The sequence below is a fragment of the Cryptomeria japonica genome, chromosome 8 (genome assembly GCF_030272615.1).
Source record: "Cryptomeria japonica chromosome 8, Sugi_1.0, whole genome shotgun sequence".
Taxonomy (NCBI): Eukaryota; Viridiplantae; Streptophyta; class Pinopsida; order Cupressales; family Cupressaceae; genus Cryptomeria; species Cryptomeria japonica.
In genome coordinates this window covers 733,138,112-733,268,859 of record NC_081412.1, presented here as the reverse complement: position 1 = coordinate 733,268,859, position 130,748 = coordinate 733,138,112, and the positions used below count along the sequence as shown (strand labels likewise).

The 130,748-nt window shown below is 37.5% G+C and overlaps 1 protein-coding gene across 2 annotated transcripts; it reads left to right on the top strand.

The window, feature by feature from the left end:
* The first annotated feature begins 12,205 nt into the window (after window positions 1–12,205).
* LOC131040825 (uncharacterized) lies at window positions 12,206–89,976 on the top strand. Of its 2 annotated transcripts, none has more exons than XM_057973791.2 (7): window positions 12,206–12,562; window positions 58,428–58,571; window positions 84,797–84,864; window positions 84,997–85,047; window positions 88,246–88,305; window positions 88,488–89,021; window positions 89,324–89,976. In XM_057973791.2, exons 1-7 carry the CDS (start codon window positions 12,451–12,453, stop codon window positions 89,330–89,332), a joined length of 978 nt encoding a protein of 325 aa, XP_057829774.1. In that variant the 5' UTR covers window positions 12,206–12,450; the 3' UTR covers window positions 89,333–89,976. The 2 variants fall into 2 exon arrangements, with proteins under 2 accessions (XP_057829774.1, XP_057829767.1); XM_057973784.2 differs by having other exon boundaries at window positions 89,314–89,976.
* The last annotated feature ends 40,772 nt before the right edge of the window (window positions 89,977–130,748 follow it).

Sequence of the window (130,748 nt, the reverse complement as noted above, 5' to 3'; positions counted from 1 at the left end):
AATACAGTCCTCCTTCTTGCCATAATCTTCTGGAAAGGGGATCATAAGCCTTTCATCTATACTACCAATAGCTTTCTCAAAGAGGCCTAAAAATTCCTTCTTAAAAAGCATTTCACCTAGGAGAATTACCTCATTTTTGCAAATGCCTGCTCGCAGCAAGATAGCCGAGAATTCAGCAGGGATGTCACAATTCACCCTGTAGCAAAATTCTTGACTGAAGTTTTCTTACCCCATGAATACTTGATTTGCCTTGAGGGTGAAGTCGTCAACATCCTTGAGGACCCTATACCATCTTTTTGCCTTTATTTTACCATGGAAAGCCATGAGCCTGTTATCACTAGCCGATACCAGTTTGATATTCAACTCCATTGATAGAGTACTCAACACAAAATCTCAAAACCTTCCTCGGAAAAATACATCCTACATACCAATGTATATAAAGAGAAAATCCAAGTACTGATCACAGAGAACCATTAATTCGCATGATTGCTAGTGAGGTGGCTCTTACATAATTATGCAAGAGTCACTTGATGTACTCATTAATTATACTTCCTTTGTCATTTCAAGTAATTATTACCCCATCGTGTTGCGGAAATCGATTTCCAAGACTAGCCAAAGGCCTAGTTTGGATAAATAAATGTACATAATAGTATAACTATATATAAATATAAATATATAAATAGATACATGTATATATACATATACATATATATGTATATGTATATGTATATGTACATGCATATGTATATTTACATGTATATATTTATATATGTATATCTATATATACATGTATCTATTTATATATTTATATTTATATATAGTTATACTATTATGTACATTTATTTATCCAAACTAGGCCTTTGGCTAGTCTTGGAAATCGACCATGCTCTAATATCCAACTTATCCCTAATAATACAAAAAATATTGAATCTAAGCAGAGATCTCAGAGATGGATTTGGGATGGTCATCTAGAAACAAAGAATTTTTCTCTACTATCTGAAGCCTAGCCCTTACCATATGACATTAACATACCAACCTTCATTCTAAAGGGGGCACCATGGTTCACAGGAAGAATCCCCGGAGAGGTACCAAAATCCTGACTCTTGGAGAACAAAAATCCTAAGAAATCTAAACCTTACATCACGCTCTTAGGACAATATGAAGGGTCCTATCTTAACTTAGAAATCTCCCATCAACCCCTACATTGGCTAATTCATCCGCCCTAGAGTTAGCTTCTTTGTAGATTATGATTGAAGGTTGTTTTCTTGAATACCTTAAGAAGGCTTAGAGCCCTTGATAAAATCACATTTAGTTTCCAATTAGGAAGAAAACCTTTTCTAAGGCCATTGATAATAATAGTTGAGTCCCCTTCTATGGCAAGCTTACTAATACCCATGTTTTGACATAAGAGGGGGCCTTCAACTAAAGCTAAAATTTCTGCTTTATTATTGGATTCAATACTTATAGGCTTGGCCAACTTAGCTAATTCCCTACCAACATCATCATGCAAACGACATCCTATCCCTGTAGGACCTAGATTCCCACGAGATGCTCCATCGAAGTTAATCTTAGCCTACCCTTTTTTTGGGACCTTCGATTTGCAAGCTTCTATTAACTCCTTTTTATTGGAGTTGCTCACTCCTACAAAGGGAGGAATATTCAGATCTGACCATATGCCTCTCATTTTCTCATCCTAGTATGTCATCTCAGAAATTTTATTAGGAAATTAAGATGTCCTGCTATTAAGAGTTTCTACTACTAAGGTCTCAATTTTATTCACTAGTTGGAGCTAATCCATTTTCTTTTCCTTAAAGAGTCTCCTATTGCGTTCCTTCTAGAGTTCCCAAATTACCAAAGAAGGGGCCAATTTCCATAGACCTCCAAAGAGGGAACGTTGATGAAGAATGGGTCATGCTTGAAACATACCTAAAATGGAATTAGAGAAAGTTGAGCTCCATCCTAATTTGTTACATAACCATAGCCAACATTGGGAGGCATAATTGTAATTTAGGAGGATATGATCCTTATCTTCTTCTGCCTTTTCACATAAAGGGCATCTACTGGGACCCTCAAAGCCTATTTTCCTGAATCTATCTGCAGTAAGAATCTTATTTTGGAGGAAAAACCATGAGAACAACCCTACCTTTGGCAAACACATCTTGTCCCAACACAAGACTGAGGGGACATAAGTGCATAAGGAGAGCTACTAACTAAGAAGGAGATTATAACCATCTTTAGAGGTGTATTCTCCCAATTTCGATCCATCCCAAACAAGAGTATCTAACCCCAAATTGAAGGAGACCATTCTATTCTTAAGGATGTCTTGAAGCTCTTGTTTCTCCATTTTTGGGATATCCACATGATCTAGAGATTTCCACTCCCAACCCTTAGCTAGGTCCTTGTCAATTAACATTATGTAGTCCCTGACATGCCTGCCCCATGTGGATTCTAACACTGCTCTAGTAGTCTCTATATTAGCACTCTTATGTAGTGCCTTGAATCCTCCCCAAGAATCCGTCCAAAAAAGGGATTCCTCACCATTACCCAAATTTTAAGATAATTTATCTAAGATTATTTTCTTGCAATCTAGCATAAAGTTCCAAATGCGAGATCCTTTCGGAGGAGAAATTTCCCTAAAGAGGCTAGTATGGTCCCTACCACCAAGATATTTGTGGAATAAGATCTGAGCCCACTTGAGGTGGGGGGATCTAAACATTCTCTAGACTAATTTTTCCCCTAGCGCTCTACTCTGGTCCTTAATATTCTTAATCCCTATGCCACATTCTGACCTTGGCCTACAAATCTTATCCCAAGCCATGAGGGAGATCTTCCTCTTATCCCTAATACCCTGCAAGAAAAAAGACCTTAGATGTTTACTCAATTCTTCCTTTTTGGACTGTGGACGGTTAATACATGATAACTGATAGATTGGCATTAATGCCATAACCGATTTAACCATAGTCACTCTTCCTGTAGAGGATAGCCACTTACCTTTCCAGGTTGCTACCTTCTTCTTAATCCTATCTATCACTGAATCCCACAACTTTAAAGATCCATTACCCTTATCTAAAGGCAAACCTAGATATTTGCAAGGGAGCCTACCCATATTAAAATCAAAACTTTGTAGATGTCTTTTTGTAAGAATTCCTTAGTGTTAAAAAACAAGACTTCAGATTTAGTTGGGTGGTTAATTTCTTGTCCTGAAGCCTTAGAGTAAGAATCTAGGATCTTCTTATAAGCTCTGGCTTCTCCTATATCACTGAACCCATATAGAATAGTATCATCCACAAATTGTTGGTGTGTAGTAGGATCTAAGTTGCTAGTAATTCTTATTCCCGAGATCTGACTTCTTTCCCTAGCTCTAGAAATAACTCTACCCGGTGATTTCGTCATGATGATGAAAAGGAAAGGAGATAAAGGATCTCCTTGTCTTAGGCCCTGAAAGAGCTAAAAAATCCCTCTGGAGTACCATTAACTAACACCAAGAATTTAGGTGTTGAAATGCATTCAAATATCAAGTTAATCCATGAAGAGGGGAACCCAAAGGCTTCTAGGCATTTGCACAAGAATCTCCAGTCCACCTTGTCGTAGGCTTTTCTAATGTCTAGTTTTAAAAGCATGGTAGGGGTTCTTTTCTTCTAAACATAATGAATGGCTTCCTGTGCTATAATAAACCCATCATAAATAGACCTTCCAGGAACAAAACTCGTTTATTCCTCACTAATCAAAAGAGGAAGGAGTTTTTGAAGCCTATTAGCTAAGGTCTTAGTAAAAAGCTTATAGATGGTGTTACACAGTGCAATTGGTCTAAACTCATCAAAGTAGTCAGGATTTTTCTTCTTTGGGATGAGGGCCAAGAAAGTATTATTGATTTCTTTGAGGATATTACCTGAATTCCTCATACCTTCAAGAACACCCATCACCTCCTCCCCTATGAAGGACCAACACTTCTAAAAAAAGCCAGTCAAAAAGCCATTCAGACCAGGGGATTTATCTAGATTCATCTGCATTAGAGTTGCTTCTACTTCTGATAATGAGAATTTTGCAGTAATGCCATAATTTTGTTCCTTACTTAGTAATTTGGGTATAAATTTTAGAAACTTGTCTTGGTCTGAACGATGAGGACTCAAATCTATGTTGAGAATTTTGGAAAAAAAATCTACTGCCTCCATGGAGATGAGCTTAGGATCTACCACCTTAGAGCCATTAATGATCTTAATCTTAGAGATTCTATTAATGACTCTCCTAAGTTTGACACAATTGTGAAAGAATTTAGTGTTCTTATCCCCCTCATCCAATCACATTTCCTTGGATTTTTGTTTCCAAAAGACCTCCTCTTTTGCAAGAAAATTTTTTGTTCAAGAAGAAGTTGTTGGCATTTTGCATATAGATTGCATTAATGATATGTTGTCATTGATGTCAATTGAACCGGCAATGGTATTCATGTTATTGTTGATATTGTTGTTTTTGATATTGGCTAGTAATTGGTAAGAAGAGATTTGTGGAAGATGTTGTAAACTGGTACGTAAAGTTTGTGAGTTGAATCGATGAACCTGTGTAAAGGGTTAAACCTTTCTAAGCAATGTAACCAGTAAACCCTATCAACTGTTAAACCCTAACCGATCAAGTTTGTTGGTTTATTATCTGATAAGCAGTAATGATGGAGACACATGTGATCATTGTATGAGGATAAGTTCAAATTATTTTGACGTGTTTGTTTTTGTCTAGGGAAGGAGCAAAGTGGATTGTATCTAATGCACAATGCGTGATGAGTTACAAAGTCCGATGAAGTGGTGATCATGGAGCGGTTGGATTTTTCTTGAAGAATGTGAAGAGATTGTCATGATTTCTAACGGTCAATATTGTACCAACTTGTTTGTAATCTCGATGATGAGAATTAGGTTTTTGTTGTGTTACCGACCTAATTGATTTGTATTTAAGGTCGATGAAGTTGTTTGTAAAGGTTGTTGGCAAGATTTATAGAAACCTGTTGAGTGTGTAGTTGCCTAACCAGTGAATGGATTTGCAATTTGAGTGAAGGCAGATTGAAGCTTAGAAGGATCTGATCAAGCAAATGTAGTGCTACTCAGACAGATCAAGAAAACCTGTTGTTTTCTAACAATTATAGCAGAAGTGAAATCCGTTGACCGAGTAATTTCTAACAAGCTTGGTTACTCTTTAAATCCTCTAACAAGGTGGTCCATTAGCTTGGATTCTTAAATCCTCTAGCGAGGTTACTCCTAACAGGGTATTGTGCTTTTCATCAAGGCATATTTGTAAATCCCTTAACCGGGTGATTCCTAACCGGAATTAGTTCTTAGCAGGACTTATTGTAAAGCTTTAACAGGCTTGTCTCCTAACAGGGCGAACTTCATAAGAGTTCAGATAGCTATCCTTGTGAGTCTCATCTCACCGTGGTTTTTACCTATTTGGGTTTTCCACGTATAAACATTTGTGTCAAGTGGTGAATGTTTTTGTGGTCATGATCTTATTTGTTGATTTTGTTAACTTCTGATAAGGCATGATAAGTAGAAGAATTGAAAGATGAATATGTTGAGTTATGATTAAGCATTGTTGATTTGTACAAGATTGAAGTTCTTTATTGTTAAGTTTTCATAATGGTTAAACTGGTTGATGTCAAGTATTCTTATGAATATTGATCTTAACTGAGATATGTTTACTTTGTGTGATTGAATTTGAGTTTGGGAACTTTGTATCGGTTTTTCAATATACTGATTCACCCCCCCTCTCAGTATTCTACCGGATACTTATTCTTTCATCATACCATCAAAAGTTTCTTTTCTCTAAGAAATAGAGCTTCATACATGCCTTTCAACATGGCAACTTCATTTACTTGCACTAACTTTTCTTCCACCTATGCCTTCTTGTCAAATATATTCCCAAAGTGTTCCCTATTCCATAATATTAGCTTTTGCTTAATTATCTTAAGCTTATTGACTACCTTAAAGATCCTAGACCAAGAGACCTCTACCTCCTTCCACCATTCCTCTAAAATCCTAATAATATTATCATCTTTTAACCACTTCTTTGAATTTGAAAGGACATCTTCTTGGTTCTGAATCCAAAAGAGTGTTAAGTTGAATTGGAAAATGATCCGAGCCCGAGAAGGGTAAGATTGAGGCTTCTAAGGTATTAGGAAAGTTGATGAGAGTGCCTGATAAAAATAATCTATCTAATTTTTCTGTGATATTACTAAAACCTAACCTTCTATTATTCCAGGTAAAGCATCCTTAACCATGTTAACCTCTACCAAGCCACTGTGATGGATCCAATCTACAAAGTCTAAAGTAGCTCTAGAGGTTTTGCCTTTGCCTCCTCGTTTTTGAGATTGATTAATAATAGCATTGAAGTCACTTCCTGTGATACAAATCTGTTCCTGGGTACTACTTATGAATTCCTCAGTTTCCTTCCAAACCCTTCTTTTTTCCTCATTTTGTGTTGGTCCATAAACATTAATAATGAGAAAATCTAGTTTATGTTTAAAACTGGTGACTTTGCCACTGATCCAATTGTCATGAGTATCTAATAATGAGAAACCAAAATTGCGAGGATCCCAAATCATGGCTAGACCCCCAGAGGCTCCAATGGCTAGTACACCTGTAATATGTCCGAAGCCTAATCATTTACCAAAAAGGGCTAAGTCATCTTTTTCTAGTTTGGTTTCCTGTAACATAACTAAATCAGAACTATAGGTAGATAGACAACGTTTTACAATCCGCTTCTTATTAGGGGCATTTAAACCCCTAACATTCCATGATAACACTTTCATGGTGTTGTGGGAAGGACCTTCCCCTTCCCTACATGGAATATATCTGTAAGTTTAACCAGACCTTCAACTATTCCATCATTAGCTCTCAACTCCGATAGGGATTTCCTACCTCTCTTCTTACAATGTTTTGCACAATCAGGTGTAACCTTCTCCCCAACCCATTGTTCAATTCCTAATGTTCCAAAATTTTCACCATTTTCTTTGTCCTTTAACTCCATTATAAGGGCCTTCATATCCGTGACCTTTGGAGGATTGATAAAATTCGTAATCCCTTTTATTTAAAGTCTTCTTTGTAATTCTACCTCTTCTCTATCAACTATTTCATCCAATAAATTCTCCAAGATGTCCTTAGTAACTGAGTTGCATAAATAGTTGATAATGCAATTCACCTCCTTTTCTTTACGAACCAAATACTCCACTTGTTCAACCTTTTCCAATCTACCAAGAGCCTCCATCGATTGGGGGGGGGACCGATTTCTTCCAGACTTCCCCAATCTTTCACACCATCATCCTATTTAGGGATATGATTCAAATCCCCCACCTCACCAGCAACCCGACAATCACTGTCAAGATTGATTTCATCCTTATTATCAATAGATAAATTTTTAAATCTTTCCATTTCTACCTCTTCATGGGCACAATTTCTCTCCTCCTCCTTTGTGTCAGTATCCCTACCCTCACCATCTATCAAAATAGCCTCATGGAATAGCAAGGGAGAAGAATTCACTCCCTCAGCCATGCTCTGATCACCCACAATTTCCCCATCCTCTACCTCATCAGACTACCCTGCCGGGGGAAAGCTATCCTTGATTACAAACCCTCCCTTTTCCTTATTGAAACAAATATCCAGCTTAGGGTCTTCCCTAGGGTTCTTTTGAAAGGGTAAAACCATTGAGATCGGTTTATCTGCTAAATCTAGATCTAAAACCCCTCTATAAATTTCGGGGTAAATTAAGAAAGTAGACTCCCTAGTTATAATTTCAATAGGGCTGAGTGAATTAACATTTACATCCATATTAACTATCAGTACATAGTTTGAATACATCCGTACTTTGTTACTAATCTCTATGCATTTTCCTAAATGATTACCTATTTTCCTAATAATTTCTTTATCCATTAATTCTACTAGTAAGTTAGGGATCAAAACTAGTCTATCTACTTTAAATGATTCCAATTTACATGGATTGAAAGCAAGTTGCCAATCTAAAAATTTAAAATCAAATCCTTTAAAAATCAAAGATTTACCTCTTAAGAATTCATTCTTATGCTTGGCATTTCTGTAATCAATATAAAGAAAGCCCTCAGACAAGATAGCAACACTCGCTATTCGGTTGAAGGAAGATTTGAACCAATCCACAATTACCTCTGTTGGGACTCCAAGTCCACACCATCTAGCAAAAACCCCAAAAGTCTTGCATGTTTGTTGAATCCTTTTCGTGCCAAACTATCGTCGATTTCTAGTACATCTTTATTTTCTGATTTAGGGTTTGTTTCCAAATTTGGCTTCACCTCCGTGGGTTTGGAAGGAAGCAGAGATTTGGGTTTCTTGCATCCCTCCTCAGATATCTGAGGTTTAACATTATTAACACTAGATCTCCAGCTATCCAAAAGCTTGATATTTTTTTTTGGCTTGTTTCGGGGAACCAGTTTTGAAAAACCTCCCTCAAGATTCTGCAAATGGGCGAATCTATTGGAGATGGTAGGCCTGAAAGAGCCTTCCAGGCAGAGGGTATTCTGTTTACCACTGAAACCTCTTCCAACCCTAGAATAAATCGGTAAGCCCTTCCTTTCTGCCTTATGAAATCTCCTAGATTTCATCGTCTGCAATTCTGATTTCGGCTGACGAAGGGGAGCTCACTTCCCCAAATTGCAAGCAAAAACCGTGTATTTTGTTTTCCCAAAGAACCATTTCTATCGCTTGATGTTTGGATATTTTCGCAGGTATATGCACAGAGCCATATTTTTTCAAAGATTAATATATAAATGACATAGTACCAATTTATTTATTAATTGATGACAAGCTGGTTAATATTATACTACAAATTAGTAATTATATTTGAGATTAATTTAATTATTATAATTATAATTATATAATTTTTTAAAATTAAATTAAGATTATGCTCTTAAGAAAAATATATATTTTCACTATAAAATTTGTATTATATTATAATTATTATGTCAAAGCATTCCCTATATGAAGTGAATCACCTACTTATTGAAATCAATGGTATAAAATTGGGGAGAAGAATGAAGACTATAAAATTACTTGCTTTAAATTTTATTAATTTTAAAAAAGAGATCTTTTATATATATATATTGATATCATTTATTAGGAGTTAATTTTTCATTAAGTTTAAAATTTATTTTAATTATTTATGTCTTTTTATAACAATTAAAAATTATTATAATTTAATCTATAATTATTTGTCTTATTAAAATTTTAATAATGATAAAATAATTATATTTTGAATTAAAATCTTTCTTTTCTTACTATTTTCTTTTAATATTATCTTCTTTTATTAGACATTCTATTATTTATTCTAATTTTTTCACTTCTTCTTTTAAGGGTTGATTTTTTATTAATTTAAAATTATATTCTAATTATTTGTGTTTTTTAATGGAATTACAAATACTAATTAAAGATATTATAATTTATACATTTTCTCTTATTTAAATTTTATTTATTATAGAATAATTATATTTGAATTTTATTCAAATTTATATAATAAAATAAATTTCAACTTAACACCTAAATTAAATGTTTAGAGTGAGAGAGAAAGGAAGAGTAACTAACTTTTGATTACTCATTTCATGCCAATAATTTAAGGATATCATATGTCCTTGGGGGGGAGTTATGCTAATGGTAGCATGTAATTTGATTATTCTCTCTCTCTCTCTCTCTCTCTCTCTCTCTCTCTCTCTCTCTCTCTCTCTACTTCTATATCATCTCTCTCCCTCTCCCCCCCTCTCTATTTTTTTGTATATCTTTCTTCCTCTTTATATCTATCTCTATATATCTTTTACTCACACACATTTTGTCTTATTCCCTCCTTATCTTTATATCTATATCTCTCTCACTCACACAAACACACACTCTAACCTATTTCTCCCTCCCTATCTCTATTCTATCTCACTATCTCTAGATATACACTACTCTTTCTTCATCTCTCTCACTCTCTCCATATCCCTTTGCACCTCTCCATATATCACTTCCTATATCTTTATCTTTCTATCTCTCTATCTCCCCCTTTAATTCCCACCATCTTTCTATCTCTATTTCTTCCTCTCCCCCTTTTTCTCTCCTTCCATCTCTTCCTCTTACTCATCCCCTCTATATTTTACAAGTTATATTTTCTCTCTAGATCCTTTATATCCCTATATCTATCTCTTTATATCCTTATATATCGCTTCTCTCCCTCTTTCTATCTTATCTCTCCCTATCTTCCCATCACTCCCTCTTTTTATATTTCTCTACTTCTGCTCTCTAATGTATATACACACACTCCATGTTTCTCCCTCTCTCTTTCTCTATCTCTCTCTTCCCCCTTTTTATCTCTCTCCCTCTCTCTAAAGTCTAAACCTTTCTCTCTCCATTACTTGTCTTTATCAACTCTTTTCTCTCATTCTTGGCCCCCCTCTCTCTCATTTGATTCATATCTCTTGCATAAATATATCTTTTTCTATATTTCTCTCCATCTCTTTTCGGCTCATCCATCTATCTCTTTCTATACATATATCTCTATCTCTCTCTATCCCTTTCTATCTATCTATATTTTCCTCTATCTATATCAATTTCCCTCACTCTCTCTCTGGGCCATCCCTCTATTTATCTTACCCTCCTCTCCATTTCTCCTCATCTCTCCCTCCTTCATTCCCTCATTATCCCCCTATTTATCTCTTTAGATCTCCACCTCTCCCTTTTTCTTCCTATATATCTCTATATCTCTATCTTTCTCTTCCAATATATATCTATGTCATTTATTTCTCTCACCCTCTCTCCGGTTCTATTTGTCCATTTATTTATCCCTCTCTCCCTCTTCCTTTATCTCTCTCTATCTCTTCCTCTTTGTCTCCCCCTCTCTATCTCCTCTCTTTATCTCCCCCTCTCTCTTGCTTTATCTTTTTTTCCCTCCTCTTTTTCTCTATCTTCATCTCTACCTCTATATTCATCTCTCCCCCTAATCTCTAGACATGCCTCCTTCTATCCATCCATCTCTCTCATTCTCCCTCTTTTTGGACCTCTATATCCATATCTCTTTTCCTCTCTTTATATCTATCTCTCCCTATCGCTTCTTTCATCTCTCTCTCTCTCTCTCTCTCTCTCTCTCTCTCTCTCTCTCTCTCTCTCTACCACTATATCTCTCCCTCTCTCTATTTATCACTTCTTTTCTTTATCTTTATTTTTCTATATCTTCATCTCTCTCCAACTATTTATTTTTCTCTTCCATATCTATATATTCCTCTCCCCTCTCTCTCTGTCTCTCTCATATCTCTCTCCTTCTCTCCATCTTCCTCTCCCCATTCTCCATCTCTATCTTCGACTCCATCTATATTTTCATCTTCTTCTCTATCTCTATATCTATCTCTTTACCAATCTCTCTCTCACTCTTACCCCTCTATATATCCCTCTTTCTAGCTCTATCTCAACCTCACTCTTGCGCTCACCCTATTGCAAAGATAATATGAGCCTGTTGCTAATATAACTTGATTATCTTCTCAATTCAAAGGTTTCATTTCAGTTATGATTGAATCCTTGTAAGTGGATGCATAGTTGATTTTAAGCTATCACCTCTCAATTAAGTCCTTTGTTGTACAAACAACATCATGGCCACAAATTGACATCATGCACTACACAAATTTATCCAAAAAATAGATCAAATTTTCCCCAATTGACCTTCCACACCTCTTTGGCATACCAATTGCATACCAAAGTGCAATTGTTAGTTTATATTATTTTATTAAAATAAGAGTTGTAGTTAATATTACATATATATTTTTATTCTAATATAATTTTAAAATAACAATGATTCAAAAATACAATAACTACAAATTAGAACAAATATTTTTATTACAATACTATGATGACAAGTACTCGCCACTACGTGACACTTGTTAATGATGAGCGATTGAAAGTGTTACATAAAATTCATAAAATAAAAATACAATGATATGATAAAATAATAATATAGTCTTAATGATTTTTTAAATGAAATAATGAACAAATATTTTCATGTTCTTTACTTATATTCTGCTAAATATAGATATACTAATTAATAATAATTACTAATTAATAAAGATTTGAATGAATGCCTATCACAAAAATAAAAATAAAAATAAAAATAAAATATCATATTTTTATAATTTTATAAAAAAATTCCACGGTATGTTTAAAATCTCCCCCTTTCACGGTATGCTTATCGGCGTGTAAGATATCATCTTTGATCGAAGGGTTTATTTGCGTGTTGTACCATTGCAAAAATTGTTTAGATATAGTATTACAGCTCCTTTTGTGAAGGAATACCAGATCTTTCGACTCGACATACAAAATCGTAGTCTTTACCGACTGTGCCTCTGAGTTTTATCGATTACTGGTCAATTCGTTCTGGGGCGTATAGTGAAATTAGTCTGCAAAAGCAGGAACTTTCGTGGACCTGACGGAAATGACAGACAATTTGAGGAATCCGTGTCTTACAATGCATCAACCCTGGGCTTCGCTGTTGGTGCATGGGATCAAGCGGGTTGAAGGCCGCTCTTGGCCTGCGCCCCTCCGAGGTGAGCTTGTTTTAACCTTCTCCTCCCGCCTCTCTCTCCCTCTGTCTAAATTGGACTCAGTACGAACCCTATAGAATTTGAACCGTGGATAGCTGGTTGAAAGTGACTACTTCGTAAACATACTATTTGCCTCTTTTGAATTACAGATAAATTGCTACTTGGTTCTCTTTTTGTCGCTTTGTTTTCATTTCCAGAGAGTATCCTTCAAAATCTGATTTTTATTTAGTAATTTGACCCGCAAATTTGAATATTATCTAAAAACTGAACTCTAGAATTCCTTTTACTTATTTTTGGTAAAAGACCGACCCCTATAATTATATTTTATTAAATAATTGGCCCGCAATTTGTTTTCAAGCTAAAAACTTGATAATTCTCCTCTCATTGAATTGGATTTCAATAAATAAAAACAAGCTGCCCACAAATTGTAGCCAGGGAATATTTGATAGCCATTGTTGATTGCGTCCCCAGCTGTTCGTACTCAGCTCATATGAAAGAAAGTGGGCACCTACGTGAAGGGCAATAATTAGTTATTTGGAAAAAGCTAGATAGTAAATACAATTAGATATTTGGGTAAAGCTGATTGCAATCAAATATTCGAGTTAACTCTTCCTTTGGTTATAATTTTTTAAATTGTTGGAGGCTTTTATATCAAATCCACATTATTATTTAGCTATATGAGGGTTATCCATTCTGCCAAAGTTGCTCAGGGCATGGTCCTAGCCTCATCCCTTATAGTACTAGGGCCTTGCACTTGGCAAGATGTGATCCTTGGTGGGCTCATATAGAACTATTCAACTTCATTATTCAGTTGATTTATTGGGATTCAATTGTATAGGTTGAAGTCAATATCCATTGACCAATATTACATGAACAATGATTCACTTGAATCCATCTCTCATGACAATGAATGGTCCACTAGCTGATGGTCATTAGAGTGAATCGCTAGAACTTCGCATGGGGCCAACCATTCAAGTACTATTCTAGTTCAAGTGTGCTTAACCATGGAGCTTCTTTCACCATCGATCCCACTTAAATTGCTATAACATTATTGTGTTGATGAATATTGACTTCTAACTATTCAGTTGAATTGTGATAAATAATTACATAATTTGATAAACTGCAAAAGCTACACATATATGAAATTAGATGTACTCAAATTGTATGTTGCATCTTTTTCATTGTCATCTTCTTTTGGGATACTACTAGAGCTCATGATAAGATGCATATTTACTTGGCCACACGTTCACTCGTTCAGAGCCCAGACCTTGATTTCTACTTCATCATCTTTTCTAATTCAACTTAATTAAAGGTTCACATATAAGGTGAAAGCCTTGAAGTTTTTTTTTAAGATAAAATTTGGGATACTTAGATGGAAAATTTTGGGGGTTTGATTTTCTTTTGTAAAGGTGATGATCTGGTGAAAACTTGTGACTAATGATTGTTTGCAATTTTGAAAATACATGATGTGATACTTTGCTTTACAATTTTATAGACCCATTGTTGAAATACAACTTAATTTTGCAGTTTCAAACTTAATTTGATCGCAAGTAAGAAATCACTCTGCATATCATAGATGGTACTCTGAGCATTCAACATTGTGCTGGACTTGTTTTGTTCATTCAGTGCACGTGGAAAAGAAAAATCCTTTGTGAATGTATTTGGGCAAGTCCATTTTGCTAAGCTTATTAACACAACTTTATAGCCAAAAATTTGAAACTTGAGAGAAATATGAAACATGAAACATGAAGCTTAATGATGAACACAGCTGAGATGCTGAAGCAATGGAAAAGAAGAGATATTTCATGCTAATATAAGTAAAAACAAACATTCACGATACATAGAACTTTCATAATAATGTTGACATGATAGACATAAATCTAAAGAAAAATTTCAAATCATATAAACATGAATTTCATCTATTGATTTGAGAAACATAAGCACCTTAGGGTTGGTTTACACCTTGCCAAGGCATCCTTACACTTATTGCAGCTGAATTCATACCTTACACATCCTTCAACTGTCACATTGCATGACACTGCAACTTTGCAGCCTGGGAAACATTGCGTAAAGTACACCATTGTGTTGGGCTCATCAAACACTACCATATGATTTCTTGGTAATATCAAACTCTTTTTCTTAATGGGTGAAATTTGCAGCATGCATACCACTGTATAAAACTGTGTAACACAGTGGGATGTTAGCACCATGTGTACCACTGGACAAGCCCTTGGCAAGAGAGAGGTCAATGTGATCAAGGCCAAATAATACTTCACCTTGCAGGTCAGGACATTGATTCCAGCATTTCTACATGTTCTCAGTGCAATACAATCCTTCTGAAGATTCAATTCCACGGGAGTACCACAGTCTTGTACTTTTGAGCCCTTCAGTCTATTTATTGTATAACACCAATTCATGTAGAATAGAAGGACTTTGTTTGCCATCCCTTCTCTATAGAATGCTTGATGGCATTTTTACATTTATTCTTTCATTTCATCATATACTCAACATACTTCACAGTTTAACAAATCAGATTCATGTCTCCTAGTTTGTGGGTTGTCTATTATGCAACACATGGGCTTGGTATAAATCACCTATGGAGTATAAAGATACATCTTGAAATTTGTATAGTTGGAAATGCGAACTTTTGGCAAATTATTCATAGTGGGGTTGAATTCCCATTTTTGGTAACATGAACATATGCAAAGGATCAGTTACTGAGCTATTTAAGGCCTATTTGAGGAAGTCTTTTGGTGGGTGTGGAGATAAGTGAAGTAAGTAAAGTATGCAATTGATTAGGACATTATGTAGTTAAAAATTTAATTATGGTCCATTTGCAGGTGGGCGTATGGAAAGAAAGTATTAGTAAGTGAAACAACTCTAAAGGTCGCGATAAATAATGTAGTTGACAGCTGGAACAGCCTGTGAAGGACTAGTGATTTGAGATGTGGACCCCAAATCCTTAAGGCCTGATAACCTCCCAAGTGCTAGGAGTGTCAAACTTGGGAAGATTACCACAAACCTAGATTCAGGTTGGGCAGCTTAGGATCAATTGTTGAGGTGAGCAATACCTCCTTCACTTTTGGCTTTGCAAGACCAAGGGGGGTTTTCCTAAGGTGCTAACTTGTGATTCTATGATTGAACACTTGCCTTGCCACAAATTATACCCCTTGCACAAAGTATCTTGATATTGGTGTCATAATATACTCATGCGCTGGTTTGGATATACAAGGCTCTGCACCTTTGTGTAACAGATAATGCTTATCTTGTAGAGTGTGTAAGATATTGGTAACAACCCCCTATTATTGTTATGCACTCATACATGGAAGCACGACTAACTAAAACCACAACTAATAGAGAATGATTACTAATTTTTTTGTTTAATTGTGTTGGGTGATGAGGAGACAAATCTAGTATTAGACTGGTGTCTTTATCTAAATGGACAACAGAGTTGTTATGTTCATACATAAGGCGTAATAATTGAAATTGAGGTGATATCTTAACCAAGACACCACAAAAGTCCATGCTTTTCAAAATGTATATGCATTTTAATCTCTGCACATATATTCAGAAATACAATAAATGGTTGCAAAATGTTAAGTGTGTCTATTAGAATAATATCTTTCTCTTTGTGTTATTAATGGTCATTTAAGTTGTTTCTAATTTCGCCTCTAGTTAATGATTGTTTCTTTTAGAAACATTGTCTTTGTAACTCTATTTAAAGGAGCTTTGTCTCCTTGATTAATTGAAATAATTTTTCAATTAAAAATTCGTCATGAATTTTTAACAGTTTTTTTGAAAAATTTATTTGTTTATTCGAAATTGCTACTTTGGCAGTTCGTTTTGGTTGCAACTACTAGGGTTTTCTCGCTATTTTCTGCTCTCTCTCGCGACCCGTCTCTCTTGCATTTCGCGCAACCACGCGACGCGTTTTTTTCCGCCTGCAGATTTTTTTCTGCCATTTTTGGACGGAAATCTGCATTTTCGGCTAGGGTTTTGACCCTCTAGATTCAGTTGAATTTTTTTTTCTGAGCACAGATTCGTGGTGGGTTTTTCGAGATCTCAACTGGGTCATCGTCAAAATTTTCTAGGTGCCTCGATTTTTGAGCTAGCGGATCCAAATTCCGATAGCAGATTCCTTCTGGTTTTTTCGCAAGGATTTTTGGGTTGTCTTTGGATTTTTCTGGGTCAGCCGGAATTTTTTTTCTTGAAATTCATGCCAGCCATACTTCATTTTTTGAAGTCTGTACCTGCATCTGCCTTTGTTTTTGCAGTGGGATTCAAATTTTTTGAATTCTGTGCCAGTGCCTCTTCTCGGTTTTTTTGTTTTCCGTGCATTGGGAAACGTGCAAGATGGCGTCATTGACCAACTTGATGTTGGAAAGCAGTCAGGTTTTGTGCACTTAGCATCTTCTCAGTACCTCGTTTTTTGTGCCTCGAAAAGTGTGAAGATGGCTTATGGGCATCGATGTTTGTTTTGATTTTTAATATTTTTTTACCTAAAAAAATTCTGATGGGTTTTAATATTTTTTCCCTTGAAAAAATCTGTGGGTTTTAATAATTTTGTCCTAAAAAATTATCTGTGGGTTTTTAAATATTTTTTGTCCCTGTAAAAAAAAATCATGAGGGTTTATGATTTTTACCTCAAAAATTGTACTTTGCTGCAGTCTGTTTTTCGTCGCACCTGGAGTTGTTGTGCGAACATCTGCACTAGTCTCTTATTTGCAGTCTATTTTCGGGCATCTTGCTCATCTGCAATAGTTTGGAGGGTTTGCCGATTTTTTCCTCAAAATCGTGACAACTGTTCTTGGTGTGTCTCTGGTTACAGGGAGGGACAGTTCTCCAATATCAGGTTGGATGGTTGGTGTTGTTTTGGGTATCTCCAGAAGTTCTGCAGTTTCTGGGAGGGTTGGTGGCAAACTCATCTCAAGTGGCAGAGTTAGTTGCAGGCTCGTCTTCTGTTGCAGCGTGTTCTGAGAAGAAGGGGGCAACCTTCTCTGTTGTTTCTCTTGGTAGTTAGAACGATGACCATTAAGGGAGGGTATTAGAATAATATCTTTCTCTTTGTGTTATTAATGGTCATTTAAGTTGTTTCTAATTTCGCCTCTAGTTAACGATTGTTTCTTTTAGAAACATCGTCTTTGTAACTCTATTTAAAGGAGCTTTGTCTCCTTGATTAATTGAACAACATCGATTCTTTGAAATCCATATGCTTTTGCATTTGTATTAGTGTCTACCTAGTAATCCATGGGAACATGCATGCATTTTCTTTATTATGTTAAAAGGATACCTTACAAAAGCTTTACAAGGATTTTATAGTCATTAGTTGACCAACTAAATAACACACATCTAGAAATATATGCCATATATAGGAAAACACTCAGCTAAGGTTGTTTCTTCCTTAAATCATTTGACCTACAAGAATTATAAATGTTTACTACAAATTTGGGATGAATCCATGTCATCACAATATCAAAATACCTTGACCTAGAACTGGAAACTGAAACCCTAGGACTTCGTGTGAATGTCTCTATTTTGTTGGTTCGACAATGCTCCTCTTTTTTTCTTCTCCAAATGATTTTCCCATCATCTTCAAAATGAAATGGGAAGTCTATATCTTTTGCCATGCACCCAAATAGGGAAATGTGCAAACATATATGAGGCCTTGTAAATTGGTGTTTTTTTGCAACTATAAGTGACAATTGTGCTTCTCTATTAGGGTTTTCATCTTTTTGACATTTGAATTCGTCCTAAATTGGATGTTTCATGTGTAAGGACAAGGAAAACACCCATGAAATCCATTAAAAATATGACCTAAATATGACATTTTGACCTCAGGCTCTGCAAATAATAAATGTAGTAGCTAAGCGTCATCTTTCTCCTTTGGTTCCATGTCAAAATGTATTTAAAATGACTTTTGGTGTCCAATGGATTGAAATTTGGTAGTTGTAGGCGTTGACATGCATTAACGACATTGTACAGTGGAAGGTGAAATAAAACATGCCATTTGGAGTGCCCTTGATGCTGTGGGCAAAGAATTAGGCTATCGCTTACCTTCATGGCCATTAGACTTGGGAGAGAAGCATTAAAAATTTCAGCATCCTAACAAAACCTTTATTTCTCTTGCCTTAGTTGGGCAATTAGTTATCCTTTGAATTTCATGCCTAGGGCTAGGCAGGAGAGCACGTCGATCCTTGATATCTCAATGAAGCACTGATCTATTGGGCGTTGGGCCATCGAGCCATTGCTGAATTATCTGCCATGGAAAGGGTAATGAGAAACTCGAAAACTTCGATGTGGCAATGGTGTTAGCAAAGGATGACATTATTATGGAGGATTGCTTGGGATGGATGATACCACCGAAGGGAGATAACATTAGTGGATGATAGGCAAAGCTTCAAACTTTTAGGAATAGATGGAAAGGTATGTGTTGATGTGTATTTTGTACACGACCAAACATAGAATAAAATACCCAGAGGTATCTTATCCTATCTTGAGTAAAGTCTCCGAATGCTGAAGATATCGCAAAAAAAGGATCAATCGGAAGGACTTCAAGGTTCTGCTTTGTAGGATCTCTACTCGCGGATAAGCACCAGTGGTTGTTGTGTTTGTTGTTTCTTCAAGGGGCCTTACGTACTTTCAAAGAAAGCTTGCCCGTGCTACTATCTTTCCAAATGAGGAAACAGGATTTTCCTAATACTAACAGATTTTCAAAAAAAAGATCAAAAGATAAAGGTTTCGAGGAAGAGATACTTAAACTAATCCTAAGAATGACTAAATAAAGACTGGTCTTGATAAGATTCTACCAATTTTAGTATCGCCAAAGGATTACAACTTCACTGGAATTGGTGCGATCTTCTAAGGGGATTCAACGATTTTCAAATCACCAAGGAGATAGATACTATCAGGGAGATACATATCAATACTTCTAATGATGATTGAACTCTTAACCAATCTTAATGTTTCCAGTTGACCACACAAAGCATTCTTACAATCAGTAAGAAGCTAGTGGTTTGGAATGTGAGTCTTATCGAAGATCAAGCACAACATTCGTCCTTCAAACTTAAAATTTAAATGCAATTTCTACTAAGAGTGATTCAAGAAGATAAACAACCATGAAAGTAGCCACAAGGATTGCAACAAAACACCATAACTTCAATATTCCATTGATCTCATAGCCAAATAAACAACAATTGTTCAACTTTCTCTCTTCACTAGTCAATTTTGCTACTAACAAAATTAAACTTATTTCTCTCCAACTTTCTAACTTTTCTAACCTTTCTCTCTAACCCTTCTAACCCCTTAAAATGAAATGAGTGAGGGCTTATATAGCATCCTCAAATACAATGAACGGCCCGGATCAAAAGAAGATTGATGGCTGAGATTTTGACACCTAAACCCTAATTAGGGTTTGTTACAAAAAAGTCCCCATTTAGATAAACATTATTAATCCATAGCCAATAAAAATTGGCACAAATAGCAAGGAGACATAGACCAATAGGAATTAAGCTGCCACATCATCTTATAACAACTTTTCATCTAGAACTTTGTTCCCTTTCCTATGCTCTTTTCTAGCATATTCAATGAATTTGGACACAATTCCCTCAATCTCAGCAATGGGAATCTCAGGAAGATTCTTCATTCGTTCTTCCAAGTGAAGGACTTGATCAAAAGCAATGAGAAGAGTCGTTTCCCACCCCGGCTCAAGTTCTTTGGTCTTCTCAATCAGGAACATAGTAGCATACATTTGATCTTGTTGCCTTTCTGTGACAACGTTCTCTTCCTTGCAAAAGATGACCTTGATTTTGTCTTCCAACTCCTGGATGTCCACATCCGTCTCGATCTCAATCCGCCTATCAAGGATGGTACACAACACCTCAAACACCTTGTCTTGAACTGGATGGATGGTGCCTTCAACTCGGCTGCATCTGGTGTTGACGTCTTCAAAAAGAACTTCCTTCATCTGGAGCAGAGCTGACCACTGCAGGAGGCTATGGGTTCCTCCATCCATTATATTTTCTTGTGCTAGAATCCGTCTTGGTGTTTCTCGTATCACTTGTAAGACTGGGATGATAACATCTCTAGTGTGAGTGAATGCAACTATAGTTATCATTAGATTATGGATAATCTCAAGGACCTGGATAGCTCGATGAACTATCTTCATCATTCTTGTTGCAAATTCAATGGCTACCTTGTAAGATTCATCAATCCAAGAACTCATGAGTTGAACTAGGCTCTTTACCCTTTCTGCCTCACTTATTGATTCAAGAGGAAGTGCATGCAAAGGAGATATTGCTGGATCTTGTCGTCTCAAAGGTTGGTTAAGATGGCTAAAATAATTCCTCCAAGCACTAACCTCTTTTTCGAGCTTCTTATTCCTTTCCACTTCCTCTTTGAGTTTGTCTTTGAGTGCTTTCAGTGAATTAGTTGCTTCTTCCATAGCCTGTTCGGTGGTAAGTGGACCAAGATCAAATGTTTCTAGATCATATTCTTCCGCTAGAATCTCATCCTCATACTTGTCCACCACTGGTGTAGCTATCTGCAGTTTTCTGGATCCTGTCTCATCTCCAATTACCTTTGACATCTTTGTGGCCTTCTTCTTTTCTATTACTTCATGAGAATTTCCTATAAGGCTTTCCAAGTCAAATACACGTTCTTCCTCTTCAACCACAACTACCCTTGTCAACCTCTCTTTTAGCCAATCCGGAATGGCAGATCTCGTTTCCCTCACTTGTATTTCTTTAGGTAGAGGTCTATCTTCCCGGAAAGGAGATGTTGCTTCATCATCATTCTTTTCTTCTTGTTGCTCATTAGCACCAACTTGGGGAGATTGACTTGATGAATGCTGAGGCGTCTGTCCTTTTCCTTGTTTATCATTTTGTACCATGGATTCCATAGACTCATCAATTTCATACACTATTTGCCTCTGATCTTCTCCTTGACTTGCTTCCTTTTCATGCCTAGAAGATGTGCTTGGTGGGCGATCGGGATTCATTTTCTGCTTCTTTTTGGAAGGCTCTCTCTTCTCAGGTCTTTCTTTCCTCTTTGAACCTTTGGAATGAGAAGTATTCTCACTCACACTTGCCTCTCCTTCTTTTGGTCTTGCTTCCAAGGTGAATGTCATAGATACATTCTGCTCCTTCAACTTTTGATGCTGTATGTCCACCCATCTGCGAGTGCAAGATAAAATGGGAGCCATCAAAGCTCTTAGGTCTTGTTGATGTGTTTTTTATGCACATGCGAACACAGAATAAAATACCTAAAGGTACCTTATCCTTTCTTGAATAAAGTCTCCGAATGCTGAAGATGTTGCGAAAAGGATCAATCGGGATGACTTCAAGGTTCTTTGTATGTAGGATCTCTACGTGTGGATAAGCTCTCTGTGGTATGATGTGATTTTGCTGGAATCACAAGGGGACTTACACTTGACGACCTAAATGTTTGATTTGCTTTGAATATTGCTGGAACACAGGATTTCACTGGCTTAGATTTGAAAAAAAAAGAAAAAGAGGACGAGGGCGAGGAAAGGATCTAATTCTGATACTAAGGAATGTAGGAGCAATAAAAGATCTTTGATGAAATTCTAACTAAGTCTTGTTTTGACATCGCAGGACCATCTCCACAAGGTTAGTGCGATCTTCGAAGGAAAGCTTTATGATGTTCAGATCATCGCTACAGGCATAGACACCATCAAGCTGATGCATATCAGTGAAGAAGCGACAATTGAAGTTGAGATTAAGCTGAATGATTCCAGTTGACTACACAGGGCGAGTCTGCAATCAACAAACTGCTAGTAGTATGGAAATACAAATTTCACCATCAATCAAACACATTTCTTCCACTCATCTAATAACATGAAATCAAATTTGAGAAGTATAAAGACCATGCAAATTGTTGAATCGACCCATAGATTTCACCATTTCTTCAATGAGGTTTTACAAGTCTTTTACAACATCTTGGCAACAATCTTTGCCTTCTCTCTCTATTCTACTCTAAGTGCTATTCTATCAACTGACTATCCACTATTTCTAACTATTGACTAACTACTTTCTATTCTTCCACTATTCACTAACTACTTACTAGTAGCCTTTACAAATGAAGAGCCGGGGTTTATATAGTGCCCTTGGTACAATTCAATGGCTAAGATCAATTTGAGATCAATGGCCAAGATTCTACAATGAAAACCCTAATTAGGGTTTGTTACAACAAACTCAATTCTGACCAATGAAATAATTGTATTAATTGGACACATGTCTTCTCTGGAATATTCGACCAATGGATAGCTGGGGTAGGTACATCGAAGTTTGTGCCACCTTTAATGAGTCAGGTACATTGAATCTGGACATGCTGAGGTGGACCAATCCGACTGGAGGAGTGATGACTAGGATGCCACCTTGTCTGATACTTGCAACTTGGTAGATATCCAATTCGATGATGCTGAGAAGCTAGCTTTAATTAATTCATTTGAAACTATCTGCTTCTTCAACGAACCCTTGCTTTGACTTCTTTGTCTTTGATGTGCAGGATGATGATGTACCTCGCCTTGGAATGCTGGATTGAAAGAGGTTATTCCTGATGATGCTTGACCGAAGAAGGCCGTCCTTGTCGACGCTAGACGGGAGGAGGTCGTCCTTGTCCTGACTTGATCTTCTTTGATGAGGGTCCGCCAAGTAGTTGATCTTCCGACTCTGGGGTCGCCATTTGATGCCTACACAAAAGATTAAAGTTAGTCTTTGAGCATCAAACCTTAAAGCATAGAATTTAGGACCTTCCAGGAGAATAATTTAAGATATTAATTTGGAAATGACGCGATAAATCCAGAATTCTAATTTTTCAAATTAATGGCAATGAAATCAAAATAAATCTTGAATAAGAACTTCAAAAAAATAAAAATGATTCTTCATACCTCCTCCTTGAATGCCTAACTATGAACCTTGAAAAAATGGAAGAAGGAAGCTCAAAATTTGCTGGAAAAAGATTGAATTTCTGGCCTTCTTTTGGATGAAATATGCCTCAATTAGCCTTTTCGCCTTCCACTAGCCTCCAACCACTCAACAATTTCTGGAAATTAGCCTCCAATCTTAGCAAGAAATTCGCTCCAATCTCAGCTAGGATTCACTCTTCAAATTGCTCCTCAATTTCGCATAAGGAGGAGTGAAAGAATGATTTGCATTTGCTACAACACCCCTCTCTTATATAGGGCGCTCACCCTAATTAACCATGAGGCCGACCTAGGTTTTTAGTAATAAAATAAGATAAAATCTCATCTAAAAGGAGGCCGACTTGCTTGTAAAAGCAAATAAATGTTCTTGAGTGCTCACCTTTTTTTTTTAAATTTTAAAAATTAATTTTAGTGCCTCCAAGGTAAAATTTTTTATTATTTCAAGGCCTAAAAATTAATTTATTAAATTGCCAATGCCTCAATTAATGCGCATTTAATTCAACCTCCCAAATGTCTTGAATTTGGCAAATTTGGCGAAATTTGGGAATATCAAGGTTTGTTTGAGGCTTAATGAAGTTTCTTCAAGATTTCGCCCTGACCCTCTGGAAGGGTCAAGAGCAATTTTCAATTTTAGGCCAAAATTTCACCTTAGTTTGATCATTAAACTCCTTCAAGGCGATCTCCACGGTTCATTCACCTCCATCACTCGGCTAGCTCATCAAAAATTTGAAGGAAACATTGCATTTTTGGGAATTTCGCTCTGGACCCTTTGGAAGGGTCAAGAGCGAAATTCTCTCCTGAGCTCAAAATTCTCATCTTCAAAGTTCACACCCCCTTCAAGGCATCCCAAATAGGCTTTTTCACTGTAGTCCAGGCTTAGTCTCATTCAAAACTTGGAGAAAAAATGTGGATTTAGGATTTTTCGCCCTGGACCCTTTGGAAGGGTCAGGAGCGATTTTCCTTGGTTGGGCTTACTCCTTCATCAACTTTTCTTGAATCCACCCCTCAAGGCTAGGCAAAGGTCTTCTTCTTTCACTCCATCCAAGCTTGGTTCGTTCCTGCAAGGCAAAATAGGGGATTTTGAGATTTTCGCCCTGGACCCTCTGGAAGGGTCAGGAGCGATTTTTAGGTTTTAGGCCAATTTTCCAATCCTTTCATCTTCAAATCACTTCCATGGCATAAAACATCTTGCCTTACTCCCCTTCAAGTCATAAAAATCAAAATCTCATCTTGAAATGCAAGGAAAATAGGAGGATTTGGAAATTTCGCCCTGGACCCTCTGGAAGGGTCAGGAGCGAATTTTCCTCTAGGCATCAAAACTTGCATCTTTAGCAATCCAACCCAACTTCAAGGCAATCCAAATGTCATTTTAAACTCATGCCTAGGCTTAGCTTTGCTCAAACTTTGGAGGAAAAGATAAGTTTTAGAATTTTCGCCCTGGACCCTCTGGAAGGGTCAGGAGTGATTTTCCTTTTCTAGGCTAGGTTGCTTCTTCTTGACCATCCAAATTATCTTCAAAAGGCAAAACATACTTCCTCACACCCATTCAAGCCATAAAAACTAAAAGTTGTCTTGACCTTGCGAGGAAAATAGGAGGATTTGGAAATTTCGCCCTGGACCCTTTGAAAGGGTCAGGAGCGAATTTCTCTCTTTGGCACAATTCCTTCACTTTTTGATGATTTCTTGCAACCTCAATTCACTCCCAGGGGCAATTCCTTCTATTTTTCACCTTATCCCATACTTGCCTTAGCAAAACTTGATAGCAAAGAGTGATTTTGAGAAAATTCGCTCTGGACCCTTTGGGAGGGTTAGGAGCGAATTTCATGATATGGGCTTGATTCTTCCTTTCATGATGCCTTAAACACTTCAATTCAACCAAACCAAGCAAGAAATACCTCCTATAAAGTTTTTCGCCCTGGACCCTCTGGAAGGGTCAGGAGCGAAAATTAGGTTTTAAGCAAAATCCTTCATTCTTCAAAGTTGAAACTTCCCCAGGAGGCAAAAGGGAGTTGTTCTTGTTTCACTCATGCCTAAAACTTGACCTTTTTCATTGCAACATGGGAGCTATTGAGAATTTCGCTCTGGACCTTCTGGAAGGGTCAGGAGCGAAATTGCCTTCCTTGTCTAGAATTCATCATTTCGCATGCTTCCAAATCTTTGAATGATGTTCAATCTTCATTCCAAGAGACCCTGCACATAAAAATTTAGCCAAAATTAGTGACAAATAAGCTCAAATAAGATTTTCGCTCTGTACCCTCTGGAAGGGTCAGGAGCGAAATCTTCATTCCAGGCTAAATTGCTCAGTTTTTTAAGTCTCAAACCATTTCACAAGGCAAGGTTAGATGATTTTCCAAGTTAGGAACAAGGTTTCAAGCTCAAACAAGGTGGCAAATGAAGTTTATGATGAATTTTGCTCTGGACCCTCTGGAAGGGTTAGGAGCGAAATCCCTAATCTTGGCCAAAATCCTGACTTCATTTTCACATTTTTCCATCCAAACAAGTGTTTTGCCCTCAAAGATGCCTGGGAACGAGTTGGTTCTAAGTTTGGGTCAAACTAGAATGCCTTATGGAGATTTTCGCTTTGGACCCTTTGGAAGAGTCAGGAGCGAAATTCGCTTTGGACCCTCTGGAAGGGTCAAGAGCGAAATTTGACTTTTTGAACTCTCGGTCAAGATCATTTTATGGAATATAACATTTAAGTATAAGAAAGAAGAAAGATCTTCTTTCTTATACTTTAAGTTATATTCCATATATACTTTTAGGATGTTTGAGAGTGGTTTCAGACCTCCAGGAGCTATATTGCAAAATCTAGCTTTTGGAGGATCCTTCAGTTTTCCAGACTTAGTCAAATTTCAGGATTAGGACATTTCAGACTTCATCACTCATCAACTTGACCTCACCCAAGCAGAACCTGCTATCCAGGTGATCCCCTTGGCGACACTCGAAAGTTAAAGGCTAACAGACAAAACCATAAAAGACTTGAAAAACAAACCCTAGAAAACAAAAAGCAGGGGTCCCCATTTGCAATGGGGCGATGTGTGAAATGGTCACAACAGGTCTAAAACCTCGGGCTCATTCCAATCTACTTTCACTTCTTTATCTTCCTTCTCATAGGATGATTGGAGGTATCTACCACTGTCCTGGGCTTGATCGGCTACTCTATAAATTTTGCATTTCCTGATGAGATCCAAGGGTAATCTGGAATGCATCTTTCTTTTGACCTCTACATCATCCTGGACATTCATCCAAAAGTCTTCCACTTGAAACTCATGTTTGTACTTCTTCTCGACTGTCTCTTCTATATAACCATGAGGATCAAAATTCTCCCTCGAGGCAAAGGATGTGAATGAATATAGAGATAATTCTTTCTCTGCATCTTCCGCGGCCTGAGTATTAGGACACACTTCAACTGAGTTCCCTAGTATGATGGGTATGGGAATCCCATTTCCATGCTTGTGTCTTGATGCCTTCGCATAAGCTGCCAACTGCCTAGTCACCTCAAGTAGTATTATCACGTCTGTAGGATATCTCAGCAACATGTAGGGAGGTGAAGGACACCCATGAACTCTGATGTATGTGAATTTTGGAAACTGAATGAACCATGCACCATGCTTCTTCACGAGCTCCTGTGCGTCCAGAGACAGTCGATTGTGAATCCCACCTTGCAATATCCTGGTAATATACATCGTGAAGGTGTCATTGACTAGCTTGTAGTCACTTCCTAGCGGATGATGCAGTTGAACATAAGAATCACAAACTCTTATTTCTCTGGGTCCTCTTCCAACAACTCCTCTGTGAGGTAGTCCTGCATAGTCAAAACCTTTGATCAAGGCATATATAACATATGAACTCATGTGAAATGACTTGGTAGGCCTTAGTCTTCTCAACTGCACGTCCAGGTTGTTGCTAATGTTTCTAGCCCAATTGAGCATTCCCTTTCCTTGGATGATTAGTTGTATGAAGAAGAACATCCATTTGTCGAAGAAGAAAGCTTGAGAGGCACCTGTGATCCGATTGAGCATGGTTATCAAGTCCTTGAATTCTTCTTGGAAGTTGATTCTATGTGGTGTATTGGGAATCTTGTTCAAGCGAGGTCTGCTCTTGAGTAGCCAATTCTTGTTAATGAAGTTCAGGCAGGAGTCAGGATCATCCTCATAGATAGACCTAGCTCCTTCTAGACTTTTGTAGATCATGTCTCTATGTTCCGGGAGATGAAAAGCTTCACTGATAGCTTCCTCTGAAAGGTAGGCTAAGATAGTTCCATCCTCGGCTACGATCGTCTGTGAATGTGAATCATAATGCCGAGCACACTCGATCATCAACTCATGGCACTTGACTGCGGGAGGGAAACCTGCAGCCTTGATGATGCCACTCTCAATTATCTTCTTTGCAATAGGTGACGACTTGCCAATGTAGGGCGCTTCTCAAAACTTCTTCACATTGAAGTTTCCTAGATTGGTGTCTCCGATATTGCTCCACTTGGACACGATCCTGGTCTCCAATTCGTCATTCCTCTGATCCTCCTTGATGAGAGCCTGTCGAGTAGTGGATCCTCCGGCCTTGGGGGTCGTCATTTGATACCTCTTCCTTGAATTTTAGCTATCAACCTTGAAAAATGAATGAAGGGAGATGAGAATTTGCTGGACAAGGACGTTTGATCTGAATTTCAGGTCCTCCTTCGGATGAATTAAGCTTCAATCAGCCTTCAAAAGAATTTCGCCTTCAACTAGCTTCTCAAAATCTGGAAATTCGCCTTCAAACACCTTCCAAAATCTGGAAATTATCCTCCAACTTGCTCAATTTTGCACCTCCAAATCTGCTCTTCAAGTTCGCACAAGAGATAATGAAAGAATGATTTGAATTTGTCAAAAATATACCTCCCTTATATAGGGCGCTCACCTTGATTTCTCTTAAGGCCAACTTGGCAAATAGGAAACAAAATAAAATAAAACTCCTCTTAAAGGATGTCCGACTTGCTTGTAAAAGCACAATAATGATTTTTGAGTGCTCAAGCATAATTTTTTATTTTTTAATTTAATTCCAAAGCTTAAAGGTGGATTTTTCATGTATTTCAAGGCTTAGAAATTAATTAATTAAATTATAAATGCCCCTAATTTATGTGAACTTGTTTTAGTCTTCCAAATGTCTTGTAATAGGCAATTTTAGTGAAAGGCTATAGGCTAGCTTAGGAAATGTTAAGGCTTGATCAAGACTTGATGAATTTTTTATTCTCCTTAGGCATTAAAAATGTTCAAAGTGATGGAGGCTTAAATTATTTCAAGGCTTAATTGAATTTTTCATCTAGGCTTTTTTACTTCATGAATCAAAATCTTCACAACCTAGATTTACAATCTCCCATGCTCTTGCCCTCACAATTTTGCAACTTGCCTTCAACTTAGCTTAAACAAGGTGAATAATAGGTGTTTTCAAGGATTTCGCCCTAGACCCTTTGGAAGGGTTAGGAGCGATTTCCTTGACGAGGCCTTGAATACCATATTTTCTTCACTTCAAAATCCTCCGGAAGGCGAGCTTACGCTTGTTTTGGCCTAACAAAGTCTTGGATTTCAATTTTTTAGCTCTTCACATGAGTAAATTGGGTGAAAATAGGCATTTCGCTCTAGAGACCCTTTGGAAGGGTAAGGAGAGATTTTCTCTTTTTAGGTCAAAATTCACCTTTGCTTGATCATTGACCTTCTCCAAGGCAATCTCCAGGGTCTATTCATCTCAACCATTGACTTGGCTCAACAATATTTTGAAGGGAACACTGCATTTTTGGGAATTTCGCTTTGGACCCTTTGGAAGGGTCAAGAGCGAAATTCACCCTTTAGGCCAATTTTCCAATCTCTTTCATTTCAATTCATCAAAATTCCTTCAGTTTGAATCCACTTCTCAACTTGCTAGCATTGGTTTGATCCTCACAAGGCGAAAAAAGGTCAATTTTGCTCAACAACCTAGCCAGGGACAAGACCTATCCAGAATTTCGCTCTGGACCCTTTGGAAGGGTCAGGAGCGAAATTCTCACTTGAGCTCAAAATTCACATTTTTTGAAGGTCATAATTTCTTCAAGGCATTCTAAATAGTCTCTTTCACCTTTGTTTAGGCCTGGTTTAACTCAAATCTTGAAGGAAAAGGTGACTTTAGGGTTTTTCGCTCTGGACCCTTTGGAAGGGTCAGGAGCGAATTTCTTTGTTTGTAGCTCATTTTTCATCATTCCAACTTCAATCCACCTCACAAGGCTAGGAAATAGTTCTCTTCTTTCACCCAATCCAAGTTTGATTTGATTTTGTAAAGCAAAATAGGAGTTTTTAGGATTTTCGCCCTGGACCCTTTGGAAGGGTTAGGAGCGATTTTCCTCCTCTGGCCTAAAATCATCACTTTTGGAGACAACCATCAACTCAAGGGCAATCTCAAGGGCATCTTTTACCTTGGTCTAGGCATAGCTTAGCATAAATTTGAAAGGAATAAGTAGATTTTAGGATCAAAGGGTCCAGAGCGAAAATCTTGTTTTAGGGCTATTTTGCCATCCTTTCAACTTCAAATCACCTCCAAGACTTAGAACACCTTGCCTTACTCCTCCTTAGGTCATAAAAACCAAAATCTTGACTTGATTTGCAAGGAAAAAGGGTGATCATAAGAATTTCGCTCTAGACCCTTTGGAAGGGTCAGGAGGGAAATTTTCATTAGGCTTCAAAATTTGCATTCTTGGCAACCAAAATCCACTCTAAGGCAATCCAAATGCCTTCTCGCACCCTTGTCCAAGCTTGGCTTTGCTCAAATTTTGGGAAAAAAGATGGTTTTAAGGATTTTCGCTTTGGACCCTTTGGAAGGGTCAGGAGCGAAAATCACTTCTAGGCTCAATTCCTTCATCTTTCATGGTTTCTAGCAACTCAAAGTCACTCTTAAGGGCAACTTCCTCTTGATTTTACCTTATCCCACACTTGACCTAGCAAAAACTTGATAGCAAAAAGAGGTTTTGAGAAAATTCGCTCTGGACCCTTTGGAAGGGTCAGGAGCGAAATTTTCATTCTTGACCAAAAATCATCATTTTTTCAACTTGAAACTTCTTTGCAAGGTAGGATTTCATCCTTCATTGTTGTAGGAACAAGGTTTCATGTCCAAGAAAGGTCAAAAGGTAGGTTAATAAGGAATTTCACTTTGGACCCTTTGGAAGGGTCAGGAGCGAAATTTCCTTTCCTGGCTAAAATCCTTCATTTTCACAACTTCCAAATACTCTCAAAGGCTAGATCATGTTCATTCTTCATCTCATCATGCCTTGGACATCAAGTTTTGGCCAAATAAGGCAAGAAATGTCTCTTAGAGAGATTTTCACTCTGGACCCTTTGGAAGGGTCAGGAGTGAAAATCTTTACTTGGGCTAGATTCTTCATTTCTCCCTTTCAAAACGACCTCAAGAGGCAAAGACAAGTTATTTCACTTCCATCCACGTCATAACAAATCAAAAACTTGACCTTCTTCATTGCAAAAATAAGAGCTTTTGGAATTTTGCTCTGGACCCTTTGGAAGGGTTAGGAGCGAAATTTCCTTTTTGGTCCAAAACCCCTCATTTCTCAACGCTTTCAAACATATCAAAGGCAACAAGAATGTCCAACCTTCCTTCCAAGATACCCTGCAAATAAAAAATTAGCCAAACTTAGGAGGAAATGAGCTTTAAGAAGATTTTCGCTCTGGACACTTTGGTAGGGTCAGGAGCGAAAATTATGGTTTGAGCTTGATTCTTGACCTCTTGAACTCCAAATCTCTTTGAGAGGCAAACATAGACCCTTCTTCACGCATCCCCATCAAGATCCTGCCTTTAGCCAAGGAAAAATAAGAGCTTTCAAAAATTTCGCTCTGGACCCTTTGGAAGGGTCAGGAGCGAAAATCTCATTCCAGGCTAGATTGCTCACTTTTCAAACTTCAAACCACTTAAAGAGGCAAGATTGAATCATTTTCCAACTTAGGAACAAGGTTTCTAGTCTATTCAAGGCAACAAATAAGGTTTATGATGAATTTCGCTCTGGACCCTTTGGAAGGGTCAGGAGCGAAATTCTCCTTTAGGCCAAAATCTTGTTCTTCAAAAATCCACCAACTCCATCTCAAGACAAGATCAAACCAATTCATCCTCAAACATGCCTTAGAAAGCAAAACTTAGCCAAAACTGAGAAGAAAATGAGAGCAACAAGGATTTTCGCTCTGGACCCTTTGGAAGGGTCAGGAGCGAAAATCATATTCCTGGCTAGTTTCTTACCTTGGTTCACTTCATTTTCCCCCAAATTTGATCAAATCAACTCCCTCGCTTCACAATCAAGACAAATCTCCATCCAATTTGGTCTAGGTAAGGTCCAACTGGTTTTTTAGGGCCAAATCTCCATCGCTTCACAAAACGCACGTCAACAAGTAGAGTCATTGTTAAACTAGCTAGCTAATCACGTTTTTAGTGAGTGACTTATTCACACTTAAACTTAAGTTTATTTAGGCTATTTTATACTTTTGTCTCACTTCATATGGTTGAGACATGTATAATCATCACTTGAGACACCTATTGCATGTTAGAATTCGTGAAATGTGAATCCCACAAGCCCAGTTGTCTTCTGCAAGAATACCTGTCACACATAAAGAGAGAATTGAACAACAAAGAATAATTGAAGACAATTAACAATAATTGAATGTATTGCTTTGAAATTGCTTATTGCTTATATTATTTTTTGCTATTCAATTCTCTCTTTATGTGTGACAGGTATTCTTGTAGAAGACAACTGGGCTTGTGGGATTCGCATTTCACGAATTCTAACATGGTATCAAAGCTCCAGATCTGAAGATTCCTATTCGCTTTTTTGGAGATTATTTGCATTTACACAACAAATTGTTCACCTTGGGTTAATTTGGAGCTCACCATCAGTTCCAAAAGGCTGTAGAGTTTTGCCGTCACACCAAAAGCACGTACTAGTGGTGGAGAGGGATCTCATCGTTGATATAGTCGCTACGCCAACACCCCCCACCCATTTGCTAGTTTGGTCAGAAATTTGGCTTTGCAAGAAAATCTTGGCCTATTTGACCGCTTTGGAGGATTTCCTCATTGTGTTTGGCAGGCTATTGTAGCTGTGTTCAATATATTGGCTGAGTAAAGAAAGCAAGAGAGACTTGGGGATAAACATTGGTGGCCTTTGGGTTCTATCAATAGAGAAGACATGTCATTATCAACGCCCTACAAACGTTTTCTTGATAAGTCAATCCTATCCAAATGTTTGTTGAACGTTTATTTCAACAATAATGACTTGCCTCCTATTATGTTGTGGTCTCCACATAGAGAGGCGATCCAATATCAAAGAAGAATAATCACCCTCAACAAGTGCATCAAACAAATTTTCTTATCTTTCAAAGTTTTGTTTTAGGCTTTTAGGTGTTTGCACTTTACATTTGTGACCTACTGGCATCGACTTGCCATTTTTTGTTCACAATTTCAGATTCCTCTCAGCCATTGTGATATTGTTCATCACTAGGTGAGAAATTTACAACAGATAGGTTGCTGTTAGTTTGAATCTTTCTTGAGTTGTTAGTGACCTTGACAACATCTCAGGTTCATCAAATTTGACGTTTAAGATCTGCTTGTGGATTGCATGCCCATATTAAGTTGCACCTTAAAATAAGGGAGGATCCATTATTAGCTTGGTCAATAGTAATCTCACATCCACACGTGACTCGCCTGATACTCTCCTAATGGCTCCCATGCCCTCCATTTAGAATCTCCACCTTTGGCGCCCTTTCAAGCAGCTCCATCCTCCAACGGCCTCCTACTCCCACATTGGGTGCCATATCACCAACATCAAGTAAGAGTTTTTTATTTAATTTTCCATTTAGCATGAACATAGGTGTTAGAATTTCTTGTAAAATTTGTTTTTAGTATAGCATTTAGAGTGAAAGTTATTACAAACTAGTCTTTTCATATTAACTGTTAACATTTTTTACTTGCTAAACAATTATTGCCCAATCAAAGGGCTTATAAAGGGGGGTAGTTTTCATTTTGTATTATGGTTGTTGAGAAGCTCATTTTGTTCCATTTCCAACAAGTGGTTGGAAGGATAGGTTCGCCTTCGTCTTAGTGCAAATGAATCAATATAGGTCATTTTTACGTGAAATTTATTGTGTAATAACTTTTGATTGGTAAGTCGAAATTGAGCACCGTTTTTTGTAAAAGTTAATGTTTTCACATTTCCCAAGCATTGGACCTTGTTGCATTGTAAAACACACTAAGTTATAAAGTGCCAAAATGGGGGAGGGCGGGGGCTCTCTAATCATGGGGGACAATTTGAGTGTTTTTTGCTTTTGAGTTGCTGATTTTGCAGTCATGTTGAAAATGAGATGCAGTCATCGTTGTAATGTCCCTTTTGGGGATATTACTATATTTTTCCCTAAAAACACAATTTCAATTAGAATAAGAAATAAAGAACATTTAAGAATACAAATTTACTGATTGAAATGAGATCTATAAGAGAAAATCTAGTCTAGGTCTTGCACACAATAGTAGTCACTGGAAATTGACATTATATCATAAACCATAATATCATATATCATACTAATCATTAGTAAACACCATGGTACCCATAAACATCATTCATATTGAAACCCATACAGGTCATTACCTTTTTTAAAGTAAATTCCTGTAATAGTCTCATTAGGAATTTGAAACGTTTACAAATTGCAATGTCAAGGTTGGCCACCCTTGTACTGCAAGACCATGGAATGTGGGCCACCCTTCCATCCTCCTTGATCAAGCCTAGGAGCACTAATCAATCTTCTAGCCCATGAGGCTTAATTCCCTATGGGTAGCATGCTTGATAAGATTATGAAGAATACCTCCCTCCACCAAGCCTAGGAGCACACGTACACCTCCCAGCCCATGAGGCTTAACTCCCTTTGGGTGCGTACTTGATGGCAGGTATGTTGGATCTTCACCTCTCGTGAATTTGAAAGGTTGATCGACCTTCATGTTTTGCAATCCGTTTCTCTAAATTCAGAAGGGACTATCATATGAATCCTACATTCGACGATGTTTCGGGGATGAGGACAACAAGGGATGCGAATCTGGGACGTCTCCTAGAGGGCCAATTTTAGGGGACGACAAGGGGTGACGATATATATATATGTGTGTGTGTGGACATATTTTAGGGGACGATTGGGGACGGCGATGTACAAATTTTAAAATACACACACACACACACACACACACACACACACATATATATATATATATATAGATAGATAGATAGATAGATAGATGAATTTTTCAAAATATATTACTATATTATAGAGAGAGGAAAAGAGAGATATGTCAATAACTGATAACAACAATATCAATATCTCTTTTCCAACAAGCAATCTCTCACAACAAGGAGCAAAAAATAAGAAAATGAAAGAGGAAATCTGAAAAATAGTTGCTGGGTTAGTGTTTTGTTTTGGTTTTAACTCTTTATGTCATTTTAGGGTCCATTTGTGGTTTAGAAGTCCTTGTGGGCCCTCCACGGACCAATAGGAGTAAAGAAAATTAAAAAAAACTCTATTTTTTTTTAAAGCCTGGAATTGTTTCCAGCCACGGGGGACAAGTAGCCGTTCCCAGACGTTTCTTGGCATTTCTTGGTGTTTTTGGCGTAGCAGGGATGTCAAGGGACGTCCCGCTGTCCTTGAAACGGGTGGGGGACGAGGACGCCGAGTTTCGGAGTAGGGGATAGGAACATTGGGTTTTAGGGCAGGGGACACTTCCCTATGTGTTGTGACGTTTTCACACATCGCCCCATTGCAAATGGGGACCCATGTTTTTTGCTTTTTAGGGTTTGTTTTTTAGGTCTTTTAGGGTTTTGTAAGTTGGCTTTTGCATTTTTGAGTGCTGTCGGGGAGATCAATAGGATAGCAGGTCTTGCTGGAGTGAAGTCCTGATCCTGAAAATTTGGCTAAGTCTGAAAGTCCTGATCCTGAAATTTGGCTAAGTCTGGAATGTCCTGATCTTGAAATTTGACTAAGTCTGGAAACTGAAAAACCTCAAAAAACTAGATTTTGCAATATAACTCCTGGAGGTCTGAAACCACTCTCAAACATCCTGAAAGTATATATGGAATATAACTTAAAGTATAAGAAAGGAAATGCCACTTATACTTAAATGTTATATTCCATAAAAATTATCCTGATAGAGAGTTCAAAAAGTCAAATTTCGCTCCTGTCCTTCACTGAGGATCCAGGGCAAAATTCGCTCCTGTCCCTCTCCAAGGGACCAAGGCAAAGTGCTCCTGTCCCTCACCAAGGGTCCAGGGCGAAAAGGCTTATTTGAGTCATTCCTGGCCTTGTTTGGTCAGATTGAAACATCAAAGGCATGGTGAAGGACGAAATGAACATTATAGAGCATCCAGACTTGATCAAAGACAATGAAATGATGAAGCTTTTGATAAATTTGCCCTTGTCCCTCCCTGAAGGACCAGAGTGATTTTCTTTATACACACCTTTTAAGACCTTTCTCGGACATTAACTTTTATTCATAGCATGAAGTAAGGTGAAATCTTCCCTAGCAAGGAATTTCGAGATAAAAAGTGAAAAGATTTGGCCTAGAGGACAAAATTCGCTCCTGTCCCTCACTGAAGGACCGGAGCTTGAATTTCAAATTTGCACTGTTCTTGCAGGATCAAGACAATTTTATGATTTGAAGAGACCAAGGAAAACATGATTTATCCATTGAATATAATTTGGAAGGCTAACAAAGGACAGATAAGCTTGGATTTGCAAAATCGCTCCTGTCCCTCTCCAAGGGACCAAGGCAAAACGCTCCTGTCCCTCTCCAAGGGACCAGAGCGAAGTTATCAAAATTCATTATTTTTTTGCCTTATTTTAGCAAATCGCACTAGATGCCAAGTTCGCCCAAAACTTCGAAATATTTTTAAATTTTTTTTTTTAAATTGGCATTTAATGAAAAGCGCATAGCATTTAATAATTAATTTTGAGCCTTGGAAAATCGTTTTTTTTAATTAATTGAGGCATTTCGAAATTAATTATTATTAAATTAAAATTTAAAAAGGGAGCGCTTGAGGTATCATTTTTATTATTTTATTAAGCCGGCCTTTTCCTTGTTAATTTTATTTATTATTTTGGCCTATTTTCATCAAGTCGGCCTATGGGGAGGTGAAATGGTGAGCGCTCTATATATTGGAGGTGTTGTTTCACAATTCAAATCATTCAATCATCCTTTCAAGTGCGAAATTGGAGAGCAATTTGAGGAGCGAAATCCAGAGGAGTGGAGCGAATTTCTACTAAGTGTGGAGAAGCTAGTGGAGGGCGAAATTCATCCTGAAGGCTATTGGAGAGGCGTATTTCTTGCTAGTTTGGAGGATAATTTCCAGATTTTTGAAGACATTTGAAGGCGAATTTCCAGATTTTTGCAGAGGAAGGTGGAGTTCTTTTCCAAGCTAAAGGAGGTGCATTTTATCCAAGGGAGAGCTTTGATCTACATTTTGCCTAGCGAATTCTCCTATTTTTGCATCATTTCTTAGAGTTAATTCTCAAGAGGAGGTATGGCAAAATCATCTTGACACCCTTATTCAAGGTTTGATTTTTTAGACATTTTTTGGAAAAATCTAAGTATTACATGGTTAATTAGGAAATGATAACTCAAGATTTATCATGAAGTTTCCTAATTAAAATCTTGAATCTTCCTTTTAAAGTTTAATTTTTAGATTTCAAGATATATTACTAATTTTGAAATGTTGTGTAGGTATCAAGGACGGTCTCCTCCAAGGACGATCAAGCAAGGACAAGGACGGTCTCCTCCAAGGACGATCAAGCAAGGACAAGGGCGACCTCCTCCAGTCTAGCATCGACAAGGACGGCCTTCTTTGGACTAACATCATCAAGGGCGACTTCTCCAATCCAGTATTCCAAGGCGAGGTACATCAATCATCCTGCACATCAAGGACACAAGAAGTCAGAGCAAAGGGTTCGTTGAAGAAGCAGATAGTTCCAGATGAATTAATTAAAGCTAGCTTCTCAACAACATCAAGTTGAATATTTACCAAGTTACAAGTGTCAGACGAGGTGGCATCCTAGTCATCACTTCTCCAGTCAGTGTGGTCCACCTCAGCATTTCCAGATTCAATGTACCTAACTCATGGAAGGTGGCACAAACTCCGATGTACCTACCCCAGCTATCCATTGGTGGAATTTTCTAGAGAGGACATGTGTCCAAGCAATACAATTTTATCATTGGTCAGGCATTAAATGTTATGTAATGGTTGTAACAAACCCTAATTAGGGTTTTCATTGTTGAATCTTGGCCATTGATCTCGAATTGATCTAAGCCATCGAATTGTATTGAGGGCACTATATAAGCCCTGGCATTTCATTTTGTAAAGAGTTAGAGAGTTGAAAGCAGTTAGAAAGGAGTTAGTGAATAGAGATTAGTTAGAAGGTGATTAGAATAGCAATTAGAATAGAGTAGAGAGAGAAGGCAAAGATTGTTGCCAAGATGTTGTTGTAAAAGACTTGTAACTTCATTGAAGAAATGGTGAAATTTATGGGTCGATTCGACAATTTGCATGGTCTCTATACTTCTCATATTTGATTTCATGTTATTAGATGAGTGGAAGAAATGTGCTTGATTGATGGTGGAATTCGTATATCCATACTACTAGCAGTTTGTTGATTGCAGACTTGCCTTGTGTAGTCAACTGGAATCATTTAGCTTAAGCTTAACTTCAATTGTCGCTTCTTCATTGATATGCATCAACCTGATGGTATCTATGCCTGCAGTGATGATTCGAACATCATAAAGCTTTCCTTCGAAGATCGCACTAACCTTGTGGAGATGGTCCTGTGATGTCAAAACAAGACTTAGTTAGAATTCCATCAAAGATCATTCATTGCTCTTACATTCTTAGTGTTAGGATTAGATCCCTTCCTCGCCCGCATCTCTTTTTTCCTTTTTTTTCAAATCAAAGCTAGTGAAATCCTGTGTTCCAGCAATATTCAAAGCAAATCAGAAGTTCAATCATCAAGTGTAAGTCCCCTTGTGATTCCAGCAAATCACATCATACCACAAAGAGCTTATCCACACGTAGAGACCCTACATACAAGAACCTTGAAGTCATCCTGATTGATCCTTTTTCGCGATATCTTCAGCAATCAGAGGCTTTATTCAAGAGAGGATAAGGTACCCTTGGGTATTTTATTCTGTGTTTGATAGTGTACAAAATACACGTAAACACTATGTAAGCTTGTACGAATCCTCCATTGCATGTTTATATTAGAAAGAGCATTAAGATTACTCAATTCTACAAGTATCTCTATTGCATGAACACATATGCTAAGGTCTATATTTCTACTTATCTATCAACTTTATCTCTTTATTAGCATTGCTGTCAATATTAGTTCAAATCTGAGTTCAATTTTGTTTTTGCTTATTTTCATTGTTCAATTTTTGATCTTTCATGGATTGTTGTTGAACGATTGATATTTGTATGAATGTTTGATTGATTGAATGAATTCCTTTGATTGTATGATTTCGGGTATTGGTGAGTGATGATTAAGTAATTGTTGATTAGATGATTGATGAGTGATGATCGAATGAATGCTGATTTGACAGAATGATTTGCTTGATATAGTAATTGATGATTGCTTTTATGGATTCATGTGTGATGATTGATAAGTGAATCTTGAATTCTTGGAATGATTTCTCCTTTATACTTTATTGGTAAAAGGGTCACCACCTTTCATAAGAATTGAGTCACCACACTCTATTGTTGTCTTTTGAGAATAATAAATTATTTTCCAAATTGATCTCCCATGGATGTCCTCAAACAAAACCTTCTCCCCTTTGTATTTTACAATGTGAGGGAGAGTCACACCTTTATTATGGCTACCCTTTTCAAGGGTCACAACCTTTCACAATTACCACCCTTTGAAAGAGTACAACCCTTCATACTTTCTACCCTGTGAAAGAGTCACAACCTTTGGTCATTACCACCTTTTGAAAGAGTACAACCCCTCATAATTTCTACCCTTTGAAAGAGTCACAACTTTTCATAATTACCACCTTTTGAAAGAGCACAACCCTTCATAATTGTAACATATCAATTCTACTTGCATAGAAAAGTAACTATATTTTACCACAAGATACAATAAAATGATGCAAGTAAATCTGCATATGAAAAATTTCTAACATTTGAAAAAACTTTTCAACATATAATGATATAGCTCAATACATTGCATAAGAAAACCTAGTAAGCTATTGTTATCTAATCATGAATCTAACATGTTCATTTCCTTTGATAAAATAACATACATTCAAATTTAAGCAAATGAAATAGCATAGGCAAAATAGAGAGTTTAGAGTCTACTAGAATCTGGAGTAATTAATTTGTATCTCAAGCCTTGGCTTAAATCTAAAGGGGAGAGCATCACTCGAGTGTTTTTCCTCGAACCACAGACTTGGCGGTTCCCTGTACACCTTCCGACTGGAAGTGGCCTTACCCTTCATGAGGGTATAGACAAGGGAATTGGTCAAGGTATGCCATTTGAGTCTGGTGTGGTATCCTACATAGTTCTAGTCTACCATAGAACTATAGACAACCTTCTAACTATGCATGACCAATTGATTGGACTATGCAATTGGACACAGTGAACTGATTGGACGCAAGTATACCTTTGCTGCACTTTGGCCAAAGTTTTATTCAAATATCACTTAACAATAAGTGCAATCAACGTTCACACACCCTTACTCGACTTGGGTACTACAATCGTCCTACAGGGTTAAACTCTTATGACTCATAAACAATCAAGATTTGTCATGGAATCTCTAGTCGAGCATACCCGCATCCTCTGACTCTAGCAACTGCCTCTAGTTCTCATGACAATAGTTAAACAAACATTAAAAGGGAGATGTAATCTCATCACAATGACATACAAGAATTTAGGTTAAGAAACATGCAAAATTATCACCCTTCACACTATTGTGACATTTTCACACATCACAACATTGCAAATGGGGACCCCCACTTATGGCTTTCTAGCATAGTTGTTTTAGCTGGTCGTCTAGCTTGGCAGTAGTTTCTTTAGTCTTTAACCTCTTGCTTGTGAGGGGATGCAATGCCTTGTCGTCAGTAAGTGATAGGTAAGAGTCAAGGTGGTTTTTGAGTGATGCTTCACAGTGCAACTTCTAGGTCAAGACAAGATGAGTCTTTGGTGTGATAGGCAGTCAAGTGAACACGTGTATTTCCTCAAGATAGAGCATGGAGGCGAGGAACGATCAAAGAGGAGGTGATCAATTTAGATGCAATGTTTGATGAAGATCACTCAAGGTCTAGGTGATGATGGAAGAGCCCAAATACACCAAGTCAACCCCATGAACAAGGTACCCAACACTTGGTGAAACTTAGGCAAGGAAGTGATCAACTCAAGGTAGAAGTAAGGATCTTTTCCTTGGCACCTCCAAATCCACGGACTTCCTCACCCCTCCAAATCCACAGACTTCCTTGAGAAATTCCCTTGCACCCTCAAAACCCCAGCCATGATCATAATTTTTCCTTTATCCCCTAAAATCCACGGCAATGGCTAATTTTCCCTTGACTTGGCAAATGAAAGAGCAACATTGATGTTTGATCCGGCAAATGAATAAGTTTGAGGAAGGGTAAAGTGATTAAGTAACTATGGCTTGTGAGAGGCAGTCCTTGTAAATCTTCCCTTGCAGGCCCAAATCCATGTCCATCATGAAGAAATTCCCTCACTTCCACCTCAAATCCCTGGCTTTCACTTCACCCTCAAATCCCCGGCCAGTCCTAGGCAGCACTTTTTCCTGACCTGCCCAAATCCACGGCAGTCTTGGTGATTTGCAACAAATTTGTCCACCACTTGGTAGAATTCACGATCAGACCTCTAAAAGGTGAAATCTCAGACTGAAAACCCCAATCAAACCTGAAATCAGTAAAATCAGACATGAGATCAGAAGTTAGAGCACCATTTCACCCCCATTAGGAAGACATATCAGATTAGAAAGCTTGGAAAATATGTGAAAGCTTTTTATTACATGTGTGTTTGATGCTTTCTTGTTTGTTTTTGCAGGTGATCAAGGGAAGGAGCCGGCTGCAAGCAACATCAAGGTCTAATGTAGGGAGTGAGCATGTAGAATGATGGAGAGAAGACATTACAACTTGGAGGAGTCAGGATATTCAAGGGTCGAGGAATCAAATACAAGGACTTCACAATGCAAAGGAGGAGATCAGCATATCCTCTTTACAACTTCAGCATTGTATTGATAGCATGAAGGAATCATGACAGGAAGGAGGCATCAAAGGAAAGGCACTACAAAGCAAGTGTAGAGATCAATGTCCAGGAAGGAATATAAGATAGGATAAGGAAGCAAGAATACTTGTCAGGATAAGGAAGCAATCTAAGATAGGATATTCAAGATGGAGTGCAATGCAAGAACAAGTTCTAGACATCCTAAGGAAGGAGTTTCCACACAAGAGAGTTCCCAAAGGATGAAAAAGGAATCTCGGTGAAGAGCATCAAGATGAGAAAATCCAGGATCATTACAAGTATGAAGAGTGGATGCATTACACAAAGAGGGAATTCCCAATCTAGGAGGCGAAATTGTGTAAACGGATCAAGGAGATAGTTCCAGAAGAGTTAATCAAAGCTAGAAGATGATGCAATTTGGGAATATCTCCCACCTATCATTACCTCAAGCGCTTGGAAATGTTGAGTATCAAGAGATATTGCTTGAATCACAAGCACTTGTGATGAGTTACAAGGAGTAAACTAAGGTGGCACCTAGTCATCTTCACCCAATCACGTCCTTCCAAGTCAGGGCGTCCAGATTCAATGCACTTGACTCATCCAACAAAGAGGATAACTACCACATGTGGAGGCACAAAATTCGATATACTTAACCTCTTCTCTCATTGGTTGAAATTCAAAGGACATGTGTCCTAAAAATGTAATTTTATCATTGGTCAAGCATTAAATGCCATGTAATAGGTGTAACAAACCCTAATTGGGGTTTCTATCTTTCAATCTTTGCCATTGATTTGGATTTGATCTAGGCCATTCAATTGTATTGAGAGCACTATGTAAGGCTTGCTCTCCTCATTTATAAGGGTTAATAGTTAATAGATGTTAGATAGCAAGCAATTAGCAAATAGTTAGAGTAGAGTAGGAGAAGGCAGAAATTGTTGCCAATCTTGTAAATAAATAGCCTTTTCATTGAATTAATGGTGGAATGTGTTGTTTCTTCTACATATTGCATGGTTTCTCATTGTATCCTCATGTTAGATGAAGTTCATTGATTGTGATGGAGTAATGTGTGGATGTTGATAATTCCTTGGCTCCTACTATTTGTGGTTGGGTGATTTTCAGTTATAGTGCATAGTTAGCCTGAACCTTAAAATGTGCTAAGTTCAATCATGGATATGTTTATTCAAGTTGTGCTAGTGTATTGGGTATTTGGGTCATAGTTGAAAAACTCGGACTCGCCACGGACTCGGCAAACCAAAAATTTGGACTCGGACTTGGACTCGTGAAAGACTCGTGAAAGACTCGGCAAGGACTCGGCAAAAAAAAAAACCGTAGTTTTACAAAAAAACATAAAGAAATTAATGCATTTAGAGAACATAAGAGCCATAATTGAAACATTACACGTCACATACTCATAGTTTCAAACTTTCAACTCTAAAATGTATAATACCAAGATTTCTTCAATGCTAATTATGCTTTTATATGGAGCCTAATCAGACTCGGAGGTTAAATTTTCCCTACTTCCATCGGCGCAATTTCCCCTTATATTTTTCGACGGGGGTTTGGGGGCAACGCCCCCAAGTTGGGGTCAAGGGGCATCGCCGAAGGATCCTGAAATTTGACTAAGTCTGGAAAATTGAAGAATCCTCCAAAAACTAGGTTTTGCATTATAACTCCTGGAGGTCCGAAACCACTCTCAAACATCCTGACAGTATATATGGAATATAACTTAAAGTCTGGAATGTCATCCTGATCTTCAAATGCCCTGAAATTTGGCTAAGTCTGGAATGTCTTCCTGATCCTGAAATCTGACTAAGTCTGGAAAATTGAAGAATCCTCCAAAAACTAGATTTTGCATTATAACTCCTGGAGGTCCGAAACCACTCTCAAACATCCTGACAGTATATATGGAATATAACTTAAAGTATAAGTTCTTATACTTAAATGTTATATTCCATATATGAATCCTGACGGAGAGACCAAATTTTTTCACATGTTAAACTCAATTTTAAAGCTTGCATGACATTTTTTCTGGGTCGCACGAGTCCATCTAAAAGACTCGCGAGTCCATGCAAAAGACTCGCGAGTCTTTCAGATGGACTCGCCAGGACTCGCCTCGCGAGTCCTTGGCGAGTCGACTCGTGGCTCCCATGGACTCGCGAGTCCGTGGCGAGTCCACGAGTTTTAAAACTATGATTTGGGTGAATGATTCATGACATGAAAACCTTTAATTTCCTTGGATGATCGCATCGGTTTTGTGTAGTTGTTGGCAACATGGCAAAGCAAAGCTTGGTTAAGGAATGTGTCCATCCTAGCATGATTTGGTACTATCATTGATCTTAGGAGTAGATTATATTTCTCTGACCCTTATTTTATATCTTTTTTTCAAGTCAATTAGATCTCAAATTTCGACAGCATTCAAGCAAGAGTTTATGCGAAACGTAAATTCCCCTTGTGATTCCAGCAATATCACATCAAACCATTGAGCTTATCCACATGTCAAGATTTGACATTTGGAACCTTGGAGTCACCTCGTATGATCACATAGCTTAGCATTCGAGAGGATTTTGTTCAAGAGAGGATAAGATACCTTGGCATTCTATTTTGTGTATGAAGTGCATAAAGAACACATCAACACACACTTGTGACTTGGTGCGATTATAATGCACCTGGAGAACAAAATGACTTTTTGTTTAACACATCAACTTTTCCTATGACGTTTATTGGCCAGCTTTATATACTAGTTTATAACTTGGTTTCAGCTTTATTGGTCATAAAGATTCTCACAGAGAGTTCTTATTCATCTAGTAATTCATGGGTTACAACATGTATGGCCTTTAATATGAAAGAAACTTGAATATGGTTCAGCTTTCTTGCTGTCCTTTATGGTTTCAATCTGATATCTAGTGTCTTAACAAGTGTGGCGCACACAAAGAAACTCAATAGTATCCCTACTTGCGTATTTATTCACAAATTTAGAATACCCTTGCACCTCTATGCATATATGCGAGCTTGGGAGACTATCACTTTCCTTCATTGTTGCATGATAAAATAATTTAATACCCTTCTACAAAGTTAGAGTAATAAAATAATACAACAGATTCACTGTTCTTAATAAACTCGATACAAGGTATAACCTTCCTTTTTCACATAATCGCATTATGGAAGTTTTTATCTTTTAGTATATATATGAGAATAATGGAAATTGCGTTTCCCTTCAATAAAGATTATGCTCATTCTCGCAAGAGATGAAATCCCTTGTTTAGTCTTTCTACGTATGCACAGGAAATTAAACTAAGTTTCTCAAATTGAAATTAAGTAAAATGCAGTCCATTTCATTCCTAAGTTCATTCTACTGAGTGCAGTAAGGTTCCTTTCAAACTATAAATTACTTCAAGGAAAGAGTCAAATTAAATAGTAAGAAAGCATGCCTGCAGATTAGTAGGCTGAGCTGACAAAGGATTGAAAAACTGTAAGTTCTCCGTAGAATTCTCCTTTTATCCGTGCAGGTAGCGAGACTTCACTGTCTCTTATCCATCCATATTGAGCTCCCAAACAACTATATGTACGAGTTCCAATAACTCTCTACAGAAAGGCAGATAATAAGAAAGCTCTATACTACTATCAAGCTTCTCTCATGAATACCTGGTGAGATGATTATATCACTGCAAACTACAGTCTAACTTTGAGCTCTCATTCAAAGATTAAGAACTTGATTCAACATTGAGCATTGCTCATGCGTAGGTAGCCATGATATTCATATCTCTATTACAGCCGTTAGGCTATCCACTATAAAATCAATGATTTCATATGCTCTTTTGAGCTCCTAAAACTCAGAAAAATGTCCCAAAACAGTTTGCAAGAACAGATTACAAAACTTCCCTTCAAGCTCTCATATTCTATTCTTCACTGAAGTAGACAATGAAAAATCTCCAAGAAATTGAAACTATTTTTTTCAGATATATCCCTTTTGCTTTTCCTTACCTCCACTACCCTTTACAAAATACGAATCCCCTAAGAATAAGGTGCTAACCAATTTTTTTATTGATGTCTTTCGCATTCATTAAAAATGCCTAGAAAATACGGTTCTTTCTTGTATTGATAGTTATCTTTTGTGCTTTCAAATACATATCAAAAAGCAATTTCAAGAACCGGTTTCTAGGAGTCTAATGACTTCTTTTCATCATGCCTTGTAAGGCGGCAACAACAGAGGACATATCCGCAAGAAGAACTCTTTTAAAATCAAATTGAGAAATGTGATGGTATATGCTATCTGGCTTTAAGCCATCATAGCATATAATCAAAACATTCGCATCAATAAATCATAGATATAGAACCTGCCGATTTCGGCCTTAGGGAAAAAATCAAACCAAATATGTATATAAGCAATTCGATGAAAGGCTTTATTAAGCCATTTGCAATTTGCCATCATTGATATACAATCATAACTTCATAAATTACGTAGTTTGGCAATAAAGCCACATGGTGATTAATCCCATATTTCACAATTCATTAAGTTGTATAAATAAATAAATTCTTGTCTTCATTTTTCTTTGATACATATATATTTATATGTATAAATACATATACATGTACTTATATGTATATTTTCATACATATACGTGCATGTGTATACATTGTACTTAACTATATATCTACATATATATGTGTTGATGAAATAATAATGATAGTATCGACAAGAATATTGCATATATAAAGATTTGACCTAGAGGTCAACGATCTTGACATAGGTTAAATCCAACCAACACATAGATCTAGGTTTTGACAACCTAGGGTCAACATAGATTCAAACTGACACTTACCTGACGTGATGCAAGGTATTTCAATCAAAGAGTCGACCGTAACTCAAACTTGAACCTATGTGTGCGTGTGTGGAGACTCGGATGACATCACTCGCCTGATTCACTGGGTCTATGTCTCTCTCTCCAGTGATGCTCTCCCTCTCTATCCTGGAGGGCAGGGTGGATCATCTTGCATCCATCTTAGAAATTACAACTGTAGGTAGCCCATTACTATCAATCATCATCAAATACATCGAAACAAAACAATAATCATATATCATTGAACATTAATGATAAGCATGAAATACACATGTTCAATTAAAATCATCCATCTGATGTAAACTAAATCCACATGTAAATTTACCTCATAATAAAATGTAAGTAAAAAGTATTGTCAACGTCAAAAAGAGGGGTGCAACAATAATTTTTGCCTTTTGAAGGAGTCACTTCCTTATTTTCTTCCCATTCCTTTTGTCCTTCTATAAACTCTTTCTTGATTCACATGCTCCATTCTTTCTTTCTTCCTCAATATCCCCTTTCAAATGAACTCTTTTCCCTTTTATATCTCATGTTTGAGAGAGTCACAACTCTTCATTTCATGCCTTTTGGCCCTTCATTAAACTTAATTATATTTTAATTGTATTATGTTTTTTTTTTTTAAATATTAAAATTTAATTTAATATAATTTATTATTAAATCCTATTTCAAAAAGGGGACATTACAACTGTGGAAAGAAACTACAAACTTTATATCCTTGTAGATTTTGTGAAATACGAAAACAATGTAATAAACAAGGCCTCAAGTTGCCAAGTTTTGCACTTGCAAAAACACCATCCAGACTCACTCAAACATCTTGTGAGATCTCAAGTTGCCAAGTTTTGTATTTGCATGGCTTGCATTGAGATCTCATCTCCCACATCACCTGATGCTACATTTGAATTCAGTGTTGTCTCGTCCATGAGTTCTAGTGATTCTTTGCATCAAGACATTGCTATTGTTTCTCTAGATCTGCCACATTGGGATGCATATCTTTCAGACATTTCATTTATATTTATAGAATCCAACCTTGTAGATTTGGATGACACATTTGACGACATTCGTCTTCTATTTGATGATACTCTCATCAATATTGTTGCCACTTTATTACCATCTTTGGATATTGCTCTTGCCTCACCTACATCAGCTTCTATCATGACAAATTTATAGATCTTCACGAGTTTAATACGACTCATTCATCATCACTGCAGCAGTATCAGATTCACATCAGTCAAGATATCACCATACATCCATGGTCCTTGTTCCTGAATCTTCTGTGGTACCTAATCCATCATATTAGTATTTGTCGCAGTCTACCATTGGCTTGGCGATCATTAAGCATCCATCATGGGCATTACTGAGTCTTTGAATCATGTGCAAAATTTAGAGACATTCATAGTACTTCCTACATCTTCCTATCAAGAATGGGAAGACATCTTGCACATATTTTCGGTGTTGTTTCTTCCTAATGGGAGAAATGTTGTTCAGCATCTAGTGTCGAGAATCTACTAGCACTATAGGCATCATTCTAAGGGGAGTTTGCATGGCTTCTCTCCTCATCTTATTCTTGGGAGGAAACATATCTTCGTATAGAGTTATTTCCTTCTCACTTTCTCTTCTATCTCTCTCTTATTGGGGAACATATTGTACATTGTGTTAGAAGTAGTCCTTGGGGGTTCGTCACGAGTCCGTCCTTCTATCACTTATCTTCTTCACTTTTACTCTTGACTTAATGCATCATTTGTCTTTTGGAGAGGAGCTTTGTTCCCATTGCACTTAGGTGGGGTGTTAGTGTAAATAGAATCATTGTCAAACTATTTAGCTAATCATATTTCCAGTGAGTGACTAATTCACACTTAGCTTAAGTTTTATTTAGGCTATTTTATGCTTTTGTTTCACTTCATATGGTTGAGACATGTGTCCTCATCACTTGAGAGACCTATTGTATTCATATTTGACACTTGCTTGCACACTTGTCAAGTGAGCTCACAAGTGTTGCTCCTTTGGAGGGTTAGTCAATCGTTTAGTCCTACCCTACCTCATTCTACCTTTTGCCTATAAATGCAAGGCTTCTATGTACATTTTATACACCCTTCATTTATATGATAGATTAGCCTATTGTGTTTATCGTTTTACTAGTGGAAAGTTGTTTTTTGTGCTTTCAGATTCTTGGCTTACTCCAACATTATATGCTAGGTAGAATTATGAAAAACTAGATTCCCTTTATTAGGATTTTATGTAGAGTGGTTCGCAAGAATAAAGAAAGTAGTCCCTTGTTCTCTTTGTCAGTCTAAGAAAAATGGAGGCTTACGTTTTAAATCCTCCACCAAGCACAATAAGGCTTTGGTAGCTAAACTTTACTAGAGAATGCTTATGACTCCATTTTAGTTGTGGGTAGCTAATATTTGAGCCAAGCATGCAAAGAATAACACCTTTGAGAGTATCATTAGGTTGTCTCCTCCCTCCAAGCGATCAGTCATTCTCTTTGTTGTAAAAGTCAGGGAAGCTCTTAGAAAAAGGAATTTGTTTTGGGTCGTCCATGATGGTCAGAGTGCTAACTTTTGGATTGATTCTTGGGATAGGCATCTACCTTTTATAACTCAATCCCCAGAGTCAAAGGCTACCATGTTAGCTATGCATGAAAAAGGATGGATCAAAGTTGCTTACTATTGTTAGCCCATTACTCATCCCTGGGAGATAGGGAAATGTTGGATTCCCTCTCAGGAATGGCTCATGTGTGGGAAGTGCAACAATCTCAAATAAATAGAATTCGCTTGGGTCATCCTCTATCAACTACCTTAATGTTGATTTCCTAGCTTGGGGACATGGCACCATAGGTGAATATATGGTCTCTCCAGGCTATGCTGCTCTAAGCAGGACTATTTGTCATCTGTTGAAGGATATCTTCAAGCCTATATGGCAGCCTGTTATATGGCCCAAGGTGAGCTTCTTTTTGTAGTTGGTGTTAAACGGAAGAGTCTTAAAGGGGGATAGGCTCATGAAACATGGCTTTTATGGCCCGGTTTACTGTGTTTTGTGTTTGGACAATGAAGAAACCATCATACATTTGTTTTTCTAATGTCCATTGCTGGTCTCCTTATGGCAGTCTTCATCCAAAGTGTATAATCTTCCATGGGTCAACTTTTAGTCTTTTGAACAATTGACTAGAGCATGACAAATCCATGTACCTGTTGATGTGTATTTTGTACACGACCAAACACAGAATAAAATACCTAAAGGTATCTTATCCTCTCTTGAATAAAGTTCCCGACTGCTGAAGATCTCGTTGAAGGATCAGTCGGAGTAACTCCAAGGTTCTGTTATGTAGGATCTCTACGTGTGGATAAGCTCTTTGCGGTATGATGTGACTTGCTGGAATCACAAGGGGACTTACACTCAATGATCTAAACGTCCAATTTTCTGGAATCACAAGTCCTATTCACTAACTGGAAGACAAACAAATGGCAAAAGATGCAGGGTTCAGGAAATCTACTCTACTATCTAGGATGCGAGAAGATGGATGGATGACTAGGTGGAGTCCTACTGGGGTGGGTCTCACCATCAAGCTTGAACAATTAGACACCAGCTCAATGCGATCTTCTAAGGGGTGCTTCCAATATGTTCAAATCGTACACCATCAGACACTGATCACCATTCAAGATAATGCATGAACAATAGACGTGTAACGACTTAAGATTAAGCTCACTTTATTCCAGTTGACCACGCAAGGCGCACTTACCATCAGCAAGAGGCTAGTGGTTTGGATTAGATGGATTCCACATAGGTGCATTCAACAATTTTCTTCACGCAATCTAATTATCTATCATCAAAAATGAAGATTCAACAAGAGACCATGCACATTGCAAAGAAACAACATATTCCACCATATCTTCAATGAAAAGAAGTCTTTACAATTAAGGCAACAATGTCTTGCCTTCTCTTCTTAATCTACTCTAATTGCTATTCTACTGTTCTGGCCTCTATTACTAACTATTAACTATTAGCTATTATTGACTAACTATTAGCCTTTACAAATGAGGAGCCAGGGCTTATATAGCGCCCTCAATACAATTCAATGGCTCGGATCAATTTGAGATCAATGGCCGAGATTTTACAATGAAAACCCTAATTAGGGTTTGTTACAACAAACTCAATTCTGGCCAATGAAATAATTGCATTATTTGGACACATGTCTTCTCTGGAATATTCGACCAATGGATAGTCGGGGTAGGTACATCAAAGTTAGTGTCATCTTTGATGAGTCAGGTACATTGAATCTGGACATGCTGAAGTGGACCAACCCGACTGGAGGAGTGATGACTGGGATGCCACCTTGTCTTTCCTTCATATGTTGGACTGGAAGAGGTCGTCCTTGTTGATGCTGGGCTAGAGAAGGTCGTCCTTGTTGATTCTGGGCTGGAGAAAGTTGTCCTTGTCCTGGTCTTCTTTCATCTGCCAGAACACAACAAAAGATGATTAAGGACACATGATAAATTCATTTCAACATAGCATTTCCTACCCTAAATCATCAACAAGAAGATATCAAAATGAAGTTTGCTTAAAATCCTTTCCAAGGACAGGCTCCATAAGAATTTCGCCCTGGACCCTTTGGAAGGGTTAGGGGCGAATTTTGCATTCCTGGCTCAAATTCTTCTCACCTTGTGATCATACTTGCTTAGATACATGCCCAAGGACGTCCTCATTCTCAACCAACACCAAGCTTGATGTAAATTTGGGGCAAAAATGGAAGTTTTAAGAATTTCGCTCTGGACCCTGTGGAAGTGTTCCAACTTCAATCGACCTCACAAAGCTAGGAAATATCTTTCTTCTTTCACCCAATCTAAGTTTCATTTCGTTTTGCAAGGCAGAATAGGAGATTTTAGGATTTTCGCCCTGGACCCTTTGGAAGGGTCAGGAGCGAAAATCTTTCTCTGACCTAGAATCATCATTTTTTGAAACAAACATCCACTCAATGGTGGTCTCAAGGACAATTTCTACCTTGGTCTAGTCTTGTCTTAGCATAAACTTGAAAGGAACTTATTGGTTTTAGGATTTTCGCTCTGGACCCTTTGGAAGGGTCAGGAGCGAAAATTAGGTTTTAGGGCAATTTTCCAATCCTTTCATCTTCAAATCACTTCCAAGGCATAAAACATCTTGTCTTTCTCCTTCCCATGGTATAAAAACCAAAATCTTGTCTTGAATTTGCAAGGAAAAAAGGGGAATTTTAGAAATTTCGCTCTGGACCCTTTGGAAGGGTCAGGAGCGAAATTTTCATTAGGCTTTCAATTTTGCATTCTTGGCAACCAAAATTCATTCTAAGGCAATCCAAATGCCTTCTCACACCCTTGTCCTAGCTTGGTCTTGCCCAAAATTTTGAAAAAACAATGTTTTCAAGGATTTTCGCTCTGGACCCTTTGGAAGGGTCAGGAGCGAAAATCACTTTCTAGGCTTATTTCTTTATCATTTCAAGTTGCATTCACCTCAAAAGGCTAGAAAACACTTCTCCTCTCACGTCCAACCCAAGTTTGACTTAATTTTGCAAGGGAAAATAGGTGTTTGAAGAATTTTCGCCCTGGACCCTTTGGAAGGGTCAGGAGCGATTTTCATCATTTCTAGCATGTTCCCCCATCATTTCATCTTGAATTCACCTCACAAGGCAAAGAAACTCCTCTCTTCTCTCATCCAACCCAAGTTTGACTTGATTTTGCAAGGAGAAAAGGTGATTTTAGGAAATTTCGCTCTGGACCCTTTGGAAGGTCCAGAAGCGAATTTCCTATTTTGAGCTTGTTTTGGCTACTCCATTACCTCAATCCAATATTCAAAGGCAAGAACACATCAAAGTCCACCTAACCATGCCATAAACTCAAGAATTTGACCATCTCCAAGAAGAAAATATGAGTTTCCAAGAATTTCGCTCTGGACCCTTTGGAAGGGTCAGGAGCGAAAATCTGGTTTTGAGCTAAAATCATCATTCTTTCAACTTGAAACTTCATTGCAAGGTAAAATCTCATCTCCCTTTGCCCTAGGAACAAGGTTTTAAGCCTGAGAAAGGTCAAAAGGTATACTTATAAGGAATTTCGCCCTGGACCCTTTGGAAGGGTCAGGAGCAAAAATCCCTTCTTGGGCTAAATCCTTCATTTCTACTTTCCAAAACAACCCCAAGAGGCAAAAGCAAGTCATTTTCCTTGCATCCATGCCATAACAAATCAAAACTTGATTTCCTTTACGGCAAAATTAAGAGCTTTTAGAAATTTCGCTCTGGACCCTTTGGAAGGGTCAGGAGCGAAATTTTCATTTTTGTCCAAAATCCTTCATTTTCAATGCTTTCAAGCCTTTCAAAGGCAATAAGAATGTCCAAGCTTCCTTCCAAGGTACCCTGCAAGTCAAAGATTAGCCAAACTTAAGATGAAATGTGCTTTGGGAAGATTTTCGCTCTGAGCCCTTTGGAAGGGTCAAGAGCGAAAATCTCATTCCTGGCTAAATTACTCATTTTTCAAGCTTCAAACCACTTCACAAGGCAAAATTAGATCATCATCCACATTAGGAGCAAGGTTCTTAATCCATTCAAGTCAAGAAGCAAGGTTTATGATGAATTTCGCTCTGGACCCTTTGGAAGGGTCAGGAGCGAAATTCCCCTTTAGGTCAAAATCTTGTCCTTCAAAATCAATCAAACTCCCTCTCAAGGCAAAAACATACCCATTCATCTCCCATCAAGCCAACGCCTAGCCAAAATAAGGAGGAAAACAAGAGTTATAAAGATTTTTGCTTTGGACCCTTTGGAAGGGTCAGGAGCGAAATTTGACATTTTGGACTCTTCGTCAAGATTATTTTATGGAATATAACATTTAACTATAAGTGTTATACTTTAAGTTATATTCCATATATACTTTCAGGGTGTTTGAGAGTGGTTTCGGACCTCCAGGAGTTATATTGCAAAATCTAGTTTTTGGAGGATTCTTCAGTTTTCCAGACTTAGTCAAATTTCAGGATCAGGACATTCCAGACTTAGCCAAATTTCAGGGCATTTGAAGATCAGGATGACATTTCAGACTTCATCACTCACCAACTCGACCTAGCTCGGACCTTCAAGAATGATACCCACTCACAAAGAAAGACACAATTAGCAACGAGAGCAAAACCAGGCCCTAAGGAAGACTCTCAAAGAAACCCTAATTCTGGGGCACCTGCTGACTCCCCTGGCTCAAGCAAAGCCTGTAATCCAACAATCCCCTCGACAACACTCATCCTGCAAAGGCTAATAGACAAAACCCTAAAAGACCTAGAAAACAAACCCTAGAAAGCAAAAAGCAGGGGTCCCCATTTGCAATGGGACGATGTGTGAATACGTCACAACAATACCTAAGGGTTAGAACCTGATGCAGTAGGTGGAGTTGGATCTTCAATCTTTCTTTAGTCTTCAATTTGCCATGTTATCTCTAGTTTGTCTTAGGGAGATCTTTCGCCCAACTCACCTTTATAGTCCCTTGGATGGTTTGTATATGGTGTATACTCAATGTCTCAAGCCTTTCCTGCCCTGGAGACCATGATCATATGCCTTTATTACTTAGGGACTGATCCTACTCCAAAAGTGCAGTCATGGTAAAGAGACATATAAACCTCCCTATAGCATCAAGTATCCAAATGACATGGAACTTCACTACAACCTTTTTTGTAAGGCTTCCACTATGCAAATACAAAGTGTTCAACCAGGTTCAATCACCCAAATGACTGAATATATTCCCCATAGGTCTGCACACAAAGTTGACTGGATTCCTAGTAGCCCTTTTTCCTAGGACAGTCATAAATAACTTTTGCTCTAGTCTCTGCCCCAACAAACTGAGCACAGATTTAGTCACCTTTTATCAAGTTTACAAACGTACTACAAGATGAGTATGAGGTCTTTTGAAACAAGTCTCTCAAACCAAGGCTTCTACTGCTGCAATTAGGCCTAATTAGGCCACTTTTCCAAAGCAACCCACCTCAAATGGCTTCACAAATACTTCTCAGTGGCATGTAGGGTCTCCAAACATCACAAATGTCTCATATCCACCATTACTTCTCACAAAATCCTCTTCCTAATATGCTGTCTACGCCTTATACCTACTTCTCTAGTCTAACACATGAGGATGTTAGACCAGGATTTGGGCGAAACCCCTCCACACTCCATCCTTCTCTGCAAAAACCAACAAAATCTCAAAGACAACATTAAAACCTACCATTCCACCAAATTTGAGCATTTTTGTACGGTGGAATGGTGTATTATTACATTTGTTTTTTCAAAACCCTTCAATCCTAGGGCTTGCTGGCAGTTATCAGAAAACTCCTATATCTTACTTATTTCTGGATGAAATAAGACCAAATTGGATTCAAAAGAAACTAGACTCAATGGGCTTTCATTTTCATATGGTTTTCTACGATACTACGTTCGTACAGAACCATACAAGGCACGGTAATTGCAGAATTACAGTAAAAAATGCAAGAAAAACAGAGGTTTATTGATTTTTTTGCATTCCAAGTGATTCAACAACCCTCGCCTCAACTCAAATGAGGCTATTTAACATGCTGGGGCCCGAAAACCAATGGCCATAACTGAAATTTTAGACAAAGGACTCTTCACCTTCCAAAAGTTTGTCAAGTTGCTTAAGCAACTTTTACAACATTTTAACAATTTTAACATATTTGATAAAAAATGACCCTACATGACACAAGCACACAAAAATAGTCATAATATGACCTTATTACATGAAATAAACCAAAAACACAATCCTAGACCCTATATGCATTTTTATCCAATTTTGCCTTAGGTGCTCTTGCACCAGAACCTCCTCCTGGCATTGTGCTTTGGCATCACCCTTGCGGTATGGGACATATGGAAGGAGAGAAACAATAGATGTTGCCACTAGGATAGCAGGGATATCGTTATGTTTTGGAGAAGATCAAAATTAATATCGTTGAATCTATCAAGCATAAGACTTGTCTTCCTCAAATTTTTACTCCAAGATGGGAGCATCTATGTAAACAACTCTCTTTGCAACCCAAGACTTCAACAACGCTTGCCATCCGATCTAAAAGGAAAAATCAGTTGGATAGACCTTGGACAACTCCTCCTTTTGGGTATGGAAAGTTGAACATGGATGGCGCCTCAAGGGGCAATCCGGGTCAAGCTAGTATGGGAGGCATTGGTAGATATTCAAATAAATCATAAATTTATAGCCTTCTTCCTTGCTGAAAAATTGGGACATGTAACCAATAATCTAGCGGAGATCAAAGCTGTTTATAAAGGAATGAAAAAGGCTTTTAAAACTGGGTGGCATAAATTACAAATTGAATTTGACCCAAAGGTAATCATCAATTTTTTATTTGATCCTAATGGTTTCCATAGCAAACATTGGCAAATAGAAAGAGAATTGCTTGTAGGACAAGTTCCAAGAGGTTCGATTCAGCCATTTTCCCTGAGAATGCAATAAAGTAGTGGAATAGCTAGCCAATTAGGCTCTTGACAACTCCAACCTTATTTGTTATGGTTTGCCCCTTGGTGGTGGTCAATCAAGCTTCAAGAGGATCTGAGAAAGATTTTAGATTCTGACTTGTCCCAATGCATTCTACTATATATACTTCTCTCGATATTGCCCAGGTTTGGACTGATAGCTTTCAGACTTGGCACAGAGGAATATGTATGCTTTGATTTCCATCTAGTGTGATGAGGTTCTTTTTAAAAATAAAAAATTCTGTTGTAGGTTGTTGCTCATTTTAAAAAGGTTGCCTGTTGGGCCAGTTCTCAGTGATGCAGGGCTTGTTCCTTATGTATGTCCATTATGTAATGTTGTTGAATCTTTCAAACATCTATTTTTTGACTACTAACTTGCGAAAAATTTATGGTCTATTTTTTTGGTAATATATTGGGTTAGGAAAATAAATGTGGTATTACTTGGCAAGAAATCTTGTTTGGATTTGTGAGAAAATTTGATAAAGAACTAAACAAGTTTTGGCTTATTTTATCTTTTGAAATCCTTTGGCACACTTGGAGAGCTAGAAACGATGAAGTATTTCAGGGCAAAAGGAGTTGCCTTAGAGAATTTCACTGTGATTTCACTTTCCTGCACCATTTTGCAGGTTACTATGTTCTTGAAGATTCCAAAAGAAACATTTTACAAGCTGCTGGACGATTGGGTGACTGTGACCTGTAAATTTGAAGTTGAAAAGGCTGAATGGTGGCCAAATCTAGAGAGATATGGTGCCAAAGGTGCAGAAGACAATGATCAAGAAGAGATATTAAACCATATGTGCAGGCATAGTATTGATCCTTCTGACTTTCTTGTGGACAGTTTTGGCACCATTTGTTAGAGGAAGAGTCATGATATGGACAAGAGCATGAACTGAGATTCAAAAAGAACAATCTTGAATAGGGTGTTGAATTTAAAATGCATGAAAATAAGGATGATAAAACTGAGTTTGATAACTTTGGCAGGAATAACTTAATAAGGATATAAAATGCTGCTGGGAGGACTATATATTAATATTATTTTGCTTTGTATTGCTATCTATAAGGTGGTCATTTCCCTTTTTTGATATGTGATTTAAGAGGTCTAACTAGATTACTTGTGTTCGACTCCTAGGCTGTCCTAATTTTCCTTCAAGATTTTGTTGCATTTTGTTTTCATTATATTGTTCTAGTTCTGCAGTTTGTGCTTGGCCTGTTTGGTCCTCCTATATTGTAACCTGTTTTGTAGACTATTATCAATATAAAAATAAAAATGCTGAAAACAGTTGGTCTCTGGGTTCACTACCTTGGACAAACCTGGATTGGTCTAGGTTGGGTTAGATCTTGGTCAAGGTGTGTTTTTTATCCTTCCCTGACCTAGCCATTCAGCTAGGCACAAGCCACACTTAGGGCAGTACAAATAAAAATAAGGAAACTTAACTAACCATAAAAATGCATTTTTTGAAGGGTCTGGAGCTTGGTCAAAAGAGGTAAAATTATGAAAAGTCACTGTCGTGTCAAATGCCTTAATTTGGACTTCTGAATGCTGGGAAGGTCTCCATCCCCAGACCTCTTGCCCTGGTTTTAAAAAGCAAAAAAAAAAAATTGTTTTAGGCTGCTTGGATGGAAGAGCAGCATTTTTTCCCAATTAGTTTCTAATTAAATCTGAAGTTGTTAAATTTTATTTGTACTTTTGGTTTGACAAGTCAATCACAATTTTGAGTAATGGAATTATGGTATAATTTTATAAACCATTTTGATTTACTTTAACAAATATCATTTGACAATTGACATTGTTTTATCAATTATCGGCTATAAAATCAATTTTGTATCAGCTATTTTCTGTATTTCATTTTGTATATGTTCTGACATGGGAAAACAATGGTAAACTGTCGAATCTGAACCAAACCCAAACCCAAACCAGAACCAGTAACATAGTGAAAAAGGTAATCCTACATCAATTTTTGCGCTTGATTGTTCAAAACATTATATAATACTGAAGCTTTTTTAGTGTTTTGTTCATCTTTGCATTGCATTCGCAGGTCAATCAAGATAGATTAGAGATTGAAAGAAACCAAAGATTAACAAAATAGTAAAGAAACTTCGGTGTTATATTATTCTTTAACTAAACAAGTGCAAAAATAGATATAGGATTTCCTTTTTCGTGGGTCCATCCAGATAGATTAGAGATTGAAAGAAACAAAATGAATTCTTCTTTGTTAAATATTACTGTCTTTTTTGTGTTATTTGAAATAATGTTCTGTTAGGATGGCAGCTGCATTTGTTTAAGTTTGTAACGTTATGGATATGGTTTGCCTTAATCTTTATTATTTATTGTTTGTAGGTCGTCTGTGGATTCATGCAGCTGCAAAAGTTCCAGAGCCTGCCACAATCCAAGCTATGGAGGAGTTTTATAAAGAAATATATAGAATTGATGGAGTGACAGACATAAAGTTTCCTGAATATTATCCAGTTTCTCAACTTCTAGGTGATCACATTTCCTGTCTCTCAATATTGGATATTGTGTTATAATCCCAAGTTAAATTTGCTACAAATGATGTAAAACACTATAAATAAGCCCTAGTTTAAAAAAAGAAGATTGTGAACTCAAGAATAGAAATCTGAATTCTAAATGCTAACTATAAAAAGATCTTTTCCTGTTTTGAGGACAAGAAAATAAATCAGAAAGTTTATGAAATATCTAATTGTAAGCAATGGTACAATTTATGCTACCGGATTCTACAAAATCCTTGGTCTGGACTGTGTTTTGATCCTGATCCAAGTCCTACCTGGGTTCGCCTAGGGTCCAGACTCTTGTTCAAGTGATCTGCTGGAGGTATGGAATAGTTAAATGTGAGGTTGCTTTAACTTTCTTGTCTATAGGGGTGTTTGCAGCTCCCATGGTTATGTGATTTTATTTTAAAACATAATGTTGTTAGGGTCATACCCTTATAACATTAATATATGGTTTTAATAGAAGGTTATAAAACCTCATGTCATAAAGCATACACCATTTAATAATTAATAATCTAATAATTGATTATTAATTATTTACAAATGGTTACTTTGAATAGGTGTGACTAATACCCCTTAAGGTATTTGGCCACCCTTTCTCTATATTTAAGGAGGTTCTCTCTTATTTGAGATTGTGAATTTGAAAATTTAGAGTTTTAGAGTGAATTATATAACTATGTACAGGTAGTATTATTGGCCATGAGGAAGTATGTAGAGGGGTGTCCCTAGATTCTGTCTATTTTTTGTAAAAGTTTTAATAAAATGATGCTTTATGGGGTTTTTTTATCCGTAAGGGTTTTCCCCATGTGTATCTGTAATAACCCTTATTAATGATTTAAATCAGATTTACCAATCCCAGCAAACATATGTTGTTATTATTCACCCAATAAACTGAAATTAACTCATACAATGTTCACTTGCAAATCTTGCAAAAAACGCTTGCAAACTTAATACAAAAATCTGCTACTACAAAGCATGAAGTGCACATGCAACCCGAGTGAGATTGCTCCTAGAAACCCTTAGAGACAATGCCCTTGAGTCTCTAACTACCCTGGAGATTCTTCTTCATTGGTTTATCAACCTTTGAAGAAAACGGCATAAGCTCGTTAGCAAAAGTGAGATAGATGAATGAACCAATTTTGCAACTCAAAATAGGTAAATAGAAAACATGTTCAAACACCAACTTGAGTACCCAAATCCAAAGAAGCAAAAAACTGCAAAAAGTCGCAATTGTACGCGATTAATCGCGGATTGGCCAGGTTGCCGATTTTTTCCCTTAAAAAATCGCGATTTTATGGTCAATGTTTTTCAACAATTAATGTGTGATTAAATCGCGTTTTAGTTGGCTAAAAAATCGCATTTAATCAGCTTTTAGAAAGAAGCAAACCCTATAAAGACACCTGTAGACAAAAATCACACGACAGTTTTTCCAATATCGCCAGCGTGAAGGAAGAGCTGCGCCTGCGACAACAAAGTCGGGTTGCATCGTGAAAATTTCAGCTTTTGCATTTGTCATTTGAAATCACAATTTTACATCTTATACCTAATATTATTTTAATATGTTTTGTCAATATTATAAATAGGAATAGAGTAGGCATTATTTTTTGTCAGGGATATTCAATAGTAACTTTATTTTATATGAATATTTTTCTCATATACAATTTTTATTAAAACATTTTATTTTATTTTTTTTTGGAAAAAGGGGTAAAAAATTTATTAAGAATCAGAAAAGAGCGTTACAATCACAACCAAGGGACCTGTTGTGACCTAATCACACATCACCCCATCCCAGATAGGGACCCCCTACTTTTTAGGCCCTTTTGGTTGTTTGGTTTTGTTTTTTGTGGGTTTTTGGTGGCAGTCTCGTCGGTCTCTCAACTTTGAGAGTCTTTGGGGGTCAAATTGGTTAGGTTTGCTTTTCGTTTGAGTGAATTTGATGAAGTCTAGGGCCTATTTTGTCAATTTTAGGGTTTCTGCCTTTAGTCCTAGATTTTAGGGGTTTTTGTTAGGGTTTTGAAAAAACTGAACATATAACTGGAATCAGGACCTTTCAAGGAGCCTCCCAGTAAAATTTGAGCCAAAACGGAGTAACTTTCTATTTTTGGAAAGTTCCTATTTTTTAGGGATTTTATCGAGTCCCAGAATGTCACCATTTTGTCAAAAATCAAACTTACTATTTTTAGTAATTTCTATTTTAGTAAGTTTCTATTTATAGAAAGTCATTCTGTGCCCTGTTCTAGGATTCTAACATCGACGTTCTAAAAGTTTCTATCTTTGGAAAGTTTATTTCTGACAGGACCATTCAAGCAGGCAATGAAGATCAAGCATTCACGACTATTTCTAAATCCGGAAGGTTTGAAAAGCAAGATAGAATCAGTCAAAACACGACTAAGTGTTGAAAGCCCATTCCTGAAGTGGAAAGTTCGAGAAATTTATCTTAGTCCGGGAAATCACATCAAGTCCGCATTTGGTAGTTTGATCTAGAAGAAGCTCGGAAATTCATCTAAGTTCAGGAAGAATCCAAGATTAGTGAAATTCCTTCACCCATGCCAAATTGCAATTTAGGGCGCCAAATTCCAAAGGTTAAGGAAGGATAGACCAAATCATGAATTCCTTCTTCATGGTCAAAATCCGCCAAAGCCAGAGGAGGGCGCCAAAATGACATGTTCATGGAGAATGGATAAAAATCAAAGATTCCTCCTTCATGGCCAAAATCCGCCCAAAGCCAGGTGAGGGTGCTAAAATGGAGCCTCCTTGGAATGCATGGAAATTTTTTGAATTCCTTCCTCAAGCAAAAATGCCACCCAAGCACTCAAGAGGGCGCCAAATTTGAAGTGTCATGGAAGGAAGGAAAAATAGTGAATTCCTCCTCACCATCAAAAATCCGCCCAACACTCAAGGAGGGCGCTAAAGAGGGGTAATGAAGGAAAATCCTCTAAATCATGAACTCCTCCCCCATGAAGAAATTCTGCCCTAGGAAGATGGTAGGCGCCAAAATGGAGTCCTCAAGGAGAATCAAGGAAGTGATGAATTCCGCCATGAATTCCATGCTTAAGCTTGAAAACTCAAAAATTTGTCTAAGGCATGAAAATCCAAGGGTCAAGGAGGAATGAAAAGCAAAAAATCCCCTCAGGGGAAATTTTTGAATTTTCCATTTTTAGGGACTGAATCTTATCAGAATTTCGAAATTTTTTATGGATTCGGAATCGTGAGAAATTTCTTTATCTAATGGACCCAACTCCTAAATTTTAGGAGGATCCCTAAAAAAAGGGGATGTTGAAGAAGCATGGAAAATTCCCTATGAAGCATTAAAAGTCAAGCTAGGATGGAGAATCAAGCGAATCTTGAAGAATCTTTCAATTTCCCTCCAAAATTTGAAAGAATGGAAAGTTAATGAGTTGGCAAAGGGAATATTCTAAGTATGACACATAACTTAGTGCATTAAGTGAAACTGCCAAATTCGAACTCAATTACAAGGGAAGTTCCATTCACATGGCGCAGTGATTGGGAAAGTATGACACATAATAAATTCAGTTGCCAAATTAATGCCTCCTAACTTAGTAGTACAATTTGAAGAATTCTATATAAGCATGGAGAAGCATTTCATTTCTCACGTGCAAGTTTTGAGAAAGAAGAATTGGCAAAGTGAAGAAAGGTCATACTTAGTTGATTTTTCATCATTTCCAAGGTGCTATTCAGGATGGTGGAATCAAGCAAGATGGCTACCCTCACCAGGCAAGCATTGATCAAGGCGGAGATGAAAGGATTCCTTCCTAGTTCCCAGATGAATTCTAGATGGAAGGAAATCAGCGATACAAATTTGGGCACATTCAATCTGGCTGCCTTCAAGATTAGAATGTTCGGGATGGCAGGAATAGTCCATCACCAACAACTGTCAAATTTGTCAAGAGCGGAATTGTTGCGGCAGCTGGTTTTCCTCCTGCTATTCAGCGTCTAGATCTGATTTTGGAGTGTGCAAAGCATTATAATCTGGAGCGGAAGACAATTTCAACGTTAGATGGCAGGTTGTTGGCAACATTGATTCTGGAGTCAATTGGTGAAGCTTTCGAAATTCCTTCACACCATTCCATGACGTACAAGCGAAGATTCAGTGCCTAAAAATGGAAAATTCAAAAATTTTCCTGAGGGGATTTTTTGCTTTTCATTCGTCCTTGACCCTTGGACTTTAATGCCTTGGACAAATTTCTTCAGTTTTCCGGCTTGGGCATGGAATTCATGGCGGAATTCATCACTTCCTTGATTCTCCTTGAGGACTCCATTTTGGTGCCTACCATCTCCCTTGAGCGGCATTTTCTACTTGCCATGGAATTCAACATTTCCTCCATTTTCAAGGCACCTTGAGTTTGGCAACTTCCTCCAATCTAGGGCGCTATTTCAATTTTAGCATGTAATTCAGTCTTTTTTCCATCTCTCCATGCACATCTCTTTTTGGCGCCCAACCTAAGTGTTGGGCGGTGTTTTGCATTTGTGGAGGATTCAGGCACTTCTTCATCTTTCCTTGCATACCTCATTATAGCACCTTTACCATGCCCTGGGCGGATTTTTGAACTTGTCTTGGAATTCATGATTTGGAGGATTTTCCTTTATTGCCCCACTTTAGCGCCCTTCTTGAGTGTTGGGCGGAATTTCCCTTAGGTGGAGGAATTGACTATTCTTCCTTCCTTCCAAGCATACTTCATTTTGGCGCCCTCTTGAGTGGTGGGGCGGATTTTCACCATGGAGGAGGAATTCAACATTTTTCCTTCCTTCCAAGCATAATTCATTTTGGCGCCCTCTTGAGTGGTGGGGCAGATTTTCACCATGGAGGAGGAATTCAACATTTTTATTCATTCTCCATGAGCATGCCATTTTGGCGCCCTCCTTTAGCTTTAGGCGGATTTTGATCATGAAGAAGGAATTCATGATTTCCTTGCTTCTTCCGGACTTGGGCGAATTTCTAAGCTTCTTCTGCATCAAGCTACCATATATGTTGGATTTGAGGTGATTTCCTAGGCTTAGACAAATTTCTTGAGCCTTCCACTTCAGGAATGGGCTTTCAACAATTAGCCATTTTTGACTCTCTCTGTCTGCTTTTTGACTTTCCGGAATTAGAAGTAGTTGTGAATGCTTGGCCTTCATCACTTCGCCTGAATGGTCTTGCCAAAAATGAACTTCCAAAAATAGAAACCTTTAGAACGTCAATGTTAGATCCCTAGAACATGACACAGAATGACTTACTATAAATAGAAACTTACTAAAAATAGAAATTACTAAAAATAGTAAGTTTGATTTTTGGCAAAATGATGACATTCCGGGACTCCATAAAATCCCTAAAAAATAGGAACTTTCTAAAAATAGAAAGTTGCTCCGTTTTGGCTCAAATTTTACAGGGAGGTTTCTTGAAGGGTCCTAATTCCAGTTGTATGTTTAGTTTTTTCAAAACCCAACCACAAACCCCTAAAATCTAGGACTAAAGGCAAAAACCCTAAAATTGATGAAACAGGCCCTAGATTTCACCAAAATCAGTCAAACGAAAAGCAGACAATCAATTTGACCCCTGAACACTCGCAAAGCCGAGAGACTGACGAGACTGCCACCAAAACCCACAAAAAACCAAAACCAAAGGACCAAAAGGGCCTAAAAGGTAGGGGGTCCCTATCTGGGATGGGATGATGTGTGATTAGGTCACAACAGGCTATCCCCGAATGGTTCCTATTGACGTGGATGAAATCGCATTGCTGCAAACTCCATACGGCCAACGCAGAATAGAATAGCCGACTGATTATCCTACTCTCTCTTGAGATAAGGAAGTCTCTAATGCTGTTTTCTAAGTTTGATCAAAGGAGACTACCTCAAGGTTTCTTTTGTCAGGTCTTGACTGCAGGATCTCTCAGTGGCTTGATGTGTTTATGCTGGAAACACAAGGGGACTTACGTTTGATTGGCAATTCCATGTACAAATTCCCGGGGACCTTTTTACGGTTTTCTTTCAGGTGACGTTGGTTAATTTGAAGCTGATTTAGCAGGACTGCAGATTTCTAAAAAAAAGGGATAAAATTGGGAGGAAAGAAAGGAAGGATAGGGAGAGAGAGAACTGTAAATTCTAACTAGGACAGCAGATTCAATCAAGCAGACAGACACCTCCGAGAAACTAAATTAAGCATCATCAGTCATTCAGACACAATGTTTGCATAAACTTAGTGCAATCTTCAAAGGAGAAACCAGATTTTCATATTACCAAATACGATATTAGAACTTCTACATTCATGATATGTATATATTTGATAATCGAACTGAATCATAAAATAGCCCAGATTAACCATGCGGAAAGGGAAAAAGCAATCAGCTATCCTCTAATGGTATGGACTGTGGAGGTTCTATCAGATGCTTAGTAAAAACTGCTGTGCAAAATGAATAGACATAATCAAAAGCTTTCTAAATTAAATGAAGAAGGAGACCATGCACTCACAGGGAAATTTGAAAGTAATTTTAATCCATTGTATTAATTCCTGCAAAATTCCTTCAGAGCTTTCGCAACAATCCAAGAACTTCCTCTTTTATGAGGGAAAACCAGTCCCTTTAAATAGGTTTCCAAAAATGGATGAATGGCCAAGATCTAATCTAGACAAGTGGCCCAGATTCATCCTTACAAAAAGAGGGACCCACACCCATAAATGGGGGGTAAATATCAACAACCACCCCAAAGGGAGCAATAACTACCAAAAAAGGATAATTACAACAATTGGAATAATCCAAAAAAAGGTGTACAAAAAACTTTACAATATGTTGACCAGAAGTCAACTGTCACCTTTTTAGGACAAAAGTGTACTTTTTAAGACTTGGAGGGAAAAAGGCATTTTTGAGAAACTACTTTCTCTATTTTGGTTTCACATTCTTTCTGTAGAAACTGGTCTTCGCCATGCAGGTATTCTCACCATAAATCACGACCTGCCGCTCGTTCCTTGCGAACATATTCCTGAAACTTGATACATAATTGGAAGAGGAGACTAAAAGGTGGCATGGGAGGGTGGCGAATTTTGTACTGCATGCCCTCGAGATACTGGTCCACGTGCCTTAAACCGTCCTTCCAGCTGGAGCGATTACGCTCGAAGCACAATATGTCTGAATGGAACTGACCAGCAAAACTCAAGTCTTCAATGGAATAAGAAACCTTATCTGCTCCCAACCTTTCCTCCCAATCCGGCCGGATTACACTGTCGGATAGGTCATTTATCCACCCCGAAACCATTGATCGGAGGATGGTCTTGCCTAGTTCTTGCATGTTCCCCAGAATTGCCTCACATGCGTCATTTTCTTTATCAATAATTTCTTGGGCGTCGTTCTTCATGGTGACGGTCCAGTACCATTCCTTGAGAACACTGATGCCATGGGGATCTAGGATGTCAGGCAGTGTGGGAATCTGTGTATGTGTCCAGAAAAGAGCTCTTAGGAGGGGAAGGGTAGAGGCCGCTACTTCATGCATGTGAAGGGATTCCCTCTTTACCTCCAACAGCCTGACTAGAGTAAGCTCTCGATGGAGAGCCATTTCCTTTACTTCTCTGAGGATCTGTTCTCCCTTTTTCTTGATGTCCTGCACCCATTCCTTGACGGCCTTTGCGGTATCCCGAATTCCTTCAAATTCAGTTGTGGTCCTTTGCGCCAATGCTATTGGGGGAATATGGGATTCAGAGGGGTTGTGTAATGGCCGTAGGAGCTTATCGATGTATCCCTTGGCCTGTTCAGCACGGGCCCGATACATATCCTTTTCGGCAGTGATTTCCTCGAGCTGTCTGAGTATGTTCTGCACCGAGTCCTTAAATTCCTCCTTTTCTTGCTCTTTTGTAGCTCATCCGATGGGGACAGTCGTAATGCTATAATCTGCCAGTGTTATTTGATCTGCTGGCTTGTCCACGGGCGGGGTGGCAATATGAAGAGTGCGGTTCCTTTGCTCATCCCTGGTTATCTTAGAGTATGTTCTTGGTTTCTTCTTCCCTTTAGCTTTTGCTTGATCCATTCGTGAGAAGATGTCCTCTAGATCGATGGGTGCCTTGGTGGCAGCCTTGCGCTGAGCTCTGGCGATCAGCCACTCTTGAGGCACCGTCTGAGTTGAGGATAGGGTTAAGTTAGCACCTTGTTCTCCCATGCTCTCAACCGGCTGATCACAAATTAGCAGCCGTCCCGCCATCGGAGGGGTGAAAGAAGGAGGAAGCTCCTTGTTTGCATCTGAGTTCTCCCCTATTTCACTGAACAATTGTCTGACATCCTCCTGCGACGGTTGCTCCTTGGTTCTCTCGAGCTCATGAATCTCGTCTGTTCTTTGTTCCCCTTCGACAGTCAAGTCATCCTTGGCTGCATGGAGGAGTAGCAATTCGTGACGGCTCTGCTGAGTAGGTTCATGCACTTCGATCCCCTGGGTGGATGGGATTTCTCCTTCCTTTATTTGGTCACCTGGCTTGGTCGAATTGGGGCCCTTTTGCTCGGTGTCCGGCATATCTGGAGCAGGAGGATCATTGGCTTGGAATGCCTCTATGTCGCTCTGGGAAGGCGGAGCAGGTATGCAATCTAAATCTATGGCGTCGTCGGACGAACTGGGGTCCTTTGAAGATGAAGTGGTCTCTGGCCTCCTTATGGGAATCTTCTCCCTTCTTGTTCTTTTGGACGTTCGAGTCCCTCTGCAAGCCTTAGCTTTCTTTCTTTTCTCTGGTTTCTCAGCTGATGTCCTTTCGTCTTCGGAAGACTGAGAGTCGAAACTGCCCATCAGATGGTAAGTAAACTGGACCCCCTCATGGACTAGCCTCTCGATCTGGTGATGTAACCATTGATCTGTGTATCTTGCCGGGGCTGCCATAACTGCTTCGAAATCCGTGATTGGGTCTTGAGACCAATCAACGCCTGGCAAGAGGTGCCTTACTGCCTCGAATTCTCGGACTTGGAGGCAGTTCCCTGAGTCTGTGAGCTGATCCGGGACCTGACGGTACTCAAAGAGTCGCATTTGCTGCACACTCAACCTAGAATATTCCCGTCGCCTGACTTCGTAGTCATCGGAGCAATTTCTCCAATAATCTTCAATTGACTCCTTTGCTCTGTAGCGCCTACCGTAAGCTCTCTTTGCCAAATTGTCATGATCAAAACATTTCCTTGGGAAATGTTCCTGTAGGCCATAAGAGGCTAGCTCTGCAAGGGACTCCTCTGCTAGGGTGGGGGTTCTCAATTGGACATCATGGCTGCCTATGATCATTGGAAATGCGAATCCAGCCTGCTTGCTCTCTCGTAGTAATATGCCGGCAGGGCGTGATTGTCTTGCCACCTCCATGAGGACTACTTTATCGGTTGGGTACCGCGGAAGTCGAAGGGGGGCACCATCGAAGCCAGCTATTCGGATGTAGGAGAACCTTGGGAACTGAATGAACCAGGCCCCATACCTCTGCACTAAAGTGGTAGCTTGCTCCGAGAGCCTTGTGTAACCCTCCTTGCATTAGCCTGACTAGGCGCATTGTGAAGGCGTCGTTGACGCGTTCGTACTGACCAACCGCGTAAGCTGGGCTGTTCTTTTCCCTTTGAGCTATATCCTGGTAGTGTAGCTGCGGGTAGCAATCATAAACCTTTACCTGACCAGGCCCATTCCCGATCTCACCTTTCATTATTAACCCTGGCAGTGGCTGGTTCTTTGCGAACATATAGACCAAATAGGAGGTCATGGTGAAGTACTTCTTTGTCTCGAGCTCAATCAGCTGAGCGTGGATGTTATCACTTATGATCTGGGCCCAGTCAAACTTAGACTTTCCGGCAAAGACCTGCTCTGTAAAATAGAACATCCACTCTTCAAAGTAGCTGGACTTAGGAAGTCCCATGACTCGGCTGAGTAAGGTGACCATGCCCCCATGTTCATTATGAAAGTCACTCCTGGGGGTCTTTTTCACAATCCTGGTGTTCGGAGGCCTTTTCTCTTTGAACCATTCTTCATTAATCAATGCCCTGCATCGGGCCGGGTTCATATCATATGCTCCTTGCGCCTCGTCCATTGTTGTAGCTATGGGATTATTTGGAAAGGGGATATCAAATGCATCACCGATAGCCTCAGGGGAGAAGTCGGCGATAGTCATATCTTCCAGAAGCACTAATCTGGACTTTGGTTCGTAATGCCGAGCAGCCTCCACTACTAATTCATAGTTCTGGATTGCTGGAGGAAAACCTGCTGCTTGGGCGATGCCACTTTCCACCATTTGCCTAGGCCTGCCATATGCGTTGGGTGAGAAGACCCGATCCCTGAAGTCCTGAATATCAATGTGGCCAAGGTCGGTGTCACCAATGTTGTCCCAGACGCTCTGGACGTTCGACTCTCTTAATCCTCCCCTCTGATATTGATACTTCATTCTTTCAACTTTCCGCGGGATGTCTGATTTGGATGCTCGTGAGGGTTTGGCTGCAGCGGGTGTTTTTGATGATTCTGCCGCCGATTTAGGCATTTATCCTGCACAGCCAGACACGGATTACAAGGTGATACAAGAACGATAATGCGGGTTAGATAATAACAGAAGTGTTTCAACAGACCGGGATTAGTTTAAATATCATTTTGGCTAACAACTTGATTAACTTTAGCAGCATCATATTCCTGAAGATTTATGACTATGCATTATCACTTTCGAATTTTTGGATTAATTTTCAACAGAGGCAAAACATGAGAAGTTTGAATTTGAAAAGAGATGCAGTTTCTGGCCAAACCTCGGGAATGAATCCTAAATTTCGGATGTTCGAATAACGCTTTATAAAAAGGAGAAGCAGACTCCAAGCATTTCAAATTTTGCGCATTTGCCTATTTGATTTACACATTTTAAATGACCATACGCGTTAAAGCGTACTTACCTGATGGGAGCGAATGACGAGAGATTGCCGGACCTCGTTGCGCGGAGCGAACGGACGATCCTGCAAAATTTGAATCCCAACGGTTATCCTTTCTATTTAAATTTTCGCGGCTTGGCGGATGAAAGAGGATTTATCAATTTCACACGGTTCTATCCCTAGCAATCTGAATTTTAAATGGTTGACGGGAGGGTAATGCGGCGTCTTACCTCCTTGTTTTTCGGATTTGAGAGCTCTTTCAAATTTTGAATTGCATTCTTTCTAACTTTGGATTTTGACAAAATTGGAGGCTTCGGATTTAACCTGGCGTGGACTTCGGACCTGGGGTAAAGGGTGTGGTTTGCGCTTAACGAACTTCGGACCTCCGCGTTTTCCTTCGTGTTTCTCTTCTTTGCTCTCTGCGTTAAAACTTTGCTCTCTGCGTTTTTCCTTGCTCTGGCCTCCGCGTTTTTCTTTGCTCTGGCCTCCGCGTTTTTCTCTTTGCTCTGGCCTCCGCGTTTTTTCTCTTTGCTCTGGCCTCCGCGTTTTAAAACTTCGGAGCTAAGCGCCGAAAGTGATTGCCTTCGTTTATGTTTTAACTTGCCTTCGTTTTTGTTTTAACTTGCCAAAGTTTATGTTTTAACTTGCCAAAGTTCGGACCTGGGGTCCGTAAAGGAATTGCATTAGGTTTTTTAAACTCGACTTTCGCCAAAGTTCGGACCTAAAGTCCGAAAAGGATCGTATAATGTTTTAAACTTTGAACTCGCAAAAGTTCGGACCTGGGGTCCGAAAATGTGATCGCATTATGTTATGTTTTAACTTGAATTTCGAAAGTTCGGACCTGGGGTCCGAAAGTGATTGCCTTCGGTTTAAACTTTTACTTTCGTAAAAGTTCGGACCTGGGGTCCGAAAAGTGTCAGCCTTATGTTTAAACTTTTACTTTCGTAAAAGTTCGGACCTGGGGTCCGAAAAGTGTTTGCATTATGTTTAAACTTTCACTTTCGTGAAAGTTCAGACCTGGGGTCCGAAAAGTGTTTACATTATGTTTAAACTTTCACTTTCGTGAAAGTTCGGACCTGGGGTCCGAAAAGTGTTTACATTATGTTTAAACTTTCACTTTCGTGTTTTAAACTTTTGGTACATCTTTTATCTCCGCGTTTTTAAAAGTTCGGAGCTTAATGCGTTAAAAAGACACCGCAACCTCGGACTTGGGCGCCTTTTCGGGCTTTCGGACCCTATGCATCCTTTTCAGAACATTCCGCCTTTATAAAAAATTTCGGACCTGAGGTCCGAAATCGTTCTCCTATACTTGGTGATCTCGGGGGAGGGGAAATCTGCTCCTTAGAGAATTTTGGAAACTTACACAGAATGTCGGACCTCCCACCAACTTCGCCAGACTCCATAAATTTGGACTTGGGAGGCATCAAAATACCCAGGCGCTGGGCCGAGCAATTTGATCCTTTAGGAGGCGAAAATCATCTTTTGCTCGTTCCTCGCAAGGGTCGGGTAGCAAACTTTATGCAATTGGCCTTATAGCTCTGGGTTGGCGGGGTCCGTTGGTTCTTACCATCTTACGCCTATCCAAGGCAATCTTTTAAAATTTTGGAACAAAGCTTTCGGCATTCACGCGCGAAAGCCGGATCAGCTAGGGGGACTCACTGGTTCATTACTCCAACGTCAATCAGCTTACGGACTGGTCACGAACTCGCTCGAAGAGACACGAGAAACTCTACTTGGATCCTCGGGATAACGATCAAAAAACTCAAAACAGGAAAGGGGGACCCTGTCGACGACAGGGAGCGTGTGCAACGCACAACAGTTCCCCACGTGACATGAGCAGAAAATGAAACCCTAGATGGGCATGCAAGCCCCTAGGCCGAAAGAAAATAAGAGGCCAACACACGAGGGTTATAATAGTACCTCTCAGAATCCCCCCGCCAACCCACCTAAATCAAATGTGACCAATTAGAATAACCCAACCCCACACCCAAATCGGTCAAACCACCAACCAAGGGAAATGATCGAATCACACTTCCAAACATCAACAAACCCAACCCCACCCGGGCGATGCAATCAAGTAGAGCCTCCAAAGAGGCTACACCCAGACCCCCTCTCGAACGCCTCCTCCCGCACCACAAATCCGGGCTCAGACCTTGCTGGAGACAGTCACAGTACTGTTGGTGTCTGTTTTATCATCTACCAAACATTAGGATAGGATACCCGAAGGCATTCTATCCTCTCCTGAAAAATCACTATTGATTCCAAGGTCTATATGTGCGAACAAGCGACTTTTGTGGAATAGCTTCTTAGGTAGTGTATGCTGAAATTTCAAGGGGGACTTACGTTTAACAAGTATCTTGAACTGTTGGACTTAGATGGATTTAGCAATTTTAAGCTCTTCTTTTTTTTTGATTTTCTGGGATTTAGACTTTCAAAAGAAAGGGAAAAAGGGATAGGGTTTGAGAAGGCTAATCTAATCCTACGAATTCTGGAGATGGTATCACCTGGGTGCTCTCGAGAAACCAAACCTTGCTTCGCCACACTAGGGACAACTACACAAAGTCGGTGCGATCTTCGATGGGTTGTGCTTATGATCGAGATGTTGGGATGCACAAAGGACGGCCTCAGACTAACTTTGCACGGTAAGATGGAAATCATCCATTTACCAAAAGTATGAGCGGAGATACACCATCAATTGACACTTATTAAATCCTTCATTCAAATTAACAACAATGAAAGCAAGTCTAAATTAATTCTAACTAAGTGTTGAGGAAATTGAAACCATGCAAATCATTCAAACAATAGGGATTACAAAGCAGGGCACATGCAATATATTATCTGGAAATGACCTTAAGCAACAATATATCAAAAACCTCACACTCTCCAAATGAGAGGAGGTAGCCTTATATAGTTTTTCAAAAATCAATGAATGGCCGAGATCGAACAGTGATCAAGGGTCAAGATTGATATTACAAACCCTAATTAGGGTTTTCCAAAACTAACTACCCTCGACCAATGAGAAGATTACATTTGGGACACTTGTCCTTCTTGCTAAATATGAACCATCAATGAAAATAGAAGGTTGTTGCATTGTGAAGTGTGCCCTTCTAGAAGCTTCTGGATAAGTCAGGTTCATCGAACCCGGACATGCTGACTTGGAGCGATTTGATTGGCTGGAAGATGATGAGGCACCACCTCAACGTGTTGGATGTTTTCCTTGAATTCTCCAATTTGTGTTAAGAAATCGTCTAAGTATGGAAATTTGATTCCTTCTTGTTGCCATTTGATTCTGCTTGGGAGCTTGTCTTTTTTAATTTCTTCAGGAGATGAAATCCTTCAAGAAGTTTGAAATTTATTTAACTTTTCCCTATTTTTACCAAGTCTGAGAACTTTTTCTTTCTTGATGCCTTGAGATTCTTTCAAGTGCCTCGAATTTGGAGAAGAAATCCCTTCGTGAAGTATTTCTCATACTTAGCCAAATTTTGGCCCTCTCTATGCTTGGACGAACATTGCTCGTGGTCTTGTCTTCAATTCTGAATTTGGCTTGAAACTTCATTTGTGTTTTCTGTGACGATCCTGCCTTCAGCTGCCAATTTATGTTGCGTGGGAGGAGGGTAAAAGATCTAGATAACCTCTTGCAAATATGAAATGATGGGATCAAGCTGTTCAGACATTCCCAATGATCATGCCCTCCCTCTCAATACCCTGAAATTTGGAGAAGGATTTCTCCATGCCTTCATCATAATTGAGGAAATTGGAATTTTCTCATACTTAGACAAATTTTGGCTATCGTCACGCCCGGATGAACCTTGCCTGTGAACTTGTCCTCAATCTTTCGTTTGGCTTGAAACTCCAGCTGCGATCTCTATGATGATCCCGCTTCTATTTTCTCCTGTGACCTATGAAACCAAAGGAAAATTAGTTAGAAATCTATCTTGGATTAAAGAAAATCGAGTCGAGGCTGCGAACAGCTAAGTGTTTGGAGAATTTTCATTTTTATTCCCATACTTAGACATAAAAACTGAATTTTCACCTCAAAAACCCTTCATCTTAAGGCTGGTTGTGGTTACCACCAAGTGTTAAAACTTTCAAAAATTTTCTTTCTTAACCAAAAAAAATAAAATTTTTCTTTCCAAAAATTTCGAAAAAATACTTCTCAAGTTCTGGAAAATATTCAAAAAAAATCCATAAATCTGCATCATGAATTTGGTTTCACCTTTGAATGGGCAGAAGTAAGGCTAGAAATTCTCTCAAGAACACTCAGAAAATTCAGTAAAGGTTAAATAATCTTTCCTCGTATTGGTTGCCTTCCAAAAAATCTGCTTAACTTTGGTCAAAAGTGATTATCCAACTTCCAGAAATGTCAAAACTTTCTCCATATGATCTTCGAACTGAAATAATTTACTAAGTTTTCCTTAGTAACTTCGAACTTGTTGGTGTAGAAATGGAGTTTGTAATGAAGTATTTGTAAATAAAATTAACTCGTCAAGTAGAAACTCTTAAAATCTTCCAACTCATACTTCTAATTCCATCTTCACTCCTTTTGGAAAGTATTGTCATGTTTCCAGGTTTGAAGAAAATATCTTCAAAAGTTTCCAATTTGGTTTATAAGTTCGAAATATCTATTAATCTTCCAATATTCTTCTTTCGAAAACTTTCTATTTTGGATTCAGGTTCGAAAATATCCACTAATCCTCAAATATTCCATTTAAAAAACTTTCCATTTTGGTTTTAGGCTTGAAATCCTTACCAACCTTCCAATATTCTTTCTTTCGAAAACTTTCTATTTTGGTCTTTGAATTCGAAATCTCTGTGGATTTTTTGTGACATCATGCTGATTTTGTTTGACTTTTCATGTGTAGGTGGACTTTTGGAAGTTTATCTTCATCTTCTCCAAGTTTTGGTGGGCTTTCCTTACCTCTCCAAGGTATGGCGGAGTTTAGAGGGCCTTCTCATATGGCATGGCGGACTTTGGAGTGTTGGCTCTATGCAAGGCGGAGTTTAGGCTTCCCATCTCATGTTGCTAGGGTAGGGCGGACTTCTAAGGACTCTCAATGTATGGCGGAGTTTAGGCTTCCCTCCCCTTAGCCTTCCTAACCTATGGCGGACTTTGGAGGCCTCTCCTCATGACTCTCCTAACCTTGGGCGGACTTTGGAGGTTGCTCCTCATGGCTCTCCTAACCTTGGGCGGACTTTGGAGGTTGCTCCTCATGATTTTTCGAGTTGATTATCCTTTGAATGTGCCATGACCTCCTAAAATATAGGAACTTAGCTTTTTGGGTCAAAACTTGAAAATTTTGGATCGTGGTTGAAGCAGGTTAGTGGTATCAGTGCAAACCCTAGGTTCCCATTCCGGAAAAGCAAAAAGCAGACATCCCTAAAAAATAGGAAAAACTTTCTAAAAATAGCCATACCGAGGATTGGGCTAAAAATGCCAAAAATGAAACTTCCTAAAAAATAGGAAAAAGCAAAAAAGCAAACTTTCTAAAAATAGAAAGTTGTTCAAATTGATCCAAATCGATTGTGATCTTCGTCCTTTGGCGTCCCTATGCGCTTTGAAGGTGTTTGTACTCCGGAATCACATGATTTGCAAAAACTAACTTTCAACCGTCAGGGCTTGAAATGTTCAAAACTAGGCAAGGCTTGGCAAAACTGAAGCGAAAGGTCACGGGACACTAACAAAAATTCTAGAAAGCAGGAAAAGAGAGGGTCCCCATTTGCAATGGGGCGATGTGTGAAAAAGGTCACAACAAGTACCAACACCACCCGCCAAGAAAGACCACCACCGTAGGAAATAGAAGAAAAAAGGTAAAAAAGTTAAAAACGACACGTTGAATGCAAGAAGATCCCCCCTCGTCGCATCAACAAGCAGCTACAGAGAATGAGCTGGGGGCACGGACGCCCTAGCTCGACCAACATTGCATGCATTCGCCATTCGTTCGATCATCCAAAACATTTAATTTTTTTTTATCATATCTTTATTTTTATAATATTTTTAATATTTTTATTGATTTATATAAATAAAATTAATATTTATACACTGTAAATTAAAGGAATTGAGAGATTATTGTTTCCTTTATATTTTTAAATAAAATTTTAAAAAATATTTATTTTTTTGTATAATCTAGAGTATCAATACAAAAGTTGTTTATTGTGGAATCAATTTTCATATAAAACAATCAATATATTGATTGGAACACATCTTTCTATTTAAACTTTCTTTTAGATCTATATACAATATCTATATAAATAACATAATCAATTTTTGTTAATTTTCTAAAATTTATATAACTCAACTTTCTTCTCTCTTTTCTCATTTCTCCTTAAAAAATAAAATTCTAACCCCACTATCATTGGATTTTACTCACATTTAACACCTTGTGTAGGTCATTGCTACCCATACCAAAAACTTAGACTAGTAACAAGATTATAATTATTCTTAAATCTAAATGTTTAAATGATATATCTATTTATAATATTAATTTATAAATTATAAAATTGATTCAATTTTAATAGGATGTGCATTTGTAAATGGGTGAATACATATAATGAAGGTTTGCAAGTCATGGGTATAAATTGCAGCCACAAATATGGTACATCAATTAAGGCTTTTCACATGAACTTTTTGTACGAAGCATATTGTAGTTTGCCTTTAAAAGCTATATACTACAAACCTTTATATTTTTAGAAGAAAAACAAACTCTTTTGTTTTATTACACACTATTTTAACTTGGAATGTGTTGATGTGTCTTTTGTACACGACCAAACACAGAATAAAATACCAGAGGTATCTTATCCTCTCTTGAATAAAGCTTCCCCGAATGCTGAAGATCTCGCAGAAGGATCAATCAGAGTAGCTCCAAGGTTTTGATTGTAGGTTCTCTACCTGTGGATAAGCTCTTGCGGTATGATGTGATTTTGCTGGAATCACAAGGGGACTTACTTTCGATGACTTGAACGTCTGATTTGCTTTGGATATTACTGGAACGTGGAATTTCACTGGCCCTTGATTTTGGAAAAAAGAAAAAAAGGATAAGGGTTGGAATGGGATCTATTTCTAACGCTAAGAACGTAAGAGCAATGAATGACCTTTGATGAAATTCTAAATCTTGCTTTGACATCCTAGGATCATCTCCACAAGATTAGTGCGATCTTCTAAGGAAAGCTTTATGATGTTTAGATCACAGCTACAAGCATGGACACCGTCAAGTTGATGTATATCAATGAAGAAGCGATATTTGAAGTTAAGCTTAAGCGGAATGATTCCAGTTGACTACGCAAGGCAAGTCTGCAATCAACAAACTGCTAGTAGTATGGATATACGAATTTCACCGTTGGTCATTCAAATTTCTTCCATTCACCTAATTACATGAAATCAAATTTGAGAAGTATAGAGACCATGCAAAGTGTTGAATCAACCCATAGAATTCACCATTTCTTCAATGGAGTTTACAAGTCTTTTGCAACAATATCTTGGCAACAATCTTTGCCTTCTCTTTCTAGTCTACTCTAACTATTTCCTACTCTCTGATTATTCACTATTAGCTATTTATTCACCTTTACAAATGAAGAGCCAAAGCTTTATATAGAGAGCTCCTTACAAATTGACGGCTCTGATTGACTTAGAACCAATGGCTAGGATTACAAGATAGAAACCCTAATTAGGGTTTGCTACAACAAACTTTCTTAGCCAATTAGAAAATTACATTCCTGGAGTGAGGACCAATAGGAAGCAGGGGTAGGTACATTGAAGTTTGTGCCGCCTCCGATAAATTAGGTACATTGAATCTGGTCATGCTGAGGTAGACCAATCCGACCGGAGGAATGATGATTGGGATGCCACCTTGTCTAACGCTTGTGACTTGGTTGATCCTTTTTTGTCTCTGACGTGATGAATGATGTACTTCCTTTGCTTGGTGAGGCTTCCTTATTGTCAAGTCTTCCTTCTCCAGTAGCATATCTCGCCCTGAAGTGCTGACAAAGCCTTTCTTTGTCATCATGTGGTTCCTTAGTGTGGTGAAGGGAAGGTTTTGGCAACTTCTTGAACACCTGTAGTTTTCCAATGTTTCAAAACACCTTGAGTCCATCTTTGTGCTTTTGGAATGTCCTTGATGTGAATAGGTCGTCCTTGTTCAGGCTTGATCTTCTTTTATCTGCAAAATAAACCAAAGGATGATTAAGCACATATGACATATTCATTTCAAAATAGCATTTTCCACCTTAAATCATCAACAAAAAGGCATTAGAATGAAATTCGCTCAAGATCCTCCCCAGGGACAGGCCTTATAAAAATTTCGCTCTAGACCCTTTGGAAGGGTTAGGAGCGAAATTTGTATTTTAGCTCAAATTTCATCTTCTCCTTGCCTCGAATTTCTCTTGACATTTGAATTGCTTTCTCCTGAAGATATCATTGATTTGACCCCCAAAAAGACCAAATAAAGGATTTCGCTTTGGACCTAGGCCAAGGACAGGACCTATATGGAATTTCGCTCTGGACCCTTTGGAAGGGTCAGGAGTGAAATTTGCATTCTAGGACAAATCCTCCACATTTTGTGATCACAACCTGCTCAAATGCATGCCTGAAGATGACTCTAATCTCAATCAACACTAGGTTTGATGCAAAATTGGGGAAAAAATAGAGGTTTTAAGGATTTCGCTTTGGACCCTTTGGAAGGGTCAGGAGCGAAATTCTTGATTAAGCTCAAATTCCATCATTTCTCCACTCCAAAATGTCTTCCAAGGCAAGCATACACTAGTCTTCTCTCCACCAAGGCCTGGGAATCCACAACTTGACCTTCATCATGAGCAAATTAGGTGAAATTGAGAATTTCGCTCTAGACCCTTTGGAAGGGTCAGGAGTGAAATTCTTGACTTGTTTGTTTTCCTTCACCTAAGTCTACTCTTTTCACTTTTCATACCTGGACTTTCATTTTTGGATCCCTCTCTCAACATGACAAAACTTGCTTGACCCTTAAAATGGCTAGAAAGGATAATTTCGCTAAAAATCATGGCTAGGGACAGGACCTATTTAGGATTTCGCCCCTAGACCAAGGTGAGAGAAGTTGGGAGATGCCCCTAGGATTGCCCTTGGATGGATTTTGGCCACCAAAAACGAAGATTTTGATCTAGGACAAGGATTTCACTCCTGAGAAATCCTTGTCCTAGCTCAAAATCATCGTTTAAATCCATTTTTTTCCCGATTTTTTCAAAAAATCTTGTACTTCTGGTTTGCCAATTTTTTCCCCCAAACGATTTTTGCTTCTTTGCCCAAATCTATAAGAGAAACATTCATGTCTAGGAGGGAAATAAGCTTGTAGTTTAATATTGGAAACATCCACTTGCCCTTGTCGAACAAATCTTCAACATTCTAAACTGAACTGTTGAGTTGCTTATCTCAAATGGTAACTTCTAAATCCACTTCACAACCAAAAGTTGCTATTCTCATGACTCATGCCCTCTTCTAAATTTTAGCAGTATTTTAAATAGTATCCATTAATTGCCAATATTTCTGATTTAACTAATTTCTTTTGGCAATTAGACTTTCTTGGTTTATCTGCAAGTCCTGATAACTATTTTTAGATAATCAGGCTTACTATAAATAGTAAGTGCTAAAATAAGAAAAGGGTACATAACAAATCCTCCCATCTCAAAATTGCTTGTCCTCAAACAATTGTAATCGTAAAGCTCCAAGATTCTGATGCCAAGATAATTTGTCTTGCCAAACTGCATATCCAAGCTTGACTCTACATCATGTGAAATGTTGCATCTTCTTTCTAAGAATCTTGAAGAAATTTTGAGAAGTGTACCTTTGGCAAGTTTCCTTTTGTGATTATCTTCAATGCATAACCAAAGTATCCTTGTAATTAGTTTCAATTTTCCTCCCTTCCAAAACTTATCTTCCCAAACTTGTCTTCTAAACTGAATTGATGCATGAACATTAAGCAACTTGTACCAGAATCTCTTGATTATTTTAATGATGTTTTGGATCTGATTTTTTTTTTTTGGCTAATGATGATAACCTTTCCAATAAAACCATATCCAAGTGCAACAAATTGTAGCTACTCAAAACAAGAGTTACCAAAATCAGCTATATATCAATGATGTAATAATTGCATGAGTGACCAATCTGAGTAGAAAGCCAAAATATCTCCCTTATAAGTTGGGTGATCAACCATGTAGGGGATGAAGTATCTTCATGAGTAGCCACAAACTGAAAATTATTCCTTCCCAAGCCTGAAATTTCCAAAGGAAAATAAGCTACAACTCTCATGAAAGTGTTTATGTCAGCTCGTATGCAAGTGCGCAAGATTGTAATCAGTCATACACGACTGGAAAACATTATGATCAGTAATATAATGTCATGTCCCTCCCATGATCATTATATATATATATATATATATATATATATATATAACCTAAATGAAATAATAATTATTAATTAATATAATATTTATTAATGAAAGATTAATTACAATTATTAAATACTTATTTATTTAATATTTAATATTAAATTTATTTAATTAATATTCATTAATGATAATATTCTGAAATTATTCAAATAAAAATAAATTAATATTATATTTATATATTATAAACAGAATATACATATTCTTAATCATAAACACAATTTATATATTTAAAATAATAAATATATAATTGTGAGGATCAGGAGAAATTTGCCTTGGGTGTTGTATCTAATTTGATCTGCTTATTAAAGCACTACGACTTTGGGTAACAGACAAGACAATCCTACATTCAGCAATACATCGTGAAGAGCGTCTATGATATAATGAAATCATCAATGAAAATCACTAAGAATCGATCACTATAGATTACTATAATAATTCGGATAAACACAGGCTATGCCAAGCAACGCTATGATCCTTACTTGATCTACGTTGATAGTATGAAGGGAATTGTTACTAACATCAAGCACTATAGGCAGCGATTATACAAGTTATATAATAAACTAATCATTGAAGAGCAATTAAGCCATTAATATAAGACGTGTCTCCTCAAGGGAAGGCTACTTCCAAAGGACATGACCCTTGGGAGTTGAGAATATAAAAGGAGGCTGAACACGTATGCTTAGGAAGGGACAGCTAAGAAGGTTTGAATGCAGAATATTAGCAGTAATATTAATATAGACTGCAACACGTATGACCGTCATTTTTAATTTCTTCTATAGTGGGAGACCAAATCTGACGCATGGCCAGATCTGTCTGCCCTTACCCCCCACTAAATATAATTATTGCTTTTTAGGTAGTGATGGTATTATTGATTAATATATTCGGTAATTAGAAGATACATGAATATTTGATAATATAATTCGATTCCTTTATTTATTTCTATTCAAGTCTGAAAAGGATAATAGGTTTATCTATATAATAATTGTCAGCAAGATTGTCCAGATCAGGTCATTACTGTCATTAAGTTATTGGCAGTATTCCCTTCTTGGGGGCATGCACGGTGTTGTGCTCAATATGATGAGTAAGATTGGAAGCCCAATAATGATCATATGCAGAATTTAATAATAATATAAATATAGATATTAATATAATGGTTATAAATATGGATATTAATATAATAATAATAATTATTATAATATCTTTTAGAATCTGTTCTGCAGTAATGCAAAAGAATAATTCATATAACTAGTTATTAATAAATATGTAGATGTTTTATAATGAATCAAAATAAGATCAATTATCTAGTATGGTAAATTAGCAAATACTTGATAGACAAAGGAAAGAGAGAATATAATAGATTTGATTCACATTAAGATAGACTTGTCTCTTAATCAAGTTAGTTCAAGTCATAAGTACATAGAAATAGATTAATTATGGTTATAACAGGTCTAAACCAAGTAGGGGACATTGCATATAAATAGAATATAACAGTAATGCATCAGCAACATAGACCATATAAAATCTTGGATTAACCATACAACAATTTCACATCCTTCCAAGAACATCTGCATACTACTAAGACCAATCAAGATTAGCAATCCTTTGAAAATCATAACACAGGGATTATGTAATATTATTATGTCATACTGGACATCACCTTGAAGTTTCCTTGTGGTAGAAGTTACTGTCTTATAAAGAAAAGCATTCGCATCATGTCTCGTTCTTGTAGCATCAAATTTTTGGCTACTAATGTCTTGACCCATGTGTGTGCTATCAATGTCACATGAAGATTCCTTAGAAAAAATAAAAAATCTCTTGTTGCTGAATTATACCCATAGCTATATCCAAATACTCCCAAGAATCTTCCCAAAACTTGTTGGAGATCAAAATATCACCAACATAAATAAAATCAAAATCTTTCACTTGATTCACCATGAATTGGAAAGTCAGCCTATAAGGGAAGACTCATACTTCATGTGCTTCTTGCAAATATGTGACTGAGAGTAGCATAAAGCCAAAGCAACATTTGAGATAAGATTAATGTGTGCACAACCCTTGACATGCTGAAATCTCTTCTCTAAGGATGATCCTAAAAAATTATATCTGAACATTCTTCTTTGCTGATTTGGAAACAGTGGAATGATAGGAAGAGATCTATGATGCTCATCCAAGGTTAACATAATTTGCATTGATCAAGGATTGAGCTATTAATTGTAAGCATTGATCCTTCATAATATCACCTCAGTACCATTTGCAATAATAACCTTGAATTTGAAATAGAGAATCCATATTGCCTATATTATCAATGGTATCCATAAATATACCACATCTTTTAATATCATTTTTTCCCCGATGATAGGAATCCTCCAGTAACATAGTAGGAAATAGCCAAACTAAACCATGATCATCTTTTCTATACCTTAGGCTGTCCACTAAGAATTCATTATCCTTTGGAATTGGTAGTTGTGGAGACACCATCATGACTCCATCGTGCTACTCTAGGGCTGCAATCAACATGCTTATCTACCTAATCCATGAGAGATATTGTTGAGATGTTCTCAACACTTTCTTTTATCTGAAAGTCAGTCACTGGGACAATTTTTGAATGTACAGATGAAAGTGCATGTCTCTTCATTTGGAACTCCTCAGATTCAATTAGCAAGGCCTTTCCTTTCTTACATTTATCATGATTTTGATGATGCAAACAATCATTAGACCTCAATGAAACATATTTTATTATCAAAAAGTTCTCACCTTCAACTTGCATGTTCGTTATGTCTCAGACACCGGATCCCACAATGTCATCCATGAGATATTTTGTGATTGTGAAGAAGGATTTCCCTTCCACCCTGTATCTCTTACTGCTGATTTTTCTTTCCTTGAAAGATACACCACATTGCTATCATGTTCAAGATAAAATTCATCAATTGAAAATGATTCATTTACAACATCCTTATGCATATCAATAGGGTTTCCTAGTAGATTTTCCACAAACAACTTTGGATCCCATTTCAAACATGCATCTTCAAAATGCAAAGTTGATTTCTTGTTAATTTCCTTTTTACAAATTTCCTCTCGCGTGTTAGCTTAGTAGAGGAAACTAACATACTCATCGAAGAATATTTACTTGACATATCCATTGTAGTTTCCTTTTCCTCTTTTGGATCTGATTTAGATTGTGGTTCAATATTTTCTTCCTTGATCTTGTCTGATTCAATTGCAACTATTAACTCTTCGGGATCAATGATCTTGTTTTTTGGGTCTTTCTTTTTGATTTTCCCATTCACATTTTGTGGCTTTAGCTTCAACTGTTCTTCCCGCTCTCTTTTTTTTGTAATCTTTTCCAATTGATTTCCTTCCTTGTTTGTCTCAAAGGAGTCTTGAATCTCCACTTTCATCTGTATTTCTTGATCCTTTATATCTAAAATCTCTTTTAACCTATACTTTAGCTCTTTCTCCTCAATCTCTTCTTTCTTGATGATGCCTTGAGGCTCCGCCTTTAACACATCTTCTTGTTTCCTTATTTCTTTATTCTTTCTCAACTGCTCTTTTCTACTCTGATCTTGTTCTCTCCTTATTCGATCCTTTTTCATGAATCTCTATAAACTTCTCAAATGGAATGGCTAGTTTAAAAGCATCTGATTGTTTAACATAGTCTTCAAACCACCTGGTAGTTACCTCAATGAAAGATCTTTCCTTTGAATATATAGGAGCAGCTTCTTCTTCTTCGTTATAAGGTAGAAAAATGCCCTTTCTTGTTCTTGAATTGAAGATTAATTTGTTTCCTCTGGAAAAGCTTCCCACTGGTCTTTTTTCTTCCATACTCTAATTATTTTTTTAGGACCACATTTTCTCCACCACAAGGGCTAGCTTATCTATTGCTGCAAAATACTCATCTTTTTTGCCTTACTCTTCTTTCTTCAGCCATACTTATTTTTTCAGGAATGGATCTTTACACTAAATATTTCTTGTACTCGTGCCTTAGATATCTGATTTCTCTGTCATTAGGAAGCATCAATCACATTAAAGTTTTAAACCCTCAGGCTGGCAAGAGCACAGCTCTGATACCACTGTAATAACGCTTACTAACTATTTAAATCAGATTTTCCAGCCCTTTACAATTCTCTACTTCAAATTTATAAAATGAAAGAAACTAGTAAATCAGGTAATTTGAGCTTTACTTGAAATCACATCAAACTGAAATAACATTGAAATATCAGCTCAAAATGTCTTACAACAGAAAAATAACCAGCAACATATGTTGTTATTATTCACCCAATAAACTGAAATTAACTCCTACAATGTTCACTTGCAAATCTTGCAAAAAATACTTGCAAACTTGATACAAAAATCTGCCACAACAAAGCATGAAGTGCATATGCAACCCCTGATTGAGATTGCATCTAGAAACCCTTAGACACACTGCCCTTGAGTCTCAACCTCCTTGGTTTAGCAGCCCTGGAGATTCTTCTTTATTGGTTTATCAGCCTTTGAAGAAAACAGCATAGGCTTGTTAGCAAAAGTGAGATAGATGAACGAATCAATTTTGCAACTCAAAATAGGTAAATAGAAAACATGTTCAAACGCCAACTTGGGTGCCCAAATCTATAATAGAAACATCCATGTCTAGGAGGGAAATAAGGTTGTAGTGCAATATTGGAAACATCCACTTGCCCTTGTGAAAAATACAAAGAGTTGGTGCATATGCATTCCAACATGCCCCTTATCTCACACAAAAAAGGTTGTGTACAAGGAGGGGGCATCGAGGCATTGCAATGTAGCACCAATATATTCTGACTTAGATGCTTCTATTGTACAATTTTTCTTTGTTTTTATTGAAATCCAGAAAATAAAATTTGGTGAACTGCCATACCCAAACCTTAACCAGAAACATAGATTTAAAATGAAAAATGTCAGTTTTCCTTTATCTAACCATAATGCTATGGTTGCAGGTTGTGTTAATGTAGTGGGTTGTGTAAAACGTGAAGAACTTGTCTGCTGGGATGAACTTTCAAATGGTGTAAGTATCTGATCCTTTTTAATACTTAAATTTAAATATAAAATCAAACTTTGATTTACAGATATATATTCATTAGAATTAGAATTTATTCTGATGAGATTTAAAAATTGCACCATCATATGATGTATACAGGTACGTATGGAAGGACAGACAGACTTCTGCTGGCTCTGTGAGGATCCACAGGTAATTTTCCTCAGTACTTGTGGGAAAAGCACTTCTTGCCTTTCTTGTACAGATTCCATAGCAGATCAATTTCTGATACACAATTTGGAGTCCATAAAACACCTGGATTCATCATATCTTCAAGTTAAAATTTACTTGATTCATTTTCAAGGATAAAGAAATAACTGTTTAAATGCTTTTCTGTAATAATTCTATGGATTGTGGAAACTTGATATCATTAAAGAAAGAACTGTTTGAATGCTTTGTTCAACTTTTGACAGCATGTATAGCAAATTTATTTCACAAAAGATTCTTTAGAATTTTTTACAGTACATTTGATTCTAAGGGGATGCAAATAAAATATTATACAATTGCTTTAGCTTTTTATCTATCATATTTAGCCACCCATAGGTGCTCTTCACACGAATTTGTAAAAGATTATTTCTTGAAGTGATATCAAAGGAAGTGTTGCTTCTCACTTTCAAATTGGCTTGACATTACTTCCCTGAAGAAATATGGGAATCAAATAAAATATTATACAACTGCTTTAGCTTTTTATCTATCATATTTAGCCACCCATAGGTGCTCCACACGAATTTGTAAAAGATTATTTCTTGAAGTGATATCAAAGGAAGTGCTGCTTCTCACTTTCAAATTGGCTTGACATTACTTCCCTGAAGAAATATGGGAATCTAGGGGTGATGAGAAATTGACACTGAGAATCTATTATCTGGCGAACAGTTTGTGTGATTGCTTCCATTAGTTGTTGATCTTGAGACAGAATTGATGAAATCAACCATGAAATACCACATTCTTGTTTTCTAATCAAATTGGGCTTCTGCATTTGTGATTTTAGTGCCTCATGCAATTGTTGTACAATCTAGATTACAACAGCTGTAAGATCTATTGTTTTTTATACCTTTTGATGTTCCGTTATATGCTCCTCATGGTATACGATATATTTGGGCCTTCAGAGTGAGTCCACTTGATATATAATTATCCTTGCAATACCACAATTTGTATGGTAAAATTGTATATGCAGGATTTTTGGAATTGGTCTCCATGTATGTCATACCATGATTTATTTCATATTTATTGATTGATTTGTTAGATAATCACAAGTCTTTCACTGCTGTGATTCATCCTTTTCATAGTTTTTTATATGCCACACTTAAAAGCTTCCCTCAAATTCATCTTATAAGAATTTTATAGTATGGTGTGTACTGTCTTAACTATTTTCCCCTTCTTTTACATCTATCAGTTGCAATTTTTTTTTGTAGTTTTCCATCTTGGGTTATTTCTACAATCGTTCCCCTTCAAAATGCCATTTTAGCCTCCATAATTCCTCACACTTATAATCTGCATTTCTTTATGCTTTCTGTCCTAATTGATATCAATTCTGAATTTCTGACTGACAAGCATTTTTTAGTTTCTATTCATCTTACAACATTTTTTATATTATCACTTTTGCTTTCATAACAGCTCCCTTATGCCTCTCAATTATCACTGGCTCACAATCTTCTCGGTTCTGCTGTCTTGGGTTCACTCTACAATCTTCCCCTCTCAATGTTATATTAGCCTCCAATTCCATACACCCGTACTTATCAACCATCAGTAATTTTTTCTTCTTTTTGTCCTACCTAGGGTCAACTTTGGTCTACCTGTGTTTTTCCATCTCTTACCCGTCTGACAGTATGGCTTTTGATGTCATAACAACTTTCTTTTCATCTCATATCTATCACTGCTTAATCATTTTTTGTTCTACTGTCTTGTGTTCTTTTTACAGTCTTCTCCTTACCTGTTCTATTAGTCACCATATTTCCTAATTCACCAATTATCTCTATTTCTTTCTTTCTGTGCTCTCTGGTGTCAATTCTTGCCTGCACATTTTTTCCTTCTCATATCCATATTTACTTGTTTTTCTTGTTCTCTTGATTTTCTCTATTGCTATTGTTTGGTTCCTTAGCTGTGATGGTTGTGATGTCTTGTGCGTTGTTCTCTGCCTTGATTAGTCCTTTATTTCTCATTCTTTTGTAATTTTCTCCAATCTGTATTTCTAAGCTCCTTGCAAAGTCTCATTGGATCTGTACAAACCGATCAGTCTTTCTTTTTATTTCCCTTGTCTTTTTGTTTCTCCCTGCACCCGTCTCTCAGTCAAAATTGAACGTGCGCACCCATAAAACACATGACAGGAATGGAGGCAACATATCAAATATACTTCCATTAATGAGAGTAACAAAACAAAACACGAATGATTTCTCCTCGTCAAATTTTAAAATACAGTATACTGGACATCAAAATATCACGACACAAATATTGCTACATCTTTTTGGAACTCCTTTCTGACAATAATGATCCTCTGGCACTGCAAAACATGGAGTTGTTACCTGTCACTTACTTGATTCTCAAACGCTTAAGACATGACTGGATAAAATGGATAACCAGGTTCGCTAACAGCTATTGCTAGAATCATATGATATTATCTGAACAGGTTTTCTCTTGCCATTTTCCAAATAAATAAACTTACATGACTCATTATTCCAATCCATCCTTTGAACCATCTTTGACTTGATTTTAAGTAACCTATTTTGATATGACCATCTTAGTGGCTCCCTAATGGGACTTACAAAGACAATCTGCTATTTTTACGCTTACTAGAAACCTACCCTTGACTTTATACACCAGGATCCTCTTGATAGAAAATTTAGAGTTACATTAAATCATCACCATGACTGTCAACATTGGTAACAATGCTCTCAACATTGAGATAAACAAACTCATTTTTGGTTGACCTGAACAATGGCATACAAGTTGTCCTGAATCATGACATGTTGTCACCTTCCGAGATTTCTCTATTATTCTTTATTGCAACTTGCAACTGCATCAGTATTGAAACTCTCAGGTTACCATGTTTTCTTGCTTTTGCACTATCTAACAAGCACTTAACATCTTGGCATCCACAATTTTGACAAACAACAGATTTTATTTAGAACAACTTTGTTAAATGAATTGCCTGATCCATTACAACAACTAATTGAATTACATATATCTCTTTGCATGATTTCTTCAAATGATTAGATTGGCTTGAAATAATATCATCCATGTGGTGATATACTTTACACTTCTTGTAAGCAACGTTGCATCTGTTGGTTTTTTTGTTTTTGCCTGCAACTTCGTCTACTTGTGGTTCTGAATGTTGTTCTATGATTAATGTGGCAGAAATTAGTGGTTCCTTTTGAAATGCGTGGATATCAAGGTGTCTATAACCTAGAAAGGAAGGTAATTCTCATTTCTTTCAAAGGATTGCAATTTGATTATGTCTGGTCTTTTGGGAACAATGAAAGTACAGTTAGAGAAGATATTTACTTTTTGTTTTTAAGCACGTCACTATGCTTTTATGACTCAGTGCTGTGGCTTATAAAATCAGGAGATTGTTCTGACGCTGTAGAAAATTGTGGCAGATTTTTGCCTCAGCAGTGAGAGGCCTTAGGCCAATGCAGAGCCCACTACCAGTAAAATTTGCTCTTCCAGATCCATCAAATTCCTTCTCCTTGAAGCCTGGAGCTCTCACTACTCGTATTAGTTCATTAACAGAGAATTTGGTAAAGACACCTGGCTTGGATGCAGCAATTGCAGGAGCACGAGCAGCTGCAACACAGTTCTCAAGAAAAGGGCAAGACGCTAGGGAAGAATCAAGTCGAGTCAAGTCTGACAGGCAAAAAGAACAAGGCATCAAATCAGAATCAAGGAAAACTGGGTCTGATAGTGCAATAGAGCAAGGTGGTGTTCTTGAATCAGGCCAAATTAAATCACAGGCTGTTCAATCCAAGGCCAATCTAGTCAAGTCATCTCATTTGAATGCAACAGCTACAGGAGCAGCTGCAGTGCCAGAAGAGATGATGCATGAGGAAGATAGCAGACCACAATCAAATCGATCTATAACATATAGGAGAAAACAAGTTGACAGGGTTCATTCAAATCCCTCTTCATCTAGGGTGAGGTGTTCTCAACTTTAATGCTGATTCTAAAGTGTTCTGAAATATGAAGGCCTGGTATAGTTTAGAAACAAAAGAACTAGACATGTTTTTCTTGGATACCAAAGCCTTTTTTGTGTTAAAGAATAGCTATAGGTGAGGTCTTTGTTGCTGCAATTGGAGAATATTTTATTCATTGAGTATGACCATTTATGCTAGTTCTTATACTATCAATATTTTCACATTATGTTTACAAAATCATGGCACAGCGATTGAGAAAAATAGTAATATTATTTTAAATGACCATGCGTAGATTTTTGCAGCAGCAGTAAGAGGCCTCAAACCGAGTTGAGGTCAAGCGTCTGTTGATTTTCCAAAAGTATGCAGTGAAACCCTGGAGCTGATCTAATCGTGTTTCTGTGAAAGAAAACTTTTCCTCAGACTAAATCATGGTAGTTCGGATGCTCTCAGCCAAAAAAACAGTTGAGGACGACATTTTCATGGTAGCAGAATTTGTTCAGCCTGAGTTGAAATGTCTTCTACTCTTGTACATTACCAGCATCTATGATGGCCACACACTTGTTAAATTTGCTGCGGTTGTCATATGTTTAAACTGTACATTATCAGAAGTTTGAAATGATTTCTTTTTATTTGGATGCATCTCTCATATTGTGGGGAACTTTCAGAGTTCTCCCTGTATGTTCAGATGTGATGGTAGGTGTCTGACTCGTGTTGTTGCTGGAAATCTGCTTTTCAATTCTATGAGACAGAGACACATGCAGAGGAGAACAGACACATCCAAAGGACAGCCTTCACTTCTATTATCTATGTTTCTGTTCTACAAGTCATGACAATGATATCAATTATGGACCATGCAAAATTTTTCAATGCTTGATGCTTTCTACTTTAAGCTGTAACAGGCTTTTGAATAAGTAATTTGCCTTTCTATTCTGTGTTGTAAAAACACATGGATGTATTCTCATAGGAGTTATTACATGCTTCTTGTTATCATTGGTTTAAAAGTAATCATATTCTGCATATGGGTCTGCAAAGAGAAAACATAATATACTCAAGAGTCAAAATGGAAACTGAATGAATCCCTTTTGGATCTGAATCCTTATCAAACAAGAAATAACCTTAAGTTAATTTCAAATTGTTGATACATATAACGAAGAGGATCTATTGCAAGTTCTCTCCGCTGCTCTTCTAATGATGTATTTACTGATTTTCAATAACCAATTAAGCATTTCATTATTGCTTAGATTTTGCTAGTATGATGCCGCTTTGTTTTATCTCCACTTTGCATTCCAGACTGCCAAAAAAATTGCGTTAATACTGTTCTATATGCATCTTATTCTATCTGAAGTTCTTAAAATAAAGCAGCTACTGCCTCTTTATTGGTCTTGTGCAGAGTGTCACTGAAATCTGAGAATTGTTATATGAACATGGCTAGTGGCTTTTCTCAACAACTCTCTTTGTCCGTGTGTATGGTGAAAATGGATAACAATAATAACAAAATTGAAAGGCTAAATGAATTCAACCACCAAACCCTAGCCTAACAACAACAAAGATCTACCATAACATATGAAGATTACCTAAGACAATGCAAATCACATAAAATCACAAAGATTATACCATCACATGTCCAATAGTGTTTTGATCTCCATTCTTCCTATCTCCATTGATCTTGCTTGATATATTTGCTCTCAGATTTTTATATGCACAAGAGCTCAACAAAGAACGGAATGTGGTTGCAAGTAGGATCGTAGTGTAGCCAAGTACTCCAAAATCAGTCATTAGGATGAGTGATTAGGGTTAGACAATGAAGAAAGCATCTCCTTAAATAGAAGACACAATAGGAAATGGAGGGTTAAGATTGAGAGGTGTAAAAAGAGAGGTCGGCTAGGATTAGAGGGTAGGTAAAAGAAATAATAAAATAATGAAAGAGGTAGGTAGTGTATGAATTAAGAGATGAATGACATGTGTCATGGGTAGAAAAGGTTAATGAATTAATTAAATAAATAAAGATTTATTTAATTAATAGAAGAAGTAAGATAATTAAATAAATAAAATATTTATTTAATTTAGGAAAGGGATAATTTAAATAAATAAATGTATTTATTTAAATGAGAAATAAGGCTAGAAGAGGATAAATGAATTAATTAAATAAATAAAAATTTATTTAATTAATAGAAGAATTAAGCTTAGATAATTAAATAAATAAAATATTTATTTAATTAGACATGACAATTTTGAGTGTCTACAGTCCGCATTACTAACCAATAGAAGAAAGTTTGCTTGACTTGGTGCAATCCATTCTAATGTTATGAATCTTATGATATGATTTTCTATACCTTTCTACATACCGAAATTATCATCAACAGTACAATATTTTTATGTACGCAATAGTAACATGTACTTATTCCCAGACAGATGTACTTCCCATCACCTTGTTTTTTCCGAATAGGCAGCTCTACAATCAGTGGAGAGTGATAATCCATCTTAATCTGACATTTATGATCTAAACTGCTAGCTGCATTGCTTCTGTGCATCACAATATTTCAAAAGTATCATCATTAGTACGATATTCTGACATGCACAACAGGAACATGCACTTAATTTTATAATTGATGTTTTTATTTTTTAAATATTCAATTATATAGTTTTTGGCTCAATCTTCATTGATCTATATTTCATAAGTAATGGTTCATAATAACTTATTTCTCATGAGCATGAATGACCATTTGGTATGCATTGCACTTAAGTGATGTTTAAATAGGTGAATTATCAGTTTTGGGAAGTAGGGGATTTTGCATGGCGACTTATTGACAATTGGCAAATTTCTGCATTTTAACATCTTGAAATAAAAAATTGTAATCATTTCATTGCTGAATTGTTCACCCAAATTTGATATTTTCCCTTGACATAGATATTTTAGCTTCTTAGAATAGACTTCGATTTCCATGATATTTATTCCAATTTGGGTACGATTGCCTAGCATTTGAATTTGATTTTTAAAAAATTATAGTTTGATTGGTCTCAATATGACAAAAATGGTTGTGATCACCTGAAATTTTACATTAAATTTTTTTACCCAGTTTGAGGGCATCATCAATGCAATTATCATTTATTTATGCGTGGCATGGTCACTACTGCAATTACAAGCAATCAAGTGTAAATATATGCCATTGCCCACATAAATATAAATGAGTCTATGTAGAATTTACCGTATTTTTGTGGTTTAAATTTAATGTAGATTTCTATTTAAGCACAAAAAAAACCCAAAAAAACCTAAACCCCACTTATTATGTATTCATTTCAATTGTTTCTCACATTGCAAATCTGGGATTTTTGGATTTGCATTTAATTGATTCACCATCAATCATTAAATAAGAGGGCAGTATCTCAAAATCTGGAAAACATATCAGAGATAAGAGGCTGCAACTCAACTTTAATCTCCCTTTCCTTGTGAGATTCATAATAATATTATACTTAATTGCTAAATTGCATTACATTTTGATTCATAATAATATTATACTTAATTGCTAATTTGCATTACATTTTGATTCATAATAATATTATACTTAATTGCTAATTTGCATTACATTTTGCATTGTAGTGTGTTGTGTGATTCATTTTTATAATTGTATCATAACATTTCTTTATTGGTCAATATTTCTTGTACTTTGTCTCAATTTATCCACAAAATAAAAATGTAAGCATGGCATAATAGTCATTCATAGCTTATATATATTATAATATTCCATATCATTATCTAAGATTTTAATTTTTTTTTGGTAACATTTCCTTCCATTGCCTAGCACTATTTTTGGGTTTCAAAACTCTATTTTTAATTTAGGCGTTTGATATCAGTGTGTAGACCTACATGCTTTTTGCCATTGTTTTATATATTTTGTAGCATTCCTACAATATTAAGCAATGCCACAATGTACTGTTTAACTTATTTAACTTTGGGTAATGAAGTGAGATGTTCAATGAAAACATGATTATGCATTATGCAACACTATCATAGGAAGATGGCATCCCCAAATGAGGAAAACTAGAAATGTAGATCTATAAAATTTAATTTTGATCATTTTTACAATGAGTTTCTGTAATGAAAATATAAGAGGAGATAATATTAAATAAATTTCATGTATGACAATTTGGCAATGAAAATATGAACATTTTCATATGGGGAGAAATGTTGATACTACTACTAGTAGTCACATTGAATTTGAAAACTTGTTGAAAATTCTAAAAGAACTTTAGTGGAACATGTCATGAAAGTTTTAGTTTGAATGGTTTCTAATTACCATTATAGATCTTGTAGAGAATGAAACTAGGTGGATGCCCACCATATCATTGCAAAATTGCATTGTAATTAAACAATTTTACACTTCTTTCTTATCCAAAAGTGGTGAATAGTTCTACTTTTATGAATCAAAATTTATCTTTGAACACTGGATTGGGTGTTTTTAAGAACAACCCAAATTGTATTTGGAAATATAAAAATGATAAGATTGTGCAACTAAAAGTAGACACCATTAAGAATTATGGGGATAAAGCTTATGAAAAGGTAAATGTAAATGGAGAGTTTAAGTCAATGTTTAGTTGAAAAAAAGAGATAAATGTTCTCATTTTTGGAACACAATCAAGTACGAATAATATATGTAATCACATAAATAAGCTATGTTTTGTGTTTTCTTTGGTGTCTGGTACCTTAGTCTTTTTGCTCATTTTAGCCTTTGCATTATCCTTCTCTTCTTCTCAAGGTGTTTAGTTCTTTCCTCTGGACTTTTTTGTTAGTTTTTATGTCAACCTTTGTGTTAGCCTTGTGTTTTGCTAGTAATTCATCATTTTGAGCTCAAATTATCTAGACACTAGTGTTATGTGCACACATCTACACAATGTGCTAGCATCCCATAATAATTTCTTGTTTGGTGGCTATTTGAGTATTTTTCACTTGTTAAGTACTTACCTAGGTTACTGGAATCCACTCAAGACAAATCCAAACAACTCATTAGCCTCTTCCTCTTGTCAACCTTTATCTTTTTGAATCAAATCATTTCACTTGGACTCTTTCGGGCCTCCTCTTGGAACTTTCGTGCACTCTATTGTACACTAAATCTCTCACAACTTTCTCAAGCTCAACAACTTTCTACAACACTTCTTCAATCTCTTTTTCTCTCTCTGTCTTCCTCAAGCCCTTTAGGTGATATTATTAATATTATATTTTCATTGTTATTATTCTTTTGTTAGTATATTGTAGCTCTCTTTTTATTGTACCCTTGAGCTCCTTGGGATTCTCACTTTTTTTTTTTATATAAATTAGGAATAGAATGTTGAGAAACAAGGTGAAAAAAGCTTGCAATATTAACTTTCTTATGTGATTATAAATAATAAAAGTTTACCAAATTTGAAACTAAATCTGAAATGAACATGCGATTGCACCATTCAACATAAATATACAATCAATCTTACCAAGGGAGACACTAGATTTACGTGGATAAACCCTTTTGGGAAAAAAAAAGTCCACCAGAGAACGAAGGCAAGCATATTATTAATCTTCAAAAGAGAGACTACTATGATAATACACTTCACTTCACTTCTCCAAATGATACTAGAACTACTTGGAAACCTTAAAGACACTATGATAAAACAACTATGCCTTGGCTCCAATTTGTAGCCAAATGAGAGAGGAAAAACCACTATTGTTTTCCCAAAACAAGGGGCAAAAAATACTTGCATAAACCCATGCCTTGGAGAATGAATAGCCAAATAGACACAATACAATAATAAAACTCTTTAAGTGACTCCTCTTTGGGCGCCAAACCCAAATCCACTTAGACTTTAAACATTTCAAGTGCTCTGTAACTTCCGATGACTGTTTAAATCCCCAAATAAACACCATTTCTCCTCCAAAACTTGCTCTTTATGCAGAACCTTTCATGTCTTAATATGGATGTGGGAAAGAGTGTATCTTGTATATTTTAATTTATTTTTATTACCTCTTCATGTTCACCTCCATGGGGGATTCACTAGCTAGACAATATCATATCACATGCATTCATATTGGGGGGTTTAATATCCAAAAAATGAGGGTGCAATATATGCCTATCGGTGAAAATAGGGGGGTTTTTAATTCCAGCTATGAAAAAATACAATATTGGGTGAAAATAGGGGGCTTTTAATTCAAGTTGTGTATTGGGAGGGGGTGACAAAAAAGGGGTTTAGGGCAATATTTTTTGAAAATAGGGGATTCTTTAGTATGCCATAAACACACATGCTATAACCAAGGTTCACTAAGTGAAGCCCCCCCATGTTTACCTCTTGAAAATGCAATCACAAATAGCCATAAAGTACAAATATTTAATATTTATCTCACATATCCTAGGGAATGTTTTCCAAGGAATATGGAGCCATATGAATGGCTTAGGATTGCAAGGTTAATGTCACTTTATCCTAACATAGAGTACAAAATATAATACATTATGAGGAGCTACGCTCCATAAGCACAACATAAAAGCCCCAACCACAAACTAATCAGGAACCATTAAACCCATTACAAAACATCAAGGGTATATCATCACCATATTGAGCATAATATAAAAAGGATATAACATAGCCATAGTATCACTAGATTAAAAAGTAGATACATATCAAGATGCTCCATCAACGAGATCAAAATACCACTGAAAAGTCATTGAACTACAAAGTAATAGGCTATTGAAAATCTAACTATTCCCAAAGACCCTTAGCATTATTACTTTACTCTGCATAATAATAATCATATGTTCTGATTGGAGGTTCTATCACATCCTCTAGATCAAATCTTTGACAATGTGTTGATAGTATGTCTTCTAACCTCTCTTTGGCCTGGTGCTCTCCTCTTTAAGGGGTTTAAGAATGTTATTATTGTCCATATATTTTTTAGGTAAAACAAGATCATCTTCATTTAGGTTATTTCTTCCATGAGGGAAGAAATGAGCATATTTTATTTCTGTTTATGATTGATAAACCTATTATAAATCCATCTTTTGAAATTTCTATAACTGTCAAGACTTGCAAAACAATGTTAATGAAAGTGAGTTCACTAGTGAAATTACTAAGGTACCTTCTATTTCCTCAAAAAACTTCTTCATTTCCCTTCTTCCAGATAGACCACAAAATCTCATTAGACAAAACAAGCCAAAAATTGTTCAGTTTAACAGAGAAAACACTAATGTATCTAGCAAAATATCAAACCAATTAATACCATCTTTGCAGTCTTAACCAAACAAATTAACTAGGAACATAGACCACAAAGAAGAAGAAAATTTACAATAAAAAAAGTGCTCAAAAAATTCATTAACTTGGAAAAATTCACAGAACCTAGCTAAGACACCAACAACTTCTAGGACATTCCCAACAACCAAGTCTTAAGCAAAAGTAGCCATCTAAAACATTTTTTTTTGTTTCAGTGGGCTTGGACTAAATATGACCTATTCTAGCATTCCAAGTACTTTCACTCCGATTCAAATTCTAGGCTTTTATTAATCTTGGGAATAACATCCTTTGTGTCAATAAGCAAATTACATAACTTCTTAACAAAAATATATTGGAACTGAGAACCATCATTCCATGAGACTAAGTACAACACAGTCGAATCACAAGTAGTAGTAGTAGTAGATAGGCCTAGGGCATCAATAGATTTATTAAGGATAAAATAAGTTCTTTTATGAGTCTTTTAGAGGTCAAATTGTGAAGATAATTGTTGCCAGCTAAACAAACCATACTCATTAAAAACATATTGAAAGATATTAATACATTTAGCACCCCACCTCATAGAAAAGCATCCTTGGGTGAGTGTAAGAGGTTTGTCATTCCAAACCATGCTCTACCATATAGATTTGTGTTTAAACCATGACTGTAGTGAGTAGGAAAAAGCATCAATATTGAGAGGTAAATGCCTAACATTTCTCCAAGCCTTCGAAATGCTGATAAACACTGGCAATCCAAAGACCTTGACATCAAATTCCCCAAATAGAATATCATGCAAATTAAGGTTACCCTAGCTCTTACCTCTTTTAAGCTTCTATAACATTAAAATGTTTGTAAGGAGAATTTTCTAGGGTTGCTCCTCTTAACAAGCTTTAACAAGGTTGGTACTTCGATTTTCAAGTCCTCAAGGCTCAAACCACCCAAAATTTTGGGAAGACAACACCATTTCCAATTTATATCATGTCTCTTACATTTACCAAGGGCATCTAACCATACACAATCCCTAAGGATCTTTTGAATCTTGTCAAAATGACAATTTGAAAATAACCAAGTGGAGGAGAAATGAATAGCATGAGAAGCAAAGACTTTTTGAACAACTTGAATTTTGCCAGCTAAAGGAGGTGGGTCTACCATTTATGATGTTTCTTTTTAATCTTAAAGAACAACTACTCTCATATCTCTTTTAGATTGAGAGAGAGAGAGTAAAGGGAATACCCAAGTAACATACCACTTGATTAGGACCCAACCATTGCCATTCTTGGTCCCTTAACCACTCAGGAGGATTCTAATTCCAATGGAGAATTTAGAGGATTTAACACTAGAAATATTAGCATTAGAGGCTTTGCAAAAAATATCTAGCATATGAAGAACATTTTTAAAATGATCCTTTTTCATTTGAACAAACATAGCATTACCATCAGCAAAGATGACATTAAGAAGCCGATCATTGCAATTAGGAAGAGAAATACCATGAACAATAGGTCTTGTATACGGTGAAAAATGATGATGAAAAACTTATTGTAAAACCATAAAGATCCAACCACAATAAACCCTAGTTCTACAACCAAACATTCACCATACACCAATAGAGATACCTAAGATCATGCAAATTCACAAAATAAAAAATATTACCATTCACATGTCAAGTAGAGTTTCAATCTCCATTGTCTCCTATCTCCATTAATATTGTTTGTTATATTTGCTCTCAGACTTTATGTGTGCACAAGAGCTCAACAAAGAATGGATTGTGGTTGAAGACACTTGATCACAAGAAGACTTGATTGCATAAGATTGATTGACTCATTAGGTGATTAGGGTTGATAATGAAGGAAGTAACGTCTTATATAGAAGACGCTTTAGGAAATGGAGGGATAAGATTAAAAAGGTGAAGATGATAAATGGTTGGCTAGGATTAAAGGGTAGCTAGATGAAAATTAAGAGATAAATGACATGTGTCAGAGAAGAAAAAGATAATGAATTAATTAAATACATAAAGATTTATTTAATTAATAGAGGAAGTAGGATAAATTAAATAAATATATTTTTTTGCTTAATTTAGGAGAAAGATAATTTAAATAAAAAAAATATTTATTTAAACTAGAGAAGGGCTAGAAGAGGCTAAATGAATTAATTAAATAAATAAAGATTTATTTAATTAAATAGAAGAATTAGGATAAAATATTTAAATAAATAAAATATTTATTTAATTAGACATGATAATTTTAGGTGTCTACATTTTGCCCCTCTTTGAGACAATGCAGCTTGTCGCGTTGGCTCAAAGAAGAAAAACTGATACAAAGTTGCCCCAAGATGGGAATGATATGCCCCCTCGATGGATTGGATGAAAATGTTTGAAAATATCACAAACAATCTCTCGATAAGAAAGAAAGGCTAGAAAGGACTGACAAGATAGGGTGACAAGGTCACGTAGGAAAAAGGCTGACTCAAGAGGAATCAACAGAATCGTGTCTGTCTTAAAATGCCAAAATTGATAGTTATGTGATGAATATACACTATCAATTGGATAAGCTGTTGAGAGGATTCACTCAAACAGGTGTCCCAGGGAAGACAAATTGAAAACAAGGCTAGAATTGACAATTTCGTGACAAATATATGTTGCCAATAAGATAAGCTACTGAGAGGATTCACTCAAATAGGTTCCCTAGAAAAGACAAACTAGAAAGAAGGCTGTAATTGACAATTTCCGTGATAAACATACGTTACCAATTGGATAAGATGCTGAGAGGATTCACTCAAACATGTGCCCTAAACATGTAGGTTTGCTAAGCTGAATGTAGGATAAGCCATTGAATTCAATAGAATCCGACGAGTGCTCTAGCAAGATAGGATATAGTGCAATGTGACAAACATATACACTAGGATGCAATGCCATGTGATGGACATAAGCACAAGGATAGAGCCTGATGAGAAACACCATGTGATGGACATAGGTACCACTAGGATATGATAGGATAAGATAAGCAACACTATGTGATTAACATGAGTACCACTAGGATTGACACGATTGATTTGATTGGATGCAAGAGTAATTACACCAGATTGAGTCTAGAGAGAGATTCCCTATGACATAGCGGTTATGAACAAATTTGACTGTCGAGGACCACACCGCGATCAAGGCGATGCGATTGAGACACATTATGTATATGCCTGAGATTTGGGCAAATACAAGATTGTTAACTGCTTTGGTGAAAAGATGGTCCCGTAGGGTCTGCAAGAGGGGATAGACGAGATGATCCAGGGCCTGGTCCTTTGGGAGCTCAGATTCCACTGAGGCCAACTGGTTCTGATGGAGGGTCTTCATCATAGCTCTCTTTGATCTCATTTTGTATCAGTTTTTGTATGATGATGTAGACACCATTGGGTGATTTTGTAGCCATATGAGATTTTGACATCATTGTATCATGACACTTATTATTTTTTGATATATATATATATGAGATGATCTATACTTACAACAACTATATGCATGTGTTCCTATGTGATGTTCTATATGCTTTATGATGATTTTATGATGCTTATGATATGGATGCACATATGTACATGATGAAATGCAATATATTTTTGTTCTTTTTTTGGGTTTATATGTACCAAATGCAGATAAGTATATGGTTATGATTAGATATATGATGTATATATTTTTGTCTTTTTATGTTTTATATGAGAATGCAAATACTAATGTATGAAGGATGTGATGCTATCATGATATTTAGATACACATGTGCTAACATGTATTGATGTAGGTGACAACTATATGAAATGCAAATCTTTTTGGCGTGTCATTATACTCAGTCATATGATAGCAGACTACATGTACTTAGGAAGGGACAACGATAGAAAAGGGGATGGAAGATAGAAGATATGGAAGTGAAATAGTTTCTTGTGCTATTATGATCATTGATATTTATTATGGAAAATAGGTTGTGATAATCTAGGTATAGGTTCGACCTAGAAAGTCATTGTACTCGTTTACATGGAGATCAGACAGTCACAAACAAGGAATGCCCTAGTTCATACTAGACTCATAACATCCTCATATCCTTGGACAAGCCATAGCATTACTAAGAGACAATCCACAGATAACAAAAAAGCAGTTGAACATATCCCATCCTCGCTTTTCTAGTCAAAGACATCCTGGAGATAGAATCTCTAGTCGGAGACATCCCGAAAAAGCTAAAAGACATGTCACCAAAAGATAAAATAAAAAGAAAACCAAGACTTGACACCAACACATGAAATCCTCAAGCTATTTGTGTTTCTTACCACATATGTTAACATGTTTGATTTGGTCACAATGTTGTTATCCTGATAAAGGATAGATTATGTTGAAAACCGTGTTGTTGCCAAAGTGTGTTGAAAGATTTGATTTGCTGAAAGCCCACTGTTGATTGAGTCTCATATGAAATTGACTGAATCCATGAAACTGACACTTTATTGCAAAGAAGAATGAAACTTTATTGCCTGGATCGGTGATGCAAGATGACCTTTTATTGTGGATTGTGCGTGAAATGGAGGAGGAATGAAAAGATGATGCTCCTCAAAACATGCGATGCTTAGGGTACCACTTCTATCACTAAATTTAGGATTTTGCCCCAGTTATAGATTGGACCTAATTTATTATGGAAGAAAAAAGTAAAAAGAGGGAGGTTTATTATGAATGACTAACCAATCTTAGGATCTTAGGTAGATCAATAACAAGCCATGATAGGAAGGGGTAAATTTATTATGGAGGAGTAGGTTGTGAGTGTGTGCAAGATGAAACTTGAAGGAGGGAGGAGCAATGTTTCTACACATGGCACCAGTAACCCAGTTTTCACCGTGGTACTTGCCCAGGGTGCCACTGAAGTAGTTTTCACTATCAAGGATAGATTTATTTATCTTTACTTTATTTATTTTTCAATTTTTTTTGTGTCACAAGGCACCTGTTTGCCAGGTTTTCACCAAGTAATGATTTTTATTTTTTATTTTTTTATGATTTTTTGTATTTTGACATTGGGATATTCTGAAAAACTATGTGTAAAACCTAATGCTGTTAATCAGATCCTCCAAAGGTTCTCAATCTGGTGTTGAGAGCTGATATGCACCCGATCCAGAAACAACCGTGATGACATAAAGACCAAGCCAATTTGGTTCGAACTTGCCTTTCTTCTCTTTGTCTTGCTAATTTTTAGGATTTTCTTTGAGAACTAAGTCACCCACTTGAAATGTGCGAGGCTTGACCTTATTATTGTAGCTGTGACTCATTCTTTGTTGATATGATTTGAGATGGTTAAAAGAAGTTTATCTATGTTCATCCAATAATTCTAGATCTTATAAGCGGGAGACCCTGTAATCTTCATCATTGATTAGATTGTGCAAAGAAACTCTCAGGGATGGTAACTCGACCTCAATAGGCAAGATAGCTTCGACACCGTAGACAAGTGAATAAGGTGTAGCTCCAGTAGGTGTGTGAACACTTGTACGGTAGGACCAAAGTGCGGTGTTGAGTTGGATATGGGTGGCTGCAAGAAGTTGAGTCCCACTTTTGGGCAAAAAGTGGAAGTGTTTTCCCTATTTTTCAAATTTTCTGTTGATTGATGTCAAAATTTGAGGCACTTAGAGATTGAATTTGACAAAAATTTAGTAATACAAAATGTAGTGCTTAGAGTCTAATTTTCAAATATGTAATTTATTTCAATACCCACATGCTATAAATTACTTTTTAGTAGGCATGTTTAAAAACCACTTTTTCAAAATGCCTGTTTCAGGACCATACCACACGTGTACGACATCATATTTGGATGTAAATAAATGAATTTTTGCAAATCCTTCTGGGAAAAGATATCTAAGACACCAACTATTGATGAAAATATTTTTTCTTATTTTTTTATTGAATATATATTTTTTTATTAATTTTTAAGTGACTATAAAGTACATTTTCAAAACATCTCATGTACGACCACCATAATTTGATAAAAATTTCATATTTTTAAATTTTTTTTCTTTTAATCTTCAAAATAATTGTATGTAGATTGATATCATATAATTTATTTTCCAAAAAACCTAAAAACAAAAAAGTTATTAAAGTTTTATTGAACCTCACTATTTTACATTTAGGTACCACTTTTGATTAATAAATAATACAAAAATAGTTTAAAAATCATATCACTATGAAATTTATATTTTTTAAATAACGAAAGTGAGAACTCTAATGGGTTTTCGTTTTATCAAAAGATACGATCAGGAAGACCTTCAAGAAATTACGGCAAGGCAGAAATGTGGTATTCCAGTGCCTTAGCCATTTTTTGGAGGCCCAAGCATAGGCTTGGTCCCACCAAGCCTAACCTAAAGCCAAAAACGATGCATAGGTGTGTTTCCCACTCCATCTTTTTTGAAACAGGCACCCGTTATTTAAAATTCAAAAAATGGGCACCCATTTTGAAATTTGTAGTATTTAAGAAACGTGTGCCCATTTTTAGAAACGTGTACCTATTTTTTAGAAATGGGTACACGGTTTTAGAAACGTGTACCCATTTTTAGAAACGTGTGCCCATTTTTAGAAACGTGTGCCCATTTCTAAAAATCGTGCACCCGTTTTATTTTTTTGGGTCGGGGACCCGAAGCTAAACAGGTGTCCGTTTCTTAAAAAATGGGCACTCATTTCTAGCGGCAAACTTTTATGCTCGCAGACTTCCGCGGAATCAGGACCCAACTTCTTGCACCCACCCATATGCTAGTTATGGCTAGCATCATCGACTGTCTTTTTAAGGATTTTGAGAATAGTTTTGTTAGACACCTCAGCTTGACCATTACCTTGGGGGTAGTATGGGGTGGAAAAACGATGATGGATATGGAAAAGATCACAAAGCTCACAAACATTCTGGTTCTTGAAAGGAATCCCATTATCCGTGACAATGGAAAGGGGAACACCGTAGCAACAAATGGTATAATTAAGGATAAAAGTTGCAATTTGCTTTTCAGTGACTTGGGTGAGAGGAACGACTTCAATCCATTTTTAAAAATATTTTGTGGCTGTGATAATGAATTTATGGTCATTGGAATAAGGAAGATGAATCTTACCTACGAGGTCGAGTCCCCATTGGCAAAAAGGCCATGGAGTAGCAATTGGTTGAAGTTCCTGCATTGGTGCATGAATAAGGTCTCCATGAATCTGACATTGCTTACACTTTCTGACAAACTGATATGATTCTTTTTCCATAGAAGGCCAGTAGTATCCAGTCCTCAACAATTTCTTGACTAAGGCTGGACCACTAGAGTGAGCACCATACATACCTTCGTGAACCTCACGTAACTCAATTTGAGCTTTGTCACTTTCTAAGCATCTAAGAAGAGTACCATCTAGACCTTGGCGATAAAGGGTATCAACTAAGATGACATATTGGGATGATTGACGAATCAAGGTACGACACTGATTGTTGGAAAGGTCAGGTGGAAGGATATTGTTGCGGAGGTAAGTGAAAATGGCACCATACCAAGGGGAATCGGGACCAACAACACATATCATCTTAGCGGGAGTAATTTTATATGAGGGAACAAAAAGATTATCCACGAAGAACTCATAGCGGGTTTCATTTTGAGGCATATCGATCAATGAAGAAATGGTTACCATGACATCTACAGCTCAATTGTTATCCCTTGGAATCTATTCAAAGATTATTTGTGTGAAGTATTGCTTAAAGTCACCCACCATTTTCTTGTATGGCATTAAATTTTCATCTTTAGTCTAATAATCATCATTTTCTTGACGAATTACAAGTTGACAGTGCCCAAAAACATCAAGTTCCTGGATCTTCCACTGAACTACAATTCGTAGACCTATCGTTAATGCTTCGTATTTTTCTATGTTATTGGTGCAAGAGAATGACAATCAACATGACTTAGGAATGGAGTCCCCTTGAGGTGTGATGAAGAGGATACCAGATCCCACATCATGCTATGTGTATGAACCATAAAAATATAATTGCCAAGGGTCTGCATTTGTCACTGTAAGAATGGATTCATCTGAGAATTTCAAGACAATAGGAGTGTCATCAATCATAGGTGCATCTGCCAGTTGATCTGCAATATCTTGTCCTTTAATTGATTTTCTATACACATTCAATGTCGAACTCGCTCAGAATCATAACCCATTTAGCAAATCTGCTAGTGAGTGTTTCCTTATTAAGAAGATATTTTAGTGGATCTACCCTTGCAACGAGCTTTGTTTTATGAGTTAGCATGTAATTTCATAATTTTTGCAAGGCAAAAACCACAACAAGACATGCACGGTCAATCGGTGTGTAGTTAAGCTCATAGCCAACCGATGTGTGGCTGATATAATACACTGCTCTTTCCTTGCCTTCATTATCCCATTGTGCCAAGAGTTCCCCCAGTGTTGTTTGTGTGGCTGATATGTATAGTAGTAGAGGTTTTCTTAGAATAGGTGGCATCAATATTGGTGGATTCAAAAGATAGTCTTTGAGAATTTGAAAAGCCTGCTGACACTTATCATCCCATTTGAACTTGATATTCTTATGAAGGAGATGCTGAAAAGGATGATATTTATCAGCAAGTTATGCGATGACTCTGCATATCGATTGGAGTATTCCTTGTAGAGACCGAAGTTGACTAATATTCTTTGGTGGTGGAAAAACTAATATAGCTCTGACTTTAGCTAGATCTTCTTCAATTGCTCGCTGCGAGACAATGTATCCAAGGAGCTTCCCAGAGGTCACCCCGAAGACACATTTCTTAGGATTTAGCCTGACTTTGTATTTTTCCAAATGTTCAAAAACCACTAATATGATATCCAAATGCGCTTCTCTTGTTACTGACTTTCTTAGGTGGTCATCACCATAATCTTCCACCGTGACGTGCATGAGATCATGAAAGATTGTCGTCATTGCTCTTTTATATGTAGCACCCACATTCTTTAATCCAAAGGGCATAACAATCCAGAAAAATGTACTCCACAGACAAGTAAGTGCTATTTTGCATTGGTCTTCAAGTGCTATTTTGATTTGGTTATAGCCGGAGAATCCATCCATCAATGATAGCATTGCATGACCAGTCGTAAGATCCACTATCAAATCGATGTTTGGAAGTGGAAAATTGTCTTTAGGACAACCTTTATTGATGTCTCTGGAATCTGAACATATTCTGATATTGCAATCTGGTTTATTGACAGGTACTAAGTTAGAGATCCACTTGAGGTAGTCAATTGGTTTGATGAATCCCACATCCAATAATTTTTCCAACTCTACCTTGACTAATAATGCCACTTGCGGATGGGTCTTTCTTAATTTATGTTTTATAGGCTTAGCTCCTAGAGTAACTATCAAATGATAGATCAGGGTCCAATCTAGACATATTGACTCATGTCCATGAAAAAATCATTTGTCGCTCCGTGAAGAATCTTGTGAACTTCGGTCTTTCTTTTTCTGTTAGAGATTGCGCTAAAAATATGTTGTGTGGAATCTCTTTTGTGCCAATATTTTTCTTGATAGTATCTTCCATTAGCATTGATGATTTCTCTTCATATGATTTCATAGGGAGAGTGTCAAACCTTCCATCCTCGGGCACCTCAGATACGTCCTTTCTTTTTACTTTTTTAGAGTCAGACAACGCCAGAATATGGTTTTCACCATAAGACCCATGATTTGTTTTTATTTTCATACTTTTGTGACTAGAAGATTTGGCATTCTCTCCAAGATATGCCACACTATCGAGTTCTATGATGTATCTTTCTTTGTGGTCCCCGATAGGTAGATCATTTCTTATGCCAAGATAGTCAATAAAGGCCTTGTCATTTTGAAAAGTGTCTAGTTGTGGAGGCTCTTGTTGGTCCCAATCAATGAGTTGTGGATGAATGAGAGGAAGGCCATCAATATTATCAAAATAAACAGGGGAGAGGGTAAAGACACAAGAGTCTTTAGGTATCTCTATGTAATTGTCGGGGTCATCACTATAACTCTCCTCGCCAGCTTTGATCGTAGACGAATCTAAATCGAACTCACTAGAGGGACACTCAGCAATGGGAGTCTTCACTCTTCGTGGTTTTGACCTATAACCTTGAGATGTTGAGGGTTCGGGATCCCAAAATGTTTTAATCCACGGTTCTCCATTGTCATTATTTTCTTGTGATGTAGACTCTAATGAAGTAACTGGACCAACTCTGAATTTTCTATTAAACTCTTCTTCTTCTGTGGGTTCAGTTGGTTCTATGAATGTTTCGGTGAGTTTATTATCACTAGATGACTTATCTGAACCCCATTTCCATTTGTTAGAGTCCATGAAGTAGCGTCTCTTTTCTTGTTGGTCATTAGAGTCTGTGATTTGCAGTGCTTCTTTAGAATTGTATGTGCCTAATCTAAGGGGTATGAAGCCAAGTCCTTTGTAGCGCTAATTTTTGAATGTTGGTTCTCGTTTCAATGGTTCAATTATTCCTTTCTTTTGTAACCCGAGAGGGCTCTTTCCATCATAGATCCATTTTTTTGTAAGAACTTAAATCCTTTGCCATATTTTTCATAAGGTCTTTTGATGCGATTTTGTGTAGATTCCTGTTCAGGTTCCTTATAAAGCATTTTGTGGAGATCTTCTTCTTCCATCTCATCCCATCTGTAGAATATAATGGGATCCCATTTAATGATAATGGTGGATACTTTTTTAGAGCGACGTGGTCATCCATAATCTTTAGGAGAATCCACAATTTGTCTTAAATACATAGTTTGATTCAAAGTATATTCTCCCATGCCTTTGTCCTTGTACTTTCCTTTAAGCTCACCTTGTTTTGATGTGGAAGGTTTTAATGATTCCGGATTCACATATGCTGATGATGGAGTTGCTTCTCTATTGATTTTAATTATTATTTATGATCCTAGTTGCAGGTTATTACAATACATGAATGGATTTTGATCACCTCTTATTTTTACTTCAACTCCATTATAAGATAATTTGATACATTGATGATATGTTGATGGTACCGCTCTCATCTCATGAATCCACAAACATTCCAGAAGTATGTTGTATGTGAGATTTAAATCAAGGACTTAACAAACCACATCCATCGTGACTGGCCCAATTCTCAGAGGTAAGGTGACTGTTTGCTTGGATGAGCGTTCTTCATCATCATATGCTTTAATGGTGATCTTGTTCTTTGAATTCACAGTTTGTTCAGAATATCCCAATTGTTTAATAGTGTTCAAAGTATAAATATTCAGAATTGCTCCTCTATATATCAAGACTCGTTTGATATGGTTTTTATGGAGAAAGGCTTCAATGTAGAGGGGTGTGTTTTGTGGTTGGCATATGGAGACATCACTGACTTCTATGAATGCAAGGCAATGCAGAGTGGAAATATATCCCACCATGGCTTGAAACTGGTCCACGTTCAGATCAGTGGGTACAAAGGTTTCTCTCAAGGTTTTGTCAAGAATGGCCTTATGTGAAGGGGATATATGCAAGAGCTCAAGGATAGAAATGAGGGCGGGTGTCTTCCCTAATTGATCTACAAGGTCATACTCATTTTTGGTAGATGATGAGGTTGTGGTCTTGGGTGGAACACCTTGCAAGGTGACTTTACCTCAATGGGTTGTGACATTACATTCAAAGGTTTTGTCTTTAGAGGATGAGGAAGATGGCCCAATGCCTTTTAAAACAACTTTACTCCTTTCGGTAGAACCTTCGGGAGTCTTGTCCTTTATGATAATGGTAGAAACATAATTGTTTACTGAAATGACCATCAAATTGCTAAACATCCTTCAATTTGTGACAACTGCCAGTTGTGTGTCCTTTTCTCTTGTGATATTCACAATCCTCATCATCATTCCACCATGCAGGTTTTACTTTTGGTTTGTAAGGTGGATTATCTGGTAGTATTATGAGCTTGTTTGAAACCAATTTCTTGAATGTTGTCTCAATTGGCTCTCCCAATGGAGTGTATTTTCTTCGAGGATTTTATGGCCTTTGAGTGATCACTTAATTATTTGCATTGGATAAACTTGCACCAGGGAAAGTCACTTTTGGTTTTACAACATTTGCATCTACTACCTCATCATTGACCATGTTCTTATTCTTGTTCCAAAAGTGGGGCTTGTCTTTCCCATTTGATTCTTCTTTATTTTCTTTGAATAACTTTACGACACCTTGTTCAATAAGGACTTTTTCTGTTGCCAATCCTTTCTCAATGACCTCTTTGAAAGTAGATAAACAAGATTTTTTTAGTTCATATCCAATGTCCTTGTTGATGTTTTGAGTGAATATGTCTACCATTTGTGTTTGTGGGATATCACAAGAGCATCGAATAGCAAGACCTCTCCATCATTGCAAGAATGAAGCAAAAGATTCCCTATTTCTCTGTTTATTATTGCACAAGGTGGTCACTGACACATTTGTTTCAATGTTGTATGAGAAGTGTTGTATGAAAGCTTCTACTAAATCACTTTGGATGACTTAATTCCAGGAGGAAGTTGGGAGAACGATTCCATAGCTTGTCCACCTAAAATTTGTGGGAAAAATATCATCAAGTAAGTTTCTTCTCCTACTACCTCAATGCAAGCTATGGAATTTTTCCTTATGTGTGCCTTAGGATCCCCTTTGCCTCTATATTTATCAAACTTTGGTGTCACAAAATGTGGAGGAAATGGAGGCATTGGAATACTTCTATCAAATGGATAAGGAAATATGTCTTTCATTGTATATTTTGCTTTGGTGTATTCATGTCCGCTATTTACTTTTGCAAATCCTTGATTTGTTGTTGCAAGTCATTCTTGGGTGGTGTCTTTTCTCTTTGAGCTAGTCCCATACCTGAGCCACCGGGTGGAGGAGGAGGGGTATAATGCGTGTATGGATGGTATTGATCATAGATGTGTTCATATGGAGGAGGGACATAGTTATAGCTTGCATATGGACCACTTGGTATAGTATTGAAATGAGGAGCACTATGTCTAGGTCGATACATGTGATGACCATGAGGATAGAAAGTACCATAAGAATGATCTTGGATATTGACCCCAAATCTGACAAGGGCTCTCCTCGTGTCATGATTTTAAATGATTGCTTGGGTGTAATTGTATGTATTAGTATGATTTTGGGTATTATCATGAGCATGTGTAGTAGCATTTCTTGTTGGAAATGTGCCTCTAATTCACTTGACCATTGTCCATACTGATCGGGTTAACTCTTGCCAATGAAACAATATGAAGGAAATCCGTGAGCTCTATCATCATGACTCTTGCCGATGTATCTTCTTCCATCGGAGCTCGGAGTAGCAGGTATGATGTTATCCCGATGATCCGACGAAGATGACTTCGGTCATCAGGATAACTTCGGGTTTTCGGGAAGATTTCATCAACGTTGTGCCAATGACCCGATGGAGCTATCTTAAGCGGTCTAGGTTGTCATCGACTATCGGAGGTACTGGTCTGGAGTTAGGCCAATACCCGATGAAATCGCCTTCGACGATCGGGTATCATGTTGACGTGATGAAGACTACACTGATGCCCCGATGAAGTCTTCTCTTGTCTATCGGAGATCGGGATAACATCTCAAGGTTGGTGCCGATGTCCTGATGAACTCCGCTCTTGGTAATCGAAGATTAGAGTAACATTTTAGATGCTTTACTGATGACCCGATGGAGTTGCCTTCGGTGATTGGGTTCACTGTTTGAAATCTATACCGATGGCTGATGGAGCAGAGACTGATTGTAGGAGCGAAATCGAACCGAGATCCAAAAAGGTTAACTCTCAGACACTAAGGATGCAATTGACGGTGTATTTGAATACGAACTGACCCGACTCCTTGTTGCATGTGGGATAATTGATTTTCCATGAATGCAAACCGATGCATGAAGACAGTTAGACTTCAAGCTGTTGGTTCAGTTGCTCAGATGAACCGTCGACCAATTTGGTATTTGAATAAAAATGTGAACTGAATGAAGAGTTAGGAGTTACGATAGCCATTGAGTATGTTGTAACTGTTATCCGAGTGTTACGTCTGGAACGACTGTTTGACATAGTGAAAAAGGAAGTCTGCAGACTGGACTTTATTGTATTGTTTTTGACATACTGTTAATAAAATCGATTATCTGTTGGTGGTGAGTTTTTCTCCCAAAAGGGTTTTCCCACGTTAACTCTGGGTGTTATATCTCTATGTTGTTTATTTGTGTATGCTCATGCTTCTGCCATATTCTATAAATGTTAAGAATTTGTATACAATAGTCTATTCTCCCCTGCAAATTGACATTAGGAAAGTGAATTTCAGCACTTGCTTTCCTTTCAAGTGGTATTAGAGCTTGGCCCATTTATTGTTATCCTTGTTGGGTAGGGTTGGTTTTTTGTGTCAGTTCTGTTTCAGTGGGAGTCTTGTAGAGTGTCTACTAGTTTTACAGTTTGAGATGGCGAGCACTTCAGGGCACATAGACATGGAGAAGTTTAACGGTTCCTGTTTTGAACTTGGGAAACTCAAAATGGAAGAATTGCTGGTCGATAGAGATCTCTGGGGTGCTGTGACTACAACTTCTAAGCCTTCAGGCATGAAGCAAGAAGATTGGGATCTAGTCGATCGGAAGGCAAGGGGTCTAATCAGGTTATGTCTTGCTGATTCTGTAATGTTAAACATCCATGAAGAGAAGAATTCACATCTTCTCTGGAATAAGTTGGGAGATATTTATCAAGGCAAATCCTTGGTGAATAAAATTTTCTTGAGGAAGAAGCTGTACTCTCTGAAGATGGATGCAGGAACACCATTGGCAGATCAATTAAATGCATTCCACATGGTTCTTGCACAATTAACTTCTATTGGTGTGTCCATCCAGGAAGAAGAATGTTGCATGTTGTTGTTGTGTTTATTTCTTGACTCTTGGGAATACTTAGTGATGGATATCGGTTGTACTACAACCCAGTTCAAGATGGATACTATGGTTAATAATCTTTTGTCAAAAGAAATGAGAAATAAGTCTTCTGAGACGACAAAAGATGCACTCTCTATTCGAGGCAGATCGAAGGACAAAGACAAGAAGAAAGGGAAGAAGTCCAAGTCTCAAGAGAGATTTAAATCTCTAGGCAAGAAGTCAAAGGTGAAGTGCTGAAACTGTGGGAAGAAAAGGCATATTTGAAAGGATTGCAAGGAGGAGGAGAAGAAGAATTATTCTAACATTAAATCTTCTCAAAGTGATGCAAATGCATTTGTAGAAGCCCTGGCAGTACCTACTTCAGATGACACCTGGTTAGTAGATTTTGGTGCATCTTTCCACATGACCTCCCACAAGGAGTGGTTCTCGAAGTATGAACCGTATGCTAGTGGAAAGGTATACTTGGCTAGTGATTCTACATTGGAGATTGTAGGGAGAGACAAAATAAAAATTCAGTTCCCAGATGGTAGAGTGAAAGGGATAAATGAAGTTCTTCATATACCAGGTCTGGCAAGAAATCTTCTCTCTGTAAGTAAACTTAATGATGTTGGAGTACAAGTTACATTTGCATCTAGTGGTTGCAAGATGACTAGGGGTTCCATTGTATTGGCAAAGGGTGATCATTTTGGTACTTTATCTAAGTTAAATGCTGAACCTATATGTTGTAATATGGTCTCTGAAAAGTCAGTTAAGACAATTGTAATGATGCATAATGTTAATTATTTGGAAAATAAACTTCCTGCTGAGAAAATAATGCTATGGCATAATAGGTTAGGCCACATAGGTGAGAAAGGTTTAAAATCCTTGAAGAATAAGAATCTGGTTGAAGGTCTGGATGATTGCAATTTTGAGTTCAATTTTTGCGAACACTGCATATATGAAAAACATAACCGAGTTCAGTTTTATTCCAGTTCTAATAAGTCTTCTGATATTCTAGATTATGTTCACTTTGATGTGTTTGGTCTAGTGGATGTACCTTCTTGTCCAAGTCTAAATACTATGTATCTTTTGTAGACAATTATTCAAGAAGGGCATTTGTGTACTTTCTTAAAAGTAAATCAGAAGTCTTCAGTCGGTTTAAGGGGTTTAAGAACCTTGTTGAAAATTAGACTGGGAGAAACATTAAATGTTTAAGAACAGACAACAGTGGTGAATTTTGTAGTGCAGATTTTGACAAGTACTGCGTACCTTACACTCCACAACAGAATGGAGTTGTAGAAAGGTTGAATCGGTATTTGATGGAGAAAGCAAGGAGTATGTTGAGTGGAGCTGGGCTAGAACAAAAATTCTGGGCTGAAGTAGTTGCTACAACATGTTACCTGCTAAATCATTCTCCTACTTCAAAATTGGTTGACAAAACACCTATGGAAGCATGGTCTAGTAAGTAACCCTCTTTAAGGCACCATCACATTTTTGGTGCAGAGGCATATGCTCATGTGCCTAATGTTAATAGATCTAAATTGGATAGCAAAGCGGTGACATGTATCTTCATTGGCTTGAAGTTGGTGTGAAAGGATACAAACTTTGGAATCCAGTGACTGGTAAGGTTGTATACAACAGAATTGTGATTTTTCATGAACTGAAGCCTAAGTCACTAGATCATAATATAGGAAAGAAAGGAGAAGCTGAGGTTGAAATTCCTCCAGCCAAAGAAGAGTCTCCAGAGATACCTGAAGATGAGGAGATTTCAAGAAGTTCAAGTAGTTCTGAAGAAGAACATGATGATGAGCCTCCTATGGAACCTCAAGAAGCCCCAACACTAGAGTTGAGAAGATCTACTCGAGAGAGACGGCAACCTAATAGGTATACACCTAATAAGTATAGTCATTCTATGTTGAATGTTAATTGTGCTTATGCTTTACTTGTAGATACTGATGAGCCCAGGACTGTCAAAGAAGCAATTGAAATGCCTGATTCAGATTCCTGGTTGGAAGCCATGAATGATGAAATGTGATCGTTAGATAAAAATAGAACTTGGGATTTGGTGCCATTGCCTAAATGCAAAAAACCTATAAGCTGTAGGTGGGTGTTCAAAAAGAAGTATGGTCCAGATGGCAGCATTGACAAGTACAAAGCAAGAATGGTTGCAAAGGGGTATTCACAAAAGGAAGGTATTGACTTTGGGGAAAGTTTCTCTCTTGTAGCTAAGCTAACATCTATTAGATTTCTCTTGTCACTCGCAACAACATATGATTGGGAGATTGAGCAGATGGATGTGAAGACAACATTTCTTCATGGTGACCTTGAAGAAGAAATTTATATGTCCCAGCTTGAGCACTTTGTGGAAAAAGGTAAAGAACATCTGGTATGCAAACTCAAGAAGTCTCTATATGGTTTGAAACAGTCTCCCAGAATGTGGCATCAAAAGTATGATACTTTTGTTTTGTCCTTGGGATTTGTGAGATCAAAAGCTGATCATTGTGTATACTAAAAAAATTATGGTGATAGGATTCTTATCATAGCTTTGTATGTAGATGATATGTTGTTCATAGGAAACACAAAACATATGATCTCAGATTTAAAATCTTAGCTTTCAATAAAATTTGAAATGAAGGATTTAGGACCAACAAATTACATTTTGGGAATGGAGATCAAAAGAGATAGATCTAAGAGGAAACTTTGGCTTGGCCAGAGAAAATATATAACCAATGTTCTTCACAGGTTTCATATGTCTGACTGTAAACCACAGGTTGTTACCATCTTGCAGGGAACTAAGTTGTCTGTGCTAGACAGTCCGAAATCTCCAAAAGAGATTGAAGACATGAAAAGTGTACTTTATGCAAGTGCTATAGGAAGTTTGATGTATGCTATGGTTTGTACAAGACCAGACATTTCCCAACCAGTGGGAGTACTTAGCAGGTTTATGTCGAATCCAGGGAAACCACACTGGGATGCTGTAAAGAGAGTGTTCAGATACCTGAAGGGCACTTCAGACCTTGCATTGTGTTATCATGGTAATCTGAAGGATTAAAAGTGAACTCTCAGTATCTGTGGTTATACTAATTCTGATTGGGCAGGGGATATTGACAGTAGGAGATCCACTAGTGGATATGTTTTTATCGTGAAAGGTGGAGCAATTAGTTGGATGAGAAAGCGACAAGATGTAGTTGCTTTGTCCACTACAAAGGAAGAATACATGGCGGCCACACATGCTTGTAAAGAAGTAGTCAGGCTTAGGCATTTGAGTTGAGATATTGGTTTTGATGTAGGGCAGGTTGAAATCTGGAGTGACAGTCAGAGTGCCATATGTTTGGCAAAGAATCCCACTTTCCATGCCAGATCGAAACATGTTGATGTTCAGTATCACTTCATTCGTGACATGGTGGAAGATGGAAAAGTTTATCTTAACAAGGTAGACACTATGGAAAATGTTACAGATGCCTTGACAAAACCAGTGAGCATGCACAAGTTCAGGTGGTGTTCAAAGTATATAGGTCTTCATACCCATGTCTCTCAGTAACGTCTGAAATGGTATTCGGTCCAGTGAATTCCTCATCAAGTGGGAGTTTGTTGGAAATGTGCCTCTAATTCACTTGACCATTGTCCATATTGATCAGGTTAACTCTTGCCGATGAAACAGTATGAAGGAAATCTGTGAGCTCTATCAACATGACTCTTGCTGATGTATCATCTTCCATCGGAGCTCAGAGTAGCAGGTATGACATTATCCCGATGATGTGACGAAGTTGACTTCGGTCATCAGGATAACTTCATGTTTTTGGGAAGATTGCATCAGCGTTGTGCCGATGACTCGATCGAGCTATCTTAAGTGGTCCGGGTTGTCATCGGCTATCAGAGGTAGCGGTCTGGAATTAGGCCGATACCCGATGAAATCACCTTCAGTGATCGGGTATCAGGTCAATGTGATGAAGACTACATCGATGCCCCGATAAAGTCTTCTCTTGTCTATCGAAGATCAGGATAACATCTCAAGGTTGGTGCCGATGTCCCAATGAAGTCCGCTCTTGGTTATCAAAGATCAGAGTAACATTTTAGATGCTTTACCGATGACCCGATGGAGTCACCTTCGACGATCGGGTATCATCGAGTGATCGGGTTTGTTGTTTGAAAGCTATACCGATGGCCGATGGAGTGGAGACCGATTGCGGGAGAGAGATTCGAACCACGATCCAAAAAGGTTAACTCTCAGACACTAAGGATGTGACTGATGGTGTATTTGAATACAAACCGACCTGACTCCTTGCTGCATGTGGGATAATTGATTTTCCACGAATGCAGACCGACGCAGGCAGACGGTTAGACTTCAAGCTGTTGGTTCAGTTGCTTAGATGAACCATCGATCAGTTTGGTATTTGAAGCAAAATGTGAATTGAATGAAGAGTTACAAGTTACGATAGCCATTGAGTATGTTGTAACTGTTCTTCGAGTGTTACGTCTGGAACGACTGTTTGACAGAGTGAAAAAGGAAGTCTGCAGACTAGACTTTATTGTATTATTTTTGACATACTATTAATAAAGTCGATTATCTATTGGTGGTGGGTTTTTTCTCCTGAAAGGGTTTTCCCACGTTAAATCTGTGTGTTATATCTCTATGTTGTTTATTTGTGTATGCTCATGCTTCTGTCATATTCTTTAAATGTTAAGAATTTGTATACACTAGTCTATTGTCCCCTGCAAATTGACATTAGGAAAGTGAATTTCCACACTTGCTTTCCTTTCAAGTGGTATCAGAGCTTGGCATGTTTTTTTTTATCCTTGTTGGGTAGGGTTGGTTTTTTGTGTCAGTTCTATTTCAATGGGAGTCTTGCAGAGTGTCTACTTGTTTTATAGATTGAGATGGCGAGCACCTTAGGTTGCATAGACATGGAGAAGTTTAATGGTTCCAGTTTTGAACTCTGGAAACTCAAAACTGAAGACTTGCTGGTCGATATAGATCTTTGGGTTGCTGTGACTACAACTTCTAAGCCTTCAGTTATGAAGCAAGAAGATTGAGATCTAGCCGATCGGAAGGCAAGGGGTCTAATCAGGGCATGTCTTGCTGATTTTGTTATGTTAAACGTCCATGAGGAGAAGACTGCACATCTTCTCTGGAATAAGTTGAGAGATATTTATCAAGGCAAATCCTTGGTGAATAAAGTTTTCTTGAGGAAGAAGCTGTACTCTCTGAAGATGGATGCATGAACACCATTGGCAGATCACTTAAATGCATTCAACATGGTTCTTGCACAGTTAACTTCTGATGGTGTTTCCATCCAAGAAGAAGAACGTTGCATGTTGTTGTTGTGTTCATTGCTTGACTCTTGGGAACACTTAGTGATGGATATCGGTAGTACTACAACCCAATTCAAGATAGATACTATGGTTAATACTCTTTTGTCAGAAGACATGAGAAAGAAGTCTTCTAAGACAACAAAAGATGCACTCTCTATTCGAGGCAGATCAAAGGACAAAGACAAGAAGAAAGGGAAGATGTCCAAGTCTCAAGAGATTTAAATGTCCAGGCAAGAAGTCAAAGGTGAAGTGCTGAAATTGTGGGCAGAAAGGGCATATCTGAAAGGATTGCAAGGAGGAGGAGAAGAAGAAGATGTATTCTGACACTAAATCTTTTGAAAGTGATGCAGATGCATTTGTAGCAGCCCTGGTAGTGCCTACTTCAGATGACACCTGGTTAGTAGATTCTGGCACGTCTGTCCACATGACCTCCCACAAGGAGTGGTTCTCAAAGTATAAACTGTATGCATGTGGAAAGTGTTGGCATTACAGTAAGAAAGATTGTTTGCATTTCAATATCAAGAGATTGTTGATATTCAGTAAGGATATTGAGAAGGTTATTGAAGATTATTGATATAACTGAAGACAGATGATAACTATCTTTATAACATTATTTTGTCATTGATGTCAAGAGATTGATTATCTGATTCAGTATGATGTTGCCATATCTTGAGAAGATTGATTAGAAGAGAATTAAGATGTCGGTAAAAGACACAGAAAGAATGTGATGAATAAAGGGAGGAATAAGTTATTCAATGGGCAACTATTACTAAGTTAGACAATGATGAGATCATGATGTTTAGATTGTTTTGATATTCTACATATGTTGTTGATTGTAAGGTTTATACTATACTATGTTGCCGAGCAAAGAACCTAGTCGGTAAACCCTAAGGTTATCGATATCAATTAATGAAGGTGAAATGTCTACCGAGTAAAGTTTAGTATTTACCGAGTTGCAACCGAGTTACGACAGTGCACATGGGATGGATAAAAGCATTATTTAATGAAGGACAATGATTAGTTGGAGATGTATAAATGATTGGTATGCCATGCATGAAGTTTGTTAAGGATCTATGGCAAAGGAAAATTAGCAGGAAGATCTATAACACAGATTGAACCACAATAACCTTGTGCAAGTTCCAAGAAAGGACTGCAAGTCCCAAGGTAAGGTAAAACATTTTCAGATTGAATGATACATTGAACCTAGTCAAGTTTGAAGATCTGATGGCAAAGATTGATCATGGGAAATGTGATCAAGAAGATTGAGCGGTTAGCAATTGTTTATAAATAAGAATTTGTTGATAAACAATGTACGCGGGCAAGTGTATGCACAGGGATGCTACATAGTGATAACCAAGCATAGAAGCTTGAAGACCTGTTTGAATAACAGAGTAGAAAGCCCAGCAGAGGGACAAGATAAGTCCTATGACTAGATTGTTTTGAGCAAATAAGAATCTGCTTTAGCATTTTAGATGTGAAGTTGCAGATAGATTTGTATTACTGTTATTTTGTAAGTGACAAAAAATCTCTTAACCGAGTGGACTTAACAGTCTTATATGTAAACCCTCTAGCAAGGTAACATTCTAAATGAGTGTTTGAAATCCTTTGACAAGGTCACTTCTAACAAAGTGAAGATCCTAACAAATCTAAGGGAAATCCCTTAACCAGGTCACATCTAGCAATGTGTTTGTAATCTTTAACAAGATTTTCTTTTAACCGAGCATACTCTAGAAGAGTATATTTCTTAGTGGGTCTGAAATCTCACAGTGGTTTTTCCCTATTTGGGTTTCTATGTTAAATCTGGTGTTATGAGTGTTTATAATGGTTATATGCTTATGAGTTTGCATGTTTGGTAGTTTTGGTTATATTGCTAAAGTATAAGTTATCGAGGTTGAATCTGTTGTTTTTATGGAAGTTTAAGTTTGTTTGATTCACCCCCCCCTCTCATCTTGTTAGCTATTGGCATCTGTACTTACATTAAGTATCAGAAGTATCAATTGGTATCAGAGATTTGGACTCCAGAAGAAAAGTTTAAAGGTACTTGAGGCAAAGATCCAAATATGTATAAAAGGGATGCACCAAAGTTGAACAAGTCAAGTTTCTCCACATGGCAGAAAAGGATGAAGCTGCATTTATCAGGAATTGGAGAATATGCAACATATTATCTGGAGAATGATTACATTTCACCAAGCACCAACCCTATGACCTTGGAAGAGATTAAGGCAAAGCAAGAACATATTCAAGCTATGATTGAAATTACATCAACACTGACCAACTCAGAGTTTAATGATCTAGAAGGCTGTAATGAGAAAAAGCAATGTGGAATAAGCTCATATCTGTGTATGGAGGTGATGAACATGTTCAAAGAGAAAAAGTAGATAGTCTTGTTAGGCACAATATGGAAAGCTAATGTACTGAGAGGGGAGGGGTGAATCAATACTCCAAAACTTTTCTTCAATAATAACCTTACTGTTATGCATAAATAGAATAGTGCAGTAACATAAAATAAAGTTAAAACAAATAGATAACAATCATACATGATTCACTCCATAACACATTGTAGACACCTAAAAATGGTCAACGCTTGCGGAGTCATACTTTAACATTTGCGCATTGCCTCATTTTAGGTTTTTGGTGTCGCATTACCATTTCTCCTATGTCACGCACTTGGTTTTTATCATTTGTGAGCATCGAGTCATTCTTCTACATTCTTCATTCTGTCTCGCTTTCAAATTTGGTCTTGTCGACAACACTATCCAATCATGATTTTGATCGATTTTATCCTATCACATCAATGTGCGTGCTAATTTCTTATCATTTTGGACATCGTCAATCCTAATTAGGGTTTTGTCCTCTTATCGATTTGTCATTAATCTTTATCATTTTCAATCTTGTCATTTTGCGATCGATTTGTCATCGATCGTTGTCATGTTCGATCTTGTCATTTTGCAATCGATTTGTCATCGATCGTGGTCATTTTTAATCTTGTCATCTTGCAATCTATTTATCATCAATCCTTGTCCTCTTGTCAATTTTGTCATTTTGCGATCATTTCGCTATCGATTATTGTCTGTCACAATTATGTCAATTTGGATCAATTTGTCATTGTTCCTCGTCAATTGGCGTATTTATCAATCAAATCATTTATCACATTGGTCCTTTGTTAAATCAAAATCACGATCGACATTAATTATCTTTGATCAAGACCTAATTGTCATTCTCGCATTGCTAATTCACCTTCTAGGGTTTCATGATTTAGTCATTTAACCTTGTTTATCATTTTCTTCCTTTAGGATTAATAAATTACTTATTTATCCTAAGTCTTCTCATTACAATTAAATGTTCATTTAATTGGCTAATTATTCCTCTTTGTGAATTAATTAATAAATGACAAATTATTAATTAATTTACCTAATACCTAATTTCTAATTTTCATCAATTTCTTAATTCCTAAATTCCTCATTTTCTAATTTCTTAATTTTCTAATTTCCTAATTTCAAATTCCTCCTATTTCTCTCCTAAATTCATGGAAATGACATAGAAATTTGTCATAATTTGTCATAATTGACAATCAATCAATTCTTGACATAGAAATTTGTCATAAATTGTCATAAATTCTTGACATAGAATTTGTCATAAATTGTCATAAATCTTTGCATAGCAATTTGTCATAGACATGTCATAATTTTGCTATTCTTGATTTGAATTTCCATTCGAATCACTATCATGCTAATTTGTTCATCTCTCCAATTCTTCTATAAATTGGATGATCTTCATCAATCAAGGCTAATTGGTAATTGATAATCAGGCTATCGAATCTAAGCTTCTAGTACTCTTGATCAAAAATCCCATCTATTTGCTTTCAATTGTGTGTGCACTTGTAGGTGAGATCCACAACTATTTGGAGAGGAAAGAAGAACAATGGAGCCGCATGGAAGGAGCATTCAAATCATCATCTGGTTTGCACAATCATTAGTTTTGTATGCTTTGTTTTCATGTCTCTATTGAATGTGTCTTAGGATAGATTCATTGCAATGAATGCTTTTGTGATTGAGATTATTATGTTTATAATGTTTGTAATGATTTCCTATTTCCTATGCTACATTAATTGGTGAACCCGACGTGAAGAACTAACCTTCTAACCTCTTTATGGTGTTTTGAGTGCTCTCAAGTTGATTTGCAGGCCAAAAAAAACCAAAAACAGGGTCGTGCAGGGTATTCTGGAGACTCCTGCACCTGTGTGAAGCAACTTGTGCCTGTGTTGAGCATTCTGCACTTGTGTAGGTGACATTCTATGCTTGTGTCCTGCATTCTGCGCCTATGTCATGGGTTCTGCGCCTGTGTAAAGTCCAGAACAGAGGTAAAAAATGCAGTGTTTACTTGAAATTTGTTGTGTTTTTGCATTCTGTTTTCTGTGCTTTGGATTTTGGTACTAATTATCTGTGCAAAATCTTGGCATACGCATGGCAAAGACAATAAATCAAACTACTAACATGCTTTGTGCAGATTCGAAAGTCAAAGAATAAGCGTATCAAACTCCTAACTTGGGTTTTTGCAGGTTGCCTTGGAGAAACAATCAAACTTTGTGTTTGCATTTAATTTTTAGGCACCTAGTGGTTTCTAAATAGGTTGGAATGAACATTTGTTTGCTTTGATTGTTGAGTATGACATTGGAGTAGGAGAGTATGCTCTCATCCTTCTTAGGGTGATCAGAAATCCAGATCTTCGACACCATGCTTGTGTTGTTGATTGTGTGTCACATTTAGAGGGCCTGCCTTCCCGACCACTTTGCTTTTGCAAGCAAGTGATAATCGTGAGAAGGGAACGACCCAAAGTGAGTACGGCTAGAATACCTTGGCATTCTAACTCACTATAAAAAAATACCTGATGAGCGAAAGCTTTGAAGGAAGTGTTACGTGGGAATTGCAGTTACTTGGGAAGTGATGACCCTTGAACTCTTTCTCATATCAACATCTAAGTAGGGCCTCTTGGTCTAAATTGTGCTTGCGCGACTACATTTGTTTGGTATCTTGATGGGCTTAATGTCTCAATCACGCTTGCGTGACATCAAGGAGTAACGCTTAACATAAATCCTTACTACACACCTTGTTTTTTAGAGGCCAAAAACCCTTCTAGTTGCTTGAGAAGGACAAGTTCGGATACTTGGAAGAGATACTAAGTTCACCATGGGGAGATTTCCATGGGGACTGATGCTTGGCTGCCCTGAGAAGTGAGTGCCGTGGAGGGGAGCCCGTGGGGTCAAGCATCTATGTATTCTCCTTGAATCCCATAATGAGTCTACCTCTCAAGTACCTAATGTCCTTGCCTACCATAAGAAATTTGTGAATGAGCATGATTGTCTTGAGTCTAAGTTGAAGCATCTTGTCTTCTTTACTTGTCAAAAGATTGAATTGCATCTCATTTCAAAAGAAAAACAAATTGATTCAAAACAAGGTTAAACATAAGAGCATTTCATCCAACAAACTTCAAAACACTTTCAAACATGGTTGTCAAACATTGTTCAAAATCTTGTCTTAACATTCATGTCACTTACATTTAGGTTCATCCTAGGTTGCATTTTGTAAAGTTCATTGTCAAGTACCAAGGTTAGGTTTCACCTAAGTCATACTCCTTTGCATATCCATAAGAGTCATCCATTTGCATATGTCCTCTTGCATTAAAGTCATACCATTATCATACATTGCATACCCTAGGTCTCTTCATTAAGCTTAGGTCATTGTCATATCATATTAGGGTCATTTGCATAGTAATTGTCCCTTAGCATATAGTGTCAAAACTAAGTTTTGTCATACTTGAGTAATCCAAATCTTTGATAAACCCTAAGTCATTTTTAAGAAGTCTAGACCTTATCAAACCTTTTCTTTTTATGTCATTATTGTCGTTTGGTCAAACCTAGCTTAGTATCCAAGCATATAGGGGAGACATTGTCATTTTGTCCTATTGTCACTTAGTCCTTTTGTCCTTTGAGGTCTAGACATCATTCCAATTTCCTAAGGGTCTCTTTTTAGATTTGCATTCTAAAAGTTTGTCAAAATGTTCAAAACAACCCGAAAAATTAGGTTGCATTCTTGCCATAGATTGCATTCTCATTCATTTAGTTCGCATTTAGTTGCATATCATATATCATCCTTGAAAAATTCCAAAAAAAAAAATATTGCATTTGCATAGTGACATGTCTATTGAAACGAGGTTCCAAGCACCAATGATGCAACAAAGTTTGACATATCAACCGACAATGCAATCACAATTCTATCCAACCCAACAACAAAGCAACATTGATCAAACTTTTTATGATGAAACAAGTCTCCAAATACAAAAACTAGAGGAGAAACTAGCTCAAGAACAAGAGATTTTGGAACAAAGAGTGAAAAACATTGAGAAGAATAGATCACAAATGTCCAAAGTGTTTCGAAAATTTCCAGGTCAAAATCCAAAGATTGAGCCAATTGATGTAAGATCTCTTCTTGAACGATCAGACATACCAGCTCTCCTCTCCCAAATAGAGATGATGAAACAATTTCAAGAAAAGAGACAACATCAATTTCAACATTATGTGCCTCCACAACAAGAACAAGAAGGTGTTTACTATCAATCAGATTTTCAACCAATTCAACCAATGGTTCAACATTTCCAATAGACACAACCAATTGTCCAACATATTCAACCAACGCAATCAATGGTGCAATTTCAACAATATGTCCAACCAACTATACAATGTCAACAAATAGTTCAACCAATGGTGGAATATCAACAAGTCCAATCAACATATCAATGTCAACAACACCAACCAAACATTCAAAAACAAAGGGTGCAACACACACCAACCCAAGTTTCAAACATGTCGGAACAATTGAACCAAGTCCAATATCAAAACATGACATCAGATCAAAACCAACTTCTTGCCAAACAAGTTCAAATTCCAGATACCACTATGTCAAAACATCGAAAGAAAGGTGGCTTTATTGCAATGATCTTAAGGAAATTACCAAGTGAGTTTATTGAGGAAGATCAAGATAATACACTTATGTCTAGCAATGCCTCATCCCCTTGCAAGCAAATTGACTCTCCAGTGGCATCTATCCCTACACCTTTAGAAGTTTCACAAGAACCTTCCATATTGTCCTCATTAAACAATACACCCAAGGATGAAATTATCCAAGAGCTATCCATAATTGATTGCCAAAATAATCCAATTCATGATGCACATCCTTGTCATGCTTCAGAAGTACAAGACCCAATGCCACCGTGCACTTTATTGCCATTACCTGTTTTAGAGGACCCCATTCAAAGTCCCTCTTCCTCATGTTCAAGCATTGATTCCTTGCTAGAATCCATCACAAATGTTCAAAGTGCATTTCCTTCATGCCAAAACATTGACTCCTTGTCAGAATCCTCCATGCATATCCAAAGTCCAATCTCATGTCAAGAGGATAATTTAGAGCATGAAGAAATGAGTCCTAAAGAAAATCAAGATCAAGATCCTAAAACCTTATCATCCCATCCAATTGTTGACCAGGACCCCATCTTCCTAGACACTCACGATGATTCCCCTATTCTTGTCCATCCTATCCAAAGTCCTATTGACACTCCATTCCTTGAGCAAGATTAAGATATCTCAGTCCATCCAATCCCAAGTGATCCCCTTCCATTCCAAGAACACAATATCCTTTCAAATCCCATTGACATTCCACTTCCTAAGAAAGATCAAGATATCCTTTCCATCCTTTATGATGATCCCATTGAAAGTCAAGAGCAAAGCACCTTTAAAGAGGATTCCAATGATCTTCCTCCTTGTCAAGATCAAATTATTCCTTCAGATCCTCCACAAGATCCACTTGTTCCTCCATCTCCTTGTCCTAATGCTCCATATACACTCCAAGATAGCATTTCTTTTGATGATCCCATTATTTCTCCCATTCCATCTCTTGAAGAGCTTGTCATTGAACCATGTCCACTACACAATCCTAGTCCCCCTCATGATCCTAATCCCCCTCATGATTCTAACGTGTCAGTGCAAGATGTTCATGAACCCTCGACATGCATAATGGGTTCTTCCACTTTGGTGCAATCCGATCCACTTCAAGATCTCATTATTTCTCTCATATCATATCCACCTCATAATGGACTCGCGTCTTCTTCCCAAAGAAAAGAGTATCCTATAAGTCAAGATATTCATAAAGGCAAAGGAGTAGACCTTCATGAGCAAGAACCCCTCCATATCGAAGAATATACTAATTGTCATGGCTACAGAGCTCACACTCAAGGCGTTGATATCCCTTCAAAGTCAAAATCCAAATGTCCAATTTCCCCATCATCACTTCCATCCATTCTAGGTCCCTATATCCCTCCATCTCCTATGCAACATCAGCAAAGGCACACATCTTGGAGAACCTTCCATCCATCCCACATGCCTCCATATCATTCCCATCCACATCAACATTCATTCCCTCTTCCAAGAAATTTGGATGCCAAGCATAAAAGTCATAAGTCTATCAATCCACATGTATTCAAGGATCAACATGTCCAATATAATCGACATGTCAAAACAAAGAACAATATGATCTATAAAGAAAAAAATATATCCAAAAGGCCACAAAGGCCCACTGAGCAAAATAAAGCAAAGTCAAAATATATATGGGTTCCTAAATCCCTTGTGCAAGCAATGCACTCCAAGGGATCACAAAAGCATGAAAAATCAAAAACCATGTGGATCCCTAAGAAGCTCCTTGAAGCACACAAAAAAATATCCAACTTGGCATCCAAAGTTGCTATTCCTCCATCCAAACCTTCCAAGTCTATTTCTCCATCGCCTTCTTCATCCATTTTGGGTCCTTATGTCCCAAAATCCCAAGTTATTCCTCCATCCAAACATTCCAAGTCTGTTCCTCCATCACCTTCTTCATCCATTTTGGGCCCTTATGTCCCAAAATCCCAAGTTATTCCTCCATCAAAATCTCAATATATAAAATACGTCTTTCCTCCATCAGTCCATCACCCTTCAAGGTGTGTGCCAATGTCAATCTTGCCTTCATTTCCATCCACTGAAGCCCAATTCTTCCAATACCCTATTCATTATCCAATGCATATTTTCCATCCTTCGATCCCTTTGATCCAATCCTTTGCATAAATCCTTGCCTTAGTTTCATATTATTTTCCATGTCCTTATCCTACCAACGTCTTTGAGCATACTTTTAAATGTCATGGTCCATTTTTTTCAAGGTTACTATCCAAAAAAAAAAGATGCTTGAGTCCTTCTTCCATCCCCTATCATGTGTCCATCTTCTATTGAAAAAGTCAAAATACAAAAAAAAAAAAGTGAAACAAGAAAAAGAAGAAAAAAAAAGTAAAGAAAAATAATTCGTTCACTGGTGAAAACCTAGCAAACAGGTGCCTTGGGCAAGTACCATGATGAAAACTTGGCAAACAGGCATCATGTGTAATCTATGAACTTCTTGCATACCACACTTGGGGGCAGGTTTCCTCCTTCATATTCTATTGCCCTTCATTATCCTATCGAACCCCTATTATTACCCTTCATATCTTATTGTCCCTCATGTCCATTTCCCCTTTCCACATTTGATCTTGACAAGGCTGACGATCATCATGAGCATCATGCATCTTGTTTACAGCTTTCAGTCTATCATACCTTTTGGTCATTTATCCATTTGCTTATTACAACCTTTCATCCATATTCCCTGTCTTATTGCAACTTTCTGCCACTATCCCTTAGCCTACTCTGACCTTCAGTCCATGTCCCTTATCCATTCTTGGTCTTGCTTATCCTATCCATATCTTATCACTATCCATACACTCTTTTTCATTCCTTGATCTTGATCTGACATAAGGACACAAAATTTAAACATGGTTTCAAAAACCTCTTGACATGTCCCTCATGCCATGTCACTGCTTTACATTGTCATATCCAGTCTCTTGTCCCATCACGCAATAGCCCTTGAAAATTGCATCCGTATTGTCTCCATGATAAAAGGCCTTTGTCTTCCCTCTATCCACCATCATTTCAGCAAGCCTATTTATTCACCTATCATATTCCTTGCCTTGCTAGACACTGGGGGCAAAATCTTAAAAATCAAATAATGTCCTGAAAATAATTCAAAAAAAATTGAAAAATGTCCTGAAATATCGCAAAATCATAAAAATCAAATAATGTCCTGAAATAATTTAAAAATTGAAAAATGTCTTGAAAAAATCTCATAAAAATTGAAAAATGTCCTGAAAAAATATCATAAAAATTGAAAAATGTCCTGAACAAATCTCTAAAAAAAAAAAAATGGAAAAATGTCCTGAGAAAATCCCTAAAAAGTCATAAAAAGTCCTGAAAAATAAAATGAACAAAACATTTCAAAACATTAAAATCCAAAAACAAGCATTTTGTCAATAAATGATCCCTTTGTGCATAGATAGATCGTTGAGTATACATCCAATGAAACTCGCTTCAAACATTGTGCTTTAATGAAATCATGCGTAAACAGATGAACTTTTTCCATCAAACCAGCCATTCAAACTGATCAAAATTGTCATATCAATCGAACGTTACCATCAAAATCATTTGTCCTTGGCACACTATCATGGGTCTTATACAGGGTGTGGTATGCTCGAAACCAGACTATGTCCTGTCTTAGACGGGGTACCGCATGTCCTGAAACCAGACAGCATGATCGTCCTATCAACACTTTCAACTTTTGACAATGAAGATCAAGATGTTTGTTTGATTTGTTGGAATTTGTGCATCTTATCTTTTTATTGATTTATCTTCGATCATGTTCCTATGTTGCTCTATGATGTCACTAAGTGATTTAGAGTGACCGGGATGGTTCATGGTCCTTTTTTTTTTTGTTGTGATTGTTGTTTGTCTGTGATGTGTCTGTCTTTTGCAAAAAGGGTTGCATTTTAGCTTTGGCCTTCAATGCCATGATGCTACGCATCCATTTTGCTACATTAAAATAAAGGTTCTCACCTACAAAGTGCATTACTGAAAGCAAGTTTTTCTTTGTCTTTAACTGTCCTCTGTCTCATTTTCTTCTTACTAACATTTCTTCCGTCAATTCGGATAGTCAGTTCGGTCTAGTGCTCCGATTTCGCCAAACATATGCTGCATCTTGCATCCATTTGGTTAGTACATTTGCATTACATTAAGCATCATATCAAGAATTTTATCCACTTCATTTCATACATACATAAAAAATACATAAAAATACATCCATATATGTTCCACAATGGTACATCAACAGTGCATAAGTCATCCATACATAGAAAAATAACTACAAATCATAACACATTGCATCCCATTATATCGATGCATTTCATGTCACATATCATAATAATATCAGAGTACAAAATCAGACTGTCTGTCCTAAGTATGGCCCGCAGGCTGACTACAACATGTCAAACTACATAATGTCCACTGTCTGTCATAAGGAGCACGTGCCTCTGTCACTGGGTGCTCCCTCTATCCTCCTCATCCCTGCCATGTCTCGCGGATGATGTCCCTCCTGGTCCTGGCTGTGGTGGTCTCATAGGTCCACTCACCCCCATGCTGCTCAATGACCTCCGAGAGCGTGACCTGCTCTCTGTCCTCGATCGTGCCCGGTATGAAGGTGCTCTCCACTCCGGTGGAACTGCACTCTCATATAGTGTCCTCCAATACAGTCTCTCCTCTCCGGTCTCTACCAGCATCTGTGCCATCTCCCATGCACTGGCATCCCTAATTGACCCAATGAACTTAGTGACTCTCTGTCCCTCTCGCTGTGCCTGAGCTATTGCTGTATCTCGTTCTGTCCTCAAGCTGGCATTCTGTCTCTCCAATGTTGCAATATAGTCCTGCTAACTCGCTATGGTAGCCCTGAATATCTCTATCTCCTCTGTCCTAGCTGTCTCTGGCTCTATGGGTATGTCCTATAATGCCTCATGCTTTCCTGAATCTGGCTCATCCTCCTGCTCCTCATCATCCCTGTCCCCACCTTCCTCATCTCTATCCTCATCCTCGTCTCTATCCTCATCCCTGTCCTCATCCTCCTCGTCCTCATCATCTCCCTCCTCTCCTGTGAGTGGGAAGTCTTCCTGTCACCTCAGGACTAGAATGTTCGGATTTGTCAATGGCACTGGCCGTCGTCGTGCAAACCATCTATCATACTCATCTGTCGTCCCGGCGTCTGCCACATCTGACCTCCACTCCCACTATCTCTGCTATAGCTTTGCAAAGTCGACATATGCTATGTGTGGCTGAATCATACTCCCCCACTGACTCGTCTCTCTGTGAGATCGGGCAAAGCATGCAGTCCTCTTAGGTACGTCCTGCGTCTCTCTAAACTGTCGTCTGACTCTCTCTGGTAGGTACATCTCAATCACTCTCTGGCGATTCACTGGTCGCCCAATCAGGTACCTCTCCTGTCTACAATAGGGTAGCTCATCACTATCATCTGACCATCCCGGACAATCACGATATGGCCTCCATATGAACTCTCTCAGTCTGTCTAGCTCATGTCGCCAGTATAATATGTATCCAAATGGACCCTGTCTCAGTGCTCCACCATAGCAATACACATATGGTCGGTGTGGTACAACCCGTCTCTCTGTAATCGATCGACATATGGATATGTGCTCAAATGCCCATACCTATAGCAGTGTAACTCCACAGCTCAATGTCTGCACTCCCTGATATGCTATCTGATGTAGCTGGAAATAGAGCATAGCCAGTACACATGGTCCCCATGCGTACACTCTCCCCTCTGTTGCCATCTGCTCTAGCACTCTTCCCCATCCAATAGGGAATCCATGTCCTTGTCTATCTCCTGCCAGTAGACATGCTATCACCACGGCTATCACCACGTATCGTCGATCATACTTTGATGCCATAGTCTCCCAGCCAATCTCCCTCTCGACGATATCCAACTCATCTGCGTCGCACTCAAACAATCTGCACAATGCCTCTCTCCCTGTCACTGGGTCATACTCTATCATCTCTCCATGAATCAGAATGCGGAGGATATGCCATACATCCTCCAGTGTCACCGTCGCCTCTCCGGTCGCCAGATGGAATGAGGAGGTCTCTGAATGCCATCGCTCTGCCAATGCGGTAAGCAGTCCTGTGTTTTCCCTAATCTCGGGCATGAATGTGACATAGTATATCCCCAGTCCTGCTAAGGTATCTCTCTCTGTGCTCCTGAGTCTATGTCGTAGCATGAAGCAATCCGGTCGGTTCTCCCGTGTGATCAACGGATACTGTCGACTCTGCATCACAATTGGGGCAAATTTTGTCAGTTTTAGGGTTTGCTCCTATGGGTTGCATTTCCTCATTTTCATGTCTAATTAAGGTGTTTTTCATCTCATTTGACCTATCCTATCCTTGTCCCCCCTTTCTAGAGCATTTGCATGCCGTTTTGACCAAAATTAGGGTTTCCAATGCACACTTGCGCCTGTGTCTAGGAACCTGTGCCCGTGTCAGATAACCTGCGCCTGTGTCTCCCTACACAAGCACAGAAGACCCTACACAAGTGCAGGATTCACCCTACACAAGCGCAGGAGTCAGTTTCTGCATCCCTTGTGGGCCCCGCAATGTCCCGCAAGCAATCAAAAGTCATGAAATTGAAAACATGGGTTTTTGAGATCCATACCGCGGCTCCTGCGTCGTCCGGTCATTTGAATGTGCATACACATTCTCCAAGGTGATCCACCATTGGAATGTTCGCCATCTCTCTGCAAGTGTCCTTGTCCAGAGCAACAAATCCTCCTCTTTAGCTAGTGCAAATGAGCAATTTTCCACCTCTTGGTCTCATTTATAGCTCTTTGTCATTGCATAGATGGACGTGTGTCTTCTCCATCTTATGTTGGTCACGGTCTTTTGCATCTTCAAGTTCTTTTCCTTCATGCATCCGATCTCCGATTGTCAGTCCGTTCGATCCTATCATTTTTATCGATCAATTGGCCTCTTTTCTGCATGTTTCCGGCCAATTCCTCGAGGGGGCATGCATATATCATTGTTATTGTCTGGGGCATTTTCATATGTCATTGTCAGTGTCGGGGGCATTTTCATTATTGTTCTTTGAAACAACGCTTAAAATCGCATTGTCTCAAAGAGGGGCAAAATGTAGACACCTAAAAATGGTCAACGCTTGCGGAGTCATACTTTAACATTTGCGCATTGCCTCATTTTAGGTTTTTGGTGTCGCATTACCATTTCTCCTATGTCACGCACTTGGTTTTTATCATTTGCGAGCATCGAGTCATTCTTCTTCATTCTTCATTCTGTCTCGCTTTCAAATTTGGTCTTGTCGACAACACTATCCAATCATGATTTTGATCGATTTTAT

What these genes read in the sequence shown, in the direction of transcription:
- LOC131040825 (XM_057973784.2), top strand. Translation starts at nt 12,451, where the DNA reads ATGACAGACAATTTGAGGAATCCGTGTCTTACAATGCATCAACCCTGG. An exon ending in GGGATGAACTTTCAAATGGT is followed by an intron (nt 84,865 to 84,996) that starts GTAAGTATCTGA and finishes TGATGTATACAG; the next exon opens with GTACGTATGGAAGGACAGAC. An exon ending in CAAATCCCTCTTCATCTAGG is followed by an intron (nt 89,022 to 89,313) that starts GTGAGGTGTTCT and finishes GACCATGCGTAG; the next exon opens with ATTTTTGCAGCAGCAGTAAG.